At 50.6% G+C, this 143,248-nt stretch overlaps 1 protein-coding gene across 11 annotated transcripts; it reads right to left on the bottom strand.

Moving 5' to 3' along the window:
• Positions 1-82,649: 82,649 nt before the first annotated feature.
• On the bottom strand, positions 82,650-131,517 carry TLE3 (TLE family member 3, transcriptional corepressor). Of its 11 annotated transcripts, none has more exons than XM_061157961.1 (20): positions 130,467-131,517; positions 129,794-129,894; positions 129,180-129,243; positions 128,154-128,198; positions 108,297-108,359; positions 106,884-106,988; positions 99,353-99,557; positions 97,786-97,802; positions 93,813-93,932; positions 92,897-92,947; positions 92,126-92,278; positions 91,588-91,729; positions 90,827-91,026; positions 90,157-90,233; positions 89,144-89,393; positions 88,493-88,740; positions 87,790-87,937; positions 86,795-86,945; positions 85,654-85,730; positions 82,650-84,642 (listed from the first exon to the last, which is right to left on the bottom strand). In XM_061157961.1, the coding sequence occupies exons 1-20, from the start codon at positions 130,488-130,490 to the stop codon at positions 84,535-84,537; spliced, it is 2,349 nt and encodes a 782-aa protein (XP_061013944.1). In that variant the 5' UTR covers positions 130,491-131,517; the 3' UTR covers positions 82,650-84,534. The 11 variants fall into 11 exon arrangements, with proteins under 11 accessions (XP_061013944.1, XP_061013946.1, XP_061013948.1 ...); XM_061157963.1 differs by having other exon boundaries at positions 90,842-91,026; XM_061157965.1 differs by having other exon boundaries at positions 106,914-106,988; positions 130,467-131,516.
• Positions 131,518-143,248: the final 11,731 nt, after the last annotated feature.

The following is a 143,248-nucleotide window of genomic DNA, read 5'->3' as shown; positions in this document are numbered from 1 at the left end:
GGATGGGGCCTCTGCTCCACCTACTTGGGGGGGTCCGGGCCTCCCTGTCCCTGTCTGTGCAGTCAGCTGTACTGGATTACGTTTCCTAAGATGTGTTCAGCTGGACACCAGTCCCTAAACTGCTCTATCAGGGGGAGGAAAACAAGTCTGCCCTGTTTGTGTGTGTGTGTGTGTGTGTGTATCTGTATAGTTACACGTGGGCTTCCCAAGTGGCTCAGGGGTAAAGAATCTGCCTGCCAATGCAGAAGTCACAGGAGATCCCTGGGTCAGGAGGAAACGCAACGCACTCCAGTATTCTTGCCTGGGAAATCCCATGGACAGAAGAGCCTGGCAGGCTACAGTCCATGGGGGGTCACAAAAGAGTCAAACATGACTTAGCTACTAAACAATAGCAACAATGTATATGTGTATGTAGGAGAAGGCAATGGCACCCCACTCCAGTACTCTTGTCTGGAAAATCACATGGATGGAGGAGCCTGGTAGGCTGCAGTCCATGGGGTCGCTAAGAATCAGACACGACTGAGCGACTTCACTTTCACTTTTCACTTTTCACTTTCATGCATTGGAGAAGGAAATGGCAATCCACTCCAGTGTTCTTGCCTAGAGAATCCCAGGGACGGCGGAGCCTGGTGGGCTGCCGTCTATGGGGTCGCACAGAGTCGGACACAACTGAAGTGACTTAGCGTATGTGTATGTATTGGTTTGGCAAAAATGTTTGTAAGATTATGGAAAAACCCAAACCAACATTTTGGCCAACCCAATGTGTGTGTGTGTGTGTGTGTGTGTGTGTGTGTGTGTGTGTGCGCGCGCGCGCATGTTCAGTCACTAAGTCATGTCCTACCCTTTGCGACCCTGTGGACTTGAAATTGGGATTGAATCCGAGTCTCTTCACTGGCAGGTGGATTCTTTACCACTGAGCCTCCTGGGGAGCCCGCAAATGTGCATATATTGGGAAATGTGGCTGTTATGTCTCCTCCTTGATGATGAGCAAAGCTCATTAGTATATTAAAGGCCCTGAGAGGTTCTACATGATAAAAACAAAATTGTTTAGTGTCACTTTACTTCTTTACCCCAGGGTTTCCAAAAGCTTCTGCCAAGAGTTCTCCTTTCATGTGACTCCTCCCCCCTCATTGGCCTCCTATGGAACTAGACGGAGCTCTCTGATCCTTCCTGGCTCCAACAGTCTGTGTCTCCTCCCCCAGGAAACAATAGATAAACATGCAAGATGCAGCTGTCCCAAGAAATGTTTCAATGTCCTCTTTTCTTGGCCCAAGGGAGGAAAAAAGAAGAGAAAACCAAAACCACGTGACTATCCTTGCGCACTGTCATCGAAGGACCCCATGGCCCCCTGACCCAGGACATCGTGGAGACAGGCGAGAGGGAGTTCAAGCGAGAGTCAGGAAGCCCAGTGTGAGTCACCCATCATGAATAAATAAATCAGGGGGCCACCCTCGAAGCAGGTTGTGCTGCGTTGTTTGAGCAAGGCTGCTAGACATCTGGATGTTTCTGTCAGCCCCCACCCCTCCTGTTGCCATAAATTTAAGCTAATCCTGTGGGGCCGAGGATCATAAGAGTAATCCTCACATCTGTGTGGGTTTTTCAGCTTTTGAAAGCTCATTCACAGCATTATCTCATTAACTCTCCTCAGTGCCTATGGGGGGGCCTCAGAGATGATCATCCCCATTTGGCAGAGAAGATGCTGCAATTCAGAAAAGGAAAGTGACTTTCACAAGGTCACACAGCAAGACGGTACAGGGCTAAGACTAACTCACCTGTCTCCTAGTCCCCGGCCCAGGGCACTCCAACGAACACACTGCAATCATCACAGAGAACGCTCAGAGACACAGGCTCCATCCCCCTGCTACCGTATGAGAATGGAATGTAGGTAGAAAGCAACAGTGGTGGGACCATGGACTTTAGAGTCAGACAGCCCAGGTTCACATCTCTGCCCAGCTCCTAGGTCATCAAACCTCAGACAATGTGTCGAGCTCTCTGCATCAGCTCCTCAGCCCAAAGCAGGGAAGACACTGCCTTGAGTGCCACCGCCTCATCTGCTCTCCATCTGTCTCCTCTTCTTATAAGGACTCCCCATCTGTGGGAAACTGTTCTTCCCGCAACTCTAACCATGTAGTTCTGAAAGAAGGGTTCCATCACAGTGGTCCCACCTGTCTGGCTTACAGGAGTGGGCACACAATCCAGCCAGGTCAACTGGGGGCCTCTCCGAGAGTATTTTCAAAATGAAATAAAGGAAGGTAACCTTTCCCTGTCTGGGGGTAAAGCTGAGAAGATGTGACCCCAGCCTTATGGAGAAAACTGGCCTGAGAGACTGAAGCTGGTGTGCAGAGGGAAGCACTTACAGATGGGGAGAAAGACCTGGGATGCAATCAACGCCAAGGCCCTGAGGCCCCTGCCCTTCCCTAGGTGGGTCACATGAGCCTGTGAAACACCTATGCAGCCCCTCCATCCAGCTACTAAGATCTAGACTGTACTGAATGTGCAGCAAATGGAAATTATCACCCACATCACTCACTTGGAGGGGCCCTACTGACTCAAATGCCAGGAAAACAGGCAGCCATGTAGGAGGCCCCCAAATATCAGTCCATATAACCAACAGAAGATTTGAGTTCCTCAGCCTATGTAGACTCCTAGAGGCTCAAAGCTTAAAAGAATTTTAAGACTGGAGTCCTGACCTTTCTTTTTAACATAAAGGTGAGAAAATCCATCCTATGTGCCTGGATGTTGGACCCTAGGGCCCTCAGCTAGTTAGAAAGTCTCAGGACACAGGAATCCTGAATCCTTGGGTTCTTGCCCATCTGCTGATCACACACTTCAAGGAAAAGAGGCGAGAAAAGGACTGGATGATGTGAATATACCTGGATGCTCTGCTTTTCTCAGAAAGGGTTGTAAGGATCAAGCCAGATTATATCACAGGTGACTATGAAAGGATTTATCAAAGTCTAAGTACTGCTGAAAACAAGAGATTATTGTTATTATGAAATTACAGACTCAAGATTCCCTACACACAAAGTCTGACTTTCCCCAGGGAAATAATAGTACACCAGACTGTGCATGAAGGGCAGAGAAGGCAGTTAGAAAACTGAGCCAGGTCACCTCCCAGAGAGTCATCAGTTCAGTCCCCTGCCTCTTCTGCCCTCTAACCCCCCAGCCCTCCAGTTGCCTGAACTCAGGGAAAATGGGTGACAGACCAACAGTCCTGGTTTGTCTGGGACTGAGGGATTTTCTGAGAGCTGTCTGGCAAGACTCACTAACACCTGTTATCAGGTACTTTTATACTTCTGAGTCCCGTGCCCTGGGCCACTGTATTCACTCTAGAGTCTAGCAAGTACTTGAAAGTGAAAGAAAGTGAAAGTGAAGTCGCTCAGTCGTGTCTGACTCTTTGCGACCCCGTGGACTGTAGGCCACCAGGCTCCTCCGTCCATGGGATTTCCCAGGCAAGAATACTGGAGTGGGTTGCCATTTCACTTCAGTTCAGTCGCTCAGTTGTGTCCTATTCTTTGCGACCCCATGAATCGCAGCACGCCAGGCCTCCCTGTCCATCACCAACTCCCGGAGTTCACTCAAACTCATGCCCATTGAGTCAGTGATGCCATCCAGCCATCTCATCCTCTGTCGTCCCCTTCTCCTCCTGCCCCCAATCCCTCCCAGCATCAGGGTCTTTTTCAACGAGTCAACTCTTCCCATGAGGTGGCCAAAGTATTGGAGTTTCAGCTTCAGCATCATTCCTTCCAATGAACACCCAGGACTGATCTCCTTTAGGATGGACTGGTTGGATCTCCTTGCAGTCCAAGGGACTCTCAAGAGTCTTCTCCAACACCATAGTTCAAAAGTATCAATTTTTATGCACTCAGCTTTCTTCACAGTCCAACTCTCACATCCATACATGACCACTGGAAAAACCGTAGCCTTGACCAGACGGACCTTTGTTGGCAAAGTAATGTCTCTGCTTTTTAATATGCTGTCTAGGTTGGTCATAACTTTCCTTCCAAGGAGTAAGCGTCTTTTAATTTCATGGCTGTAGTCACCATCCGCAGTGATTTTGGAGCCCAAAAGAATAAAGTCTGACACTGTTTCCACTGTCTCCCCATCTATGTCCCATGAGGTGATGGGACCAGATGCCATGATCTCAGTTTTCTGAATGTTAAGCTTTAAGCCAGCTTTTCACTCTCCTCTTTCACTTTCATCAAGAGCCTTTTTAGTTCCTCTTCACTTTCTGCCATAAGGGTGGTGTCATCTGCATGTCTGAGGTTATTGATATTTCTCCTGGCAATCTTGATTCCAGCTTGTGCTTCTTCCAACCCAGCATTTCTCATGATGTACTTACTCTGCAAATAAGTTAAATAAGCAGCTTCATTTAGCTCAGCTCAAATACAGCCCTATCCTGTGCCTCTGTCCGTGGTTCTGAAACTTTTTTTTTTTTTTCAGTGCACTGAGATAAGGTTAGTTCTCCTAACACTGGGATTCTTGCTATTTCATCCAGGTTCAGTTCATTTCAGTCACTCAGTCATGTACAACTCTTTGTGACCCCATGGACTGCAGCACACCAGGCTTCCCTGTCCATCACCAACTCCCAGAGCTTACTCAAACTCATGCCCATCAAGTCGGTGATGCCATCCAACAATCTCATCCTCTGTCTTCTCCTCCCACCTTCAATCTTTCCCAGCATCAGAATCTTTTCCAATGAGTCAGTTCTTCGCATTAGATGGACAAAGTATTGGAGCTTCAGCTTCAGCATCAGTCCTTCCAATGAGTATTCAGGACTGATTTCCTTTAGGATTGACTGGTTTGATTTCCTTGCAGTCCAAGGGACTCTCAAAAGTCTTCTCCAACACCACAGTTCAAAACCATCAATTCTTTGGCACTCAGCATTCTTTATAGTCCAACTCTCACATCCACACATGACTACTGGAAAAACCATAGCTATGACTAGTTGGACCTTTGTAGGCAAAGTAATGTCTCTGCTTTTTCATATGCTGTCTAGGCTGGCCATAGTTTTTCTTCCAAGGAGCAAGCATCCTTTAATTTCATGACTGAAATCACCATTTGCAGTGATTTTGGAGGCTAAAAAAAATAAAGTCTCTCACTGTTTCCATTGTATCCCCATCTATTTGCTGTGAAGTGATGGGACCGGATGCTGTGATCTTAGTTTTCTGAATATTGAGTTTTAAGCCAACGTTTTCACTCTCCTCTTTCACTTTCATCAAGAGGCTCTTTAGTTCTTCTTTGTTTTCTGCCATAAGGGTGGTGTCATTGGCATATCTGAGGTTATTGATATTTCCCCCAGCAATCTTGATTCCAGCTTGTGCTTCATCCAGCCTGGCATTTGGCATGATGTACTCTGCATGTAAGTTAAATAAGCAGGGTGACAGTATACAGCCTTGACATACTCCTTTCCCGATTTGGAACCAGTCTGTTGTTCTATGTCCAGTTATAACTGTTGCTTCTTGACCTACATACAGATTTCTCAGGAGGCAGTAAGGCAATCTGGTATTCCCATCTCTTTAAGAATTTCCCACAGTCTGTTATGATCCACACAGTCAAAGGCTTTGGCGTATTCAATAAACCAGAAGCAGATGTTTTTCTGGAAATCTCTTGCTTTTTCTGTGATCCAACAGATGTTGGCAATTTGATCTCTGGTTCCTCTAGCTTTTCCAAATCCAGCTTGAACATCTGGAAGTTCACAGTTCATGTACTGTTGAAGCCTGGCTTGGAGGATTTTGAGCATTACTTTGTTAACGTGTGAGATGAGTGAAATTGTGCAGTAGTTTGACTATTCTTTGGCATTGCCTTTCCTGGGGATTGGAATGAAAACTGACCTTTTCCAGTCCTGTGCCCACTGCTGAGTTTTCCAAATTTGCTGGCATATTGAGTGCAGCACTTCCACAGCATCCTCTTTTAGGATTTGAAACAGCTCAACTGGAATTCCATCACCTCCACTAGTTTTATTTATAATGATGCTTCCTAAGGACCACTTGACTTTGCGTTGCAGGATGTCTGGCTGTAGGTGAGTGATCACAGCATCATGGTTAGGTCCACACCATTTCTGTCTTTTACTGTGCCCACCTTTGCATGAAATGTTCCCTTGGTATCTCTCATTTTCTTGAAGAGATCTCTAGTCTTTCCCATTCTATTGTTTTCCTCTATTTCTTTGCATTGATCACTGAGGAAGGCTTTCTTATCTCTCCTTGCTATTCTTTGGAACTCTGCATTCAGATGGATATATCTTTCCTTTTCTCCTTTGCCTTTCACTTCTCTTATATTTACAGCTATTTGTAAGGCCTCCTCAGACAACCATTTTGTCTTTTTACGTTTCTTTTACTTGGGAATGGTCTTGATCACTGCCTCTTGTACAATGTCACAAACCTCCAGCCATAGTTCTTCAGGCACTCTATCAGATCTAATCCCTTGAATCTATTTGTCACTTCCATTGTATAATAGTAAGGGATTTGATTTAGGTCATACATGAATGGTCTAGTATTTGATTTAGGTCATACCTGAATGGTCTAGTTCATCCAGGTATTCATTTCATAAATATCTTCAGTTAGCTTTGCTTATATAATAAACCATCCCCAAACTTAATAGATTTTTTAAAAATGGGTTTTTTTGCATAATTCTATGGGCTGCCTAGGCCATTTTTGTTTGGGTCATCCTGGCTGATCTGTGGTCAGCTTGGCTGACGCTGGATGAGCTAGGATTCCTTGCTCAAATGTCTGGTGATTGCCAAGCTGTTGGCTGGGGGCACTTCAGTATCTTCGGTGCAGTGTCTCCAGCATGTTAGCTCAGGCTTGTTTGTAGGGTGGACTCAGTGCCCCGAGACTACAAGAGAAGGCAAGCTCCGATATTCAAGTTCTTTTCAAGTCTCTGTCACACTTGCTCATGTTCCGTCATCCAAAGCAAGTCACATGGTCAGGCTCTGAGTCTGTGGGAGGGGAGACCCCAAAGGCTCAGACACAGGGAAAAGAATAATTGTTTTTTTTTTTTTTTCCAATTATTTTTATTAGTTGGAGGCTAATTACTTCGCAACATTGCAGTGGGTTTTGTCATACATTGACATGAATTAGCCATCGAGTTACATGTATTCCCTGTCCCGATCCCCCCTCCCACCTCCCCCCCCCACCCGATTCCCCTGGGTCCTCCCAGTGCACCTGGCCCTAGCACCTGTCTCATGCATCCCACCTGGGCTGGTGGTCTGTTTCACCATAGATAATATACATGCTGTTCTCTCGAAACATCCCACCCTCGCCTTCTCCCACAGAGTCCAAAAGTCTGTTCTGTACATCTGTGTCTCTTTTTCTGTTTTGCATATAGGGTTATCATTACCATCTTTCTAAATTCCATATATATGTGTTAGTATGCTGTAATGTTCTTTATCTTTCTGGCTTACTTCACTCTGTATAATGGGCTCCAGTTTCATCCATCTCATTAGAACTGATTCAAATGAATTCTTTTTAACGGCTGAGTAATATTCCATGGTGTGTATGTACCACAGCTTCCTTATTCATTCGTCTGCTGATGGGCATCTAAGTTGCTTCCATGTCCTGGCTATTATAAATAGTGCTGCGATGAACATTGGGGTGCACATGTCTCTTTCAGATCTGGTTTCCTCAGTGTGTATGCCCAAGAGTGGGATTGCTGGGTCATATGGCAGTTCTATTTCCAGTTTTTTAAGAAATCTCCACACTGTTTTCCATAGTGGCTGTACTAGTTTGCATTCCCACCAACAGTGTAAGAGGGTTCCCTTTTCTCCACACCCTCTCCAGCATTTATTGCTTGTAGACTTTTGGATAGCAGCCATCCTGACTGGCGTGTAATGGTACCTCATTGTGGTTTTGATTTGCATTTCTCTGATAATGAGTGATGTGGAGCATCTTTTCGTGTGTTTGTTAGCCATCTGTATGTCTTCTTTGGAGAAATGTCTATTTAGTTCTTTGGCCCATTTTTTGATTGGGTCATTTATTTTTCCAGAATTGAGCTGCAGGAGTTGCTTGCATATTTTTGAGATTAATCCTTTGTCTGTTGCTTCATTTGCTATTATTTTCTCCCAATCTGAGGGCTGTCTTTTCACCTTACTTATAGTTTCCTTTGTTGTGCAAAAGCTTTTAAGTTTCATTAGGTCCCATTTGTTTATTTTTGCTTTTATTTCCAATATTCTGGGAGGTGGGTCATAGAGGATCCTGCTGTGATTCATGTCAGAGAGTGTTTTGCCTATGTTCTCCTCTAGGAGTTTTATGGTTTCTGGTCTTACATTTAGATCTTTAATCCATTTTGAGTTTATTTTTATGTATGGTGTTAGAAAGTGTTCTAGTTTCATTCTTTTACAAGTGGTTGACCAGTTTTCCCAGCACCACTTGTTGAAGAGGTTGTCTTTTTTCCATTGTATATCCTTGCCTCCTTTGTCAAAGATAAGGTGTCCATAGGTTCGTGGATTTATCTCTGGGCTTTCTATTCTGTTCCATTGGTCTATATTTCTGTCTTTGTGCCAGTACCACACTGTCTTGATGACTGTGGCTTTGTAGTAGAGTCTGAAGTCAGGCAGGTTGATTCCTCCAGTTCCATTCTTCTTTCTCAAGATTACTTTGGCTATTCGAGGTTTTTTGTATTTCCATACAAATTGTGAAATTATTTGTTCCAGTTCTGTGAAAAATACCGTTGGTAGCTTGATAGGGATTGCATTGACTCTATAGATTGCTTTGGGTAGAATAGCCATTTTGACAATATTGATTCTTCCAGTCCATGAACACGGTATGTTTCTCCATCTGTTTGTGTCCTCTTTGATTTCTTTCATCAGTGTTTTATAGTTTTCTATGTATAGGTCTTTTGTTTCTTTAGGTAGATATACTCCTAAGTATTTTATTCTTTTTTGTTGCAATGGTGAATGGTATTGTTTCCTTAATTTCTCTTTCTGTTTTTTCATTGTTAGTATATAGGAATGCAAGGGATTTCTGTGTGTTAATTTTATATCCTGCAACTTTACTATATTCATTGATTAGCTCTAGTAATTTTCTGGTAGAGTCTTTAGGGTTTTCTATGTAGAGGATCATGTCATCTGCAAAGAGCAAGAGTTTCACTTCTTCTTTTCCTATCTGGATTCCTTTTACTTCTTTTTCTGCTCTGATTGCTGTGGCCAAAACTTCCAACACTATGTTGAATAGTAGTGGTGAGAGTGGGCACCCTTGTCTTGTTCCTGATTTCAGGGGAAATGCTTTCAATTTTTCACCATTGAGGGTAATGCTTGCTGTGGGTTTGTCATATATAGCTTTTATTATGTTGAGGTATGTTCCTTCTATTCCTGCTTTCTGGAGAGTTTTAATCATAAATGAGTGTTGAATTTTGTCAAAGGCTTTCTCTGCATCTATTGAGATAATCATATGGTTTTTATCTTTCAATTTGTTAATGTGGTGTATTACGTTGATTGATTTGCAGATATTAAAGAATCCTTGCATTCCTGGGTTAAAGCCCACTTGGTCATGGCGTATGATTTTTTTAATATGTTGTTGGATTCTGTTTGCTAGAATTTTGTTAAGGATTTTTGCATCTATGTTCATCAGTGATATTGGCCTGTAGTTTTCTTTTTTTGTGGCATCTTTGTCTGGTTTTGGAATTAGGGTGATGGTAGCCTCATAGAATGAGTTTGGAAGTTTATCTTCTTCTGCAATTTTCTGGAAGAGTTTGAGTAAGATAGGTGTTAGCTCTTCTTTAAATTTTTGGTAGAATTCAGCTGTGAAGCCATCAGGTCCTGGGCTTTTGTTTGCTGGCAGATTTCTGATTATGGTTTCGATTTCCTTGCTTGTGATGGCTCTGTTAAGATCTTCTATTTCTTCCTGGTTCAGTTTTGGAAAGTTATACTTTTCTAAGAATTTGTCCATTTCTTCCAAGTTGTCCATTTTATTGGCATAGAGCTGCTGGTAGTAGTCTCTTATGATCCTTTGTATTTCAGTGTTGTCTGTTGTGATCTCTCCATTTTCATTTCTAATTTTGTTAATTTGGTTCAAGAATAATTGTTTTTTAAATAATCTGCCACTTTTCCCATTATCCTGAACCTCCAAAGCACTCTAAATTTACAAATAATGGATGACCCTCTGGTGAACCCATGGAGAAATGAATTTGCCTCTACACCTGTGTTAAGCTGAGTGTCCACTTGGCCTCTGCTGCAATCACTTTCATAATTGTATCAGGAACAATTAAAAGTCTTTCTGAGCCCTCCTGCTAACATTCAGGGCCACAGTATCAGATCTTACTGTATCAAAAAAGAAGTCTTTTTTTCATTTCTAAATTTTTTTAAAAGTCCTTCTGAATTGCAGATCTTTTCAACAATATTCAGCAACAATTTTTTGAGTTATGTGTGACTAGGCAATAAATCCTTAGTTACCTTCTTGCTAAGTGGTTTCTGTCGTGTCCCACTCTTTGCAATCCTATGGACTGTAGCCCTCCAGGCTCCTCTGTCCATGAGATTCTCCAGGCAAGAATACTGGAGTGGGTTGCCATGCCCTCCTCCAGGAAATCTTCTTGACCCAGGGATCAAACCCACATCTCTTACGTCTCCTGCATTGGCAGGCAGGTTCTTTGACACTGGTGCCACCTAGGAAGCCCCTAGTTACCTTCTTGGATGAATATAAAAGTACTCTAGAGTACAGCAAAGTTCCCTGGCCCCCAACTCTCTGAAAGGGAGGTTATAGAGAGTGCAATCTCAGGACCAGATCCTTACAGAAATTCTCACCAAATCCCCATGACAGTCCCTCCTTCATAGTGTTGCCATCTCCACTTCAAAGAGAAAGAAATTGAGTTCAAGGAGATTAAGTTTCTTGGTCAAAGTCCAAGAGGTGACAAGTTGCATGGCCAGAATTCAGACCCAGGAGTTCTGACCTCAGAGTCTGTTCCATCAGCCATCACCTCAGGGCTGCAGAGCTCTTAGATTCAGGATCTGGGGCACAGAGGCTTCGCTTCCATCTCTGCCCCCAGCTCCTGTGTGACACCAAAACCCCCGCTATCCTCTTTGAGCTGCCGCCCCATCATCCCACGGACACCAGAATACCTGCACCTGCTAACCTTGTCTCAGACGGGACAAATGCAAACATCTCTGGGCTGCCCCCTACCTTCTGGAGAGAAAGGTCAATTGGCCTTTATGGAGAGTGATTTGGGCAGCATTTTTCAGTTTTAAATGTGTGTGTTTGTGATCTGGCAGTTCTACTTCTAAAAATCACATAAGCGATATACATCTGCAAGTGAGTTAGAATATACGTATAAAGGTGTTCATTTCAGCATTGCTTATTATAGCCAAGAAAAGCCTAAAAATAATGTAAATGCCCAAATGGATTATCCTAACCTGTGATACCAAAAAAAAAAAAAAAAACTATTTACCATTTTAAAAGGAAGGGGAAGACCTACTGATAAAAAATTAGCCCAAGATATATTGTATAAAAAGAATAAAGTAGATCTATACAGGATGACACAGGAAGATCACTGAAATATATTTTTCAGTACAAAAACAATTTTTTTAATTTTTATTAGGTTAATAAAACTTACATGTGCTTATTTATATTGAGAGAGAGAGAGAAAATCATTTGGAAGGAAACATACTGAACTATTAACAATTTCTGCATCTAACAATGGTAAGAAGATGAAGAGCTGGTTTTTTAATTTGTTTTACTTTTCACATTTCTATGTTGTTGAACATGTTCATAATAAGTGTGTATTATATTTGTAGTGTAAAGGGAGACCAGAATTCTAGAGCTAGAAGAAACTTTGAAGATGACCACAGCCCATGGAGAGAAGCTGGCTTACTGCTGTCACAGAGCCAGCCACTGGTAGAGTCAGGCTGAGACCTTGACCTCTAGATGCCCAGTGCAGGCTGGTTTCAATCATAAGAGCAAGTCCTTTGAGAGCATATAGCCATAAAAGCAAAGAATCACTGAGGTAGCATGAAGGGAAAATCCTGGGCAAAGTGCAGAGAATGGCGTTTGGTCTTAGCTCTGTCAATTACCTACAAGGCAACATCACTTCACTTCTCTGAGCTCTATTTCAGCATCATAAGTTGGGACTGGTGATGTCTATCTCCCACAGTTATTCAAAGCTTCAGATAAGAAAGGCAGGAGGTCCTGACAGCAAACACTTGAACTTGCACCCTATACAGGTCTGTGTTCAATTATTCAGTCTCCTTCTCTGAACACTGAACCTAGCAAAATGCACCTCACTTGGTTGTTGGAGAACTGAAGTGACGAAAGCATGTAGAACAACTCTCATAGTCTAGGGACTCAATATAAGAGCCATCGTCACGATATGAAAGCTCTGTGAAGACCGACTGGGGCTTTGCAGGATTTGCCATTAGACCGCATGTAACAGGGTCTTGTGATAATTGGGCTGGCTTCTCCTTCTAGCTTCTTCCCATTCTTTCTCACCTCCCTGAAGTAAAGTGAAATGAAGTCACTCAGTCATGTCCGACTCTTTGCAACTCCATGGACTGTAGCCTACCAGGCTCCTCCATCCATGGGATTGTCCAGGCAAGAGTACTGGAGTGGGGTGCCATTGCCTTCTCCAGGGGATCTTCCCGACCCAGGGATCAAACCTGGGTCTCCCACATTGTAGGCAGACGCTTTACCCTCTGAGCCACCAGGGAAGTCCCTGAAGTAGGATACAAATCCCCTGAGCCCCAGTCTCATGGGAGAACTACTCCCCGACACAGCTGTTCCATGGCCCAAGTTCAGAAGGCAGCTATACACTTACAGTCCTCACAGACTACAGAGCCTCACCTGTGGGCAGACAGACACTCTTGGGGTCAGGAACCAGAGACAGATTCAAATCTTGAATCAGCCCCTTACAGGGTGATTCTGCAAGCAATAGAGAACCACGGCCTGATGTGAGAGATTGGATTCATTTCTCTGTATATGAACTCATGTTTCTGTTCACAGCCTCAGAAATGGAAGAAAGGCAACCCTTCCCATGCCTCTTAGGATGGAAGAAATCTACACTGCATCTCTTCTTTATCCAGTCCAGAACAGACTAAATGAGAATGGGAGGTGGGAGACTGGTAGGAGGATATAAAACATCAGAGAGTCACCACTCCAGGGGCTCAGAGCAGGGCGGGGTGGTGGGGGTGCTTTTCCAACCCCCTCCCGATGCTCAGTGTAAACACTGCCCTGGATCTCTGGTCAGGCCTCTGCTCAGCACATAACCTTCATGCCCCTCCAGAAATCCTCCCTAAACACCCCCAGGTCCTGGCTTTGCCCTCCATTCTCAGCATCTCAGGCACACCAGAGGCACTGAAGTCTACAGGGAGGCCAGGAATTGCTGGGTGGCATGACCTGCCACCGCCAGAAAGGGAGGGATGCTCTCTGGGCTCAGAGGCTGACTCGGGTGGGGCACAGCTTGGCATGCAGCTGGAGCTCTGCTTTTTCAGCCTGAGCACGAGCAATCCGTCCCAGTCACCACAGAGCCGCAAAGATCAGCCTCCTCCACACTTGCCACCAAGTCAATTTCTCCTCCTTTCCTGGACGCAGATGTTTGTCAAGGGCCTGCCATGGCCTCAGCCCTGTATGGGTCCCTGAGGAGCAGCCTTGCTCCCCTCCCTGCTTTCCAAGCACCCCACACTCCCCCACACATACACCCAGTACTATTAGAGCTTGTGACTCCCCGTCCCTAGGAAAACACGAGACGAACCATGAAACTGCAGTGAGTCAGTGGTTGGTGTGTGGTTCTGATTGTGAGCGGGGCGGGAGGTCACAGAAGGGGAAAGCCTGAGCAGTCCGGCCTCCGGAGCCCCAGGGTTGTGTCTTTCTGCAAAAGCCAGGCCCCGGGCTGCAGGCAAGGCTGGCATGATTTACGATCAAGGTCCCCATTGATGGTGTTCTATGCTCAGGTCTGTAAGTAAAGGTGGGAGGTGTGAGGACAGTCACAGCTGTTTAATCACTGAAGCTATGAGCAGAGACAACCAGTTCTAAGTGCATAAAGATAAACATATATTTAGGAGAAAAGAAGAAATAACAACTCTCTGAGTTTTCTGCTCCTATTCAGCCTTCACTTCTAAGTTTGGATCCGGGGCTTTGCATTTCACTGCAAAAGTTTTCAAGAAGATCTGTTGCTTTGTTTCTATTAACGTTCTTGCCCCACCCTAGCACGTGAGGGCTGGAAAACCCCGTGAACACTCAGTACTTACAGTGGGGTATGGGGAACTGGGACCTGACGGCTTATTAGAAAGCAGAGTCTCTGGCCCCACCCCGGACTTCCCGATCAGAATCCCCATTTGTTTATTTATTTTTGGCTGTTCTGGGCCTTTGTTGCTGCACGGGTTTTGTCTAGGTGCGGGGAGCAGGGCCTGCTTCTAGTCATGGTGCACAGGCTTCTCATTGCGGTGGTTTCTCTCGTTGCGGAAGCTTCTCTCATTGTGGAACACAGGCTCCGGGCGCACGGGCTCCAGTAGTTGCCCCGTGACATGTGGAATCTTCCGAGACCAGGAATCAAACCCGTGTACCCTGCATTGGCAGGCAGATTCTTAACCACTGGACCACCAGGGAAGTCCCAGAACCTGGATTTTAGTAAGTTCCCCAGGTGTTTCTGGGCACACTCTGTATGAAGGGCTGCCTCAGCTCCAGGATGGGGGTTTCCCTCTGTGGGATGCACTCACGGCTCGAGCAGGCACATCCATTGATCTTTAGGAGGCGTAAAGGTGAACATTCACTATTTTAACAGCTAACTTAACTGTCCATTTATAGCAAATGATGCATTATTTACAGAAATGGCAGATGGACATGAATTGGTGTGTTTTAAAAAATGAGTCGACTTAAAGGAAATACTCACTGAGTAATAGCAAGGGGTGTTCAGACAGGATGATGCCTTCCGAGAGGGGATGAGTATGACTGTTTCCAGAAGTGCTGATCCCGGGCAGGCCCTCACATGGGTTGCAGCGAGGAGACGGTGGCAGAGAGAGAGAGCCGGGAACTTGCCAGTGAGACTGTGATGACAGAGGCAGGACTGGAGCCCAGGGCCGCATCCAGCTCTTGGGCCAGCCCTGCAGATGAGAAAGGACCAGGGGTGGCTAAGATGCTGAACAGGGGTGTCAGACTGGAGTTCAGCCTGAGAAGAAGAAGCAGGGTGGGGAAGCCTGAGCCAGACACCAAGGAACAAAGGAGAGAGGAATGGATTCGAACCAGCCTCTTTAGAGAGTCCCTGGATAGGAGGCAGAGGACAGGCCAGTTAACAGCTACAGGAATAAACAAGGAGGCAGGACCTCTCAAGAGTTCTCCAGAAGCACCTGAATGAGGGCGGCTCTCTTAGCATCCCCACTTCACCACTGGGGTCAAGGCAATACCCACTGGCTCCGTTTCAAACACCACTAAACCCTGCTTGGTCTAAAAGAAAGAAATCCTGCTGAGTGTTCAGTTGTTGGTGGGATGAGGGAGCAGGGCTGCACAAGCCCCGTCCAAAACACTCATGGTAAAGTCACCCCTCTGGGTGAAAAAACTGAGTAACCCCGTCAGAATTCAAGGAGAAGAGGGGAAGAACACGCCATCCTAGCTCCTCTCCAGGACGGGCATGATCACATATGACTCCTGCCCTTGCCTAGCAGAGTTCTGGGCTCTGGGTTAGGTCCAGATACAAACAGCAGGGTCTGGCTCAGGAGCACGGAAAAGTGTTAGTCACTCAGTCCTATCCAACTGTATGCAACCCCATGGACTGTAGTCCACCAGGCCCCTCTGTCCATGGGATTTCCCAGGCAAAAATACTGGAGTGGGTTGCCATTGCCTTCTCCAGGAGATCTTCCCAACCCAGGTATCAAATCCGGGTCTCTTGCATTGCAGATGGATTCTTTACTGTCTGAGCCACCGGGGAAGCCCCCAGGAGTGTGGAGACCTTAGAGTCTCCACACTCTAAAAATCCTTAGAGGCCCTTGGTTATGGGAAAGATCTGGGTGGTTTTTCTTTTAGCTCAATAAATTCCCTATTTGAGACCAGGATCAGCAGACAAGGTGAAGATCAGAGCTGTCAGCTCAGCCTGTCCCAGCAGGATTTTACCATGTATTTTACTATTTCAGTGGTGCCAGATCAGGCAAAAGTTCATGGAGAAGATAGGTTGTAAAGTCAAGCACCCTATTATGTTGTAATGGCAGACTTCATCTGGAGAATTCCTGATTTTAGTTGGTATAGGAGACTGATGGCTTTAATGGCCCCAACTGGACACACACATACACCTTGTATCCTTAGCCATTGTCACATGACTTTGCAGCTCCTGTCACCAAAGAGCTGGAGGTGATGTCTGTATCCGTAAGTCTGGGCTAGCCTGATGACTTGCGTTGGCCAGCAGAATGCAGTGGAAGTAACAGGTTGTCATTTTAGGGTAAAAGTCTCAAGAAGCCTCATACCTCTGTCACTGGCATGAGTGGACATCCAGGCTTGCCTGCTTAGAATAGAGACACCAGAAGCCAAACCCAAGTACCCCTAGTTTCCAAATTGCCACGGATGAGGTCATCCTAGATCAGCTGACAGCCAACCAACTCCAGACATAGGAGAGAACCCACCAAGAATACCAGAGCCTCCCGCCTCCCTGTATACCTGAGAGCAATAAGCAGTTATCTTGCACCTCTGAGGTTTTGTGGTTGTTTGTAATGCAGCATTATTGGGTAACAGACAATCAAAATGGTTAGTTCATTTGTTTTCATCTGATAATCTGTCATGAAGAGTTGTGGTCCCTAATGCTCCCTCATCTCAAGTATGGATTTCAAAGAAAACTTAGCCAAAAAGGAGTTGGAAGAAAAGCTATCTGTTGACTTCTGAATTTTAAATTAAGGCAAAGACACTTTCTCTTCATTCAGAGATACAATATGACCTAAAGAATCAATTTTACTTTCATGAAACTTTCTTAAATCAATTGGATTCCCAGCTCATCTTGCTTCCTCTCAAAAAACCTTATTAAAATTATAGTAGAGAGGTTTTAAAAGGATAAGAACCCCCCAAACAGGAAAGATGAAAGAGAAGACCGTAAACAAGAGGTTTCAAGAAAATTTTGGAAGATGAGAAACAGCTGAACATCTGATGAAATGACTTAGATTTCAGCTTTTTCTCTCTTCAAGTACCTATCAGGGCTAAGTGAGAAGCAGCAAGCTGATTTATATACTAGAACCCTAGGAAGTCTCGGAAATCAAACACTAGCATTCCTAAAGGCAAAGGTGCTGGAAGGGACTGAAAATTACAGATGTAATTAGAAACTATACTTAACCACAGTGAAGGAGAAAAGAGAATGGAAAGATAAAATAGGGGAGCCAGCATAGAAGAGAGGCCCCCGAATAAACAAATCAAAGCCACCAAGAGGACAGTGGAGGGCGGTCCAGGATGGGAGCTACACAGTGGACTTGGAGACCCCCTTCCAGATTGGAGCAGAGGGTCGAGTTCCAGAGAGGGTGTCTCCATTGGGGGAGGGGGGTGGATAGAACTGAACTACTATCTGATATGTCTGACCATATTTAGAGGAGTTTTACAAATTTTTTGGAAAATCTAGAGATAAATTAGGATTCCCTGGTAGCTCAGCTGGTAGAGAATCTACCTGCAATGCAGGAGATCCCAGTTCAAATCCTGAGTCAGGAAGATCAACTGGAGAAGGGACAGGCTGTCCAGTCCAGTATTCTTGGGCTTCCCTTGTGGCTCAGCTGGTAAAGAATCCACCTGCAATGATGGAGACCTGGGTAAGTTAGTCTGGGTAAATTAGAGATAAGTTACTGACAGAAATATAGAAAACCGAGCAAACGACAAAAAAGAAGCAATTATTAACCACAGAAAAAAATTAAAAAAGAAAACCTAATCATAGTACACTACCAGCTCAGCCACAAATAATATTCAAGTTTCAGGTTGTCATAATTGTATAAATGTCGAATACTGATGTATTATCAAAGTTTGTGATAGACAGAACTGTATTGGGAGAGTGTGAGAAGAAAATGTGTGCATGTGTATGTGTCAGAAGGCTAAATTCTATCATGCAAAGCCAGTAATACTTAAAATGGAAAAGTCAGAAAATATAGGTATAATCATATTATTTTAAAATATGGAGATAAAAATACAGAGAAAAGAGTTGAAGTGATTGCCTCAAGAAAGCAAGACTGAAGATGTAGAATGGGAACAGCTTTCTTCTGCTAGAAGCCCTGTCATAGCAGTTAGCTTTTTGAACAATGTATTGAGTTGGCCAAAAAGTTCATTCAAGTATTTCCACAGGATGTTATGAAAAATCCAAAAAAACTTTTTGGCCTACCCAATATTTAGGTATTACTGCAATAAAATTTTAAATTAAATTTTTTAAAAACCAATCGAAGACCACATGTATTAAAATTACAGATTATAATATACATTCATTAAGCAAACATTTGATAGTCACCTACAGAAACATCAGAGCAGGACATATCCCCCACTTCCTGAGCTAAGCGCCTAGTAGGGAAAACAGGCCTACTAAGTGTCTGTGACTCTATGGTACATGTAAGGACACGACGTCACAGTGGCAACGATTGGGAAAGCTTTGTAGATTTCATCAGTTGTTCATCTGTTTCCTATCTTCTAAAGTTTTCGTGAAATCTCTTGTTTGCTCTTTTCTCTTTCATCTTCCCCATTTGGGGGGCTCTTATCTTTTGAAAATCCCTCTATTGTAATTTTAATAAGGTTTTTGAGAGGGAGCAGAGATGAGCTAGAAATCCAAGCTAATTCTGGGTGTTCTTCTTCTACTGTTCTGCTTCTCAACCAAAAAAAAAAACCTTAAAATCTCTTTACTGCTGTATCACCTCCTTAACACGGTTTGCCCAGAAGAAGGGCTGATATCCATCATCATCATAGCATATCAGCACAATGAAGGGAAGGCCCTCCCCATCTCTAAGATGTGCAGAAGTAGAGCTGGAGCAAGCTTCTGGGCACAGAGAGGTATCCAGGCTGAGCCCCAAAGGTCAGTAGATATTTCTCAAAAGGTCTAGGAACAGGTGAGTCGGGGGACACTGCCTGGTGAGAGACTGGACCCACAGACCTCAGGGGCCTCCATGGATGGGAGGGTCAGCACAGGCCACACAGAGCAGCCTGCCCTCTGCCATCCCTGACAGTTTCTGAGAGACCGCCGGCAGAAGCAGCAGCTCCTGACCACCAGCCCTGACCGGGACAGCAGCAGGTCAGATTCAACATCCTAAAGCTGTCCTGTTGTTCACTTCAAAATCAGACATCCTCCAATTGATCCCTCCTGGGGAGCTGTCAGGCCAGCTGCTTCCTGACGGCACCAAGGGAGGGGAAGCAATTCATCTGCTGGGTCTGACTGTGGCTAAATGAGACTGAAGGCAGAGGGGGCACCTTCTGCCAGAGACCGTTCACTCGGGGCAGCTATGAAGAACCTCAGAGAGGATAACGGGAAGAGAATGCATCGAAGGAAGGGAAATCCTCAAAGCAATCCTTCCTCACTTCACCATGGAGAAACCCAGGCACAGAGATGGGAATCAACTTACTCAAGGTCACACTGTAGTTTAGGGGAAGACTCTGACTTAGGGTGATAAAACCCAGCTTTTCTAGAATGCTTGTGGTGTGCTAAACCTTTATCTACATATACTCCCCAGAACCTGTGAGATAAGAATCCTTGTATACTATATGAGGATTTCCATTTTACAAATTAAGAAACTGAGGCTCAGAGACTTTCCTGGTGGTCCAGTGGTTGAGAATCCGCCTCCCAATGCAGGGGACGTGGGTTCAATCCTTGGTGGGGGGAGCTAAGACCCCCCATGCTGCCGGGCAACTAAGCCCATGCCACGACTACGGAGCCCACACAGCGTAGCTGCTGAGCCCATGCTCCACAACAAGAGAGGCCCAAAGGCTGCAACGAAGACCCTGTGTGCCACAGCGAAGACCCGGGGCAGCCAAAATCAGAAAATAAAGTAAAAATATAAACAATAACCTAGGAAAATAAACTTTCCATTAAAAAGAGAAAGAAAGAAACTGAGGCTTAGATGTTGAATTAAGTAGTCCAAATCAACTCGTACATGAGAAAGCTGGGACTTGAACTCCATATGACCATTCCAATCTAATTCCTCACTGTGGATCTTAACCATTGGACATACTACCTCTTGGAGTTAGAATCAAGGTCCCTTATTGAAAACGAGGGCCCAGCCTGCTGCCCCCTAATGCACAATCATGCCCAAACTCTGCTTGTTTATGCCAGTGCCCTCCTGCTCTGACGAGTATGTTTTCCCCTCCACCTCTGTCTCTCTTCCCCTTGAGTGTCTGTCTCCATCTCTGTCTCTGTCTCTGCATCTCTGTTTCTCTGTGTAAATGTCAGTGCCTATCTTTGTTCTGTGTGTTCCTATCTCTGGGTATGTATGTGTATCTGTCTGTCTCTCTCTCCCACTGAATAGCTGAGAAACAGAATTCCACAGTGGATGGATGGATGGACGGATGGATGTATGGATGGATGAGGGACCGCATCCATCCACAAACAGAAGACATGGTAATGAGCAAGCACATCCCAACCTGAGCATCGCTGGCAGTTAAGTCTCTCAGAGCCATTGATCTGCCTCCCCATCTAATGCCCTCCCTCCCCAAGGCCTGTGCATTCCATTTCCGTCTTAACCCAAAGCTGCTTCCCTAGGGTTTGGTGGCTTGTATCTAGTTTTATTGTTGATACAGATCTTTATCTGCCTTGGGCTTATAACTGACATTTAAATTACTCTGCAAACAACGAATCAATATTTATGGATTCTCGGGCCAATGTATTTGCCAAACCTGATGTCCCATGTTTCTCCCAGGCCATGAGTCAAGGTCAAGACTTTGTCTAATTAGAAATGGGGGAACTGGGTCTGCCTCTAAGCAAAGGTCTCAAATTAGAATACACCAAAGCAGCTCCCCATTGGAAAGTCAATTCACTTCACAAACACTGGGCATTTCCTGTGTGTGCAAAGCACCATGTTAAACCTCAAGGAGAGACCAGAATGAATAAATCAGATCCCCAGCCTTGAGAGGTTCTCACACTAGGAGGAGACAGAGGCACACACAGGTTACTACAAGAAGACTGCACCCAGGGTTGCAGCAGAGATCCAAACACAGTCCGTGAAAGGAAAAAGTAATTCCAATAAGTGGAACTTCTTGGAGGACTCCCTGGAGGGGGAAGGGCATTCCAGGAGGGGAAAACAGCCAGCTAGGGTCAACAAGAACCAGAGGTACAGTACAGGTTTCAGAGCTGGAAGAAAAGGTTCACAGGAAAGAATCACAGAATGGTAACTGAAGGCCTGGTGCCTGGAAAACTCTGGAGACCTACCTGAGGCCTGTGGCTTTCCTTCTGCAGGTAACGGGGAGCAATCACAGGTCTCTGAGATAGGGAGGCACCCCAGTAGAGCTGAGCCTCTGGGAGCTCCCTAGGAGCATCAGGAAGCACGTGAATCAAAGCGAAGCAGGGCCTTAAACTGCAAGAATGGAGGTAGGATCTGTGAGATGCCCCATTGTGGAATCCAGCATCCCAGGGCCTCCTTCCCGAGGGCACGGCAGGATGGCTTGGCCATTTTTTTCTCACTCTTTTAAGCATGTCTCTCCTCCACCTTCAGAAAAACAAACACGAGACTGATGCTCCTGGGCCCTCTTTGGCGCCGTGAGTTATAGAGGTGGCCTTAATCGTAGAAGCTAAACCGTTTATCACCCCAGTGAATTTAAGCTCTGGTTCCAGGAAAACAGACAAGCAATAGCTTCTCCCTGCATCAGCACAGACACACGTTCCCAGGCAGTGATTTATCTGCCCAGCTGCCCCCACCGGCTCCACTGCAGAAACCCTGCCCCCAAGATAAAGCTTCCTGGTGGCATCACCCCCTGCATGGGGCATGGTCTGGGCACTTTGGCAGTGGGATGTGAGCTCCTGGAGTCTGGGGAGGTGGCCTTGGGATCGGAAGGAGCTACAGAGCACCAGTGAGGGGTCAGCAGGGCTGCTTCTCCACCAGGCTCTGTGGGGCACCGGAGTCCACGATGCACCCGGGGTCCACGAGCATGTTGTCAATCTTTTCAAAATCAGGAGAAATGAACATATTCATCTTTATAACACCACGGTCACAAAACATAATTTTCAGTAATTTTTTAATGGAGAGGTGGGGCCCATGAAGGCAAAAGGCCCAGAGCCCATGAAAGTCACACCATGGCCCTGCCACCCTGAGCTAGGCCCTGGGTTTCCATTCCCTGGCAGTGGAAATGGATAAAGTCAGGCAGAGCCCGGGGCAAATCCTACCTACATTACTCAGTGGCTCTAATTCCTGCTCTGTACCTCAGTTTCCTCATCTGTGAAATGGGCTGATGATCTGAACCTTGCAGACAGATTGAGAGGGCAGGAGATGCATGTGATGTCTAGCAGAGAGGCACTGGTACCTACAATTATTGCCCAAACTCAGTTTACATTCTCTTTTCCCTAGGAAGTCCTCTCAAGTCTTGCCTTCCCATGCCAGGCCTCCACATGGCCTCCCCCTAAACAACTGTGCTATGGGCCACAAAGAGGCCCCAGGAACCTCAGCATCTCTCTGAAGTTTTCAGCTGGACCACGCTCAGAAGCTGCTAACTGTGGAGAGGCTGTTCAGGTCAGGGCATTGGTCACTGGCTTGAGGGCAGGGACCATTCCTTACACTTCATTCTGTCTCCCACAGCAGTAGGCACGGGGCCATACCTAGGAGGGCTCTCTGAACACTAATTGGTTGAGGATCCTTGTAGTTTTCTCTTATTACTTCCACTCTAAACTCTAACAATTGATGTTCATCGGTTCACTCAACTTCATCCTCATGGCTGTACATGCAGGCCTGCCCAAATTGCTTAACCTGCCTCATACCACTCTCTCCTCCTCCTGGCCACACGAAAACCTCAGGATTCTTGCACATGCTGTCTGCTCCAGCCAGACACAAACCCCAGGACCCTTGCACATGCTGATGCTGTCTACTCCTCCAGGAATCCTCTTCTGCCCACAGTCTGCATGTCAGATTTCTCATTCATTCTTCAGGTATCATTTAGACATCACCTCCACAGGCAGGCCTTCCCTGACCACCTCCCTAAAACGGATTCTTCCATTGTTTCTTTTAGCTCTGAGCCTAACTTCTCCTCGTGCTTAACCCAAATATCTTGTCTCCTATCTCTCTCAATACATATAAATTGCTTGAGAGTAAAACACTTGGCCAATTCAACTCATTCCTGTGTTATACAATACCTAGCACAGTGCTGGACTCTGAAGAATGCTTGCAAATGAATGACTGAGTGGATGGATAGATTAATTATCTCATTAGGAAGTATTGGGTGCTCACTGTATACTGGGCAGGCACTGAGGGGCCAGCGGAAGTAGCTGTGACTCAGCAAGGTGACTCTCACAGCCTGGAGTGGCCAGGTGTGGCGGAAAGAGCAGAGCCTCCCTGTGGGAGACTCAAATGACACCCAGACAACTCACTTAACGGAGCTGATGATCCCCCAGTGGGGGACACAAGACATCTTTAGCACCTAACACAGGCCTTCCATGCATGGAATGAAACACTGGGATTCCCATTAAACTTTACTAGAGTCTTAGCCTGGTAGGATTATCACATTCTTTTTTGAAAGAATTTGGTTTCACTCATTCAGACAACAAATATGCATTAAGCTCCTCCAATGTGCCAGATACTGTGGTTAGGTGGAATGTCCAGTGATGAACAAAAGCAGTCACTGTGTGCGGAGTGAAGAATAGAGAAGGACACATGAGCTAAAAAATATATATTTTTAATAATTAAAGTGGCACAGTGGTAAAGAATCCTCCTGTCAAAGCACGACATGCAGGAGATGCAGGTTAGATCCTTGGGCCGGGAAGATCCCTTGGAGTAGGAAATGACAATGTTGCAGGAAGGGCGACCCCTTCCAGGGCCCAAGAGTGGGCTCTTATCTAACACTAGGAAATGAATTGTCCGAGAAGACGTATGCGCAGACAAAGCAAGAGATTATATTGCACAGGGGCCCCTGGGTGGAGAGCAGTAGGGTGAGAGAACCCAGGAGAACAGCTCAGCTATGTGGCTCCCCATCTCAGGTTTTCCGGCGGTGGGATTAGTTGCCGGGTTGTCTCTGTCCGACCATTCTGACTCAGGTGCACACATTGCTGAGACAAGGTGGATGCCAGTGAGGAGGATTCTGGGATGTGGTCTCACACAGGGTGTCTCCTTTTGACCTTTCCCAAACTCTTGCGCTGGGTGGTGGCTTATTAGCTCCGTATTCCTTACCAGGACCTCCTGTCGTAAAACGACTCATGCAAATGGTTGCTATGGTGCCTGGCCAGGGTGGGCGGTTTCAGTCAGTGTGCTTCCCCTAACATCAACCCACTCCAGTATTTTTGCCTGGAGAATCCCATGGACTCTCTCCCATGGAGGAGCCTGGCAGACGACAGCTCATGGGGTCGCAAATTGTTGGACACGACTGAGCAACTGAGCACATATGCACAAAGTAGGGCCAGACATCTAGAACATCAGTTCTAGAAGGATCTCAGACATTCAACTAGTACGCTTCAGAACCGCCTGGAGGGCCTGTGACCCTCTGGGTTACTGCTCGCCCAGTACTTCCCGCCTGAGATCACTAGACCACCAGGCGGTGTAAAAAGAGGGGGGTGTCTGACAGCAGGGGCAGAGGACACATCAGAGGCATCTACATGCCCCACTTCAGTGAGGACAGATTTTTGAGAAGGAGTTACTGCCTTGGGGGCCAGGGGTGCTCTCCATCCTCCCACCCAGCCCAGAGTTCTGCCAGCATGCAGGTGGGGTGCCAGGAGCTTCAGTACCTCTGCCCACAGCATCCGCTCCCTCGGGGCACACACAGACCAGGGAGAGGGTCTTGTCCTGCTTCTCAGAGACAAATGTTGCCGTAGTCCACTACCACCTGATGCTAAGAGCCGACTCATTGGAAAAACCCTGATGCTGGGAAAGACTGAGAGCAGGCAACAGGGGATGAGATTGATGGATGACATCATCGACTCAGTGGACATGAATCTGAACAAACTCCAGGAGATGGTGAAGGACAGGGAAGCCTGGCCTGCTGCAGTGCATGGGGTTGCAGGGCCAGACACAACTGAGCGGCTGAATGACAACAGTCCACTGCACCTCTACTGTGCATGTGCAGTCATATACATGTGAGTGCAAATGTGTGTCTGTGAATGTGTGCAAAGGCGTCTGAGTGTGACTGCACATGGAGGCGCACAGATACGATAGTGAGCATGCGAATGTGCGTGCGTGTGGCTGAGTGTGTGTGAGTAGATCTGGATGGATGCGTGTGACCATTTGTGCGCTCAAGGCAGCGCACGTGAGTGTGCGCCTGGCTCCGGCCCAGCTGGGCCCCGCCCTCGCTCGCTCCCTCCTCCCAGGAAGGAAGCTGCAGGGAAGGGGCCAGATGGTCTCCTCTGACCTGCTATTTATCATCCCGGCAAAAGCTTATTCAGTTTAATGCTCTTCGGCAATTCATTTAAGGGCTCTGTTTGTTTCTGCTGATGAGGACTGTTAATTTGCACAGCGGTCTCATTAGGCCTAAACCACCAATTAATTCCTTTTGTTCTCATTAAATGGCTGATTCCTAAACATTTCGTGGACAACAATGGGCCGCCCTGGCCCAGCCGCAGCTGAGAGGGCGGGGGAGCAGGTACGATGGGGACTCTCCTGAGCCCCCACGGCCCTGAGGCCCTGACACAGCCACCCGGGGCCACCCCGGCTGAGGTCTGTAAACCCCTGGGTCCTGCCACCCACGCACCGGGCCGCAAATCAGGGCCTCAAAGCCCAGCGCCTGGAAGGGTCGGGCAAGCCAGGCTGAGCAGGAGCCTTTGTCTGCTGGAGGTGCCAGCTGGCTCCTTCACCGTCTGGAGTCCAGTGGGGTGCAGAAGTAGGTGGGGTGGGAGGGTGGTGTCCCCGCTACACAGAGATGCACTTGAGACCCCGATGCACCAGCAAGATCACCCCCCACCACCCGCTTCAGGGGAATCTGTTTCCTCCCTGGAAAAGAAGGGCACTGGGCTACCAGCAGGGTGTTTGTTTCCAAAGACTCTGAGCCTTTTTGTATTCAAATACAGCCTCTCACAGGGGCCCAGGACAGAAGCGCTTCTCTAGCTGGAGTCCCACCCCACGGTAGGCCGCCCCTTCGCAAGGCTCCCCCATCTCTCCTCTCCATGTCACCCCCTCCTCTTCAGCTCACCCCTCCCCAACCCACCCCACGAAGCCTGCCGGGTGCCCAGGGTGGAGGCCTCTGGACTCGCTGTTCTCTGAGAGTTCAAGCGCCACATTTTTAAGGAGCTTAAATGGCCTGGGTCTCTGCTCCTGCTCTCCTCTGTTCTGGCAGCTGTGTGACCGCCAACCCTGCAGGGTCACAGGGGGCTGGTGAAGGAGAAGAGGCACAGCAAGGCCATGGAAAGTCCCAAGAAGGCACAGCCGGTTTACACCAGAGTTTGAGTCCCCACTCTACCACTGCCTAGCCATCATTTGGCCTCATCTGTGAAATGGGTATAACATAAGCACCCCCCCCCCTCCCGGCGATGGAGATAGGATGACAGGAGTCAGTATTGGAGTTCCTGGCACACAGCAATTGGCCCCAGAAAATGTCAGATAATAGCTAATCCTGATTCCTATTAACTGGACAATGACTTATCTGCCTTGCTTCCTCTTCCAGCCTCACTCCCCTCCTCCCTGCTCCCCACACTCCCTCACTCACCTCCTCGATCAGATCATTCCCGCTGCCAGGCTGCTCCCAGCTCCCCAACCCTAGGGCTTGTCTAAGTCAGCTCTTTGCACACACACTGTCTTCATCTCCACATAGGGTTACCAGATTTAGCAAATAAAAATGTAGAATGATATATTTGAATTTCAGAGAGACGACAAATAATCTTTTTGTTGTGATTCTTTGAGACCCCGACTCTTCGCAACCCCATGGACTCTACAGTCCATGGAATTCTCCAGGCCAGAATACTGGAGTGGGTAGCCTTTCCCTTCTCCAGGGGATCTTCCCAACCCAGGGATCGAAGCCAGGTCTCCCGCATTGCAGGCAGATTCTTTACCAGCTGAGCCACCAGGGAACCCCAAGAATGCTGGAGTGGGTAGCCTATCGCTTCTCCAGCGAATCTTCCCGACCCAGGAATCAAACTGGGGTCTCCTGCATTGCAGACGGATTCTTTACCCACTGAGCTATCAGAGAAGCCCCAATCTTTTAGTACACATAAGTTTCAAATATCATATGGGTTGTACTTACTCTAAAATGATTAGTTGTTTATCTAAAATGAAAATGTAACTGGGCATCTTGTATTTTAATCTGGCTTATTGCATGTCTAGTGAACTACCCCCAACCCATGTCTAGTGAACTTCTACTCATTCTTCCAGACTCAAATCAAGCACCACTTCCTCTAGAAAGCCCTCCCTGATCCCCAGTTAATGTAGCTGCCCCCTCTCCCCCGTCAGTGCTCTCATAGCTCCGTGGGGTGGATGACCTCAACCCAGCTCTGATCACACTTTTCACAATGTTTTGTGATCAGTAATGCACATATCCATCCCTCCTGCTATCTTATGAATCCCTTGCAGTGGTGGGGAGGGTATTTCATCTAGAATGCCCTTTTCCAAACCTGCTCCTCACTATCTCCTCCCTCCCCAATGAGCACTGTACTCAGATGAGGAACTCTTTCTTATCCCCACCAGCAGACAAGGGAGAGCAGGCAGGAGGTGGGACTGGGACAGACAGGCAGCTGCCACCCAACACGTCTGTTCTCCCGTTGCCTTAGTAACAAATCCCTGGGGCAACCTTGCATCCAGCTTTAAGACACTTCCCAGCCTCCTTTGCAGCTAGGTAAGGCCATTCATTGGGCTTCCCTGGTGGCTCAGATAGTAAAGAATCTGCCTGTAATGTAGGAGACCCGGGTTCAATCCCTGGGGTGGGAAGATCCCCTAGAGAAAAGAATGGCTACCCACTCCAGTATTTTTACCTGGAGAATTCCACGGACAGAGGAGTCTGGCTGGCTAGAGTCCATGGTCTCACAAAGAATTGGACGTGACTGAGCGTCTAACACTTTTACTTTTCACTTTTCAAGGCCGCGCACTAAGTGATGGCCAATAAGAGTTGTTTAGGACTTCCAGGAGAGCTGGGAGATGGTGACTTTGTCCTTTTCCTTTGCTCTTTTCTGCTGCATGGAATGCAGATGTGCTAACTGGAGCTTTACTATTCTGGACAGCAAAGACATCTCCCTTTGACACAGAGAATGGTACTGTATCTCTTCCAAACCTATGCACTATAAAACATCCATAAAAAACATGTTCTGAGAACAAAAGCTGCCTGTGGCTCTGCTTATAAGATGCCTGAATACACAGGAGGCCTACAGAACACTGTCTTACAGTGTGGCAACCTCTCCACGGTGTGGACAACCTGCTCATCTGTGAATATATGGTTCCTGATTGGGCTTTAAGGAAACTAGGAATAATTCAAGAAAGCCCCATTGCAACTCTATTGACACTCCCTGGCTCACCGTAGCATCACTACTGTTACCTGCCTGACATTCCCCTCTTTCTGGCAACAGTATCCTCACTTCTTTGGGGAGCTCCCTCCCTCTCACCTGCTCACCAGTGAGGCTGTGAAAGGGGCCACCCTCCAGAGCACCCACCCCAGCCACAGATGCCAACATGGGACTCAAGCTGGGCCAAGTGAGCCCTTCTCAAGGGTCTTTCAACTTGGGACAAAGCTAGAAAGCTCTGGATGGGAGTCACGGGCAGTCAGGATGCTCCGTGTTGCAGAGAAAACTGGCAGAGGAACTAACGCTGACATGAGACGTGATACAAGCGGAGTTCATATGGGTGGTAGTGGTCTGCTGCCTGGGAGCCCACTACCTTGTTCCTTCTGTAGGTCAGTCTCTCAAGTCAGTGAAACCCTTCTTCTGCCCAGCTAGTTTGAAATGGATTGTCAGGAACCATAGCTTGGAATCCAAACGACAACTTCCCCAGTTGGGAGACCTAAGACCAATGGGCCTCTTCTGTGTCCACTCTGTATCAGCCTTTGGGAGAAGGAAAAGCAACACCCAACAGCCCACCCACCTGGACCATCCACACACAACGCCATAGAGACCCCACCAGTGGAGGGTGTGCCTCAGAACACACGGTTAAAAGATCAGAAAGCCGCCAACCCTTCTCCATCCCACGGCTAGACTGAGCCAGCAGAGGGAAGCAGGAAGCAAAGCCTCAGCTGACCTTTGCTACCTGCTGGCGTGTGAACAATCTCCACCCGAGCCCCATCAAAGCTGCCCCGGAAGGCAGGTGCCGCCTGCCCTCGCCACATTATTAGAATTCATTTCCATATGTTCGTTTCGTCTCCTCTCCAGGATAATTGTTCTTCTGGGGCTCAGGGTGTGGGAGAGCAGGAGGTGCACTCCTGTTTATCAACTTACTAAATGCTTGCTTTAAATTAAAACCCACACCACATGCTGGTTCATCCGGGAATAATACGAAGACCGACTGTTTCCCTGCCTTCTGCTCTCAGTGCCGGTTTGATTTACACCTGCTCTTCTCACTTGGGGACATCCCTTCTGGAATCACCCAGCAACAACCTAGTTCCTACAGCTCCCAATCCATTCTTCCCCTCTTCAGCAGAAGAGGACGCACGGACGGGATGGAGCCTTCGAGCCCTCTACCCTGGCAGCCCGCTCTGTTCAAACGGTGGGTCTGTTTCTATCAGTCAACAAGCCATTATTGTACCTTCTCTGTGCCAGGCTTAGTGCTAAACCCTTCACATACATTATCTCATCTCATCTGATCTAATCTTCCTAACAAACCTCAGAGAGGTATGATCATCCCTTTCCCAGAGGAGAAAGCAGAGGTTCGGAGGGAGAAGCAGAATGACCCAGGCAAGGTCAGACAGCTGCCAGGCAGTGGAACCAGCACTCCTGCCCAGGACTGTCTCACTTTAAAGCCGCACCCACCACACAGCTTGCTGTTTAGTCACTCAGTAATGTCTAACTGTTTGCCACCCCATGGACTGCAGCACGCCAGGCTTCCCTGTCCTTCGCTATCTCCAGGAGCCTGCTCAAACTCATGTCTGTTGAGTCAATGATGCCACTTAACCTTCTCATCCTCTCCCGTCCCCTTCTCCTCCTGCCCTCAATCTTTCCCAGCATTAGAGTCTTTTCCAGCAAATCAGCTCTTTGCATCAGTTGGCCAAAGTATTGGAGCTTCAGTTTCAGCATCAGTCCTTCCAGTGAATATTCAGGGTTGATTTCCTTTAGGATGGACTGATTTGATCTCCTTGCTGTCTGCATAGCTATTTATCATCAATCTAGTTTCCATTATCCAACTGCTCCCCTCCTGACCTGTGGCCACTAGGACCAGATCACAGTTGTTTTGTATGCATATTGGATTCACCCTGCTGGCCACTCATCTAGCAGGGTTTGATCAACAGGAAGAAGGATTCAGCTTCTGCCCCAATCTGCCTTCCATTGACTGAAATGTGCCCATTAATCCCTTGGGTTAAGGTATGTGGTCCCTAGATATCCCCCTTTAAATGTGCATCTTCCCAATGTATTAGTTATCTATTGCTGCCAAACAAACAAGCCCAAAACTCGGTGGCTTTAAACGACCACCCTTCTGTTTGCTCACTAATCTGAGGGTCAGAGATTTGAGCTGGACCTTTCTGGGCAGGACTTCTGCTGGTTTCATCTGGCCTTGCTCACACAGCCACACTCATCTGGTGGCTGTCTGGGGCTGGACGATATAAGATGACCTTGAAGTGGTGGCTGGCACAGGTGGTTGCTTGGAGCTCTAAGCAGGTGACAGTGGAAGCTGTAAGATCTCTTGAGACCTATACTCAGAAATGCCATAATATCACTTCCATTGTATTTGGTTGGTCAAAGAAGCCACAGGGGTGAAGAAATAGATTCCCCTTCTTGATGGGGTAAAGGGACACACACACAGAGATGGGAGAAATTTGTGGACATTTGTTTGCAATCTGCCACACTTGGGAAGGTTAGTGAATTAAGGTGCCTCTAAGCCAGGTTTTCTCCATCTGGTACTACTGATGTATTGGGACAGGTAACTCAGATGATTCTTTTATGGAGGGCTGTGCTGTACATTCGGAGAAGGCAATGGCACCCCACTCCAGTACTCTTGCTTGGAAAATCCCACGGACGGAGGAGCCTGGTGGGCTACAGTCCATGGGGTTGCTAAGAGTCGGACACGACTGAGCGACTTCACTTTCACTTCTCATTTTCATGCATTGGAGAAGGAAATGGCAACCCACTCCAGTGTCCTTGCCTGGAGAATCCCAGGGACGGGGGAGCCTGGTGGGCTGCCGTCTATGGAGTCGCACAGAGTCGGACACGACTGAAGCGACTTAGCAGCAGCAGTGCTGTCCATTGCAGGATGTTTAGCAGCATCGCTGGCCTCTGCCTACCAGATACCAAGAGCACCATCCCCAGCCCCCACCCAGCTGTGACAACTAAAATGTCTGCAAACGCTGTCCAATGTCACCTTGAGGGCAAAGTCCACTGCTCAAAACCGAGGGCCCCCAAGAGGCTGATCCTAGAACTCCTCTTAGCAGGCCCCTCTGGCTCCTGTGATCCAGTTCTCAGTGCTGAGCAGCTGAGAGAAGTGGCGCTTGGAGAGTGGGAAGCAGGAGGTACAATTTGGGAGCCCAGCCCCACCTTCGCCAGCCCTGCTCAGCATGGGCGCTCCTAGTCGGGCCAGGGTCACCAGAGCGTGGTCAGTCCCGCCAGCCCACGGCAGGCAGCGCAGTCCTGCTGGTGGCTCTGACTCCAGCCTGTGTCCTTGGTCCCCATGTGCTCACTGGGCTGTGGCCTTTCCTCGGCCACCCTCCTGGCTCACTTGGCAAGACCAGAGCTCATCTAGCCGGAAGGACTGGACCTCACACTTGCCTGGCTCCTGCCAGCTCCCTCCCAAGGCGGGAGATGCTTTCTAAGTGGATAGACTACTGGAACCACAGACCTGTAGCCCATCCAGCCTGAGCAGCACCGTCACCTGAGATACCCCAGCAGATCTCCAGGCACACGCAGCCAGCTACACGTACTTTCACACTGTACCCAGGATCTGACCACCTCGCGCTCTGCCTGCTGCTACCACCCTAGACCCGCCACTGGCACGTCTCACCTTTGTGGTCCTTCCCCGGGTCTCCTATTCTACCCTGGCCCCAACAGTCCAGGCTCCGCCTAGCAGCTGTGTGATCCTATTAAAACACAGGTGCAATCCTGGTGTGGCTCTGCTTGAATCTCCTACGGCTCCCGTGTTCTCAGAGGCAAAGCCCAGGTCTTTGCTGGATGCAGCCTACGAGACCCTATGGGGTCTGGCCCCTGCTGCTCTCAGCCTCATCTCTCACCGCTCTCTGTCTTGCTCACTCTGCTCTAGCCATGCTGTTCACTGCTGCTCCCGAGACACACTCCTGCCTCGGGGCCTTTGCACTTGCCCCTTTGTCTAGCGAGCGCTTCCTCTGCACATTCACAGGCTTTCCCTTCATATCTTTCAGTTCTTTTCTCTAAGGGATCATTTCCAGGGCATCCTCTGGTCATCCATTCAAAAACATCAGCCCCATCACGCCTATTCCCTCTCTCTGCCTTATTCTCTCCAAGCACTAATCACATTCTAGCATGTGACCCATTTTACCTTATGTTGTTTATTGTCTATTTCCCGCACTCATTGACTCTGTGATGCTATGGACTGTAGCCATATCCTCTGTCCATGGGATTCTCCAGGCAAGTATACTAGAGTGGGTTGCCACGCCCTCCTCCAGGGGATCTTCCCATCCAGGGATGGAATCTGCATCTCTTATGTCTCCTGGCAGGCAGGTTCTTTACCACTAGTGCCACCTGGGAAACCCTTTACAATGTATACATATATCAAAACAATACACTGTATACCTTAAAAATTAATAAAATTAAATACATTCATTTTGTCAACCATACCTCAATAAGGCTGGGCAGAAAAAAATCTAATGTTGGTTGGGCCCTCAGCCAACCTTCAAGAAACATTGAGCTAAGATGTGTGGCTAATGCAGCTCTACAGTGGACTGAGTCATTCTCCCTGACCATGGAGGGTGGTCTCACACCAGAAAGGGTCCATATGGAGGCTTCCCAAGGAAGGCAAGGCTGGTGGCTGAGCTAAGATGAATGAGTCATTTGCTGTGCCCATCACACCTCCTCTCCAGGGAGCTTGGGACAAATAGATGGGCCCTGGGACACCTGGACCATTTAAACAAGAATGTTGGGCTTGTGGTCTGAAGAGGGATAGAGATCACCAGGATTTTATTCGGCTGTATCAGGAACTCAGTGATGACCACCATATGGGCCTGGGGCCTGGGGCCTGGGAAGGTGAAGAAACACAGCCAAGTTCCAGCACAAAGCAGGGCCGTATCTTCAGGACAGGTGGACACTATCATCAGAGGGTCCGTGTGTGGTCCCACGATCCAGCTCTACAGTCATGACTTCCTTTTAGATGCTTGCCAAAAATTCAGAAAAGCTCCTTTGGACAGTTCCCTCTGCTTTTTCTGCAAGGCACTAACCACGGAGTTATTTAATTAAAACCTTTTGTAATCAGTTGCTTAGTTGAAAGTGAAGGTCTGCTCACTCACAATCCATTCCCACCTCCTGCTCCAAGGGGTCCTTCCACAAGAACAAATGCCTACACGCACAGAATCTCTTGCAGCTAGGGTCCCATGCTGACCTGGGTTCTACCGATTGATGTATTCATCTGAAACTCAAATTCAGAACCAAGGCAAGAGAGGAGAGAGACAATCATGAGGCTCCTATTTTGTAGAAGAGGCATCAGTGTTCTAGAACATGCGACACTGACAGAAGCTGCCCAGATGTGGCCTGAATGGGACATTCTTGGGGGCCTAGGAGCTCAGCCTAGTTAATGCCTGTTTCCCCGACCTCACAGCAGTTCTAAAAGCCACTTTAATAATACATTTTTAATAAAACAAAATAAAAACAATAAAAATAAAACTAAAAACAAAAGTTTGTATATATAGATAGATAGATATAGGCTACTTAATACCCTGCATTAAGTCCCTTTCTACATAAATAGCTAGAGAAGATTCAATTCCTGGAAGGTGAACCCTGATTGATTCAGTCATCCAATGCCAGAGTCTCCATGAAGACAGTCCACAGCTGTCTTGTCCACCACTGAATCTCCAATCTCCATCTGGAACCTGGAATATAGTAGGTGCTCAGGAAATACTCATGATGGACTGACTAGATGAATGCATTTCCAGGCTACCTTACAGTTGCTCAGTGAAGTCCAGAGAAGGGGGATGTCGCTATGGGGGGTCCAACTTTCCATCCAGTGACAGCCTCCAGGGTCTAAATGGGACAGCTTGGCAACCAAGCCTTTCCACCTGCTGGCTTTGCCCCTTACTCACCCAGCATCATCTGCATGTATGAGATTGTTGATATTTCTCCAAGCAATCTTGATTCCAGCTTGTGATTCCCTTCACTTCATGGAAAATAGAAGTGGAAAGGGGGAAATAAAGTAAAACAGATTTTACTTTCTTGGGCTCCCAAATCACTGCAGACAGTGACTACAGCCATGAAATTAAAAGACACTCGCTCCTTGGAAGGAAAGCAATGATAAACCTAGACAGCGTATTAAAAAGCAGACACATTGCTTTGCTGACAAAGGTCCATACAGTCAAAGCTATGGTTTTTTCCAGTAATCATGTATGGATGTGAGAACCGGACCATAAAGAAGACTGAGTGCCAAATAATTGATTCCTTTGAATTATGGTGCTGGAGAAGACTCTTAAGAGTCCCTTGGACTGCAAGGAGATCAAACCAGTCAATTCTAAAGGAAATCAATCCAGAACATTCATTAGAAGGACTGATGCTGAAACTGAAGCTCCAATACTTTGGCCACCTGATGCGAAGAGCCAACTCATTGGAAAAGACCCTGATGCTGGGAAAGATTAAGGACAGGAGGAGAAGGGGACAACATAGGACAAGATGGTTAGGTGGTATCACCGACTCAATGGACATGACTTTGAGCAAACTCTGGGATATAGTGGAGGACAGAGGAGCCTGGTGTGCTGCAGTCCATGGGGTCACAAAGAGTCAGACATGACTGAGCAACTGAACAACAACCCTACCAAGCATCAGCCTCCTTATGAGAGCTAAAGGATAAGGAGTAAGGAAAGGAACCAATTCCTCTCCATCCCTGGTCCCTGCTCCTCCTGCCACCCATGAGTGATGGTTTGAAATGTTTGATTTCACCTCACCAAAAGTCTTCTTTCCACAGGGCCCCTAAACACTTTACAACAAAACAAACCCAGCTAGGATGGGTGCAAACTAGTTCTATTGATTTGCAATTAGAAGAATCAATTAGGAAAAATATTACAGCAGTTTCTAATCCCTGTCATTAAAAAAACCCCTCCACTTGGAAGGTTCTGAGTGGTCACATCCTTCCCTGGGCTTCAGAACTACTCTCTGTGCCGCTGTACTCAGAGACACAGCCTGGGAAACCTCAGCTTTCCCTCTGGAGCACTTCCTCTGGTCATCTAGAATGATAATAAAAGCCCGACTCTCTAGTCTGGCGCTCACCTGGTCCTCAGGCATGTCCCTTCATGCTTGCAAGATGCCTGCCACAGCTCCAAGTATGAGAGGTGTCCTGTACAATTCTTGTGTTCTCAGAATACTCTGGGCCAGAGTGTCCAGAGTGTCCAGAGGCAGGAAGCAAGAGGTCTCTTCTTGGCACAGGTTTTTACCAACAAGGTAGCCACTTTCAGAAGGCCCCACAGAGTCTCTGCCCTGAGGCCGGAACTATCATGGGGCCCCTTCTTACCCACCACTGGCAGCGGGCCTGAGAGCGACCCATACCACCCCTCGGGGCAGAGGCTCCCACTTTGCTCTGCCAGCAAGGATGGAGCAGAAGGGATGGGTACTGGGTAGGCCACTGGTGGGTGGTCCTCTGATTTCTGTGCCCCGGTGGGAAGAGCCTGTGACTGCTCATTTTCCCCAAGCCAAAAGTTGCTTAGGGAAGCCCACAGTCACACCCGGAGGCAGGCCAGAGTCCGCTCTTGGTCTCTGATCAGATCTCCTTCTCTTACATGAGGGAGCACAGTACTTCCAGGTGCAGGGGCAGGAAGTAAGCAACGCACCGCTCCCCCCCACCACTGCCCATCACACTTGACCCCCTGGATGGCATGAGTCACAAAGAAGAGAGGGTTACCCCAGATACAAACACACTTCTCCCAGACACCCCTAACAGGTGGAAAACACTTTTTGAGGAGCACTATAAATTCCTATTGTCCTAATGAAACGGCCTAACTTCCTTGCGTGGATGCCTCGCCCACCCTGCCTCCAGGCCCTGCCCACCATCCCTCTAGGCCCCGCCCACCCTGCCTCCAGCCCTCTCATGCCCTCTCAGGGAATGTGAACCTGCTTTGGCTCCAGCAAGTCGGACAGTGTAAACTGTCCCCTGGTACATTAACGTCCGCCCAAGCAGTCATTAACAGAGTCACAATCAATTTCTCCAGAATGATTGCTATTGCACAGGGAACTTAATGGAATCTCAGGGTCATTTGTCACTTAAAAAAAAAAAAGAAAAAGACGGGGAGTGGGGTGGGTAAATGGAAAGGAAGGAAAGCCCGCCCATAGCCAGCACAGGGCTGCTCCAACCACCCCTCTCATGGCGATCTCCAAGAACCTGTGATGGGAGCACGTGGTATTCTAGCTGGGTAATCACCCAGCAGAATGGAGACGGAGGCTTATTAGGCAAATAAAGCATGATGGATGTTTTATTTCAACAGTGGAATGGGGAGAAGAAGGGAGGCAGGGAGGGTCCTGCAGCAACAGCTGGATAAAGTGAGTCAGGAGGGGCCAGGTTCCCGGGTCTGGGCAAGGGGAGGGGGCACTGGGGACCCTAGGACCTAGCACCCTAGATGTAAGCAGCAGGAATTCTAGGTCCAGCTCACAGCAGTACCAGATCTTCTTTATTGAACAGGAAACCTTCCAATGATACTTTGGGCCCATATATATCTGTCCTAGGAGCTAAGACTTAAACCAGACCGGGGACAACACATGCTGAATACCTCTTGTTCCCCAAGAAAACCCCATGGGCTTATCCCCTCCCAGAAGGAGCCCTGCCCTGCCAGAGTACCCTTCTCTTCAGGAAGTGGGACAGCTCTGGGTTGCAGTGAGCTGCAGGGTGGGCATGGAGGCTGTGGCCATGGTCTTGGGCCAGCCAGGCTCCCCGCCAACTGCCTGGACAGCGGTAACTGAAGGCTGTGAGAGGCGAGCCCTCAGTAACATCTTGGGGTGGCCTCTACTGGGTGCTGGGGGTTGCTCACTGATGGCTGGAGGAGCCTGTTTCCCAAGGGCTCGGAGAGGCTGGCAGGAAGTCCTCTGCAGAGGGAAGCAGGTCAGTTCCAGCTGCCCTTGAGCACCAATCAGTCCCCGTGTCACCTCACTGAGTATGCCCCAACCCCCTGCCAAGTACCATGGCCATCTGAAAGGTGTCATTATCGTCATTGCACAGATGAGGAAACCGGGGCTCAGAGTTCCTTGGCAAGCGAGTCTGGGCAGAGGCAGACATGGGCCCTTGACTCTGTCTTGGGCACAGATGGCAGGGCCACCTTAGCAGGCTCCTGGCAGCAGTTCATGTTGAGTCCATCTTTTCCTTCCATGTCTCCTTTGGGAGATGTTGGCCCATCCAAGAGAAGGCTCCTGGGGCTTCTGCTCTCACGTGTGTTTGTTCATTCAGTAAACTTGAACCGGCCAAGTCCAAGTGCCTGGCATGTGCACTTAAAGTTGAGCCAGACACAGGCTCTCAGGGGTCTGACAGCCTGGGAGGGCTTCAGAGGGGACTGGTGTGGGAACTGCGATGGGAGGCAGGGACTTAGGGCTTGGCTCTGCCACTGAGGGTCTGTGGCATCCAGGACAAATTCTCTAACTCCTTGGAACCTCAATCCCTCTGTCTGTACAATGTTCACCTACTTCCCAGGATTATTGGAAGAATTGAAAAAGATCTCAGGGCCACAATCCCTTATCTTAATTCCTTGGGGCCAGATGTATTTCTGGATCCAGAATATTCTTTTTGGAATTTAGAAAGGGAAGATCGTGGAAATATCACATACTTCATATCACTCCAGCATGATCTGGGACAAGGCCCCGTAATCAAATGCATTAACATTTCTTCAGGAAAGCTAATGAATATTCACAGTCCATGGGTAAATAAAGACTAAAAATAGTTGCCAAATGAATCTTTAAAAAGCTCTTGGTGTTCAGAGTGTTTGGGAGCTTAGGCCTGTGGATGAAGGGTCTGGATAGTAATGATAGTTATAGTTATTATTTACTGAGCATTTGCTGATTAACATGGATTAACTCATGGAATCCTCATGGGAACTCCATGAGAGCAGGGACCATGATCATCCCTGTTTTACGGTCAAGTCTGACAGACCAGAGAGGTTGAGTCACTTGCTGTTAAATACACAGATGCAAAAGGGTAGGGCCAAGTTGGACCCAGGGAGTCAGGCTTCTGCATGTGTGTGTGTGTTTGCTCAGGCTAGAAATGAGCAACTAATTACAACAGATTACTAAGGGTAATCTGCCAGGAATACCCTGGCAGTCTAGTGGTTAAGACTCTGAGCTTTCACTGCAGAGGGTGTGGGTTCAATCCCTGGTCAGGGAACTAAGATGGCACAAACCATGTAGCATGGCCAAAAAATATAAGTAAATAAGTAATTTTTTTTTTAAATTGAGAAAGGTGGAGGAGCTGCTGGAGGACTTCAGACCACACTAACTGATCTTCCTGATGTGACAGGCTCTCCTATCCTCCTTCTATCTGGGCTGGGAATAAAGCCGTGTTTCCAGACCACCTATCCATTCTGCTTCACACACATTCACACACGCTCCCTCTCTCGCTCCCTCTTTCTCTGTCTCTGTTTCTCTTTGTCTCTCTGATCCCACCCTTTCCGCCTCCACCTTTCCAACCACCCCTTCCCCTGCTCCCTCCCTACCCCCCCCCAGAAAATATGCTCACCCAGACTAAGGTGTTAGGAAGGAAAGCAAGCCCATGACATGCACAGCACCTGGCCTCCTTTCTGCCTCTTCTCTCCCTCTGTGTGACACGTCCCCCTCCCCTGAGGCACCCGCCTGCATTCCCCAGGGATCAAAAGTGGGCGTGGCTATAAGGTGACCCCAGACAGCAAAGGCCCTCCTGGCTCCTGACCCATGCAGCCTCATGTCTGCCAGACCACATATACACAGATTGAGGTGCCGGAGACCCAGAGATCAGACCTTGACTCACACAGACCTGAGTTTAAATGATAGCTCCTCTCACTAGGCTGCTGACTGCTGACAGCCCCCTGAGGCCTTGAAAGAGTGGCAGATACCTCTCGGGAGTTGGGGCACATTCATGAGGTGGTGCTGGTGGTGAAGAATCTTCCTGCCAATGCAAGAGACCTGAGAGATACGAGTTCAATCCCTGGGTTGGGAAGATCCCCTGGAGGAGGGCATGACAACCCACTCTAGTATTCTTGCCTGGACAATCCCATGGACAGAGGAGCCTGGTGGACTACAGTCCCCGGGGTCACAAAGAGTTGAACATGACTGACCATACACACACACACACACAAGCTAACACGGTCAGCTGGAGCCTGAGTGTCCAGCTTTCCTCCCCAGGAGACTTCCTGCCAGCTCCTGTGAGCGCCAAGGAAACACGTTCCTCCAGCCTGAGCAACCCCGGGACCTCAGCCCAGGTCTTCACAGGATGATGCTCAGTCACTGTTGTGCCCAGCCAGCCACAGTCCCCATTCCCCTCCAGCTCACTGCAACCCAGAGCTGTCCCTGCTCCTGAAGTGAAGGGCACCCCAGGAAGACAGGACTCTCTCCCTAGGAGGAAATACCCCCGGGGGGATTTCTCTGGGCAATGAGGGGTGTCATTCAGCACGTGATGTCCCAATTTGGTCCGTACCGTCAAAGTGATGGTTTTCTCCAGTAATTATGTACAGATGTGACAGATGGACCATAAAGAAGGCTGAGCAACTAAGAATGATGCTTTTAAACTCTGGTGCTGGAGAAGACTCTTGAGAGTCCCTTGGACTGCAAGGAGATCCAACCAGTCCATCCTAAAGGAAATCAACCCAGAATATTCATTAGAAGGACCGATGCTGAAGCTGAAGCTCCAGTACTTTGGCCACCTGATGTGAAGAGCCGACTCATTGGAAAAGACCTGGCACTGGGAAAGATTGAAGGCAGGAGGAGAAAGGGGCAACAGAGGATGAGACGGTTGGATGGCATCACCAATTCAATGGACATGAATCTGAGCAAACTCTGGAGATAGTGAAGAACAGGGAAGCCTGGTGTGATGCAGTCCATGAGGTCACAAAGAGTCGGACACAACTTAGTGACTGAACAACCACCCCCTGAGACATGTGCAAGGCAGGCTCAGTAGTTCCCCGAGTCCTGACCTGTTAGCCCAGGGCCTCTTGGGCAGTGGCTCAGTGGTGCTCTTCAGAAAGCTGTGAGGCTGGCCTTGGGGACCAGCCATCACCCTCTCAAGTGACGGAGTGAGCTCAGGGCTGTGCGCCTGCAAGCTGTGGTCCCAGCCTTCTGTCTGCCAAGAGAAAATAGCTCTCTGGCAGGATGGTTGATGGTTCACAGTCCAGGTTGATGGTTCACAGTCCACAGTCAGGAGCCTGAGTGTGAATCACTTGAACAGCCTGAGTTCCACCACTTCCTTGCTGCATGACCTCGTTCATCACTCTGAACCTCTGTTTCTTATCAGTAAAATGGGGAGGATGAGTTCTCTTACTTCAGAGAGCTATTGGGAGGATTAAACAAGATCAACGATTGAACAGCAAAGATATATTGAGCCCCTACCATGTATCAGCGCTGAATGTTTTGAGTGGAGGGTTCGGCAAACAGACACAGCTCTGGCCTCCCTTGAAGCTTTTAGCCTTGTCGGTGAGTGGACAGTCAGGGTGCAGTATAACAAAATATGATGAAAAGAACTTGGCTTCATAAGTAAGAGCTTGTATTATCTACCTTTGGGGGTGTGGCTGTGCTTATTTCACATTCATTTATTAAAAGCATTGCTATATATCAGTATTCATTATTTATTTGTGGGCTGTTATGAAAGTTAAGTGCATCCAAGGTGGCCCTAGTGGTAAAGAACCCCTGCCTGCCAATGCAGAAGATGTAAGAGATGCAGGTTCAATCCCTGGGTCAGGAAGATGCCCTAGCAGAGGGCATGGCAATCCACTCCAATATTCTTGCCTGGAGAATCCCATGGACAGAGGACCCTGGCAGGCTATAGTCCATGGGGTCACACAGAGTTGGACACGACTGAAGTGACTTAGCATGCATGAGAGTTAAATGAGATTTTATATATAAATACATAATATAACCATATATTTTGTGTATGCAGAATCTCAATGAACCTTCATAAAAACCTCATGCATTAATATTTTCTCCATATCTCAGATGAGGACACTAAAGCTTAGAGAGGTAGAGAGACTTGCTGAAGGTCACACAGCATGTGGACCAGAGTGGAACAGAGACTCCAGTCCAAGTCAGCGTGCCCCAGAGCTGGTGTTCTTGGTCTGTAGGGACACTGTCTCCTCTTAGCTCCAAGGCCATGATGATGTGAAAGGGTTCTCTGCAAATTACAGAGTCTTGGACAAGTGTAAGGGGTTGTTATGGCTCCATTCCCTGAGTCACATCTGATCCCTTGAACACTAGGCAGATGAACCCAGTGTGGGAGCCAGGGAGATGAGCCACGTGGGAATTCTGGTGGAGGGATTAGTTTCTCTTGCCAGTGGGGGTCACCTAGCATATAGAGGTGGCATCCTCCCAGTTGGAGCTTCTTTAGGGTTTTTTAAAGCCACTTAGCCTCAGAAGAGCCATCCCCAGAGAAATTCATGTTGTCCACAGAATCGCCTTTAGCTGGTCACTCTCTCCATCATTGCAAGGCCAATTCCAATCCCAAAGAAGCCCCTAAACCCTAAATCTGCCATCTGGGAGGATGTATGAGCTTTAGCGAGAGACACACCTGGTTCTCAATCCCTGCTCAGCATTTCCCAGCTGTGTGACCTCAGGCAAGTCACCTAACCTCTCTGAGCTTTGGCTTCCTGGCCTGACAGGTGGTATAAATGTGTCTGCAGGGCTCTTCTCAGGATTGAAGGTAATGTCCCCCAAGCACCCAGGATGGTACCTTATACCATCAAGACTCAATAGATGGTAGGAGATAAAGTGGCTTGGGGCGAGGTGCCACCATATAGAAGCAGTGTCCCTCCTGGCTTATCTACTATGCATACTTGGAAGAAATGGGGATGACATTGAATCCAGCCAATTAGGAGGATTTCTCATAAAATTTTAATTCTTCAATTAAAAAAAAGTGCAAAATGACATAGGTGAAGTATTTTTAAACTGTAAATTAATGATCTATGGTTATAGCCATAATAATAATAATAGCTACCAATTATGGAATACAGAATCTGGACCAGGAGCTAAATACACAGTGCCCAGACCCACCCCTCTTCCAACACAGGGACTCAGGCATTTTGTAGGCCAGGAGAGCAGAGCTTAGTGAGGTCAGTGGTTTGCCCATCACCCCACTGACACCCTATGGCAAAGCTTCTCACTCCTGCGTTCTCTCTCCAATGACCAGGCATCTTCAAATACACTTACAACAAAAATCCAAAGAGCAAACAGAACAAGAACCGTCTCTCATTCAGTCTAACTCTCTCCAGTCCCAGTTTAAATAGAATTGAATCTTTCCTCTCCAGTCCTCTCTTTCCTCAAATTAGTTCTGCTTCTGTAGCCTCAGGCTCCTCCCTACAGCCCCTGAAGAAGGTCAGTAAAAGCTGCCGAGGTTTTTCTCCAGCATCTTTGTGAAGTCAGAAATCAATAGCCCAACTTCGCATGTATTCCCCTCAAGATCCCCCCTGACCCCAGATAGATATGCTCTCAGGGCACCCTTTAGAGTCTTCTCCAGTCTCCTCTTGTGCTCATGACTCCTCTTCAGGGACTAAAATAGACAAGACACTGCAGCTGGGGAGCACCTGAATTTGTGGATGCTGGAGCCAGGCTAGAGGTCCAGCCCTTGACTTGGTCCTTACGGTGTGACTGCAGGAGGGGTACTCAGTCTCTCTGTGCTTCAGCATCTCGTCTCATCTATAATATGAGGCTGATGATAGTAGCACTACCTTCCAGGATTTTTGTGAGACTAAACAAATGCAAAGCACTTAGAACAGTGCCTGGCACTTAGGAAGTACTTAGTTATTTCCCACGCCTTAAGTGTTTATTGTCACCCATGGCTACAATGATTTCCTCCCAATACCAAAGATGAGAGGCAGGGGAGCTCCCCTTGACAAGGCCAAGGACTTCCCTGGTGGCCTAGTGGATAGGGATCCACGTGCCAGTGCAGGGGCCACGGGTTCAATCCCTGGTCCAGGAGGACTCCACACACCACAGAGCAGCTAAGCCCAGGCACCGCAACTACTGAAGCCCACACACCTAGAGCCCATGCTCTGCAGTGAGAGGCCACTGCAATGAGAAGCCTGCGTGCCACAGCTAGAGAGTATCCCCCACTCCCCACGACTAGAGAAAGCCTGCATGCAGCTACGAAGACCCAGTGCAGCCAAACATGTTTTTTAAAAGCTCAAGTCTAAAAACTAACTAAATAAAAGCTAGACACATTACACTCTTTAAATGCATCAGCTCCTAAACGTGCCAAGCACAGTGAACGGGCTGTTGTAGGTTCTCAGTAAATGTCAGGCTCTCTGAGACCCAAGTTACTTTCTCACTCAATTAACTTAGAGCCCTTTTCCTTCTTGAAAAAACCATAATTCAATTAGAAACAGATTACTTCCTAGAAGAGAACATAAACAAAACATCCTCTGACATAAATCGTACCAATGGTTTCTTGGGTCAGTCTCCCATGGCAATAGAAATAAAAGCAAAAGTAAACAAACTTACAAGCTTTTGCACAACAAAGGAAACCAAAAACAAAATGAAAAGATAACCTATGGACTAGGAGAAATATTTGTAAATGATGTAATGACAAGGGATTAATTTACAAAATATATAAAGTTCATACAACTTAATAACAAAAAAGCAAATAATCCAATCAAAAAAGAAAAAATGAGCAGAAGACCTGAATAGACATTTCTTCAAAGAAGACCTACAGATGGTCAAGAGGCACATGAAAAGATACTCAATGTCTCTAGTTATTAGAGAAATACAAATCAAAACTACAATGAGATACCACCTCACACCAGTCAGAAGGGCCATCATTGAAAAAAATCTACAGATAACAAATGCCAGAGAGGGTATGGAGAAAAAATAACCCTCCTGCACCGTTGATGGGGATGTAAATTGGTACAGCCCCTATGGAAAACAGTATGGAGGTTCTTCAAAAAACTAAAGATAGAATTGCCATATGATCCAGAAATCCCACTTCTGGCCATAAGTCCAGATAAAACTATAGTTCAAAAAGTACTTCTATGTTCATAGTAGTACTATGGAAACAACTTAAATGACCTAAATGACAAACCACAGATGAATGGATAAGAAGATGTGGTGCATATATACAATGGAGTATTACTCAGTCATAAAAAAGAATGAAGCAATGCTATATGCAGCAACATGGATGTACTTAGAGATTATGACACTAAGTGAAGTCAAAGAGAGAAAGACAAATACCATATGATATTACTTATATGTGGAATCTGAAATGCACCACAAATAAACTTATCCATGAAACAGAAACACACACACACACACATAGGGAACAGACGTGTGGTTGCCAAGTGGACTTGAGGTTGTCGGGGAGAGGTGGAGTCTGGGATTAGCAGATGCAAACTATTATATATATGTATAACTGAATCACCCTGCTATGTACCAGAAATTAACACAACATTGTAAATCAACTGTACTTCAATAAAATATTTTTTTAAAAAAAGAAGCAAATTACTTAATGTTTGAATCACAGTCTTCTTTTATCACCGAATCCTTCTCCTGGAACTTCAACAAGGTCTTTCTGCTCTGCACATCTTTGAGACTATTTAGCTGGTAAGATTTAGATCACACTTGCTATGTGCATCCAGCTATTTTTCTTTACAGCTTGTTTCTTGAATCTACCCTTCGGATGCATCTTTATCTATAGTGACTTCTGTTTAGAAATTGAGTATTATGAATTTCAAGGATATGATTAAAGAAATTCTTCTTTAAAAATAGGTCAATTTTTAAAAAGCAAGTTACACTTTGATTGCCTTCAACAATGTGTTTCTTAAAGAAAACAAAACTTTACACTTTGGGGGACATATTTTTAAATGGATAGAATCATTTTACAAGTCACCCAGCAATTGACTCACCCAATGATCTCCCAGGGTAGCCTTTCTTTGGGGGACTTCCTTTCTCCTAAATGTTGCTGCCCACAGATACAGTATCCAGCCAACTTCCAAGGCCTATTGATTTCTCTTTAAATGTCTCCCGTTCCCAGGTCTTGTCCAGGCTTCCCCTCATCTTGAACTGTGACAAGTCCCTCCAGGGCTTCCCCTTCCCAACTGACCCCACATAATCAGTCTCCCATTTCTGGGCATCGGTTCCCCCCACAGAAACCATGGGTGGCTCTTCAGCCCGCTCCACCCCATCCTCAGCCCTCTAAGGTCTGTTTTCTGCGCAATCTCATTCTGGGTAGTTCTTCTTGCTTTCCCAAGCCTGCTGAAAACGCTTGGAGGTGGGACTGTGTTTTAGGTGCCACATGGATCTTCCAGCTCTGACAGCTAACACAGGGTGAGCACACTTCCTGGTGATCCACGGAGCGATGGAGTCCAGGCTTCCAGATTCAGTTCAGCTGGCTCTGATTGTAGTTTGAGAAGTATTCCGGGACCTGAGTTGCCAGTCTGAGTAACTAGGTGTGGTACCAAATGTCAGCAGCTAATTACTTTTAACCATTATTAATGGGTCTGCACTAATTATCCTCTGCATCTAGGCAAGATTTTACAGATAAGGCTGAGCACGAAGGAGGCGCAAAGGACTGTGCTTGAGGCCACAAGGTGAGTGTGTTGTCAGAATGGGGCTGAAACCCCTGGGGCCCTCCGCAGGGACCTTGCCCCCAGAAGAGGGAATGGGGCAGAGAGAGGTGGCTTTTGGACTGCAGGGCTGAGAAAATGGGACACGGTTCCGCCTGGGGAGATGGAACCACTGTCTCGCCTGTCTCCTCCCCCACTCCCAGAATGCAATCTACCGAAACCTCTTATTAAAAGTATTCTGGAGGTGATAAAAGTGTCACCAAAGATTTGCTCATTTTCTAAACTGTCATTAAAGCAAAATTTATTGTCAGGGGAAATATAGGCAGTGGAGGAGGAAGGGTGGGCAGGGAGAGAGGGAGGATGATTTAAAATCAGTCCCTTAATAAATTAAAGACATTCACTCATAAGATGGGGGCTTAGAGAGGGAAATCGCTAAAAGGTCATCACTTTCTCCACGCCAGCTGGCCGGGTCCTCACAGACTGTCATATCCTGCAGTCTCTTCATCCCTACCTACGCTCCATCCCTCTCCTAACCCGACTACAGGGCCAAATCCTCCCTCCCTTCAGGCCCACCCCATCCCTCTCTCTCCTCCAGGGGTCTTCTCCAACACCCCACCGCAGCGCTTCCATTGCTCGACTATCTGGCCACTACCTGGAACCCAAATCTGCCTAGAAGTTTATGTGGCTGCTTCTTACCTGCACTGGACTGTAAGGTCTTTGAAGGCAGGAGATCAGCCTCTAAGTGTCACTCGATTCTGATTCTTCCTGATGTCCTCAGGGGGAGGGGAGAGAAGGGTGTGACCTAATTCCCTTAGAATGAGGACAGTCAGCCATGAACAGGAACACAGAACCCAAAGAGTTCAAACCTTCATTATAGAGACCAGGAGCCCACACCTCAGGGGGAGATGGGACTCACCCAAGGTCACATTGAGAGGTCACCGCCGCTTCTCTGGCTTCCTACTCAGGGACCCAGGAGCCTGCTCAGGAGCTCAGAGTCTGGTTATAGCCCACCTGAGTCCAACGGAAGCCCCCCTCCACTCGCTAGCGGGGTAACATTGAACAGGTCACTGAACTCCAGTGCCCCAGGCACCTGTCTGGGTTGTTGTCGGGACCAGCTGGGAGAATGTAAGTGCTTTGCTCAGTGATGTTGGTATTTATCATGGTCATTGTCATCATCGCCCTCCTGATGAGGGGAGGGCCGTACCCTTCCAAGCTGTCAGGGTTTCTGCCTCTTGTCTGGGCCCATGCCACCGCTCAACAAGTACCCCCTGCATCCACTGTGCCAGCATTTCGGGGAGACAAGTGTGGCCCCAGCCCTGAAGATCCTTCAGCCTGGCAGGGGGAGACTGAGGCTCTGAACGTGGCAGTCACTGGGGCTGCTCAGAGATGTCCAGCCCTTGCTGCTTCAGGCTGGTGGCCGGCTTGCATTGCCCCACCCCCTGAAGTCAAATGGCCATGTGTCTTGCTTCGGCCAAGCAGGACCAGCCCAGAAGGAGGTCTCTGGGGAAAGGAAGAAGGTGTGGCTGGCGAGGGTGGGAGCGAGGGTGTGGGGTGCGCCGCAGGTGATGACCCACTGAGAAAGGGAAGTGAGAGCAGGTCAGGCCAAGTTGCAAGCTGGGCCCTTTGGGATGCACTTTTGGGTCTGGGCCATGCCAGGAGGGGCCATGCCCCGGTACCCCTTCCCATCCCCCGCCCCCTGCAATGAGGCCCCTCAGCGCTTGTCTGGAGCGAGGCTCAGGAAAAGGGGCTGGGGACAGGGGAGAGCCTGTGGTGAGCACCATGTTCTAGGACTGGATGCGTTGCACGCCAGCTCCGGGAGCTTGGCACACTCTCAGCCTGAGCCTCCGCTCCCCTCTGCCCACGGTCACGCTGTCCTCTGATTCCAGCATTCCACACTAAGGAGCAAGTGCCAGCATCCACAGGAGCAAATTTGGAAAATAGCCAGCGCGGTAGGAATCCAGGTATAATAGCTCATTTCAGAACCTCTGGGGCATCTCTCTGTGCACACGCCTGGGCGGGGAGAGGGGAGGAGATGATGGAGAAGAGGATTTTACATCCAGAAGGAGGGATGGGAATAGAGAATTTACATGCAGGTCAGGCCAAAGAAGTCCAGAGAATTCCCTGGGGATGTTAACTCCTGTGGGCTTCTTGGAGGAAGAGGAGCCTGGCTTGGGCTTTGACGCCACAGTGAGCATAGGAGGAGGGGAGAAGGAAAGTGGGGGTGGGGTGCAGGAGGAGCCTGGGCGCATGGGGACCGTGGCCACTGCAGGCTGAACTTACCCTCTCTGAAGCCTGAGGAACCAGGACCCTGCGGGCATCCCAGCCTGGGGAGCCCCCTCCAGCCTCAGTGGGGGCTTTGTTCTCAGCCTCTGCAGGAGGCCTTTCCCTCCAAAGACCACAGCTGAGGAAGAGAGCAGAAGGTCCAGCAGGCTGGGTGCTTCATCTAGAAAGCGGGTCAGTGTCCACATGGAGGGAAGGAGGCCAGGTCAAGGGGCTGTGCCGGCTCCACAGGGTGTCCTGCCCCGGCGCCAGACCCTTAGTGGAGGTCCTGCTACTCCAGGCTCTCCCTGGGCCCCCCTCATTCTCTGTTTCAGGGTCTGTTCCCAGCTGACACTCTCTTTGCACGCCTCAGTGCCTCGCTACCTACTAGGGCGCTGTCTTTGTTTTGCTTTCTGTTGTTGTTTTTATCTCCGTTTCTCTCTCTTTCTGTCTCTCTCTCTCCTCTCTATGTGTCTCTGCCCTGCCTGCCTCTCTGGATCTTGCTCCCTCTGTCCCTCTCTTCACTCTCAGCCCTCCTCCTTACCTCTCTTTCAGGCTCCCCTGCCCTGCTCTGCATGTCTCTGTCCATCTGTCTGCCTCTGACCCACTCTCTGTCCCACAGCTCTACCTGATGGACACTGGGATTCCCAGCTACAGAGCTCTGCTGAGGTTGGGCAGGCCTCCTGCAGACTCCCGCCTGCGGGGAGCTGGCTCCTCTTGCTTTAATCCAGGGCTGATCTGACTTGGGCTTCTTTTACCTCCTTTGCCTTTGATCTTTATCTTTCTTTGAAACCCTATGTTGTTAGACACCTATTGACTTCAGATGTCCTCATCCTTCCCGGGTAGCAGCCGAGGCCACACTGAGTCAGGGGATCTGAGTGGGTTATTCCCCAGAAATCATGCAGGAGAGATCCTTTCAGAGCTTGTGTTGCAGCTGGACACCTCCGCCAGATTAAATGAGAGGTGACTCAGGAAACCTGCAACCCTGGGGTCCGGGGAGACTGCATGGTTGGCAGAGGGGGACGGGGTGCCACACTGGGGACAGGATGAGAGAGGGGGACAGCATGGGACAGCGGGGTCTGCATGATCTGGGGAGCCAGGGGGGTACAGGTGGCACAGACTGGGGCAGAGCACTGTGGCGTCAGAAGACAGACCTCCCTGAGCTCTGCCATCCCTTCCTGCGTGCCTTTGGACCGATCGTAACTCCAGGTTCTCCCTTCTGGAGTTTTCATTGCTCTCCTCTCTCGGGGATAACACTGAGTATGAGACTTCTGCATAGCAATATGTGTGAGATACATGTGCCGGTGGATCACCTGGAGCATCGCAAGTGCTGCGCTTGGCTTCTACCTTGCCCTCCTTGAGTGCGCCTTCATGCAGGGCCAGGCTCATGGCTGCCACACGACATCCCCGCCACAGAGACAAGGCCCCACTCACTGCCCCACTGAAGCGGGGAGCCGAGTAGGCACAGGGATGTTCACGTTCGCAGGCTCAGCCCACGGCCCCGCCCTGTGCGTTGGGACCTCGGGACTGTTCTCCCAGCGGCTCCAGGGCTCTCACATCTGCAGGTTTATTCCCCAGGGGCCCCAGGGTGCGGCAGGCCCAGCAGAAGTAAGGACAAGTATAAAAGCAACAACCCCTGTCATAAAGCAGCCACCTCGTGGAGAGCCTTGGAGCCTCTCCCCAGACATCCCTGTGCTCACTTCCCATGAGACCCTCAAGGTGAGAAGGTCCCAGATGAGTGGCCAGACTGACTCAGGTGACCTAGCCGGTAAGGACCAGAGCTGGGTCTGAACCCTGGTCTGTTGAAGCACGGACCAGCCCCCGGTGGGTATCTCAGGAGACCCCAGAGACTGGGACTCAGCTTGGGGGCTGGCGCCTGGGACTCTGAATATCAGTCAGCCCTGGGGAGCTGTGACACAGGTGGGTTCCCCCAGTCTGAGAACACCCTTCCCCAACATCTGCATGGAAGGAAGTGACCCTCGCTCAGCTGTCTCCCCAAAGAGGCAGAAGCTTGGTTCACAGTTACTCACCCTGCCACTTACTGGGGGCAATTTGGGGTCAGGGGCTTATTAGACAAGCTGGAGGGAGACCAGCTGGGCCTGGAAACATGGGCGCTGTATCTGATGCTGGGGTGCCCCCTGTAATTCACTCTCTGGGGCTTCCTTGCCTGGTGATGAAATGATTGAGAGCCACTAGTTATCAACCCTGAGTGGACACTAAAGTAATCTGGGGGCTGTTAATAATATGATGCCTGGAAGGACTTCTGACAGTCCAGTGGTTAAGACTCTGCGATTCCTTTGCAAAGGATGTGGGTTTGATCTCTGGTCAGGGAGCTAAGATCTCACGTGTGGCACAGCACAGCCAAAAAATTGGAGGAAAAAAAAAAAATTACGCCTGGAGCCAGCCTGCAGAGAACGCCATATGATTCTTCTAGGGTGTGGCCTTGGCTCTTGGCATTTGTTAAAAGCTCCCCAGAGGATTCTAATGTGCAGCTAAGTTTGAGAAGCGCTGAAGCAGGCCATGAGGGTCAGCTCTATGATGTCAGAGCTTGGAACTGAGAGGAGAGCAGGTGTGACACGAGAGGTATTGTCTGCATGTGGGTGTGAGTCTGTGTTTGTGAATGTGAGTCTGTGCGTGGGCTGGGGTGTGTCCATGTTTGGGTGCGTGCATGCACGCTAAGTTGTTCAGTCGTGTCCGACTCTTTGCGACCCTATGGACTGGAGTCCGCCAGGCTCCTCTGTCCATGGGATCCTCCAGGCAAGATTACTGGGGTGGGCCGCCATGCCCTCCTCCAGGGGATCTTCCCGGCCCACTGATCTGAACCTGTGTCTCTTAGGTCTCTGGCCTTGGCAGGCAAGTTCTTTACCATGAGGGCCGCCTGGGAAGCCTGCGTCCATGTTTATGTGTATGTAAACCCACGTGTGTGTGTCTGTGTATGTGCATCTGTGTGCATGTCTGTGTCGACGTGTGTCTTGTGTGCATGTCTACGTCTCTGTGCATCAAGGGAAAGAGACCAAGTGGGCAGCTCATGGGGGAACAGGGAGGGGCTGCAGAAGGGAGGAAGGATCCCTGGGATATGTTTCTTCACTCTACAGACAGGACCCGGTGAGAATAAATGGTTATTCCATGTCACAGGCCCAGGCCTCCACAGCACCATATCCGCACCCCCAGACTGAAAAGACGAGGAAAATTCAAGCTGGTCTGTGGCTCCAGGTCTTGTTGGCTCAAGCGAACCTCTGTGTTGCTTCTTCACCTGCTGCAAATCGCTAGGCCCAACCTAACTGAGCCTGTTTGGCTGACCTGGGAGGGCTGGGCCAGCCTTCCTCAGAACTCTGAAGCCGCTTCACCACCAGCAACTTCTTCCCACCACCCACGCCGGGCAAGACTCCCAGGCCAGCCAGGGCCTCCTCCTCTCCTCTGGGTATTTCACCATGTGCAGGATTCAAGCATGAGGAGCAAGCATAGACCCCCACATTCCAGGTGACCTCCCCAACATCTTGGTGCTGAGGGTTGAGATCCAGAGCTCACCCCATGGTTACCTGGAGAGACCCTGGGAGCTGAGAGTGCTCTGGGTCAGGGCCTGGAGGCACTGCCTCTTACCAGCTGTGCCAATGGGGCACAGGTGAACCCTGCTTTCCTCACCTGGCAAATGGGCTGGAAGGACCTGCCAAGCCTCGGGGAGCAGGTTGGCTGGAGCACAGACAGAAATGCAGGTGAAAGTACTCAGCAGACGACAGCATTGGCACCTGGACCAGATGATTCTGGACATCATGGGAGGCGGGTTCAACCCCTCCTGCCCCCCAGATGTCTTTCACACTCGCCGCCGATACCTGTTGTTGCCACCATTGGGTCCTACCTCCTGTGTGAGGGGTGTTCAGAAGGTTTCCACTTGGAGAGGGCAGGGGCAGGGACACACCCATGTGCCTGGCTGTTGGCCCTGCAGCTGGAAGTGACGCAGGAGGCAGCAGCTCCCGCGGGCACCGGGGCCTGGAGGCCTCGGGAGCAAAGGCCAAGGGAGGGGGCGGCTGGTCTCCCTGAAGCTTTCTGGACAGCAGGGGTGGGGTGCTGGCATGAGTGCCCTGGGCACCTGGGAGTGACTGGTGGGGAAAGGAATCTTGAGGGGTCAGATTCCTTTCTGTGGAGACCACGTGAGTCCAGGGCTTGCTTGACCTATGGCAACTGTCTCAGTGGAAATAACCCAGGATCTGGAGCCTGACAGATCAGCACACATTTCTTAACCTCTCTGAACATCATGTTGTCATTAGTAAAAGTGAGGTAAAGAACAATTCAATTTTGGAGTCATTTAAGGATTAAAATGCTTCCCACGTTGCTCAGTGGTAAATGAATCTGCCTGCCAATGCAGGAGGCACGAGTTCTATCCCTGGGTCAGGAAGATCCCCTGTAGAAGGGGATGGCAACCCACTCCTGTATTCTTGCCTGGAGAATCCCACGAACAGAGGAGCCTGGTTGGCTACAGTCCATAGGGTTGCAAAGAGTTGGACACAACTGAAGCAACTTAGCACGCATGCACAATTTTGTTGGGGCCTTCGCACAGGCAGACTATATATTCTCCCCCATATTGAGGTATTTACTCCATCCTTGCTGTGTTATCTCCTCCAGACTGGAATGCAGTGCAGCAGACAGGATATGGGGTTGGTGGTCAGAAGACCTGGATTCAAATTCTGCCCTTGCACTTGCTGGCTGAAGGACCTTGAACAAGTCCTCTGGCCACTCAGAGCCTCACTTGTAAAATGAGAGTAAGGAATGGAACAACAGTCACTAATTCATTAAGTTGCCGTTGAGGATGACATAAAGTTATATATTGACAACAGTACCCACCTGTCCAGCACTTACAGATGTGCCAGCATTAGTTCAATGGACCCTCGCTACAATCTTATAACTATCCCTACCTCTATAGGTGAAAAAAAACTGAGGCTCAGTGTGAGTAAGCAACATGGCCAAGGTCACCCAACTTTCAAATGAAGGCGCTCGAACTGGAACCCAGGCAGCTGCTACTTCCCTACTTTATTGGGTACAGAGTCTAAGCACATTCAAGCTGGAAGAAGCCTTAAAGCACACACGGCCCGACCACATGTTTATTGATAAGAAACTACCCCTTCACCTTGACGTGCATCAGAATATCGCTGATGAGTCCCTGTGTCTGACAGGTCTTTATCAGCCTTACGGCATCTACAAAGCAAGTTATGGTTCCCTTCAGAGGGCACTGAGACCCAGAGAAACCAAGTGACCCGCCCAGGGCACATAGCATGTGTGAGGCCAAGCTAGGGGTCTAGCACCTTCCGCAGGCTCTGGCTGCAATGCCCTATGCCATATGTTCTTGGTGGGCTTTGGGGCTTTTGATGCTGGGTGAGGGGTGGTTAGTGTTTCTGAGACTTCTTTGCCTTTCTAAAAGCATGCAGGTTTGACCTTTGACACTTTGTGGTCTAAGTTCTGATGAGACGTGGGCAGGACTTCGTCCTCTTCTTTCAAGAGCTGGCCTGATGTGGGGCTCTACATAGTAATGGCAGCATTCCTGCTGTGTCCATCCCAGTGCCACACACAGCCAAGATAGCACAGGGGCGTAGCACACACTGTTGATTGCCCGCTCAATACTCCTTCAGATTTGTGCTCAGATATAGGCATCCCCAGCCCCAAGTGACAAATCAGTTATGGTAATCCTTTTCTACTGCCAGTGATTGGCTGGGCAGTGGCCAAATGACCCACTTCCAACCAACACAAGGGAAGGGAAAATCTGCCGGGAACCTCTAAGGGGACATTTCCCTCCCTGAATAAAGAGGCACGTAAGAAAAGAGCCCTTCTGCTCTCCCTGTCTCAGCTTCACCTTCCTTTCTGCTGACAATGCTCTTGGGTGAATATATGATGCCTGGAATCATGGTAACTCTTTTGTGACTATGAGGCAACATCTGCTGAAGGTGGTAGAGCAGGCAGATAAGGAGAACCTGGATGTACTGATGATGCCGTTACCTGATACCTTGCTACTTGCAGCCAGGATCATCCTAACTGATAAAAGGAATGATGATGATGATAACAGTAACAATAGGATCTAGTTTGTGAAGTGGACACTCTGAGAGCTGTTTTATGTGTAAGGAAGCTGAAGTTTAGAGAAAATACTGAGTTTTCCCACTTTATATAACCACCACTAGCAAGCAGAAGAAACAGGATTCAGACCCAGGTCATCTGGCTGCTACCTCTGTGCACCAAAACATGTCACAATCCTACCGCAGAAAGAACTGGGCTCCACAGAAAGGACATCAGAGAAAACGGTGATATCTACTCTTCTCCTAGAGCTCTAAATAGCCCCATTTCCAAGGATTCAGTGAGCACTCATGTTGAAATGTGGCCTGTCAGACCAACGATGTGTTTCAGAGCTGGTAAGAATAGAGACAATGGAATTGGATGTCTGTAGAATGAAACCAAGCAGGCCCTTCAAAGACTTGCCTTGTCTTTAAAGATCTGGGATGCTCATCCCATCCCATGAAAAAGAACACATCTTCTGCTTCTTCCAGTTGGGGTCCTTCAAGGCCAGTTCAAGTGCCCCTTCATCCAGGAAGCCTACTCTGACTGCCCTGAGCAGACCTGTGAGATAATGAGGGACAGGGAAGGCTTCTTGTTGTTGTTCAGTAACTATGTTGTGTCTGACTCTTTGCGACCCTACATGGACTGTAGCACGCTCGGCTTCCCTGTCCCTCACTATCTCCCAGAGTTTGCCCAAATTCACGTGCATTGAGTTGGTGATGCTATCTAACCATCTCATCCTCTGCTAACGTCTTCTCCTTTTGCCTTGTTTGCCCAGTTCTTGTCACGAGCAAAGCTTCCAAAGCTGATTATGTATACATGTACCCTTCCTGCCGGCTGAGCATGAGCACTTGGGGGGCAAGACTGCGTCTCCCCCACAGGTGACCACCCTGTGCCTAACACAGTCCGGAGTGCTCAGGAGTAGTTGAGGAAATGCTTGCCGGATTGACATGACTTCATCAGTGCCAACTACATGCTCTGTAAGGACAGCCCCCCAGGTCCGTGTCCCACATGGCTGCAAACCCACCCCACGCTCAGCTGTCTTTGTCCACCAAAGGGAGCTTCTTCCACCAAAATCTGGGGTATTCATTGTGGGGCGTGCCAAGGAGTGCAATGGTCATGTGACCCTCAGCGGGAACCCACAACATCAAACAGCCCAAGAAAGACTGCCTGGAGGGACAGGGACTTGACCTTGCCTAGAAGGGTGGGCAAGGGCATTCCTTAAAGGGAGCCCTGCGTGAACAAAGGTGGAGAAGTGACCCCATACAGGCGAGCATAAGGGACCATCGGGTTGGGTCCAGAGAGCTTCCAGGCACCAAGAAATGGCAGTTTTCTTCTCTACTCCTGCCAGGCGACACCACCTTGTTGATCCAGGCCTGAGGAATGTTCTAGAAGCTGACAATGTCTGTTCCCTCTGGCCTCTCTCTTCTCTGGAACATAATGGCTTGTGCTTGAAGAGCTTTGCAGGGGTGGGGCAGGTTGGTGGGCAAGGGGGTTGGGGGGGAGGTTTGGATTCCTTAAATCAGCTGAGAATCAAGAGCTTCTGGGGGCTGCCCTTAAGCGGCCCCTCTCCATGGGTATTTTTAGTCACATTTAATTTGGCAGCACTGAGCACTTTTGATTTCACAATGATTAGTTAGAGCTTGTGTGTGCGCTGTTTTTCTTCTTCCCGCCCGCCTGTCTCCCCCAAGGGGACTGGGTGTTGTTTTGACTTTTATGTGCTACAATAAAAACTTTCATTGTAGCAAAATGTTTGCTCGTCAAAATTAGCTTGGTTAATTCCAAGGAATTGTTTCATCTTGGCTCCATAGGCACCGGGGATCTTTTTTACAAGACGAATTGGCCACCAGCCAGCTATCTCCGGGACAATTCCTCTGTAGTGTTCTTCCCCCTGGAATTTACCTTTAAAGAGGAAAAGACCTGCCTTTGCTTTCCAACAGCTCCTGCAAACACGTTACCAAGTTCATGTGCTGGCCGCCAGGGCAGGGAAAGGAGGCCAGGCGTGTGGGTTGGGTGGTGTTGATTTTAAAGTCACGGAAAAGAAAGAAAACCCGTCCCCCACACCACCATCCCACCCCGACCCGGGCACAGAGACAGACACTCATGGGTGCAATCCAGGCATGAATGCGTGTACAGACACACACACACACACACACACACACACACACACATTCAGATATGCCAGGTCCAAACCTCCACCCAGAGATGTTACATGGCCGGGCACACTCACAAATATACAGACACACCAGGCATAGACACTGCAGACAAGCGAGCCGGCCGGGGGCACACAGGAAGACAGAGATGCAAAGAGACGCACAGAACCCACTCGGTGGTCCAGGTGGGGGACTCCGGAGCCATCCTCGCTACACGCTGGCAGGGGTCAGCAAGCAGGCAGGGCCCAGAGATGACCCGCATCAGTGAGGGAGCTCTGGGTGCCACCTCCACACCTCGATGGTTATCCTGGGGCCGGGGGCCAAGGCCCTCCTTGTTCCGGAGGGCATGAACTCAGGAACCACAGAAAGCCAGCTCTTTTGAACTGAGAACACAGGTCAAGGCAACTCGCTGGGGCAGCTCTCCCACCCACCTCTCCCCTACTCCCATTGAAGTCTGTGAGCAGAGGAGGTGGAGGCCTGTGAGTTCAGCTGCCCACCATTAGGCGGGAGTCTGCTCAAACTGTCAGGAAAACAAACTCCTGAGAGGTAATAGGAAAGGTGAATGTGCAGTCTGAGCAGGGCAGAGGGAAGGGGAAAAGACAGGTGGGCGGGGAGGTGAGCTTGGCTGACCTTAGGATGGATCCTGAGCTGACCTTGAACCACCTGGGTTATTAAACGACACAGCCCCTTCCTCCCCTCTCCTCTCTGCACTGAGTGGGTTTACAGACAAACAGATCTGGGAGACAGACAAAGTTACTATTATCTGAACACACCCATGTGCCAGGCCCCGTGCCTGGCATTTCAAACAGTTGAGGTTCATTTACTCCTCCAACAATCCTACAAGGTTGGCATCTTTATCCCCATTTTGCAGAGTCAGGGTAATGAGGATGGGGCTCAGTGTGGGCTTGGAGATAACTGCTGTCTCACTCCTGCATTGGATGGATGAACCATGAAGCTCAGAGAGGTTCAGAGACTTGCCCAAGGCCACCCAGCTGGTACTGAGCAAGCAGGATTTGAGCTCAGGACTGACTCCAAAGCCAGTTTGGGGGATAGGCCTTTAGGACCTGCTGCCCTGGAAACAAGATGGCATGGTCAGGGCCCCAGATGGCAAGCGCTGGCCGCAGTGTGGGTGGCAGATGGGAGGGGAAGATTCACTGGGCTTCGGGGTGACCTGGTCTAAGAGGCTGACCTAGCGACACAGCGGCAGCAAGGGGGGTAGGAGGGGCAGGGAGGGTGGCGTTCAGTTAGTAAGTTGGCTGAGCTGCGTCCGCACGGCTAGACACAAAGGGCCGCCGGACAGGAGCCGCTGCCCTGGCTAATAGAGCCCCTGGTCATGCGGCGCTGTCATTCTCCCCTGCCCGCCCGTGCCGCCTGTCCACCCTCCCGTGCAAATCCTGTCCATGGAGAAATGACACAGCTGACATCTTAAGCGGAAACTGGCCTTCAGGCCATGCATTCATTCCATAAATTTTTATCAGCTGCCCATCCTGTTCCAGGCACCAGGGCTATAGCAGAGAAACAGAACAGCTTCTGCCATCCAGCGCTTGCAGGGGAGACAGACAACCATGGACAAAACAGTAACGTCCAGCAAGGACGAAGGTAACAAAGAAGCAGCAAGAACCAGGAGGGGTGATGAGTGGTGAGGGGAGGGTGGGACCAAGGGGAGAGACTGAGGAGCTGAGCCCAGAAGCTCTCTGGGAAGAGCAATTCTAAGCCCTGGGATCAGACCGGATAGCACCACCAAGGCAGGAGCAAACTTGGTGGCTTTATGGAGGCCAGTGAGGCAGAGCTGAGTGAGCAGAGAAGAGTGGGGGAAATGAGCCTGGAGAAGCGGCCAGAGGCAGGGCATGGTGGGGCATGGTCAGGGCTCCTGAGATCGGCCTTCATCTGTAAGGCCCAGGGGCCGCTGGGAGGGTGGCTGACAGCATCCCGAGGGGAATCTGGCCTCCTCTGCAGCTGCTGATGCTCTTCAACCTAGAGTCTCTGTAGCCAGAACTTTGGGTTCCGTTTGGCTTAGAGATTAAGTTCTCCTTCTCGGTCCCCATTAGAGAAGGGGTTTGCAGAAGCTGCTGGGAAATTCCTGGTACACTGGGGCTTCCCTAGTAGCTCAGCGGTAAAGAATCTGCCCGGGAGCTGTGACTACTGAACCCACGTGTACACCTACTAAAGCTGGCACCCTAGGGCCGTGCTCCTTAACAGAAGAAGCCACCACAATGAGAAGCTCTGGCACCAAATCTAAAGAGTAGCCCCCACTCGCTGCAACTAGAGAAAATCTCACGCGACAACAAAAGCTCAGCGCAGCCAAAACAAATTAATAAAAAATTTAAAAATTCTTGCTACACCGCTGGATGCCAGCCAGGCCTGAGGACCTCGACAGGCATCTGGCCCCAGGACCTCGCTGGGTAGGGAGACAAGAAGAGCAAGACCTAGAGTGAAGTGTGCTGGCTTCCCCTGGCCAGCTGTGTGGCCTTGAGGAAATCACTTGCCCTCTCTGAGTCCCAGGTTCCTCCATTGTCAAACAGAGAGATGTTCCACTCCAGAGCTGTGCAGATCAAATAAGCAACAGAAGTCAAAGAACACTGTAAAATATAAGAATTTCGCACACATGAAAGTTTTTACTTAAAATTATTTATTGCCTGTGTGGGGCCAGAGTGGTGATGGCCATGGAAAGGAAGAGGAAGTCTTTGCTGGGAGGGGCTTGGGACCCCCTCCCTGCCGACCTCCCCATTCTCCCCACCCTCTGGCCGGGCCACTTCCAGAGTCTCTCCTTCTGAACAATGGAGAGGCTTCACCTAGACCTTGAGGCCCAGCCCACAGGCAGATTTCTCACCCAGGATTTCTGATCAGGCAGGTGCTTCTTGCTCTCTCCAGAAAGGAAGCTGCAGTCGGAAGAATAAGCCCACCCCAGGAGCCCAGGCCCTTCCGGTGACCAGGATTCAGAGATGGGAGGATCAGCTGAAGGGACCCACCAGGGTTCTCCCCAAACACCCGAAAGTCTGCCTTCATCCCACCACCTGTTTCAGCTTTGGGCCATCTCCTCTCTGCATTCATCAATTATTTTTAATAAGTCTGGGAGGAGGCCCCTTGTTCTCCAAGTCTCTCCACCTGCCTCACTCACCTGGGCTTGGCCGACCCTGGCGTTTACCTGCCCTCCAAGGCTTCTTGGTCAGATGTCAGCCCTTATTAGACCCCTGAGTAGTCATATCTCTGGCCAAGGAGCCATCTGCTTTTCATTGTGAGGACACCCTGGACCCTTTGCATGGGTGCTTATGGTGGAACTGGGGTTCCTTCTTGGGCTGCTTTTGCACTCTTGCCTTCCTGAGAAAAGAGTTCTTGTCTTCCGGGCCCAATTCTCCTTTGCTTCTGGACCACCTTTCTCCAGACCCATGCCCACTTTCCTTCACCCACCAGTATCTCCTAGAGGGTCACCACCGTGGAGGCCTGGCCTCACTCTGGCCTCCCACCGAGTGAAGCTGCTTGTGACACCCAGCCAGCCTGAACAAGCTGTGTGAGATGATGGCCGTCACAGCTGCACCGCTGGGCCCTGGCCAGGCAGACCCAGAACAGCACAGCGGCTGAGCTGAGCCCTGCCGGCCACGGGCACCTGTCGGGGCCAGGAGAGACGAGCTTCCCAGAACCCTTCAGAAGCGGCACAAAGGAGGGATCAGGCAAGGCACGCACTTGGAGTCTTGGTCAGACCCTGCTCTATGACCTGGATACCTAGTGAATCTGCCAGCTTCAAATGGGGGCACAGGAGACGCCTCCAGGGTCGCCACGAGGATGAAACCCTGACACTTAGCCGGGGTGAAGGGAATCTCAGAGGCTCCTTTTTAGCTCCAGCTGCAGATGATTCTGTGACAACCAGGCGGGGAGCCAGGCTGCATCACATCTCCTGAAAAATCCACAGACTTCTAGTGGTCACTCCGCATGTGTCACGAGGCTCTCTTAAAGGGGACTCTCTGACTCCATCCCCAAGCCCCTTCCCCTGTGCAGGAGCCAGGGTGCTGGAAATGCCGTCATCACAGAGCACCCCTGGGACTTAAATGCTGCTCCCTTTAAGCAGCTCTTTTTATTTTTTATTTTAAAGTTTTTAAATTTTATTTGTAATTGGAGGGTAATGGAGGCTTTTAACTTTTAATAGGAGGCTTTACAATGCTGTGTTGGTTTCTGCCTTAAGTATACATATATCCCCTCCTTCTTGAACCTCCCTTCCACCCCTCACCCCATCAGTGGTTGTCACGAAGCACAGGGTTGAACTCCATGTGTTATATAGCAACTTCCCATTAGCTATCTATTTTACACATGATAATATACATGTTTCAATGCTACTCTCTCAGTTTGTCCCACCCTCTCCTTCCCCAACTGTGTCTGCAAGTCTTTTCTCTGTCTGCATCTCTATTCTTGCCCTGCGAATAGGTTCATCAGTACCATTTTTCTAGATTCCATAGATTTGCGTTACTATATATTCCCTTTTCTCTTTCTGACTTACTTCACCTTGTATAACAGGCTCCAGGTTCATCCACCTCACTAGAACTGAACCAAATTCATTTCTTTTTACGGCTGTGTAATATTTCACTGTGTATATGTACCACACATTCTTTATCTATTCATCTGTCGATGGACATTTGGGTTGCTTCCGTGTCCTGGCTGTTGTAAATTGTGCTGCAGTGAACATTGGGTTACATCTGTCTTTTTCAATTACGGTTTTCTCAGGGTATATAAGCATCTCTTTTTAAAAGAAAAAGTTTCCAGTTGAGCATTTTCTCTCACAAAAGGAAGCCCCACCACATCCTGGTCCCTGGATGGCAGGAAGGCACAGACCTGAAAGCTAAGATGAGTCACAAAAAGGAGCCAAGCTCAGAGTCAGAAGACAAACCTCACCAACTACCATAGGCATCGGCAGGTCAGCTTGGGGTGGCTACACACCTTGGAATCTAGGAAGGATTTATCATCCTTACAGAGGCAATTCTTGGCTGTTCACAAAGCACATTTTTAGGTACTCTTCTCAAACCTCTCAACCTAGAGAGGTAGGTCTAGTTAGACCCATGGCTCAGACGAAGAAACCGAGGACCAGAGATATGGACTTTTCCAACATCACCAGCGTATCAGTGGCAGATCTAGGGTCGACCCAGCTCTGGCTCCAAGCCTAGTGCTCTGCCCATTCTACTACCACCTGCAGCACCAGGAACAACCATGGTGAGCAGCCCAACCCCAATGCCACTGCATTCCCCTATGGGGAAAACTTCAGGGGGCTCAAAGCCTAGGCCAGCAACTATCTGGCTAAGTCACAGTAGTTAGGATTCTAACAGGTCCAGGTAAAAGCCCCGATCCCTGGGAGAAGTCTTTGGTACCCAAAGTGAAGGAGCGAAGTGCCCTGTGGGTCGGGACAAAAGGAAGGCAGGCTAGGTCCCCGGAGAACAGAACCCGCCCCTCGCCCTGGAGCAAGCAGCAGAGCCGCTGGTGGGCAAGCCCCAGACTGGGCTGGCAGGTTGCCCATCAAGCACTTTGACTGCAGCGGGAGGTCTGTGCCGGCCCCAGTAAGGAGCAGCATCAGAGCAGCTGCTGGCTGAGCATTGGTGGCTCCTATAAGTCACCCGTGTTGTGGGGATGTCTTAGTCCCCCGGAGCCCCACAGCTCAGGGATCCACACGGTCTTCCTAATGAGACAGGAGAACCGCTCCACTTCAGCTCAGAGGCCCAGCACAGACAGTGGGCGTGGAGAGGGGGCTGCTACGCTGCCGGGTGGTGGGTGTGTTCACTCATGTGTGCAAATGCAAGGGGGGTGTGTCTGCGGGAGTGATGAGTGGAGAGAGTGCAGCTGTCCATGGGAGCCCTGCGGTATGTCAAGGGTCGGGGCCTGCGGCTGTTTATGAAAGACAGACGCTGTGTGTGTCTCTCGCTCGCCCGCCCCCGGGTCTGTCACAGTGCGCCATCTCCCCGCTGTGCAGCCCCAGGCAAGGCGCTCAACCTCTCTGTGCCTCAGATTCCTCTGCTGGAAAATGGAGCTGGTACCAGGCTCGTGGGAGGGACTTAGCATGACAGTGAAAGGGCCTGACGTTCCCTGTGCTGGCATCCTCTGTGCCCCCCCAGCCCAGAGCATCTGAGCTCCTCCTGCTTCACCAGCTGTTGGGAGAAGGAACTTTTGATCCTAGAAACCGGAACCACCCTCCAAAGAGAAGGTGAAAGGCGCTGGAAAAGGTGACGCCTGGGGAATGTTGTTTACAGAGCACACTTCACGCAAGTCATCATTGTTTTCTCTGAGAAGCTGTTCTCTAAAGGGCCCTTGAAATACCTTACCAAGAAATACTCCAAGAACAATCCCTGGGACTCACTAGAGGGCTGCTTCAGACAAGGAGACTCACAAACCTCATTCATCCAGATCCAGAGGTGAAGGTGGGGCCAAGGCCAAGGACGAGGCCGGCTCCTTTCCCAGAGCTTGGCTTTAAAGCACAGGGTTTGAGACACCAAAGCACCTATTTGTGAATGAATTGTATGTTGTTGGTGTAGAAATGTGCCATACTCAGTCACACACACACAACAAACTAAACCCGGAAACACAGTGCTTAGCGCACACCAAGTCTCCGTAACTGGCAGCTGTAGGCATTTGATTATGATTTACGTATTATGAATATTATGTGTGTGCCAATGCTGCTGCTGCTGCTGCTGCTTAATTACTTCACTTGTGTTTGACTCTGTGCGACCCTATGAACTGCAGCTAGACAGGCTCCTCCGTCCATGGAATTCTCTAGGCAAGAGTATTAGAGTGGGTTGCCATGCCCTCCTCCAGGGAATCTTTCCTACCCAGGGACTGAACCCAGGTCTCCAGCATGGGCAGGCAGATTCTTTACCGCTGAGCCACCAGGGAAGCCTATATGTGTGTAAATGCATAGATGTAAATAATATATTTATTTTAATGATAATATCATTATTTAATAATAATATCATGCAGTAAAAAACTGAATGATGCTACCTGGAAGAGTGGGAGAGGCAATCAGGCGACACCCAAATTCATCACTTGGGAGGCACTTGGAGGGGAACTTCGGCACGGCCAGACCTGCCAAAGCTACGCAGGAAGTCAAGGACAGGTCTAGAATAAACTCCTACCTCCTGACTTCCGGGGGCTTGTCTGTCACACTCTAGCCCTGCCCACCCCCGCTGTGGGGACAGAGCCCTTTGCGGGGGGCTCAGAGGGACCAGTACCCCCATACCCTGACCTACGCTGTCTCTGAGCTGGCGACCACTGGCAGTCTCACCAGTGCCTACCCTGGCTCAGGGTAGGAGACCTGAGAGCGCTGGGAGCCAGGAGACCCCAGGATCACATCAGCTGCCCGCCCACCCATCCTGCAGAGAGGGACCCTGAGACCACCTGCCAGAACCAGCAGAACACCCCGGGAATTCTCCTTTCCCCGCTCACTTACACGTTGGGGCCACGACTTACCTATGGCCTTGGCCTCCAACTCGGAAGGGAGAGCAGCCCAACAGGGCCCTGTGAATCTGGGAGGTCACGGGTCACAAGTGACCCCCACCCACCCCTCGAGGGGCGTGGTGGCTGTTTCCCCAGAAGAGGCCTGGTTCCAGCACTCACTCTCCCCTGCTGAACGCTGTCATGTGGGGATAAAAAAGAGCTTTTAAGTTTCAGAGCCAGTTTTGCTTTTCTCTTGGGCCCCAGGGGTTAGGCAAAGTGTAGAGAGAAGGGTGTTTAAAAATCCATTCATTTTATTTGCCAGGGATTCCCCGGTAGCTCAGCTGGTAAAGAATCTGCCTGCAATGCAGGAGACCTTGGTTCGATCCCCGGGTCGGGAAGATTTGCTGGAGAAGGGATAGGCTACCCACTCCAGTATCCTGGCCAGGAGAATGCCATGGACTGTACATGGCGTCACATGGGGTCCATGAGTCCCATGGGGTCACAAAGAGTGGGACATGACTGAGTGACTTCATTTTATTTGCATATTTAGCAGAGTGCCAACAGAATCAGAAGCACCAGGGTTTGAAACAAGGCAGCTCACTTACTAGCTGCTTGCGCTTGGGAGGTTCTTTGAGTTGTCTGAGCCTCAGTTGCCGCCTCTGTGAAATGGGGTAATAAGGCACTGCCTCCGAGCTGCTGGTAGAGGTGAGTGAGGCTAGACTCATAAGGAATCACTCAGCACAGATGTCAGCAGCACTGAGATGGGGAAGCGGGCCACAGCTGTAACTACTTACCTGTAAAAGCCTGAAAGAATCTTCACCAAAATTTAAGCGGAGGTGGGGGGGGAATGGACGGGGTGCGGCAGAGGAGGTTATTACTGAGGGGCAGGATTTCAGCGACTCCTTTTCTTTCTTTCCTTTTCTTCTGGCTTATCCGAGTTTTCCAAATATTCCACAATATTTCCTGAATTCACTGTCATTCGAAAATAATAGAGTGAAAAATCAACCTGCTCCCCGCTGTGATGCATGGCCGCCTCCATGCTAGGGATGGGGGTGGGAGAGCGGTGTGGGGAGGGAGCCCCCGCCTCCCCTGGCAGGGAGGAACCCCCCACCCCAGCGGGCCGGCACCAAGCTCCTGTTCGCTTGGGTTGCGCCTGGCTCAGACAATGCGAACACACAATCATTCATTATAACTCAATTACAGTGATTAAAGCTGGTGGCATGCAGAGGCAGGAGGGAGTGTTGCCAACAGAATTTACACTCCGTGTCATCAGCGAGAGATAACAGCAGCTGACGCGGCCGCGCGCCTCCCCTGCCATCTGCTCGGCGCGGGGGCCGCCCGAGGGGCGAGGTGCTGCCGGCGGACCACGCGGCGGCGGCGGAGAACTGCTGACTCGGGCTGCCCCCGCGCTGGGGCCCCGACGGCACTGCGATCTCTGGGGAAGCTGCCCCTCCCGGCAGACAGCGCGGCCCAGAAAGCCAACATCTGGAATGGGGGGTGTGGGGAGGCAATGGTACCGGCTCTTCTGGTTTTGTGCCTGCCCCTGGCGGAGGGAAAGATGAGGGCAGGAGGAGAAGGGGAAGACAGAGGATGAGATGGTTGGATGGCATCACCGACTCAATGGACATGGGTTTGGGTGGACTCCGGGAGTTGGTGATGGACAGGGAAGCCTGGCGTGCTGCGGTTCTTGGGGTCGCAAAGAGTCGGACACGACTGATTGAATTGACTGGCCAAGGGTGAGACTGGAACATCTAGGTTTGGCCCCCATGCTCCAGATGAGGAAACTGAGGCCCAGACCCATGAGAGATGACACACAGGAAGCCAAAACTCACCTGTTTCGCTCTCCTAGGAACTGTGCAGAGAGGGAAGTGGGAAAGTTGGGCCCCTAACCCTCTGGACTCTGGGGAGGGGGAGGGGCCAGACTTAGGCTTGAGACTTGAAATGGTCAAAGGTGGTGGCAGGAGGGTCCCCAGGGGCAATGCAGGGGACTCTAGCCACAGGGCAGGGACGCTGGGGGTGTGCGGTGGGGTAGTGAAATGGCCATCAGTCAGCAGGCAGCGGATCAGACAGTGGTGGGCTCTGGCCAGGGTGACTCAGCGGGACTAGGAGAATGAGACAGGCCATGGCCTGGGCATGCATCACCATGAGGCAGAGCAGGGGACAGGACAGGGCTGCCTTTTTAGGGGCAGCAGTATCACCCCAGAACACCAGGCCTCCAGGTCTGTCAGCACCAGGAAGCAGGAACCTGTCCATTGGACCCACAGATGAGCGAGTCCCCTGTCTGGAAAAGTCTCCACTCTGAGCCCCTGTGGAGTGGGGGTAGGGTAGGGGAAAGAGAGCGCAGGGCTCTCATGCCCCGGTTATTCTGGTACTTGTTCAGCACGTTTTTCCAGCAATGCCAAGCTCTAAGGCCATGGTCACCATGGGAGCACAATGCCACAGCTAGAGCTCATGCCCAAATCCCACCACAAGTCTCGTTTGCTAAACTGTCAGCAGCTCCTTGGAGGCTTCCCAGCTGGCTCAGTGGTAAGGAACCTGCCTGCCATGCAGGAGACACAGGAGACAGCGGGTTTGATCCCTGGGTCAGGAAGATCCCCTGGAAGAAGGCATGGCGACCGACGCCGGTATTCTTGCCTGGAAAATTCCATGGACAAAGGAGGCTGGTGGGCTACAGTCCAGGGGGTTGCAAAGAGTCGGACATGACTGAGCACGCACATACACATACACAGCGGTTCCTTGGTTCCTCCAGGATACATCTGACCCCCCAGATGCTCTCCCTTGAGCCTCATCTTTCCCCATTGCCCCAGGGCCTTTGTATATGCTGTTCCACAGCTCTGCCCCCTTCCTTTGGCCTTCCTCATCCCACTAGTCCTTCAGAGCCCAACATAGGCCTCCCAACCTCCAGGAAGCCATCCTGACCTTGAGCCAGGTAGGTGGCCTCCTCTGGATTCTCATTGCACCCCCACCCCCACCCCCATGCTAGTCCCCTTGGAGCACTGACCACGGAATGTTGGGGTCCCCTGGGGACAGGTCTGTTTCCCACCTGCAATCCCAGTAGCAACTGGTGAGAAATGGCTGGGTCTTGTGCATTTCTGGAGTCTCAGGGCTGACTGGATAGAAGCCTGAATGTGGATGGGAGGCCCAAACAGGAGCTGACAAAATGGCTGCCTCACAAAGACTGGCTCTGGAGAGCACAGAACCAGGCCCACAGGCCAGGACAGAAATCACGGTGAGAGTGAAGGGGGAGGGGGGGCTGAAGGGACAGGAGCCCCGCTTCTGCCAGTCCAGACCTCTCCCGCAGCCGTGAGGGCCGCTCAGCCCGTGTCTGACAAGCCCGCTCTGTGCTGCCTCCCAGGCAGGTCAGGCAGGGCCGGCTGATGGCCCAGGGTGAGGCTCGGAGCGGCTGGCTGCTGAGGCCAGAGACAGAGAGGATGGGGCTGCCGCCTTCCCTCTCCTGCACGTCCCATGTCAAGGCACCTCGACCCTTGGCGGTCAGCCACTGGGAACCTCTGCAACATGGTACAAGAGAGAGGTCCAGGCGGGACCACATCACCCTGCCCAAGAAGCACAGTCCCTGGAATTCCCCACGTAGAACCAAAAGAGGAAGCTGAGGAGAGGTGTTGGAGGTTGGGGGGACGAGGTCGGGGAGCCTGCAATGCAAAAGACACTCAGAGTCAAGAAACCTCGGTTTTAGTTTCAGTCTTGACTCCGGCTGCGTGAGGTTAATCATTCGTTCATTTTGCAAACCAAGCTCCGGACACAGAGAGTCCAGTGTTCTGTGGAACTTCCATTCCAAGTCACTTGTGCTCTTGGGGCCTCAGTTTCTCCAGCTGCCGTGGGAGTCATGGACTTGATCTGGTTGGGGGAGGATTTTTTTTAAGTAAGCTGAAGACGCGTTGAAAATCATTGCCAACGATACGCAATCTCCTGGAATAAACCATAATTGAAAAAGAATATAAAGAAGGAATGTATATATGTGTATAATTGAGTCACTTTGCTGTATAAAAGAAATTAGCACAACATTGTAAGTCAGCTATACTTCAATTAAAAGAAAAACAAAAAGGAAATCATCGCCCACAGAGCAAGAAAGTTTTTCCCTTTCTAATTCTCGAGGATTCTGATTAGGTCAAGGAGCAAGCTCCATTTGGATGTTGATGAGTCCTCTCAAAAGCTGCCCCATTTCCCTTTCCGTAACAAAGAGGGAGTCAGGAGGGCTAGAAGAGAGGTGTGTTAGATTTGTTGAAATTTAGGAGTACGGAGAACTTTTTTAAAAGATGAGTGATGCCCATTTAGGAGAATGACATAAAGCTTCCTTCTTAAATGCTTATATTTAAGCTTTAAAAGTGAATTTATTTAAAGAATAACTACAAAGTAACTCCCTGGCTGGTGGGTTTGAGTAAACCAGGTCACCGATCATCAGATGATAATTTACAAATGACTGCAATTCCTTGATCCTTGGGTTCAGAGGGTGCTGCATCAGCAGGGTAGCTCTGCCCATGTTGGGGGCAGGGCTCAGAGGCCTGACAGCTGTAGGTCCTGAAACTGGGCCAGCAGGGTCAGAGGCAGGTACTACCCTGATAAAAGTGAGCCAACTGGTAACATCGGTCCTTGGGGCTTCCCAGGGACTAGGGAGTATGTCCCCAAACAAGCTTAAATGCAAATAACTTTCGTTGACACGCTGATCTACATCATGCACAGCACTTGGGGTTGGTTTCCAAACAGTGCTCTGCAGAGAGGGCCGCCTCTCCAAAGTGACTCAGGCCTGTGGGCTCCCTCTCTTCCTCCCTCCTCCCTCATACTTTGCGCCTGCCCACCTATAGCCCCCTCATGGGAGAGACTCAAGGTCCTCCAGGCAGGGGTCCCCAACCTCTGGGACCTAATGCCAGATCATCTGAGATGGAGCTGATGTAATAATAATAGAAATGAAGTGCACAATAAATGCAATGTGCTTGGATCATCCCGAAACCACCGCCACCCCAGGTTGGGGAAAACTTGTCCCTGGTGCCAAAAAGGTTGGGGACCATTGTTCCAAGGAGCAGCCTCCAGCCCCAGCATAAGGGATCTGTAAAACCTTTAGCCATCCAGGAGCAAACTAGCTCATCACTACAGAGGGGCGGGCCACTCAAGGACCAGTGTGTCTAAAATGCCTTTCCTTCTCTCAACCCACAGCCCCTGTTCATCCTTAAATACTCAGGACAAATGTGATCTCCTTTATGGATATCCCCTTCTGACCCTCTTAGAGCTGCCTGATCCTCCTCACCCCCATAACGTGCTGTCCATACTACTTATTAATAACACGATTTTATAACTGCTCCAATTGTTCAAGTTTGGTTTCCCCACTGATGAGCACACTGCTTGAAGCATGAACAATTCATCTGTATACTCCATGTCTGTCCCTAGCCTCTGACACTGGCTATGCTCTGTATCTATTGAATCAGTGGGTGGGTGGATTAGCTTGGCTTAAAGTTCTGAGCTAGTTTTCAGTTTCCATTCACTCTACTTCTCTATTGAAGGAGAGGGAACTTTGGGTGAAAGCACGGTTCCTTCAGGCATTCAGTAACTATTTACTAAGCACCTATCACGGGACAGGTACTCTGTTAGGACCCAAGGAGTATAGAGCAAACCAAATTTGATCTGTTGCCTCAGAAAGTTCACAGTCAGGTTGGAGAATGAGGCAAGCAACGCATGGAGAACAAGAGAAGGATTTCAACATCATAATCACTTAGATGTAAACCACTCAATTTAATCTACTTTGGAAGGAAATTCAGATAGAAGATCAATGAGGTTAAGTAAAAACCTGCAACCCTGAATTTGAAGTATCAGTAGATAGGGAACCATATCAATATCTTGTAATAACCTGTATTGGAAAGAATCTGAGAAAAAATATATAATACATATATATATATATATATATATATACATATGTATATATCAGTTCAGTTCAGTTCAGTCACTCAGTCGTGTCTGACTCTTTGCAACTGCATGGACTGCAGCACGCCAGGCTTCCTTGTCCATCGCCAACTCCTGGAATTTACTCAAACTCATGTCCATTGAGTCAGTGATGCCATCCAACCATTTCATCCTCTGTCATCCCCTTCTTCTCCCGCCTTCAATCTTTCCCAGCATCAGGGTCTTTTCAAATGAATCAGTTCTTTGCATCAGGTGGCCAAAGTATTGGAGTTTCAGTATCAGCATCAGTACTTCCAATGAATATTTAGGACTTATTTCCTTTAGGATGGACTGGTTGGATCTCCTTGCAATCCAAGGGACTCTCAAGAGTCTTCTCCAACACCACAGTTCAAAGGCATCAATTCTTTGGCACTCAGTTTTCTTTATAGTTCAACTCTCACATCCATACATGACCAATGGAAAAACCATAGCCTTGACTAGACAGACCTTTGTTGGCTAAGTAATGTCTCTGCTTTTTAATACGCTGCCTAGGTTGGTCATAACTTTTCTTCCAAGGAGTAAGTGTCTTTTAATTTCATGGCTGCAATCACCATCTGCAGTGATTTTTGGGCCCCCCAAAAATAGTCAGCCACTGTTTCCCGATCTATTTGCCATGAAGTGATGAGACCCGATGCCATGATCTTAGTTTTCTGAATGTTGAGCTTTAAGCCAACTTTTTCACTCTCCTCTTTCACTTTCATCAAGAGGTTCTTTAGTTCTTCTTCACTTTCTGCAATAAGGATGGCGTCATCTGCATATCTGAGGTTATTGATATTTCTCCCAGCAATCTTGATTCCAGCTTGTGCTTCATCCAACCCAGTGTTTCTCAAGATGTACTCTGCATATGAGTTAAATAAATAGGGTGACAATATACAGCCTTGATGTACTCCTTTTCCTATTTGGAACCAATCTGTTGTTCCATGTCCAGTTCTAACTGTTGCTTCCTGACCTGCATATAGATGTCTCAAGGGGCAGGTCAGGTGTTCGTTTCCAAGCCAAACCATTCAGTATCACGGTAATCCCAGTCTATGTCCCAACCAGTAATGCTGAAGAAACTGAAGTTGAGTGATTCTATGAAGACCTACAAGACCTTCTAGAACTAACATCCAAAAAAGATGTCCTTTTCATTATAGGGGACTGGAATGCAAAAGTAGGAAGTCAAGAAACACCTGGAGTAACAGGCAAATTTGGCCTTGGAGTACAGAATGAAGCAGGGCAAAGGGAATAGAGTTTTGCCAAGAGAACGCACAGGTCATAGCAAACACCCTCTTCTAACACACAAGAAGACTCTATACATGGACATCACCACATGGTCAACACCGAAGTCAGATTGATTATATCCTTTGCAGCCAAAAGTGGAGAAGCTCTATACAGTTAGCAAAAACAAGACCAGGAGCTGACTGTGGCTCAGATCATGAACTCCTTATTGCCAAATTCAGACTTAAATTGAAGAAAGTAGGGAAAACCACTAGACCATTCAGGTATGACCTAAATCAAATCCCTTATGATTATACAGTGGAAGTGAGTAATAGATTTAAGGGACTAGATCTGATAGACAGTGCCTGATGAACTATGGACGGAGGTTCGTGACATTGTACAGGAGACAGGGATCAAGACCATCTCCAAGAAAAAGAAATGCAAAAAAGCAAACTGCCTGTCTGAGGAGGCCTTACAAATAGCTCTGAAAAGAGATGTGAAAAGCAAAGGAGAAAAGGAAAGATATACCCATTTGAATGCAGAGTTCCAAAGAATAGCAAGGAGAGATAAGAAAGCCTTCCTCAGCGATCAGTGCAATTAAATAGAGGAAAACAATAGGATGGGAAAGACTAGAGATCTCTTCAAGAAAATTAGAGATACCATGGGACCATTTCATGAAAAGATGGGCTCAATAAAGGGCAGAAATGGTATGGACCTAACAGAAGCAGAAGATATTAAGAAGAGGTGGCAAGAATACACAGAAGAACTATACAAAAAAGATCTTCACAACCCAGATAATCATGATGGTGTGATCACTCACCTAGAGCCAGACATCCTGGAATGTGAAGTCAAGTGGGCCTTAGGAAGCATCACTATGAACAAAGCTATTGGAGGTGATGAAATATATATATATATATATGTATATGTATATAGCTGAGTCATTTTGCTATACACTTGAATGGTACACCATTGTAAATTAACTATACTTAAAAAGCTATCAGCAGATTTCAAGATGTATTTTATCTTTAACAAATATATAAACACACACATATCCTATCTCTGCTACTGGAAGGAGCTAAATACAGTGACCAATCCATTAGCATCAAGCTAATTCCCAGATTATGGCTTCTAAATACTACTTCCCACTAAAAGGAACTAGGGCTTCTTGGAGAAATGACTGACTCCAGATTTCAGAGAGAAAATGTACAAGATGAGAATGTTGTACCAGTAAGCAACGAAGCTATCAAAGACCACCACAGGCATATCAAAAACACTCAGAAGATATCTTCAAGAAGTTTTCTAAAATAAGATGATTTGAGAAGCAATAAGGATAGCTCAGTTGATAATGAATCTGCCTGCAATACAGGAGACCCTGGTTTGATTCCTGGGTCAGGGAGATCCACTGGAGAAGGGATAGGCTACCCACTCCAATATTCTTGGACTTCCCTTGTGGCTCAGCTGATAAAGAATCTGCCTACAATGTGGGAGACCTGCATTTGATCCCTGGGTCGGGAAGATTCCCTGGAGAAGGGAAAGGCTACCCACTCCAGTATTCTGGCCTGAAGAATTCCATGGACTATATAGTCTATGGGGTCGCAGAGTCAGACAAGACTGAGCAACTTTCATTTTCAAGGATAACTCCACTTGACTGAAATGTATCAAATATATACAAATCCACAAGTTAAAAGTGATATTTTAAAAGAAGAAAATCTTTGAGAATACTAAGAAACTAGCTTATTACTTTGAAAACTGAAAAATAAAGTAAAATAAGTAGGCATTTATCTTGCATTTAAACTCTACCTCAAGATAACCAAATGGTTCATGAGGAGTGGTTTCTTTTTAATAGCAGTATCCAAGCAAATAGATGAAGGAGTAATAAAATACCACATTTTGTACTCCCTAATGAATTCATGCATCTAGACAATGATCATGCGTGACTGCTATCAGAGAGAAAGAGAAACATCTCGATAGTATGTGCCTGCTAATGGGTCAATGAGATATTCTTGTCGTTCCCTCAACCCCCCCACCTCCCAGTGAAATCTGGATCTAATCAGGCTCCAAGATCTAACTACAATTTAGTGATCAGCACAATTCAGACTATGAGAAGCTCTGGGGACAAATAATTTTGTTTTTTCAATACATTAATGTGTGTATGTATGTGCGGGTATGTCAGAGAGAGAGAGAGAGAGACACTGAAATATGAAGAAGGAACCTATAAGACGTGTCAATTATAATCACTCTGTATGGACTTTATTTGGGATCCTAATTCATATATACAATGTTTAAAAACAATCAGACAATTGAGGAAATTCAAATGCAGAGTGGGCATTTGATGACGTTGAATATTACTGTTAATTTTGGGGGTGGCTTAGTGGTATGAATATAACAGCTATATTTTTTAAATAAATTTTACTTTTTGGAGATATTGAAATGTTTACTACTTACATGATGAAATGTCTGGGATTTGCTGCAAAATATTCCAGTGGTCATGTATAAATAGAAGGGATGTAGGGATAAAACAAGGTTAAACCTGAGCTGATAACTGCTGATGCTGGATGATAAGTATATGGAGATTCACGATACTGTTTTCTCTACTTTTGTATGTTTGGCATGTTTCCTAATAAAAAGCCAATTGGATTCAATCCATGACGTCTCTGCATGAGATAGTTGCCCGTGCAAGCTACAGAATCATTAGAATCACAAAATATCTAGGCTGGAGAAGACCCAGGGATTGCTCACCCAGCCTTCAAGCATGGCTCCATAGATACGACCAAGATCTGGAGAGGTCTGGTGACGTAGCCAAGGTGACATGGTGAGCTTGGGGCTGTGCTCCTCGGCCTCTGGGCATGTGCACCTATCCCCCCACCCCACACCCAGAGTTCCCCTCTTAGTCACCAGAAACTATGGTGATTCCTTATCAAGTCCTGATTTTTCTGGCTTGTTTTCTTTAGTCTTCAATTATGAAATATTTCAAACATATAGAAGATATTACGATACTACTAAAACTACCACATAGATTTTTAAAAATTTGTTTATTTTGTGTTGCACCGGGTCTCTGTTGCTATGTACCAGTTGTGGTGAGCAGGGGACACTTTTCGCTGTGGTGCACGGCCTTCTCACTACAGTGGCTTCTCTTGTTGTGGAACACAGGCTCTAGGACACGTGGCTTCAGTAGCTACAGATCCCAGTCCCTATAGCACAGGCTCAATAGTTGTGTTGCGTGGGCTTAGTTGCTTGTAGAATCTTCCTGGACCAGGGATCAAATCCATGTCTGCTGCATTGGTAGGTGGATTCTTATCTACTGCACCACCAGAGAAGTCCAACCACATAGATTTTTAAGATGTGAATATTTTGAGATTTTCTTCAGAGTTTTTTTTAAAGGTAACAGAATGTGATGATGGATAGAGCCAAACTCCCACCTTCCTCTCCCTTCCTTCCCTCCTCACAGATACCAACATCCTGGTGGCAGGCTGTGTTCTTTCCACTTGCGTTTTTATAGTTTGATGTGTATACTCAAATTTAGAATTGTTTTGTGTGGATTTATATTTGACATAAATAGTATCATATCATATATTTCCTTTTGCAACTTGCTCTTTTCACACAACATTGTGTTTTTGAAGTTTATCCAAGTTGATGCATGCAGATCTAGCTCATACATTTTAAAGCCTCCATACAATTTCTTTATACAAAAATGTATAGATTTTTCTTTATTCATTCCTCCAATAATGCGTTATTGCATTACTGGTTATTCACAGTTATTTTTGCTGCTTCAAACAACGGGGCAATGAAAAATCTCTGCATGTATCTCTTTGTGTAAGAGCTTCTCCAGCCTGTGTACTTGGAAGTAGAATTATCAGGTTATAGGGCTGTGTTGCTTCTACTTTGCTGTTGCCAAATGCTCTATGAAGTGGGTGACCCAGTTATGCTCCCACAAACAGTGTCTGACAATACTAGTCATTCCACATCCTCATGGAAGCTGCATGTTATTAAACACAAAACTTGCCAATCCAATGGGAATGAGTTGTTCTCTTTTGCTCTGGTTTTTGGATTTGCATTTCCCTGATGAGTAGTGAGGACGGGGCACTTTCACCTGTTTCCTGGCCATTTGTGTTTCTCCAGTGAATCACCTGTGTTCTTCCCATTTTTCTGGGTTGTTTACCTCTATGTGCCAATTTAGAAGAATTCTTTACGTATTCCAGATACTACTTCTGTGGCAGTTATAGGTGTTGCATTTGTATTTTTTCACACTTTGTAACTTTATGGCATCTTTTGTGGTATAGGTGTTTTAAATGTTAATACAGTCAAATTGACCTCTAATATTTTCATTATAGCTCTCAATTTCTGCATTTTGTTCAATGATCCTCTCTCTACGCAGATTTCTAAAAGTTTAAGGATTTTAATCCTGCTGGAATTTCTTTTTGTACGCTGAGTAAGGCAGGGATCCATTTCCGCTCCATAAAGATGGTCTATTGTGGTATATTGTCCCAGAACTGTTTGCCAGAAGAGCTTTTCTTCGGTAATACATAATGGCTCCTAGGTCATAGTCACATTTCATCTCTATGGAGACTTATTTATAGACTCCATTTTGTTTCATTGGTCCATTTATCTATACGTGCACCAAGAGCTTATTTGCCTGCCGACTGTAGCCTTAAGTCCCTAATAAGTCTTGCTATCTGGAGGACAAGCTCTCCTTTCTTTTTCCTCTTCAAAATTATATTTGCTATTTTGAGTCCTTTATTCTTCAGATAAATATTAGTCTTAGCTTTTCAAAGTACATAGAAATCATTTTCTTGGGTTTTGTTTGATATTGCGTTATAAATTGATTGCTAGGAAAGAGCTTTAAAAATGATGCTGAATTTTCTAATCAATGAATATGGTATAGCTTATGATCTGCACAGGTCTTTTAAAAAATTATTTCCTTCTGTAACATTTAATGTTTTTCTTCAAAAAGGTCTTGTGTAGTTTTACTTAGTTTTACTCATAGGTCATATTTGTTGCTATTTGTAAAAGCATTTTTATTTCTTTACATTATGCTTTGAAATTGGTTATTGCTTATGAATTGGAATGCTATTGATTAATGAATATTGATTTCAGATCTAGCAATGTGGTTAAAATCTCTTATCTGTTTTAGTTGTATACTTTCTACATATATAGTCATACTATCCATAAATAGTCATAGCTGTTTCTTTCATTTCAGTCATTGCATTCATTTTTTTTTTATTGTTCTATTTTGTCCAATTGCATTGGGTAGAGCCTCCAGCCCAATGTTGAATAGAAACGGTAATAAGAGCATTCTTGTTATGTTGCTGACTTTGAAATCATGCTTCTAAAACTTAATTTTTATCTATTATTGGGTTGCTGCTCATCTGGTTTAGCTGTCCATCATGGAATTAAAGACATTTTCTTTTATTCCTTGTTTGGTACGTTAAGGAAAATCATGAATATTGAATTTTGTGAAATGTCTTTATCTATTTCTTTTGACTGATGAAACTAGATCTTCTAGCTGTGTTCTTCAATATTTGGTTGTAGGGTTCTGTGATTCAATTATGTTGTTCAAATCTTTCATATCCATATTAATTTCTCTCTCAGCAACCTAAGAAATCTACCAATTTCTCTTTGTTAAAACCTCCCATTTCTCTTTATAAAATTCTGTCCATTTTTTAAAACTTATGTAGTGTTCTGAACTTGGGAGCTCCCCCTCTATCTTTAAAGTCTTTTATCTATGACATTAAACGAGTCCCATTTTTTTCATGCTAGGCTATCAAAATTGTTTTGTTTGCTTTTTATTTTTGGCTGCACCATACAGCTTGCAGGATCTTAGTTCCCTGGACACAGAGTATTGAATCCAGGCCCTGGCTGTGAAAGTGCTGATTCCTAACCACTGGACCTGCAGGGAATTCCCTGTTTTACTTTGATTTTATCCAACATGTCTGTCTGTCCACATGGTTAAAGGGAATCCTAATTAGCTTGCTGTTTCATTTGCCAGTATTGGACATTCCATACCTACTTTTTCGGAATCTTGTCAACTATGACCAGCAAACACTTGCACAGGTAGCTTCCCTCTGTGATATCCAGGAGAGACAAGACCACAGCCCCGTCTCACTCTTGCTTCTGTCCTCAGTAGTGCAGGAGACCTCAAGGGTCCACTTCTGAGCCATCAGCCCTGCACTGGCTGATCTGCTTGGGAGGGGAGTTCAGAGTCAGGGTCTGAGTGAGCATACTGTGGAGCTTTCTGGGCATTGATAGACATGCCCTGATGGATGTGAGGAAGGCCTAAGCTGGGCAGGGGATATTTCTGTCTTCTGTCTCTCCTTTCTATGTTCTTCATCTTGAGATCACTCATCTCCTGCTGTACTTGTGGGGTCAATTCTTTCCAAGTTTCTGAACCAATCCTAATGATCCACCACCCACCCACTCATCCATCTACTCATTCATTTTCCCAGCCAGCCAGCCAGCAGCAGTATTGTACAAATACTATAAGCTGTGTGATCTTGGAACTTCAGTGACATCATCTATAAAATGAATATAGTAATAGCATTGACCTCTTAGGACAGTTATGAGTTTGGGATTACACAATGCTTAAAAAGAACTGGCAGACACATACTAAGTCCTCTATTAAGAATAGCTATTATCTTCATCCCACACTCACTGATTCATTCAACTAGCATTTCCTGAGCGTGTACTATATACTAAGGACCAGAGATACGAGACACAATCCCTGTTCACTCCCAAGCGGACATCAGGAGAGGATGATACCATTAAAGTAACAGCCATGATGCAGCATGCATAATACATTCCACGAGAGCTGGCAGAAGACACTCCAACAGCACAGAGGAGACACAGCCAGTTCAGACTAAAGGAGTTGGGGGCTAGGGAAGGGCTCACTGAAAGTGAAACTAAAGCTGAGTGCTAAAGAATGAACGGGGGCGCGGGGGGCGGTTCAAAGAAAGATGCAGGGCATTCCTGGCTGGAAGAGAAACACATAAATAACCTAAAATCAGAGTGTGGCCTCTCAGGGCATTGGAGGCATGTGTGACTGGTGTGAAAAGGTGACTCTAGAGACACAGAGCTGCACCTGGGAACCAATTAAGGAGCTCAGACACAGTGCTGAGCAGAGGGCCATCGAGGCGCTCCAAGCAGAGCCCCTCCAAGAGCCTGTCCACGGTGGGGACAGATGTGCAGCTTAATGTCCTACACAATTGTATCCACCAAACTAGGGACCCAGATCATGTCCAATGCTCCAGTGCACAGAGCCACAGGTCTCTGCATGTCAGTTGAGGTGGGACCTAGAACCTGGGCTCAACACAGGCAGTCTCAACCCTCTGAACTGCAGCTCACCCCCTAGTATTTCCTCCTCGTCCCCCTGCCCTTCCTGGCTCAGGTCAGAACCCGGCCTCTGAATGTCCCTCCTCCTGAGTTTCACTAGCCTGCTTGGCCTGAATCCGAGCCTGACTTCAGCACAGGAGGGGACGGACGAAAGAGAGGCTGCAGGAACTGGGACTTCAACAAGCTGGAGTGTAGCTCAGTTCAGTTCAGTTCAGTTGCTCAGTCATGTCCGACTCTTTGCGACCCCATGAATCACAGCACGCCAGGCCTCCTGTCCATCACCAACTCCCGGAGTTCACTCAAACTCATACCCATCGAGTCAGTTATGCCATCCAGCCATCTCATCCTCTGTCGTCCCCTTCTCCTCCTGCCCCCAATACCTCCCAGCATCAGGGTCTTTTCCAATGAGTCAACTCTTCGCATGAGGTGGCCAAAGTATTGGAGTTTCAGCTTCAGCTTCATTCCTTCCAATGAACACCCAGGTCTGACCTCCTTTAGGATGGACTGGTTGGATCTCCTTGCAGTCCAAGGGACTTTCAAGAGGAGTGTAGCTAGGTCAGGGCAAAAGGGAGACCTAGGTGGGCTGAGGGAGGGAGATGGAGGAGGATGTGCCTCTTACTCCGGGCCTTAGCACATGCTGTTCCTTCCACCTCGAACACTCTCCTCCCCACCTCCCTTGGGCACGGCACCTCTTTGTTCTTTGGGCCTTGGTTCGGCTCACTCCTTCCAAGAAGCCCTTGCTCTGATTCCACTCCCTGAGTAACATCTCTACTGTGTGGTGTGGCATCTTCTGGTCTGTGCCTTCACACATCTCATCCAAGTTATAGGCATTAGCATTAACCTGCTGGTATCTGCCTTCCTTTTGGACTTTTACCAGACGGTAAAAGAATCTGCCTGCAATGTGGGAGAGCGGGGTTTGATCCTGGGTTGGGAAGATCCCCTCTAGAAGGAACTGGCAACCCTTTCCAGTATTTTTGCCTGAAGAATCCCATGGACAGAGGAGCCTGATGGACTACAGTCCATGGGGTTACAGAGTCGGACACAACTGAGCAACTCACACACACACACACGCACACCTCATGAAGTGGCAGTTGTCAGTTTATGTGACTGTTTCTCCCGGCTGGCTGAGCACACTGCAGAGAGGGCAGGCATTGTGTCTTACTGATCTTTGCATCCTAGCACCTAGAACTATGCCTGGCATATGTTCGGTTCTCTCCATAGAAATGTTGGTGGGATGGATGGGTAGATGAAAGGATGACTGGAGAGATGATTAGATGAGTGGGTGGGTGGATGGATGGATGGATGAGTGGGTGACTGGTGAATGGATGGAAACATGGGTAAGATGGGTGGGTGTGTTCTAGAATGTTCTCAAGGCAGGATACTGGTTTCTATGACTCTTGTCGGCCATGGCCCTTCCATGAGGAATTTCCTCACCAGTCCTCTAAAAGAAGAGGCAGGAATCCTCATCCCTAGATGCTAATCCTTGAAACAGTACCGTTCAGTCCTGCCCACGAAGCGGCTCCTTCACTGAGGATGTGGTATGGGTTTAGGGGAAGGGGAGGTGTGAGTCACAATGTTGGCTCAGGCTGTGTGACTCACGGTGAGTTATGTACCCTTAATGGGCCTTCACTGTCCCATCTATCAAACTAGGGGCCAAGGATAGATGTCTCTTCAAATACAAAAGTTCCAATTTTGGTGTAATATTTAAAAACACTTCACGAGTTCGGTACATTTTATAGAGTACATTTCCTACTGTTGTCACAAAAACATCAAATGATGCCTAACCGTGCAAATGAAAAAAGGCTCATCACGTTTGTTTGTTATACTTTATATTAAAAATAGTTCATTCTCAAACACTGTGTTCTTGAAAAATAAAAATGCACACCCCATCTCCACGGGAGAGTCCATGGCCAGTTTACAACATTGAAGTCTTGCCAGTCATGCTTCCAGCTCCAGCTCTCTGTATCTGTTCCTTCCTGCAGACCCTGTGATTTAGGACAGTCACTGCCTCTGCTGGGGTGGGGGGCAGTGACTCAAAGAGGCCTGAGAGTGAATTGCTCTGCCGTTGTTACAAATGGCCTGGACATTTGCACATCATCTGATGTGACCTGAAACCACGAACACTGGCTTCTGACGACCATGTCTTGTTTGTTTCAAAGATCTTGCTTTGAGCAAAGGCAGCGTGACCAAGCTGGAAGAACTTCAAAAGTCAGCCCCTTCTCTGGGCTTGTGACAAGCCTCAGGACACCCCACTTGCCCTGAGAAACAGGATAAGCTCAAGCCAGGGAATGCTCAGCCTTTATTCACTGGTGCTGCCCTGGCTCTATGATGTCCTGGGCACTGTCTTCGGTCAGTGAAACCAGTCTAACTGTGTGGACAAGCAAACAGGAGCACTGAAGAGTTGCAAATGCTATGATCAGTATGAGCCTGGATTTTTGCAGGAATGGTTAAGGGGTGACTTTGAAAAATGCTTGGCAAATGGGACTTCCCTGGTAGCTCAGTTGGAAAAGAATTGGCCTGTGGTTCAGGTGTCCACCTGCAATGCAGGAGTCTTGGGTTTGATTCTTGAGTTGCTAAGATCTCCTGGAGAAGGAAATGGCAACCCCACTCCAGTATTCTTGCCTGTGAAATCTCATGGATAGAGGAACCTGGCAGGCTAGTCCATGGGGTCGCAACTGTCAGACATGACTTAGCAACTAAACCACCACAGGAAAATGCTATCAAGGTTTTCTATTACTTTGTTGACGAGGAGGCAAGGGCAATCTTGGGGGATTAGAGATGGAAATCAGGTTGTGCACAGTATTTGGGTCCCTCCCTAAAGATTTGAAGAGGCCTCCCAAACCTTCAAGTGCAGAGGAATCACCTGCAGGGTCGCGAGAGGTGGATATGGCTTTAGTAGGATTGAATTGGGTCTGAGAGTCTGTAAAGTGGAAAGTGAGGGAGGGGAGCGGTGGTGGGTTGGGAGGCGGTAGCGAGGCAAAGACAAGCATGCGCAGTGAGAGGCTCACGGTGGAGAGGCTTGTGAGATTGCGTCAGGACAGTCCCAGCAAGTACAGGCAGCCAGCCGAAGGATGTGTTCCCAACCACACTCTCACAGGTCAGGTGTCTTTCCTTGGTCTCCACTGGCCTGAACTGAATCTTGGTCATCTCCCCATGCTTAATCGTGCCCAGAACCTCTTGGTACAAGAGCCTTTCTGAGATGGTCTCCCCCTCTCAGCAATGGGCCTGACATTGGCCTTTACTCCCAGGAGCCAAAAGTGGAGGGGAGCGTTCCGAGACATTCTTCCCTTCTACACATGGGGACCTGCAACCCTCAGGCACGCAGAGAATGTTCTGGCCGAAGTCTCCCCCATTTGGTCCCTCTAGCCCTCTGCGGTGAGGATCAGACTTTGAGAAGCAAGGAAAGTGTGGTTCAAAGGGGTTTTCCTTTACTCAAGTTTGTGCCACGAGTACAAGACAGAGATGTCAGCCGAACACAGCCCCAGATGGGCCTTCTTCCTACATGCTGGAAGCTTCTCTTCTGTAAGCCTGACAGGAAGCCCAGCTCCAGCTAAGTGACCCTGGTATGTGCAGTCCAGCTGTCCTTTCGAGGCTTAGAATAAAGACTGCTTTATCTGGATGGTCACTCCTTTTTTCAAATGTTCAATCCCCTTTCTTGAATGAAATAACGGCAGACAATCGTTTTTGTGCGCTGATTTACAGTGACTTTGGCAGGAATTGGAAACCACATTAGTCCCACATTCTGGAGATTTAGCTCATGGCTGCATGATGCCCAGGAACCTGGGGACACCCCCCAACCCCGCCCCCAGGCCAGTCCTGCCTCCCTGAGGGCACTGCCCCCATTTCCTATCCTTTCTGTAAACCCCTCCAAAGTGGGGTTGCCTCGCAGCATCTGAAGTTAAGCTTAAAAAAGACGGTAGTGGTTTTCAGGGTCCTGATGGTCATAGACACTTTGCAATTTCTCCGCAAGTTCATCACATTTCATTTTTTTCCCCCAAAAAGTTGGGCAGTGGCAGTTATATAGGACACCAGTGTTAACTGTGGACTTCACCTCTGGGAACTGTCCTGAGGAGACCCCCCCCCCACCCCACCCCGCCTTAAACTGGGGAGACAGCGCATGGTTGGGGTCACGAAAACACTGCCTTTTTAACTGTCCCGCATGATCACTCTCTAGGAGCGGGGGCAGCATGGGAATGCTTTAAAAAAGCAGTGCTCACATTTACGGATGACAAGTGAAGTCACCCAGGACGTGGGCTGACAGCATCCCACCCCTCTTCTTGGGGGTGTGGGGGAGGGAGAATGGAGAAAAACTACTGGGTGAGGGGGGCAGGGGGAGGAGGAAGAATTAAAACGCAACAATCAAACCAACCTTTAAATAGTAACTTTTAAAAATATAAAAACAGGTCATTACAATGACTTTTCATTTTCTTTTTTTCTTCAGGAATCAACTTGTCTTCTACCCTCGCCTTCCCTTGTGGCAAGAGCCTTAACAACAGGTGGTGGCTAAGCATCTGAGACCCAGAGAGAGAGACTGAGAGACAGGAAGAGAGACAGACTCTGGACACCCCTCCCCAACCTCAGAAAGGTAAGGGCACCCACCTTGCCCTTCTCTTCAGCCTCCGGAGCCAGGTAGGGGGAGGGGCTCACCTGGGAGCAAGAGCATTGGAGAGAGGTTCACTGGGAACCCCCCTCCCTTCTCACCAGACAGAATCACACATTATAAAATAAGCCATAAAAATGCAGTATAAAAATTATCTTCCATATGCTACATCCATGGAGAGCCCACCACCAGGACTCGTAACAGCCTTTAGCTTTTCCTTAGAAGAAAAAAAAAAAAAAAGACCAAAGGAAAAACAAAACAAAAAAACAAAATCCTAATACCTCAGAACATTTTGGTACCAAAAAGTGGCACCTGCAGGAGCTGATATTCTACCTGTAAGCTGTTTGGGCTCCTAAGAGAGATAGGAAGCCAGGAGAAGTCAGCATGGTGTACCCCCAGAGGAACCCCTTAGACTCCGTCCTGCAGGTTAAATGCACATTTTCCCTCTAAGGAGACAGTAAGGGGTCAGAGGCAGGCAAGTGGGGAGAAGGCATTTTATGAAAGGACATCACTTCTAATTCTTTTTATTCAAATTAAAAAAAAAAAAAAAAAAGCACCCACATCAGTTGCTATTTTTTTCTCTGGTAGCTCCCTGAGCTGAGTTGCTATGCGTTCCTCTAACTTTGTGTCCTTTTCAGGCAGGTTGTGTCCGAAGATTAAGTAGGGCTGGAGACAGAGTGCCTTTGAACTTCCATTTCTCATCACGACAACCAAGTGTGCACCAAAGAGAGATGGAGGTGGGGAGGGGGAGACAGACAGACGGACAGGTTCAGACGCCTGAGAGGGGGACCAAGAGGCTAAGTAAGAGGCAGGTGGGACTCGGGAGGCCACAGAAAAATTCACCGTTGTTTCTGCTGCCGTCAGCCTGGACGGGCACCCATCTCAAGCTCTGCCTGTCCGTCAGTCTGTCTGGAGCTGGGTCCTGACATGCCTTGAGACGATCCCCAGGTCCACATGGAGACACGCTCACCCAGGGGGTACCTGATGGCTGACCTGGCTGCCTCCTCTGCCCAGGCGTCTTCTCCCTCTACCACTCCCTCTTCATTCTGCCCGCTCCCTGCCTCCCCTCCCCAGATGGGAACTTCTGTTTAAAAAAACCAAAAAAAACAAAAAACAAAGCCACCACCACGAGTGGATTACAAATACAGCAGGCGAAATACACGGCTGGCGTTGCCGGTGGGAAGGGGCCTCCTCCCCCGCGGACCAGTCCGAGATAGGAGTCTGTTATTTACACTTTTCACAAACCTTGTGCGCTGCACAGTCGGGGACGTGAAACCCTCCCCCGCTCCCTGGTACAAACGTGTGGTCCACGCTCGTGTCCCCGAGGCGGGGCAGGGTGACACATCAAAAGAAAGGGGAAGGAGAGAGATTCACGAGGGTGTATGTGAAGAGCCGGAGCCACGAGCCTCCAAATAAATCTATGTGCAGCCTCTGCCAGCATCGTGACGGGAGGAGGAGGGGAGAAATCCATCGGAGTCTGTGAGACACAGGAGTCCATGCCCAGGAGCCCCGGCCGTGACGGGCACGCCCTCTCAGCCCGCTGGAGCGCGGTGCTGGGCTGCTGGCTGCCCGTTCTCCGTGTCTGCAGGGTCTCCCTGGCACAGCCGAGTCTGTGTCTCCCAGAGCGTGACAGCCCCGTCACAGTCCTTGCTTAGTAGATGACCTCATAAACCGTGGCCTTCTTGTCACCAGAGCCTGTTACAATATATTTGTCATCTGCCGAAATGTCACAGCTCAAGACTGACGAGGATTCCTTAGACTGCAAGAGGAGAGAGAAAGGACAGAAACTCACTTTTTGGGTACTCAGCACTCTCTCGGTGCTCTCTGAATTCACCCGCCCTCTGCCCAGCCTGGAGCGCACGCTGCGAGGCCTTCAAACACAGCCCTTCCCATTAGAGGGGCCCCTTCTACCTGCTTCCCCATAAGGAAAAGCTCATTAACTGGGCCAGATGTGATCTTTACAGTCAGCTCCGAGCAGCAAAACAGAGCACTTGAGTGTGAGCTTTGCATCCCGAGTTTACAAACAGGAAGAAGCGTTTCTGAGCTGGGAGCCGATGTCAGTGGGCCAGGCCCTCAGTCTGGTGAGCTAAAAAAAAAAGGACTTGCACCTAAACTTTGAACATCCAGTGTAACCAGAGATTGTTCAAGTTACATGTGTGATGCACCAGATGCCAGACCTCCAGACTGCATCAAGAGTGTCTTACTGACTCTGAGAGCAAGTGCGTGTGACTATGTGTATGTACGCATGACTTTGTGTGTGTCTCTGTGTGTGAGTGTATACGAGTGAGCGAGGGAGAGTGCAGCATCAGGTCCCAGGTTTTGAAAACCTCACAAAAAGCCTCTTCCCTCTCTCTCACCTCCTTCTGGATCCTTCTCCGGCCCCATACCTCAACTTACTTGAAACCAGATGACACAGCTCAGAAAAAAAAAAAGCTTCCCAGTTTGCTCAAATGCCTGGTGCACCTCCTGTGAGGGCTCAGCGTGCAGGCCAGAGCCAAGAGCATGTTTTTATTCCTCCTTGCTCTAGAAATCCTACAAGAGCCCCTGCTAAAAGCCCTCGCCCCAATTGGTCAGACGCCACTAGCAGCAGAGTATGGGTCCCGCTGATGTGCCCAAGTCCAAAACCGCGCTGCTGAGAAGCCATCTTGGACCCCCAGCAGGTGGGGGTCAGGGCAAGTCCTGCTCTGCATCCCCTATCCCTGCCCCATCACCGTGGCCAGGCCCGGACTCTTAGCAGAATCAAGAGGGGCACTTGGAGGGCGGGTAGTACCTGGAATATGCTGGCTCCATACGGAGTCCTCCAGGCGTTGAGAAGGTTATCTTTCCCAGTGCTCACAAACCACTTGCCTGCAGGCAAAAGAAACATCAGGTTGTGGGCGGCTGCCCTCTAAAGCAAGACCCGCCCCACACATGGCCAGCTATCATGGAAACGTGGTGTGACCCACTAACCAGCGCTGGGCTGACTCTTCCCTTGTGAGAAGCGTTTTGTAATCAAGACACCCACCCCACTACCCTGCCACACACACACAGACACACGGACACTCAGATACTGCCTTTCTCTGCAATCAAGGGGAGGGGTGGACAGGCTGGGACAGAGAAAGGCAGGATCTGCAGTTAATCATAGGGATTACACTTCCCCAGAAGATTCTTTTCAAAGCCACTAAGCTCAACTGACCCATCTCGATTCTACTACTGAAAGATGGCAGGAGGTACTGGGGATGGCGAAGCTCCAAGCGGCTGGAGATCCAGCCAAAGGCGGTGGGTCTCTGCAGGCATGTCACCAGAGCTTCGCCTGCGTTAAAGCTCCAGGGCTCCCGAAGCCCTGGGGGGTGCCTGCTATTCCTTGGTCCGTAAAGACCTATTGGGGCTCAGAGAGGCTGGGACCGTCCTAAGCTACACAGCTAGTCAGTGGGCCGGCACAAACTCCAGTCCAGAGCTGTGGCCACCGAAGCCCACGGTTCAAACCGCCTGGAGGCACTGCCCGCGGGGCTGGGCATACTACCCCTCTGCCCCGGCCAGCAAGGTCTGGCTCTGGCCTGGCGTCACAGGTGCCCGGTACCCTGTGGCAGTATCTGCATCCTCAGATGCGGGGCGGGATGGGGGTACTGGTCTGGGTCAGGAGCCTGGTGCTGAGACCGTGCTCACTTAGGGGGGCTCCGGCCCTCGTCTGAGCTCTGAGCTGCGTCCCTGCACGGAGGGCTGGCCAGGCTCCCGCTCCCAGGCCCCCACTCCCCAGGCCCCCCCCGCACCCCAGCCCCTGCTGCCCAGGCTCCCACGCCCCGGCTCACCGCTCCCCAGGCCCCCACTGCCCCAGCCCCCGCGCCCCGGCTCCCGCTCCCCAGGCCCCAGCGCCCTGGCCCCCCGCGGCCCAGGCCCCCGCACCCCGGCCCCCAGCCCCCGCCCCGGCTCACCGCAGTAGGCGAACTTGAGGGACAGCACGCAGCTCTCGTGCAGGTGCAGCTGGTACTTGTCCGGCTTGGTGTGGTGCAGCACCTCCACGTTGCTGCTCTCCATGCCCACGGCCAGCCACTCCCCGGTGGGGCAGTAACCCAGCGAGAAGATCTGCGCGGGAGGGGAGGACAAAGATCGGCATGCTCCAAAACCACAGTGGGGGCGGCTGAAGGGCGGCCAGGAGGGAGAGGGGCGCTCCTCCAAGGCCCTGCTCAGGAACCCTGTGGGCTCAGTCTTACTGACTCCCTCCCCAAGCACCTCCCCACCTGTCATGTGTAATGCGAAGGCCCCCCTCTCTCCCCTTCAAGGGAATAGTGTTTTATCCCCAGTCAACTTCCCAGGTGAGGAAGCTGAGGCTCAGAGAGGTTGCTGACTCTAGAAAGTAAAGTGGCAGAGTCAGCATTCAAACTCAGAGATGACACAGATATTTCACTTTCAAAGTTATTCTTTAAGTCTCAGTGACTTTTACCTTTCCTTAAGAAAAATATGAGTAAATAAAACACTAATGTATTAAACATGCAAGATTAAAACATTAACACAGATAATACAACAACAAAAAATAATACTTAGCATTTATAGAATGCTTTCTATAGCCAGGCTTATAGCCAAGGCTTTCAGAGGGACCATTTCAGGTGCTCACACCAGACCCATGAGGTAGCTATGACTATTCCCATCCCGTGAATGAGAAAACTGAGGCCAAATGCTCGATGGGAGAGGGGCTGGGAGTCAAGTCTGAGCAGCAGGGGCAAGTGCGACCAACTCCAAAGCCTTGTGGATTCTAGTTCATGGCCACTTCCTCCAGGAAGCCTTCCCAGATGACTCAGGTTGGTCTCAGGTCCATTTGTAATGATTACGTGTGAGGACCCCTTGGTCCCCTGAACCAGCCACTGAGATCCAGGGAGGGAAGGCCCCACGCTGCTCCAGTGGATGGCGAGGGGGGGTCTCAGGCGCACACCTGGGAGGTGAAGTCGTGCTGCTGCAGCTGCCGGCCCTCCCGCAGGTCCCACGAGCGCACGGTGTTGTCCAGGCCTCCCGTCCACAGCTTGGTGCCGTCATGGGAGATGTCTATGCAGCTGGCCCCGTCCGTGTGGCCCTGGAACTGCCTAGGAAGGCCAGGCAGGGGTGAGGGTAAGCCCCAGGGAAGCACTGACTGCTATGTTGACAGCTGTCCCAGGGAGATGCCAACTCTGTCCCAGCAGAACAGGAAACTGTGGTCCACGGTCCCCCAGGGCTTCTCTCCCACTCCACTCGAGCATCTCGGCCAGGGCCGGTACTTGCATGAGCTCACAGGGAGGCAGGACTCAGACCCAGCAGCTTTGCTCCCGAGGCCCCACACTTAAGCTCCTCCATTCCGGTCTGGACGCCTCTTCTTCTCCCCACGTTTCTCCGAGTCTCAACTTATCTGAGAGTTCTGCCCTCCCAGGTCTGCTCCAGGCCCCCTCTCCCCAGAGCTTTGTGCAAGCTCCTCATCCACAGAGCCCTCCCTCGTCTGCCTGTGCTAGGCACCTGGCACAAGCCATCATTTCACCTGGGTGCCCTTGCCTGTGCCATCCTGTCCACACCCCAGCACCTCAGACAGGCCAGTCACAGCCACGATGCCAGACACGGCCAGCGCGGCCTCCCCAGGATGAGGACCCCCGCTCCCTCCTGTGCCTCACCTGACCAGGGTCTGGTTGTGCAGGTCCCACACGGCGATGTTGCCGTCACTACAGCAGGAGAAGCAGACCTTGGCGTCAGGGCTGATGGCCAGGGCGTAGCAGGCCGGAGCCGAGGACGTCAACTCAGCCTTGATGCGTGGCGTGGGGGAGGCCAGGTCCCAGATGGTGAGCGTGCTGGCCTCGCCGCCCACGATAAGCGTGCGCCCATCGGGGAGCAGCTTACAGGAGCGGATGTAGTTGTCCCTGTTCTGAAGGGGGAGGGGGCAGCGTTCAGCACCACCCACCTCTCCCCCCGGGGAACTGCGAGAGTCCCGTCCAGCAACACCGAGCACCCTCGCCACGTCTGCTCACTTTTTGCCCTTATTCGCGGCCACCAGGCCGACCCCACTGCTCACTCGTGACTTTTTAAACTTTCATTTCTTCACAAATCCCTGGAGACCAGCATCATCTCCCCTTACAGACAATGAAAGCAGGGCTCAGAGAGGTTTGCCAGGTTGCCCAAAGTCTCCCAGTCGATACAGGGCTGCCCCTGGCCAGGTCAATGGGGTACCGCCCCAGGCCCCAGCTGCCCCGCTCTTCTATAACAGCTAGAAGGGATGCCCGCTCTCCTATAACAGCTAGAAGGGATGCCCGCAGCTCCGGGATCCTCACCAGGCAGTCCAGCTGGGAGATGGGGCTCTTGCTCCCTGGCTGGCTGATGTCCCAGATCTTCACGCAGCCCTTGCCTCCTGTGTAGACGTGGCGCGTGGGGTTGCTGATGGTCACCGCACACACCACCTCCCCGTGGCTGAGTGTGTTGATCTGCCGGGCGTGCCTGGGGATGCCAGGGCCTGCCAGGGCGTCGTGGGGGAAGGGCACAGGCTGCATCTGCCCATCGGCGCTCACATGGAAAGAGTAGGCTCTGAAAGGGGGAGAACCACGCTTCTGCCATCTCCAGTCCTCTATCAGTTTCCTGACTGGCCCGAACCCCTGCCTGGCCTGCCTGCCTCCAGGTGTCCCCTGCCCTGATCTTAGGAAACATGGTAACCCCAACCTCCTTGACCTGGCTCCACCAGGGCACAGACAGCTTCATAGTCCTGCCTTGACTTCTGCCCCTGCTTATAGATCCTCACTCCAAACCAGGCCACTGACCCCTCATTGCCTTGGAACACCCTTTCCCACCATCTATACAATCCCTAGCACTCTGACCCCGGAAAGGCCCCAGCTTGAATGCCACCCCTCCTCTAGGAGCCAGTAGTACTAGGGAAGAAAATCTGTTTGCCCCCCCAACCCTAAATGAATCACAGGGTACACACAGAGCTGGGGTGAGCCAGTGTGGCCCGCCTGCTGTCCCAGGTCACACGAGTGCCACCTGCGGCTAGAACCCACAGGAACCCCAGGGCAGGGAGGATCCATGGAATCCGGATGTGAAACGTTCCTCCCTTCTCAGAGCCCAGGGATCACAACCTCAACCCCAAGCCCTCTCCTTCCTCTTTCAGAAGGAGCCTGGGGGCAATCAGGAGTGCATCCAGGCAGCCATCAATGGGATTGCAACCTGGCTCAGGGGTACCCCTAGAAGGGCAGACACGTTTCCCAAGGGAGGTCCATCAGGGCAGGGGATGGGTGGGTGGGTGGTGTGCTCTCTGCCCTCCCCAACAAGCAGAAAATAAGTAGTCAAGGCTTACGGTTTTCCACCAGGAATGGAGGCAAGGCTTGAGGGCAGGCCTGTGGCCCGCATGGGGGGGTGAGGGTCAAAGCCAACCTGTAAGGCAAGACAAGGCCAGCCCTTAGCGAGGGGTGCCGCCCTCCGTCCCCCCCAATACAACGCCCCAGCCCCAGCTTCCTCCCCCACCATGTCCTGTCCCACCAGCACCACACGGCCTCTTCAGGGCCCGAGATGGCTGAGCAGAGCAGAGCCCCTTGTTCCAGCGACAACAAGGCCTGGGCCCTCTCAGTAACAGCAGACACACCTTGGTATAACACACGGGCAGCCCCATGGCCCAAGCCCCTGCCTCGTGAAATCACCGTGGGATTTCCCACCCCAGAGAGCCCGGAAAGACGGGTGAAAGCCCACTTCCCAGATGGAGAGGGGCAGCCCAGGGAGGCTCTGTTGGTTGGGGTCCCATGGTGACAAAAGGGCGGGGGGTGGGAACCAGGTCTGTGACCCCCAAGAGTGTTCTCTTCTGGTTCCTCATGAACACTCTCCCCCAAGGCAGCTGCCTGGTCACTGGACCCAGAGGACACCCTCTGCACTTAGGAAGGGTCTCTCTAACCCACTCCAACTCCCCCCACCAACTCCTTTCCCAGCCCCCCGCCGCCCCCACCCGCCAAAAAGGAGCCAAAAGGTCTACGTACAGCTCCAAAGCTCACCATTGGCGATCGGCCATAGGCAGCAGCAGCGGCGGCCGCAGCCGCGCTCATCTGGGGCGGGATGTTGTGGAGGCCCGCGTAGGCGCTGGGGCTGGTGAGGGAGCCGTTCATCTCGTGGTGGCTCATCATGGCAAAGGGCGCGGCGTAGGAGCTGGTGATGGAGATGGGCGTGCGCAGGGCCGAGGCTGCAAGGAGGCGGACGTAAGCTGGGATGCACCACCAAGGGGAGAGGGTCCCACCCCTTTTATCCAGCAAAAGTCCAGGCCACCAGGCTGCTTCTGGCCCAGAAGCAATCTTTCCTGTGTTCTCAAGCTATCCACCACAGGCAACCCTGCTGGGCTGAGCTCACCTACCAGAGATCCCCATGTTCACATCCAAGAAAGTCTGAGGTGAGAGATGTGCCCACCTATTTTTATAGAGCAGGACTCAGAGCCCCAGAGAAGAGCGTTTTTCAGAATCTCACAGAACTAACAATAAAGGCAGACAGACACTGATGGTGTCCTGAGCTGTCTGAAGCTCCTTCCACACGCTGATTTCAACAGTGGCCCCAATAAGCCCCGACGTGAGTGTTGAAGCAGCAGGCCTTCACCTCGGTGTCAAACCTGACCGAGTCCCGCAGAGACAGGCCCTGGGACAGCCCTGACTCTGACTCCCTGCCTGGTGCCCTGGCCCATCTGTGCGGCTCCAGCCCTGGCCCGCACAAGCCCTCCCCTCAAGCACGGTCAGCTCAGCCCCATTGTGCCTACCCATTATACCTATCGGGTCCATGCCTGGAGGTTTGCCTGGCATCGACCGGAGCCCTGGGGTCGTGCTGGTGCCAGGAGTTGGGGCATCATTCCGCGGGGTTGGCGTGTTGGACTTGAGTCCAGGGGTGGAGGATTTGTCATTCTGCAAGGGGGAAACGCAGAGACCAAGGGAAGCTATGAAGATTCCTTTCTCCAAGAGCTGGGCACCACATGAGGCCTAGTTCTCAAATCTTCTGCCACACAGCCCCTCCATTCTTGCCCAATCTTGTTTGGCAGGGACTGTGCTCATTGTTCCCATTTTACAGATGCAGCAACTGAGGCTCAGAAACAGTAACTAAGCACAGGGTTCAGCCTGTGAGTGATATAGGCAGGACGTGAACCCAGGCCAAGCCCAATCCATGTGCTTTCTGCTCCACCCCTTCACCTTCTAATCAGCAGTACTCCAGGTCCAGCCCCTTTTCCAGAACTTTTTCCCTCTGCCCCAACCCTCCCCAGCCCTCTCCTAGTGTCTGCGGTGCCAGGGGCAGACCCCACATACATGACCAAGGTCTTTGGTCTTGGAGGAGGGCGTGCTGCTGGAGGAGGCCACCGAGGCGGGGCTGGTGGGGGCGTCCTTCTTCAGGCCACGGGCCTTGTCCAGCCCATTTTCAGGAGGGGAGTGTGCCGGGCTGACACGGGGTGTCGCAGGGTCCTAAGGACACAAGTAAGGCAGAGATGTGCTAAGAGCTATGATGAGCCTGAGTCTTCTCTGGTCCCACGTGGAGGCGACTGGCTCTTAACGACCTAATCTGACCCCCTTCTCATCCCAGAGATGGGGGGGACAGAGGACAGAGCAGGTGGGTACGTAGGACCTACTCAAGATTGAACATGAGTTCAGGACTGCATGCTGGGCAGCTGGCCCTCTTGACTTCGTGTAGATCCTTTCCAGCTCCTCATTCCCAGCTGAGGCTGACCCACAGGGCTCACCACCCCCAGACCCCAGGGATGGTGGGGAGAATAGAGCTGACCTAGAGGACCAGGGGAGCCGGCCCTCCACTGGGATCTTCAGAGGTCTCTCTCTCTCTCTCTCTCTCTCTCTCTGGAGACCCATCCTAGGAACCCAGCGATGTGAACAACTCCCCAGCCACCAAGCAGCCAAGCCCTGTCTTCCTCCTCCTGACCAGCCTGATGCCCCCCATCCAAAGGCCTCAAACCCGGCTGGGGCTGCCGATAATGCTGCAATAGCCGAGACACAACAGCTCCCACCCGGGACAGGAACCACTTCCAACTCCCCACACAGAGCCACCCTGCGACCGGGAACTGCCCTCACCTCATTGGAAACGTCCACCACCAGATCATCACTCTTGTCCCCATCACTGTCCTGCATGGAGAGAGAAGCCAATGAGAGACCACACCCACCCCAGACTGAGCCCAAACCATCCCATTTCCACCAGCCAGGAGCTGAACCTCAGCCAAACCCCAAAGTCCACACTGTTCCCACTCAGCCCCACCAGTGGCGGCCTCCTCTTTGCTGTTTGCTGGTGCAGTCTCCTGGCCCCGGGGTCATTCGGCTCCCACAGCCACTGGCAGCCTCACCCACACCTGCCCCATTGTATTTCTAAGCTCCCTTTAACTTGTCCCTCTGGAGCCAGACACCTCTCTCCAGCTGGCCTGACATCCGCCATCATTTCTAAGTGCGCTGGTCTCATTCCCTCATGTCTATCACAGTGTGGGAAGGGTGATTAGCCTCGTCTCCCAGAAACGCAGCTGAGGCTTTGGCTGAGTGGTATGCCCAAAGCCCCAGAGCAGCCAAGTGGCTGGACAAGGAGGGCTGGGCCCAAAGGCACTGGCTCCCACACCGCATTGCCCCCTGCCCTCTGCCCAGCCTGGCACAGAGCAGAAACCATGACCACCTGCAGGGTTAAAGTATGAGGGAGGGCCCCTAGAGCAGACCACAGATTCTGGGGGGCCGTGATGGTGGAACGGGGTTGCTGGCCCATCTAAGGAGGGGCCCCTAACTCTCCCCAGACCCCACAGAGCCCAGGAAGACCTCTCTGCTCACTCTCTGGCTGTGGCCCACATGCTCAGAGCACATGGATCTGTGCAGGCTTCCCATGCCCAGGCCACCTGCCCTCCCCCGTGGGCCACCTCTCCACCCCCACATGGACCAGGCCCTGGGGCGGGGGAGGGCTCTTCCTTCAGTCCGGCCGACCCCACACAAACCCCGGCAGAGCCCCCAGACATACGTATCGGCTCAAACTGTCCTTCTCCTCTGCTTTCCGCTTCTTGGCTTCCATGCTGTAGTCTGCAGACCCCCGGTGCTTCTCACTAGCTCGCAGGCTTTCCGAGGGCGACACTGAGTTATTCTGGAAGCAAGGGGGAGACTTAGCGTGAACATCTCATTCACGCATCAATATAGCTAAGTGGGGTGACCCAGAAGGTGAGCTGAGGTGTCGTGTGTCCTGCGGGTCTTGGCTCCATCAGAGCCTCACCAGGGAGGGACGCCTTCCCAACTCCCCAGATTTGGTTCCTCTAGGAGAGGCCCTGAGAGCATGACAATTCTCTTTTGTAGCAACGCCGCTGCTGTTAGATAATTAACCTGGCACGAGCCGTTGGCCTCTGGCCTATGAGCCTGTATGCTTCATGAAGGTGGGGGTTGCACCTATCTCCTCTTCCACCCATCTGGCCTCAAGGAATGGATAGCTGAATTTGTACGGAGTCTTGAAGACGGATCTGAGCTGACAAACTGGGGCTATGCAGAATACTTCATCTGCTAAACCTGACAGGCAGGGGAACTGCCAGGCGCCAACAGGCCTCCCCAGTGTAGGTACCCAATGGGGCACTTTGTGTGAATGCCCTTCTGTGATGGCGTGGCCTCCCGCAACCTATAGAGAAACACCAGGGTTGCAATGAAGCAGAAAACACAACGTCATGAAGCCTCTCCCTCCGAAGATGGCAAAAGGCATAGAAGGCAGGTAGAATTCCCCTCCCCTCTGTGACAGTGGCCAAATCCAGGCCCCGAGACGATGGGAAACATGCCCAGGGTCCCCCAGCGGGAGGCAACTTGAAAAAAACCCAAGGTTTTTATGCCTGGAAAGGACTCAGGAGCTCTCCCTTCAACTACAAAGCAAGTGAGGATGAGAAGAGTTTGAAATGTAAGGCCTGGGAAGAGGGAAGGTGGGCTAACAAGGTAAGGCAGGAGAAACACCCGCCAATGGGTCTGAGGATGGAGTGGCCTTGGAAGTTGAGAGCTTCTCTCAGAGAAGGACTCCAGCTGGTGGTGCGATGGGTGACTAGGGACGACAGGCATCACGTGGCCTCCAACACCGGGCAGGGAGCAGGCAGGGAGGTGCGATGGGCAGGGGTACCTGCCAGCAAACCTCTATGCCAAGGGAAAGAGACCACAACCCCCTCTAGGGGACCACTGAGGTTTGTTCCTTCCTAAGAGACTACACTGGTGGCTCAGTGGTAAAGAATCCACCTGCTAATGCAGGAGACACAGGTTCAACCCCTGGGTCAGAAAGATCCCTGGAGAAGGGAATGGCAAACCATTCCAGTATTCTTGCCTGGAGAATCCCATGAAAGGGAGGAGCCAGGCAGCTGTAGTCCATGGGGTCGCAAAAGAGTGGGACATGACTGAGCGACTAAACAAGAATAACACAACAAGAGACTGCACCACACCTTCCCCCGCATCACTCAGCACCCTCTTCTGGGTACCTGCCCTGGATCAGGCCTGGGGATGCATGCAGGTGTGGATGAATGAACAAGATGCAGTCCCTGCCTCTCCAGCAGCTGACCACTCAGCTGGGGCGGGGCGGGGAGCAAAGTCCAGTTCATCCTCATCCCCATGCCCGGGGTGTGTGACAAGCCTACATGGGGACCTGCAGGGATGAGGAGGAGGCCCTCCAGAGGCAGAGGGAAAGTCTCCGCACTTCCCCCAGAGGCAGGGGCTGGTGTTCTGGGGGAAGCGGTGCGGGAAGGAGCCGCAGAACTTCATTTCCTCCCCTAAGCCGGTTTCTGGGCAGCCCTTCCCTGCCAAGCTTCTGCCTGAAGCAAATTAAAATGGCAGAGTTATCAAGCCTTGAAGAAAATATGGAGGTTATAATGGAAGTGCAGCTTCAACCTTCCCCGCAGCTGGGCAGGCGCGGCAGCGGTGTGCGCACAGCCGCAATTCAATTAGCCGCGGCGAGCGCCGGCAGAAAAATCACCGTCATTTCATTTCATTTCCTCCGACGGCGGCCACCCCGTGCTAAGCAGAAAACGCTCCCAGCCCCTCTGCTCTCGCGTGGGGAGCGAGGAGAGGGGGCGTGAGGCCGCTCCTATTTCTCCCCGCGACCCAGGCCGCGGCTTGGAGAACAGCGGGTTCTTTCTTCTGCAGTCAGCTGCAAACCCTCGCTGCTACCGGAGGAGAGTCATGTCAGGCGTTTAGCGGCATCGATCCAGCCCGCCTCTGGCTGGCAGGCGGCCAAAAAACTAAGTATTTTTTATTGCTTCGGCTAGGCAAGGAAATATGAATGAAGCTACCTCTAATTGGACTCCAGACTAACCCCTCCGGGACAGCTTCCAGCCTGGCCAGTCGGCCCCCCTCCCACTCTGACACGGCCCTGTCTTTCCTGCCGGGGCCTCATCTGTTGACAACCTGGTTTCCAAAGGGCTTACGTTCGTTTCCACTCCCCCCACCCTGCTCCGCCCGACACCACGGCTGCGCGTACATGTGTAAGCCCCTACCGCCTGCGCCCCCCCGGGTGACCAGCCCACAGCCCTCCCGGCCAAGGACGGCGACCCCATTCATTTCCATCGAACTCTCCAGGGGCCCCTCTGCCCTGAGTTTCAACGTCGGTGAGCACTGTGAAGAGCCCAGATCTTGTGGGCTCCTCGTGGGATTCTTTAGCAGAAAGCATTCACAGAGAGGGCGCAAAGCCGAGAGAGATGATGAGGACGTGTGAAGGCAGTGCAAGGACTGGGCAGCCACTGCTCTCTGTGGCAAGTCCATGGTAAGCAGGTAAGCTGGGTGCTGGATCCTGTGCTAAGATCCTGGGTCCTGTGCTAAGTGGGGTCTTCCTAACTAAGCAGAGAGGCTGGCTCAGTAGGAATATTCCCATATTACAGATGGAGAAACTGAGGCCGGGAGAGGCCGAGACGTCTACCCAATGTCCCATGAAGCCGGGACCAGGCTGGGCTGTGAGGTGTCCAGCCCAGCCCTCTTCCTGTCTAGGCAAACTACCTCTCCAAAAAGGCCACCTCCTGGGATCAACACGAAAGCAATCAAAATGGATTTGCAGCCTCAGCTGTCCCTTTCTTATGCACCTAGCCATTCCTGGGCCCAAATGGCCTGGATTTCTGAGCACACGGGCAAGCGGAGAGGGGACGGACGTGAGCACTGCGGCTGATGGGAGGTTTAGAGTCAGCCCAGTGGAGGGCTGGGGAGGGGACGTGGGTCGAGATGGAGAAGCCACCCGAGGAAGCTGCTGTTTAGATGGTTAGTTAACTGCCTGACCTTCCAAGTCCTACTTAACACGAGGTAATAACCAAAGCCATCCTAACAGATTAGATGGCCCCAGATACAAGGACGGCGATGAGGAATAAAATAGCTTTGCTAATCGCTGGAGGATTTTTTTATCCAGACTCCACTGCGCTTATTCAGAAGGCTTATTCACTTGAAACAGAACCTCTGAGCCTCAGTGTGATCAGAAAGATTTACGGCAAATCTCAGAGCTGGCAGACACGCAGGCAGCCTGGCCTTAATGCTCGCTTGCTAGCACTTCTTAAACCAAGTTAAAGCCTGCAACAGGGAGAAACCTCAGGTGTTGGGAGGAAAGGAAGAGGATACAGGATCATATAGGAGACAGCCAACCTGGGGGACAGGGAGGCACTCTGGCCCCAAATGAGAGAGGGACACCAGGGTCCCGAGCTCTGGGGTCAGCCCCGTGACTCCACAACCCGCCTTGGAGGACCCAGGGCTGGCCAGCTGACCTCTCCAGTAATCACCTCTTATATAAAAAGGGGTTAGTTACAACTCACTTAGCCCAAATCTTCATTTGACAAATGATGGCCCTAAAGCCTGGAGAGATAAAAGCTTGCCCAAGTGAAGGTCAATCAACAGGTGACGACAGCTCTTATTTCATGACAATACCTGCCCCTCCCAGGAGCCCACACAGGGTACCCCCTCTTCCCAGCACCCCAAACGCACCCAACAGGCCCCAGAGTGCCAGCACTTACCGCACTGGATTCTCTCTCTTCGGGGACAGAAGTCCAGGAAAGGAGGAGGGTCGGGTCCCACAACACAGAGAAACAAAAAGAAAGCAAGGTCAGTCTCGTCCAGCTGGCTTTACGCTTTGCTAGCTCATGGGTTTTAAAATGGGCAGTGGCCTGGCTCTCTGAGTCACCCCAGGTCAGCCAAGGCAGGGCCATTAGGTGACGTCTCTCAGTTTGGAAATTAACCGCCCCAATTCCATCGCTTTGCCGGGCCACCAGGCCTGGGTGGGGCTGCAGGGGGCTCTCTGGCCTAGCACTCCCTGCCATGCTGAGAAGGGTGCCAAGATTACTGGTTAGCAGTTTTTAAAGCCACAAGCTTAGGAAGTATCGTGCTATGTAAAATATCTATAGGATCTGAGAGTTGAGAACATTATTGTTTTTTTTTTTAATTAATTATGGGAATGGTTTTTTGGTATGGTGTTTTTATTAATTATCACCCTTCTCTTTCTTTGCCAAGAAAGAAGCCCCTGGAAGCAGAGGCCTCTGATTATCTGCCCAGTCAAGCACTAGCTCCCTGATCTTCCTGTCTGCTGCGGAGAGGCCCTCTTCCTCTGCCGGGAGGATCATCCTAAGGCAGAGACAAAAATCTTAGTCTCAGTTCCCAGGACCTGCTACCACTCTCCCCAGTCCCGGCCTGGGCAGGATGGTGACACTCCAAGGCCCCGGTGCCCATAAGGCATTGGCATGTGCCCCAGTAAATATCTAAGCGTAAATCAAACCATCACACGGTACACCTTAAACATGATGTTACGCGTCAATTGCATATCAATAAAGCTAGAAAAAAACATCTGAGGGCAGACCACACAAAGTGGTCCTATTTGCAAAGGGTCTGCTAGGAAGCCAGGCCCTTTCCCATCCCGATAAAACTAAGCCGTCCTGATGCCCTAAGCTTCCTTGTGGGAAGGGCTGAGTGAAGGGTAGGGGGCTGTTCTTATTCCCCATCTTCTCCCTGCAGCAGCACCAGCACCGTCTCTATGTAGTGTATAGCCCCCTAACAAGTCTTTACTTGAGAGTCAACTGGGTACCTTTTCCAAGGACCCTCTATGGGTTAAACACCTGGGAACTTGGCCTTAGTCCTCAGAGGGCTAATGATCTCTGTGAGGATAAGACGTTTTCCAGGGAAGGATAAATGATGATGGCAACAGAGGTCTTGGGACTCCGACTCTTAAACTCCTCTGGGAATTTGAAAAAACCCTCAGCTTGGCCAGGAGGGCCGCCTGAAAGAATGGGACTGGGGCTGACCCTTGGAGAGTGGGCAGGATGTAGCTAGGAAGATAAGAAGGTACTCCAGGATAAAGGACCAGATGTCTTCCAGGGCAGAGAAGAGTGGGTACACTTCAGGGATTGGGGGGGTGGGCCTGGGGGATGGGGCTCTGGTTTCCATACACCAGGAACTTCACTGATGGATGGCTCCAAGGCGTGCTAACTCCTGGTCCTAGGGTGATAGCATTCGCTGTGTCTGCCCACAGCAGGGCCTCTAGAGCCTCTGCCCACACCCCAGCCCCGCCCCGGCCCCGGCCCCGGGTCGCACCTCTGTGGTCCAGCTCATGGTGGTTCTTCTCGTCCTTCACTGACAGGTGGGCCTGGCTGCCCAGCGCGCCAAGCGCCAGCAGCCCTGAGCTGCTCCCCGTCACTGGGGGGATCCCTGGAGGCTGGAGGCCTGACGGGTGGGGTGGCAGCTGGACCGGGGGGCCGTGTGTGGCATGGGAGAGGTGCTGCGCCTGGAGCTGCTGTTGCTGCAATGAAGTGGGTGGTGAGCACGGCCGAGCCAGGAGGGCGGCCAAGGCCCGGGCCCTCTCACTCCTCCAGGAGGCAGCAGGGGAACGCGCACCGCCCCCCCCCCAACCCCACCCCAAAGCTTCATCCCCAGCTCAGGCCACATGCTGTCATGCTGGAGGAAGTCTGTTAATGGACTGCAATTTAGACACAAGATTTATGATGGCAAACACCACCTCCTCCCCAACCAGGACAGAATTTCTCAATGTATGATTCCCAGCCCAAGATAAATAAAGCATGCATTTAAAAACCACAGTCATCAGGGCTCCCTCTCTGTGGAGGGCGATCCACTTTTAAGCTCCCAGCGGTCACAGTTTTGCTCATGCTCACATGCCTGCAAACGTCAGCAGCCAGCGTCTCCCACCCTTAACCCCGACCCTGGGGAAGACTCCCTAATTCTGAGGAATTCCACGCCTGCCTTACAGAGCAAGAACAGCACAAAGCAGAAGAGCCCTGGGATCAAGAAGAGTTTGGGGCCAGAGGAATGAGAACCCACGTCACTGAACAGGACAGCAGACACAGGGTAACAAAAGGGGGGGCTTTGGAATTAAGACAGATCTGGATTCAAACCCCAGCCCTGGCACTTACTAGCTGGGTGACCTCAGGTCACTAAGTGATCTCTCAACAATAGCGAACGTTTACCAGAGGGCTTTCCATGGGCCCCCTTCTCCCCTACTTTCCCCAAATCTAGACATGTATTAACTCAGTTATCATCAATAGATGGAGAAGGAAAAGGCAGCCCACACCAGTATTCTTGCCCGGAAAATCCCATGGACAGAGGAGCCTGGAGGGCTGTAGTCCATGGGGCCCCAGAGTCAGGCATGACTGAGCACGTACCACGACGACTACCATCAATAGCAAGGACAATAATCCCTAAGCAAGGATTCTGCTCCGGGGACGTCCCAAACACCTCACTCAAGCACTGGTCTCAGAGTCTTCTTTTCCCCTCGTCCCCTTGTTCTCCCCCAGCAGCCAAAACAAAACACCCTTTATCAATCTTAAGACTATGTCAAGAACCATGGGCACCATGCTGCTGACTATACCATGACCAAATATTTCATAGAGATTGAAACATTTCTCAGGAATGACTGGGGCCTAGGGTTAAACACACGTCTTTCTCTCAACAAGCACGAGGGGAGGGAATGGAAATTTACTGAATGCCTGAACGAATGCCTGGGCCCTTTCCAAATATTATCTCTGACCCTTTCAACTACATGGCAGAAGGATTGTGCCCACTTTAAAGACGGCGAACTGGTACTTAGGGGCTGGAATAGGGTCAACTACCAACATCATCCAAAGAATGTTCCTAAGGAGACGCCCCCGCCCCAGAGCACGAAGAGTTTTTGGGGGTGACAGACAGCCAAACGCTGACAAGCTCACCTGTCAATGGGAACCGTGGCTCTCTGGCCACTGCTGACAGACAACAAAATAGAGTGAAGGCCCACCGTTCTGGATGGACACGCGGCTCCAAGAGGCAACACATGTATTTGAGATCAGGGATTAAGAGCTTCCCAAATGGCTTATCAAGTAAACAATCTGCCTGCAATGCAGGAGACACAGGAGACTTGGGTTCAGTTCTTGGGTTAGGAAGATCCCCTGGAGGAGGAAATGGCACCCCACTCCAGTATTCTCACCAGGAGAACCCCCTGGACAGAGAAGCCTGGTGGGCTACAGCTCATGGGATCGCAAAGAGTTGGACAAGACTGATGTCTGAGCACAGAGCACACGTTAAGAGACCTGCTCTTCCTCAACTAAACTGCGAACTGCCAACCTCGCGCACCCCCAAATTCATGATCCCCACTTTGCAAATGAGGAAACTGAGGTACTACACTCCTAGCCCTGCAGGGCTCATTTTTCAGTTTAGTGGGAAAAGGCTGCAACCACAGCCATCGCTCAAGACCTGGGATATCTCTTGGTGGGAAGTTTATGGAAGCTGCTGGTGGGCACTGGTCCGGGTTGCAGCCTGACCCTCAGATCTGCCCTGAGACGCCAGGCAGAAACAAAGTGGAGGTGTCTATCCTAAAGCCATCCACCTCCCAGAGGCAAGGCCCATGGAGATGCAGCTGGAACAGTTAGTTGGGACGAGGAATATCAGTGGGGCATCCTGCTTCCTGAAAGGTGAACCAGGGAACCAGCACCAGAAACTTGGTACACAGTCTATAACTGCAATTGCAGTGGCTGTACGGAAGACACTGGCTTTCAAAGTTGTTTAGCCTCCAAGAGGGAGAGGGTGGTTTTCTGCAGTGGTCCATGAAGCAGGTGTGTCTTCTTTGCAACAGAGGAAAGACAGCTTCCATGTACTTCTCATCTTCAAGCACAAGAGCAGGACCCCCTGCATAGCCAGAAATTTCCCCGAGGTCTGCTTTGGATGGATGGAAGGCACGGTCAGGAGCAGTCCAGCAGGCTCCAGGAGGCAAGGACAGACAGCCGACCTCCCAGGCTTCTCTCTCAGGGTGAGGACAGATGCCAGGGCTTGTCGGGTCAAGGGTCTGCTGACAAGCATCCTGGTTTTGACAGAGTGAGAAAAAAACCTTCTCGGCAGCGGGGCAGCTGGCAGTGTTCCACCTGTCTCTCCATCCCCGTGTCGCAGGCAGGGCACAGCCATCCTCAGGCTGCATTCCTGTCCCCATGACACTTATCTGACCTCAGAGGACGAGGGGAGGAAACACAGCGACATCCGAGTGGGAAGGTGACAGGGTTTTCAACTGGGGAGAAATGGGATCGAGTCCCCCACCCGAGGAGGTGCTGGGCTCAACTCTGCAGCAGCCCGTCTCCAGCTTCCACTGTCCCCTCCAAGACCAGGATCTCTCTGTCCACGAAGTGAAAGGAAGTCAACAATCCCCCTCAAACCCCCAAATAGGGGGCAAGGCCCCTGGTGAGCGCCCCGCCTCTCGCCTTTCACAGTTCACGCCAGAACAGCAGCCTGTCAAGAGAACACGTTCTGGGGGCAGACGTGTGTCCCTGTCCTCCTCATGGGTGCCAAGTGCCCAGGTCCTGGGCTCACGAACATATGACCACTCACTCACAGGGGAAGCGAACGGGGAGGCCCTTGCTGGCCAAGTCTGTGTAACTGGACTGTGCACATCATGCTTCATGCCTCTGCTACCTGATTTAACGCTTCGCTTCTCAGGCTCATGATTTGGGTTAAACCCAGTGAAGTGGTCTAAGCCTTTCCAGGGCCGAGACCCACTGAGGATGTCCTAGCTGTATAAGACGGAGACGTCTCGCCTCCAGGGGAGAGGAGGGCAGCCCCGACCTCTGCCTGGTCCTTCTACTTCCTGCCCACACATGTGGCCCCCCAGCTCCAGGCAGAATCGTGCCTCCATGCTCTGCTACAGCTCGGGGGGCTTACAACAATGCTGTTACTCCATGTCAGAGACAGGGACAGGCTCAGGGGGATGAAATGACTCTGCTAAGCCAAAGAGACCAGACCCAGGACTGAAACCCAGCCTGACTTTTCTCTATCATGGCCCCCAGCTGAGAGAAATGGATGCGTTCATTCTAAGGCACCCTTTCTGCACCATCCGTCCCCCTGTCAACCGAACCCAGCTCATCAGCACTGCGGAGGGGCTGCGAGAACCTCGGGACTGGCTTCAGCACACCGCACTTTGTGACAAGCTACAACCTACCTCTTCCTCACCCCTACCTAACCTGGAAAAAGAAAAAAGTAACCACCAACAAGGACCCACTGTATAGCACAGGGATCGCCACTCAATATACTATAACCTAAATGGGAAAAGAATTAGAAGAATAGATAGATGTATATGTATAACCGAATCACTGCTATACACCTGAAACAAACGCAAAGTTGTAAATCAACTATACTTCAGTACAAAAAAAAAGCTATCAACACTTTATAACATCTCTTCCACTAATAATTTTCTAGGGAATACAGCGCAAACTGTCAGTGGGCAAGTGGGGTGAGTTGGCCACTTGACGCAAAGAGCAAACTCATTGGAAAAGACCCTGATGCTGAGAAAGATTGAGGGCAAGATAAGGGGGTGGCAGAGGATGACATGTTTAGATAACATCACTAACTCAATGGACATGAGTCTGAGCAAACTCCGGGAGATAGTGAAGCACAGGGAAGGCTGGTGTGCTGCAGTCCATGGGTTTGCAAAGAGTCGGACATGACTGAGCAACTGGATAACAACAGCAAGTGGGGTGAGCGCCCCTCCACCTGCCAGGTTCAGTGACCTTAAGCCAGCGTGGAGCAAACTGAAACGCGAGCTCTGGAAGTGGTGGGCACCATCAGCTCACTGTCTAATCTGCCTAGGGAGACCTTTTGCAAGTTGCTGACCAAGGGACAAAACTCTGCCCCCGGCCACCATGCTCAGGAATCTTTTGACTGTGTAAGGATCCCCTAATAACCTGGATCCAAGAAGAGAGGGTGTGGATCATGTCTGCAGTAACCGGGTTTTGTAGGCCCTTCACGAGCACACACACCCCTTCAGGCCTGCCTTCCCCAGATGGACATGAATTCCCAGTGGCCCCGCAGACCAGCAAGCCTGGGCCTCCATCAGTCCCTCCCTCCCCTCTCACCTCACACCAAGTTGATGCTAGACCCTGGCCTCTCTCACCTGGAGAGGAGACCCTAGAAATCCTCTAACCCGTGTGATAAACACGCCCCTCACTGCAGGCACGCCAGTGATCAGGCACGCCGCATACCCGATCTCTCACCTCTCTCTGACATAAGCCAAGATGCGAAGGCAGAATCCTTCCACGCCCTGCCCAAGATAAGCCAAGATGCGAAGGCAGAATCCTTCCACGCCCTGCCCAAGAGAGCCCCAGATGACTGACTGAAGCGGGCACATCATCCGACACTTGCCCAGCCTTTCACCTTTCCACAGGTGGAGAAACAGGCCTGGAGGAACTAGGTGACTTGCCCGAGGTCCCCCAGCTCCCAGACCAGGAGGCCAGGCCACTCCTCCCCGCCGAGGGGCAAACCCAGCTGCCATGGGGCAGGCCCAGCTGCTGTCCGGGCCTCCTGGGCCCTCCCTCCACTGCCCTTTACCGCGGGGGCAGGACTCCGGGCCCCTCACCCCCTTCCTCCCCATCACTTTCCTGAGTCAGCTGGCCACAAGCCCGCTCTCCCGCTCCCTCCTTCACGGGATGCCCCGGCTGGAGAGAGCCTGTCCATAATTCTGGCCTTGTGAGGTTCTGTCAGGCGCAGCGATTAGACGACTGCCCGCTTAATGACAGGGCGACGGCAGCGTTCACTCAGAGCTGGAGAAGCAATTACCTCGAAAATGGGGGTCACAGGCCCCACTCGTTGGCTTTAATTGAATTCCAATATCTGCCTCGAGCTGCCTTGACCTAACGCGTAGCTTCCTAAATACTCCTTGAAGGAAGCAGAGATAATCTAAGCAGTGCTTCTTCTCTCCAATTCCACTCTTTTCTTAGAACTTTTTTAAAAAGAAAAAACTACTTTCATAAGAGGATTTTAATTCCAAAGGGGGAGGCGGTGGGGGGGCAGAGGGGACCCCACTGTGGCCACGGCAGGGGTAGGAGAGCTGGGCCTACAATATGGATGGGGGTGAGGGGCTGGGAGAGGAGAAACTTCAGAGAAGGCACCTGCCACCCTGTGCCCTCATCCACCACTCTCAGCACAGCCATGCAGCTGTGAACCAGCCACTGAGGAGGACGACGCTGGCCCCACACCAGGGCTGGACTGGACAGGAGGTGGCAGGGAGGAGCCTGAGCCCAAAGCCAGCCTGGGGCGTCTGGCCTGACTTTGCTCTTGAACCCTGTGTCCTTGGCTGTCCATGAGGCATTCCCACACCTCCACAAAGCAAGGGCATCAGTTGATTCAGTGGTTCTCCACCTCGGGCCCTTTCATGCACTGCCGCAGGTCCCCCACTGGGACATTTTGCAATGTCTGGCAAACATTGTGGGGTGTCACAACTGTGTGTGGAAGTCACCGGCATCCAGTGGGTGGAGACCAGGGCTGCTGCTGAACACCCTCCCGTGCATCCTCACAAACCATCCGGCCTCAAAGTTCATGAGCGTAGAGGCTGCAGGACCCTGGGCTAGGTGGTCTCCGAGGAGACCTAAAACTGTACAATATTATGGTTTCCCTGCTGGGGGCTCTGCCTCCCAGATCACCGGCTAGAAAGAGTTACCACCCACTCATGTCTTCCTTCCCGGCCTCCTCTCCGTTCCTCCTGCACAAAGGTGAGGGTCTGCCCCTCCCCCAGCACTGCCAGGATTCAGACCAGGCTAACGCTCCCCTGCCCAGCCCCCTGCACGCAACTCAGACCAGAAGGACGGAACCCCATAACCATTACGGGTCCCACTGACATGATGAAGGGTGAAGATCTACCAGCATCACCCTGTCACTGCGACCCTGCCCTCCCAGCAGTCCTGGCCCAAAGAGATGAGCTGGTCCACCCCTCTTCTGTAACAGACACAGAAACTAGGGTGTGAAGAAAAGACAGGATCTGCCTGAGGTCCCACGGGGAAGAAATGGAAGTAGCACAGAGGGCCCCAGGTTTCCCCCCAGAATCAAGAGCCCAGAGACAGCATTCATCCCACCAAGCCAGAACTTTCTGCACCTTTAGTTCTACCTTGAAATAACGACCGTACTTAAGGACAAGAAGAGGAGTAAAGACCAATCAAAGGGCTAGAGAGACCCTAGCCAATCAGTCCACCGCTTCCCAAGCCGGACTACAGTGCAGAATGATCTGGAAAAACACAGATTCCCAGTCCCACCCCAGACTGATGGAAAAGACTTCTGAGGGGGGTGCCCTGGAATGTATATTGTTCTGAAGTCCCTTTGGGGACCCACACTCAGTCAGGGAGACCTGGCCAGGGGTCTGTGATGGATGCTCAGCCAGGCAGCTCAGCGCACGGGACAGCAAGGCCCAGACCCGAACGCCACAGCACACTTCACAGCACAGAACAGCAGAGACAGTTCTGACCTCAGGAAGCCCAAGAAGGGCAGATCTTTGCCAGGGAAGGGACAGGCCCCCCTCAGGGAGGTGGGAGAAATCAGGCTGGCCTCCAAGGTGATCCCAGAGCCCTCCACCCCTCCTTTGTTGGAGACACCAAACCCAGGGTAGGATGGGGCTGATGAATTTAGGGGTGGGTTGGGGTGTGTCAGATACCCCTTTAACTTGGGGCCTGAGAGGCAACTGGGGAGCCACTGGAGAAGATATCCAGGTGGGGCCAATCCCATGAGATGCGGGGGGCACTGGAGCCCTGGGGCCGCCATTCTTTGAGGCCAGCTGAGGTCAGGGTCTGTCTCTGGTTATGGTAAATGAGAGGAATAAAAGGGCTATACACACGGTGAGAGGCAGATTGGGGAGTCCACGTACCCCGATGATGGCATTCAGCTCTGTCATGGTGACCTGCTTGGCGCGCTCCACGGCCTGCGCCACCTGCTGCTGGTGCTGGGGGAGCAAGGTCTGGTCAGAGGTGGGGCCTCCCTGCCCAGGAGGCTCGGGGGTGGGGGGGCCACACGGGGCAGGAGGGCCACAGTCCTAGAGGAGGGCCACAGTCCTAACAGGAGGGTCACAGTCCTAATAGGAGCGTCACAGTCCTATAGGTCACAGTCCTAACAGGAGGGCCACAGTCCTATAGGAGGGCCACAGTCCTAAAAGGAGGGTCACAGTCCTAGAGGAGGGTCACAGTCCTAACAGGAGGGCCACAGTCCTAACAGGAGGGTCACAGTCCTAACAGGAGGGTCACAGTCCTATAGGAGGGTCACAGTCCTAACAGGAGGGTCACAGTCCTAACAGGAGGACCACAGTCCTAACAGGAGGACCACAGTCCTAACAGGAGGGTCACAGTCCTAACAGGAGGGTCACAGTCCTATAGGAGGGTCACAGTCCTAACAGGAGGGTCACAGTCCTATAGGAGGGTCACAGTCCTAACAGGAGGGTCACAGTCCTAACAGGAGGGCCACAGTCCTAACAGGAGGGTCACAGTCCTAACAGGAGGGTCACAGTCCTATAGGAGGGTTACAGTCCTATAGGAGGGTCACAGTCCTATAGGAGGGTCACAGTCCTAACAGAAGGGTCACAGTCCTATAGGAGGGTCACAGTCCTAACAGGAGGGTCACAGTCCTATAGGAGGGCCACAGTCCTAGAGGAGGGTCACAGTCTTCTAGGAGGGTCACAGTCCTATAGGAGGGTCAGTCCTATAGGAGGGTCACAGTCCTATAGGAGGGTCACAGTCCTATAGGAGGGTCACAGTCCTAACAGGAGGGCCACAGTCCTAGAGGAGGGTTTCAGTCCTAACAGGAGGGTCACAGTCCTAACAGGAGGGCCACAGTCCTAACAGGAGGGTCACAGTCCTATAGGAGGGTCACAGTCCTAACAGGAGGGTCACAGTCCTATAGGAGGGCCACAGTCCTAGAGGAGGGTCACAGTCCTATAGGAGGGCCACAGTCCTATAGGAGGGTCACAGTCCTAACAGGAGGGTCACAGTCCTATAGGAGGGTCACAGTCCTCTAGGAAGGGCACAGTCCTATAGGAGGGTCAGTCCTATAGGAGGGTCACAGTCCTAACAGGAGGCAGACCAGGGCCACTAACCAAAACAGGACACGGGGGATGGGGAACCCTTTAAACCCTTTTCAATGAGCATGTACGCCAGAGGAGGTTGTGTAAAGCCCCAGGTTGTCGACTTCTGTCCACATGAACGGACGGACAGGGGCCGCTCTGGCAAGGCACAGAAGACAACGCAAAAGAAGGTCTTACCTCTTGTGACAGGAAAGGCATGATCTGTGCTAAGATCGTGTTCAGCCTCTTCGCAATCTCTGTCTGCAAAGGGAAAGAGGCTGCGTGAGGCTCAGGCAAATAAATCAAGTTGCCGAAATGTCAGACTGTGGAAGGGCAACCCCCCGCCAAACCACAGGCCCTTGACAGGCTCCATCCTTCCACCCTCTATGGACCTCCTGCCAGGAGGCCTCGTGGAATCCACAGCGTGCAGCAATTCCTTCCAACTCCCTCCAACCAACCCAATTTCCAGGAGCTCCAATTTCCTATCAGAGGTGGTCTCCATGTTTGGTTCAGAGTATACAGTTTGCCTCCTCTGGAATGGAAACCCTAACCAAAACAATGCAAAGCTAAACAAGAACAACCCCCACACCACCCACTGCGGCGAAACCTTTTGTAAGAGCAGACACAGCGCGATGAGAAGGAATTGCTATGCCCAGTGGCCCGACAGGCAACTACAATTCCGACTCTCAGACTCCCAGACACATCAGGAGGTGGGGGAAGACCCCCAGATGCATGTGCCAAGTGCTCCCTGGGGCCAGTCTGATGCCCAGTGATGTAGAGCTGAGAGGGTTTCCCTCACCCCCCCTTTCCACCGCTGCCTCTCCCCGGCAGACCAATCCCTCAGCCTTCTAGTGCTGTCCAGCCGGAAATCCCACCATCCTTCTGGGGAGATCAAGACTTGCCTTCTCGAAGATGCTGCTCAGGACATAACTATCGGAACCCTAGCCTTTCATCTAAGTTGATCACAGAAAGACAGATCAATTCTCTGCACCACCCCTAACACTACAGAAAAGATCACATTCAGAAAAACATCAACTGGGGACTTCCCTGGTGGTCCAGTGGCTAAGACTCTGCGCTCAAAATACAAGGGTCCAAGTTCAGTCTCTGGTCAGACTAAATCCCACATGAGACAATGAAGACTGAAGACCCTGCATGATGCAACTCACATCCGGCACGGCCAAAAGAAAAAAAAATTTTTTTTTAATTAAAAAGAAGAAAAACATCAACTATTTTTGCCATCTATGTTCTATGTGAGCCATCTCAAATGAAGACTGGTTTAAAAAAAAAGAAAAAAAGAGTGGGGCTAAATGGTTAACAGTCCAGACTGGAAGGCTGAGGACCACTGACAGACAAGTCTCAGAATTGGTTCCCTTATCTCATTCTGAATCCCAAGGCTGCTGGGACTGAGGTCCCAGAGCTGGCTTCAGAGCTCTCATCAGCACAGAGCAATCTTTCAGAGACAAAACCATGACAACAGCCTTTAAAAATCTGTGATCATCTGCATGTCAAATGACTCCGGATGAGAAATCCTTGTGCATTTAAAGTAAAAGCAATGCTGTCTGAAGGCTTACAAGCAGACCCTGGCCCTAAGGAGAATTCGTGGGGCCAGGCCAGCATCCCTACCTACCCCAACCCGTCCCCAGCCACTGATGAAGATGCCTCTGGTTGGTGAAGAGATGGGTCTCGGACTAGGAATCTGTGGGCTTTTGTGGGCCCATGTCCCGGGGCTGCTGGCTACAGTGCAGGTTCCAACAGAGACCTCTTGTCCAGAGCATCAGGGGCTCCTGGGTGGGGATCACAGATCACAGCTCTCTCCTGGAAAACTCTAGATGGGGCACTGGGGGTAAAGCAAGTCTTTGGTGCGAAAGACTGTCCCTCATATCCTGGACCAACCAGTGCCAGTAATGGTCCCCACGTTTCCAAACTCATCCTTGGCTGAGTTCCAAGGGACTAACAGCCGTACCTGTACCTTTGGGTACAGATCTTTACTTCAGCAAAGACACTGTACAGTAGCGTTTGTCACAGCATCAGTGCTATCCACATAAGTGCTCAGTCGTGTCTGACTCTTTGCGGCCCCATGGACTATAGCCTGCCAGGCTCCTCTTGTTCACAGGATTTCCCAGGCAAGAATACTGGAATGGGTTGCCATTTCCTCCTCCAGGGGATCTTCCCAACCCAGGGATCGAACCTGAGTCTCCTGCATTGCAGGTGGATTCTTCACCACTGAGCCACCTGAGAAGCCCTGCTATACACACTTGGGGCTAGATAAAACACTGCTGGGTGGGGCTGTTCGGGCATTGTAGAGTTTTTAGCAGCATCCCTGGCCTCCTCCCACTAGATGCCCATCATTCATACTCATAAGGCTCCTGGGACGATTACCAACTATTGTATAAATTATTAATCTCGCTAAGTGGAAAGAGTTCTCGTCCAAAACAGGGTACCTTCTCATTTCTTTTCACTTTTTCTTCTCCCACATTGATTGATAGTGGGAAAGGGAGATGAAATGTAAGAGTCAGAACTGTGTATGTCAGGAATTCTAGAAACAATCAGCTCAGTCCAAACCTGTATAGAACAACATAAACACTCACCTATCACATGTTTATGTGCCAAATAAGACTAGAAAGTTTTATTTAAAACACAAAGCAAAGAGAAATAAACAAAATAAATCATCCTTACCAATGAGCTTAGGGAGCTCACTGGTCCAATGTCCGTTACTCAAATGACTGGCATGGCAGGGACTGGTACAGGATAGATGCCCAGTAAAATCTAGAGACAATAAGAATCTCACTGGTTTCCCTGCATGTGTGTTTCAAGACTTCATATTACAGAGTCCCCTGGCTGGGGATGTGGGCCTGCTTCAGTGTGGGCAGAACTGGGGGGAGGGGCAGTGGTGGGCAAAGTGCTGACCTACAACCGGGAGGTGGGGTGGGCAGCAGCTCAAGCAGTGGTCAAGAGGCACCCAGTGGGTCCCTAGCTGTTGCCCGCTCCTCAGCCAGGAAGGCAGCCGGCAGGCTCTGAACCTTCCCTGTCACTCTGGCCCACTCAATAACTACAGGTCTTACCATCTTTGGGGTGGGTGGTTATCAAGGAGTCCTATGTGTGCATGCTCAGGCGCTTCAGTCATGCCTGGCTCTTTGCGACACTTTGGATTGTAGCCCACCAGGCTCCTCTCTCTGTCCATTGGATTCTCCAGGCAAGAATACTGGAGTGGGTTGCCATGCCCTCCCCCAGGGAATCTTCCCCGACCCAGGGATCAAACCTAGGTCTCCTCCATCCCCTGCATCGGCAGGCAGGTGCTTTATACTGTCGCCACCTGGGAAGCCCATAAAGGAGTCCTAGCTGTTGCTTACTTCCTCTAGCAAACAGGTCAAGTGTCAAGATTTTGGTAGCTAAAGGGACAAAGTGAGAAGTAGCCAACCTTCCCCTTCCCCTTGCCCACATCTTTTAGCAAACATGTGGCCACAGGCTGCCTCCAGGTGGAAATCTTCCCCTGCAGGGCCTGGTCCAGAGCCCAGCATCCTCTGGTTATGAGGAACAACCTGCTGGGATTCGTGTAGCTCTATCTGGTTCCAGGCTTGGCCTCCCGGCTACAAGGTGACCATGGCTGGGTCGCTCAGAGCAAGTCCCCTCTCATCTCTCCTTTCCACCACGGGGAACAGTTCTTGCCTCCCAACCCCACCCACAAGTCAACCAAGAGTCAGCAGAACAAGATATGGAATGTTCCAGAGGCTTGGGATATCAGCCTTCAGGCTCTCTCCTGGGGTCCAGAGTCAATGAAGAGCAGCCTCTCTGAGAGGCAGAAAGGATTCTGGCCCATCATGGGTCAGGACTATATAGGGTTGGGGGGTAGGGGAGGGAGGTGGTGTCACCCTTGGTCCCTATTCTTGGATCTGGGGATTTTTTTTTTCTGGGGGGAAGTGGGGGTGGAGAAAGCATGTAAATCCCATCCCTCCCAGCTGAGACTGTCCCCTGCCATGGGCGACACCGCCCTCCTGGTCTCTCCACCACATGGAAGCAGGAACTGAGCCTTGGTTATCTCTAAATCGGTGGCTCAGTGGTAAAGAATCCTCCTGCAAAGCAGGAGACAAGGGAGAAGTGGGTTCCACTGCTGGGTTGGGAAGATCCCCAGGAGAAGGCAATGGCACCCCACTCCAGTACTGTTGCCTGGAAAATCCCATGGATGGAGGAGCCTGGTGGGCTGCAGTCCACGCGGTCGCTAAGAGTCAGACATGACTGAGCAACTTCGCTTTCACTTTTCACTTTCATGCATTGGAGAAGGAAATGGCAACCCACTCCAGTGTTCTTGCCTGGAGAATCCCAGGGACGGGGAGCCTGGTGGGCTGACATCTATGGGGTCGCACAGAGTCGGACACGACTGAAGTGACTTAGCAGCAGCAGCAGCAGCCAGTATTCTTGCCTGGGAAATCCCATGGACGGAGGAGCCTGGCAGCTACAATCCACGGGGTTGCAAAGGGTCAGACACGACGGGGCAACTAAGCACACAGACCAATCCAAACCTGAGTTCAGCATACACCAGAGGGTCAAAGAATGAACAGGCAAACTGTTCCCTAAACGACTTTAATTTTTTAATGTTTATTTTTTTGAGGGTGGTGACTGAGGATGGGAAGCTCTGCAATAGAAAGTTGGCCTGACAGAACCACTCTTAACAGCAATAATAATAATAGCTAACATCCACAGATCCAGCTGTTCTGAGCATTTTACATGTGTGAGCTCACAAGAACCCTATAGGGAAGGCACTTTCTATAAATCTCCAGTTTTCAGATGGAGAAACTGACGCCTGGCAATTAAGCAACTTCACTAAACGACTTCCTACCAAGAAGCCAAATTTCGACATTTTGAGAGAGCTCCGAGAAGCATTTTTGAAAGAAAAACTACTGTCAGGGTTAATAATTGACAGCATTTCCGATCAGAACAGCTGTTAAAACAGCATTTGATCCAATTCAAACAAGCTCTAAACATCACTTCCAAGAAAGGAAAGAAAAAAAGAATCAAGACGTGTGACTTCAACAATCAGGACAGGTCACAAATCACAAATTGGAACTAGAGCCTATGTTGGAAAACTCCTTCTGGCAATGCCAGGCATCCCATTATCAATATGGCAGCTGGGGCTCGCAGGGTAGACCTCCACCCATCTTCCCTCCATCTCGGCCTCAGCAAAGCCACAGCCTTTGAGTCAGAGCCTTGGAGGAGAACCTGGGGGGAGGCGAGTGCCAGGCAGCCGGAGGATGGCTTCCTTTGGAAAAAGGTGTTTGGGGAGCCTGGTGCTGCCTTTCAAAGTTTCTTTTCAAGTGTGGTTCAAAGAAGGCAGCTTTGCTGGTGGAAAAACATCATTCCTCAGAAGGAACTAATCTACTCAACACAGAGAAGCGTGCACAGAGATCCTGCGAAATCCGGAGTCTGCGCTCCCAACTGGCTCTGGCTGCAGAAGGAACATCTGCCCCGCGTCTCCATCGAGACTGTTAAGCAAATAAATGTCGGAACACAGGCTAGTAGGGGGCGAGTGTAATTTCCCCAAGAGCTGTCTTCTCACTGTGCCTTAGGAACTCCCATTCACAGGATCATCTCATTGTAGCAGGACCTCTGAGCATCCTGCTATCAACAGAGGGCTTTCTCAAAGTACACTGCTCCAGTCACGCCCGGCCACTCCTGTTTGCTGCAGTTCCCATCCTTCTGACCTTTGACCCAGAACACTTAAGGGAACTGGAACCTGTCCTTGGCCCACACCCTCAGCAGCCTCTTGCTCCTGGCCTGCAGCCTTCAGCCCGTCTTCGGCTTTTCTTTTCTTTAATTTAAATGCCTGCTCAAGAAACAGCTGACAGCCACTTCCCCCAGACCATCTCTCTGGTATTTAAACTGCTGGTACCGATCAGGTCTAGAAAATGCAGACCTCATTCTAACCTCAGCCAAATACAAACAAGGAGCAGGAGGAGCCTGACTGCTTTAGAGTTCTGAACCCTGAGCCACACAGAAATGACCTGCGTGGCTTTGGGCAAATCCTTTCCCTCATCTGGGCTTCAATTTTATTGTCTCCAAAACAGGGGGATGATAATAAGACCTAAGAGCCATCGTTTATAGAGTCTGAGAATACTAAACGCTCCCAAGTGGCTCTGTGACACAGGGATTCCTCCAGAAAGCTCAAAAAATAGAGCCGAGCATGAGTTTAAAGGACGAGCAAAGAAGAGGCAAGCCACCTCGAAATGTGGATGGACCTCAAAATGTGGATGGATGCTGAATGGTGTGGACTAGACTGGGGCTGGCTGGGGCTTGGTCCCCGGGACCAGTCTTCACGGCATGCGAACCATTCGAGTGTGTCCATCAGCCAAACTGCCCAGAACAGTCACAGAACAGGCAAAAGCAGGGACATCCTATCCTATCCTATCTGTAAGCGTCCTGCTGCTCCTGTCTGGGTTCTTTCCATGATTCAAAAGGAGCTGCAACCAGCCAGTAATGGGCTCCTCGAGGTGTTTCATTCAGCAGGAAAAAACTATTGCCTCTCTGTGAGGCAGCCAAGGGGCCGCTCCTGGGTTCCTGCTTTTGCTTCTAAAACAAGGACTTCTTCACCGGACAACCATGCAGGCTCTTGGAAAGAGCTGTGTGATTCTGGAGATGCGTTTGTGGATGTGTGTAAGAAAGATGAGCTGAGGAAAAGATACCTCCGTGAGACATGAGTTATATTCCAAGCCACATGGAATGCTGGCTTTCTCGCCAGCTCCGTGTCTGACAAGCCATGTGACCTCTGAAGAGTCATACCCTGGTGGCTGGGCCTTCTTGCAGCATGTATGTCTGGGGTGGCCACTTCAGCCTGCTCTGAGGTTTTTGAATTTGAATCGGGTTTTACCTAGCTCTCCGACTTAAGTCCTGGGGTGTTCAAAGCGAGTCTATCTCACCTTGAAGTAACATCACAGGGGCACAGGGAGAGGTCGGAGGCCGTGCAGAAGGTGGAAGCGCCAGCGGCCAGGTGCCACAGTCATCCAGCAATCAAATGTTAGAAGATTCCAGAACAATGCATCCGAGCAATTTTACTTTAAAATATCCCATTGCATTTCCTAGGCAATTCTAAATTGATAGGCCCTCGATTATTGGACTCCAAGATGAAATTCCTTGCCAGGCAGTTTCTCCTCGGACCAAACTCAGAGAGCACTGAAATAAAATAAGTGGGTGTTTTATCAGCAGAGAGAAGGAAGTCCAGGGAGGGATGAGGCCTCCAGCAAAAGCCGGGGCGGGGCTCCCAGGCCGCACTCCATCCCTACCATGTACAGGCTCAACGAGAGAACAGTTCCACGGTATCTTTAAGAAGAGGGTGAATAAATGACCCACTTAGCAGCCAGGGAGATAATGACCCCTGCTCCTGGAGGGGCCGGGGAGGTTTACATCACAGATCACTCAATGATAGGTGAGCCTCCTTAAAGGCCCTTTTAGCACTGACATATTGATCAAATTATATATAACTACAACGCCATTAAATATTTATGCTTCCGAGGAAGTCTGCTGAATTCTTTATGCCGGGAGGGCTTGGAACAAGAAAAGGCCAGTCCTGGTATGACCCTGAGGCTCTGTCTCCTGGGGGAGGGAAGGGACGCTGCCGGGGGCTGGCATCTGACTGGCCCCCATGCCCTTCACAGAGAATAAGGATGGCAGCCCTTATTCAGCAAGGGCAGATGAAAGGCGAGGGAGTCTTGAGGACTAGGTGTGACGTGACCCTGCCGTGTGCTCCGCTAAAAGGAATCTCACCTTCCTTTTCTGTGCTCACCAGAAACCTTAGACATTTTCTGCCAAGAGTCCAGGGAAGAAGGGAATTGGGAATAGGGATGCTAAGTGAGGAAGTAAGGGAGTGGTGTGAGGTGGGGGTGGGGGGTGGGAGGGACAGAGTTAATGTCTAGGCCACTAACCCTAGAAGGAGTTGGCAATGCGATGTCCAGAGACCTGCATGCCTGTCCCAGGGTGACCTGCGCTAGGACCTCAGCTTCTGTTGCATAAATGAGGCTGATTGGGGTTTAGGATAATAATCAGTGCTCTCAAAACCAAATTCGGTGCTATGTGCAAGCGAGTACCCTGTCCTGGAGAGCATTCAACTCCAACCCTACAGACACACAGGGGTGGACACCACTCCATGGGAGGGACCTGGAAATCTGACAGCCAAGTCCCTCTCTGCCTCTAAGACTTTCATTTCTCAGACTCTCGGTTTCCATCCACCAGGCTTCCTGTTAACAAGATCCAATAATCTTTAAATATTTGTTCACTTTAATTTCTTGGTTTCTAAAACACATTAAACTCTGCCCGCCTCCCACCCCTACTCCAGGGAATGGTCCTCAAAGAGCCTGCTTGTGTAGATGGAACAGGGAAAGTCTTTTCAAATTACAGCTTCTCCCAACACTGTCCATTCATCCCAGGCAGGACCAACCCACCAACCTTTTCCCCATCTCTCCCTCCCCTCTCCATCTCTCCCTCCCCTCCCTCCCCTCAGATAACCCCCGGCCCCCTCCCCCACCTTCCCAGACTCCATTGGCCAACTCCTGCCAGGAGGAAAAATTCTCAATTCATCCCTGTGGGGTTGCCATGGCAACCCCCAGCCACCTAATCCCCCTTGGAACATTATGCAAATCTCCCTTTGCCCCTCTACAGGCTGTAAAAGTCACATTACCCTTGCAGAGGCAGCTCGTTAAATTTTGGGGGTCTCCCTGTAAGGTCAGTGCTACAAATGAAGCACTGGCTATGAATTTTAAGGATGGGGCTCTCTGGGAAACCTGGGGGGGCAGGAAGGGAAAAGCAGGATGTCAAGAGTATTCCTTAACAGACTGACTGCGGGCAGAAACACCCCATTTTACCCTCACCACCAAGTTCACAACCTAAGAGCAAGTCCTTTTCCTAGTTTAAAAATGTCAGAGGGGCCTTGCTTCCCCAGACAAAGATGGCAGGAGTGGTGGCATTTCATAGGCCATAAAAATCAAGATCAGGTATTTAGGAACTTGTTTATATGATCGGCTCCCTCTCAGGCTGGCCTCCCCTCCCAAACCGCCAGCACATTCAACATCTCATTTTACAGATGGAAGAAAACAAGGCCCAGAGAGGGCCTGGCTGCCCAAGGCCACACAGCAAGGCAGTGGCTCCAGAGCCAGACCTCCCTCTCCTCCATCACGGGTTCTCAAGCAGGGCAGCTTTGGCTCCCCCGGGGACATCTGGCAATGTCTAGAGACATTTTGGAGTGTCACAACTGAAGTACTGCTACTGGAATTAGGAGGTAGAGCAATGCTGCTGAACATCCCAGGACAACCCCATCACAAAGAATTATCCAGCCCCCAACTGCCAACAGTGCCCAGGGTGAGAAACCCTGGTCTACGCATCACTGACACATTTCACTGAATTCGTAAAAGCACTGTCTGAGGACTTCCCAGCACTGGAACTGAAGCCCTGACGTACAGGTGGGTCTGGAGGTGGGCCAGTGGGCAGACCACAAAAGACCACACCTTGATGTGGCCTCTGGATAAAGATCATTGGTCCAAATGAAACAAGCCTAGTTCCCAGTTCTGAACCCGCCCCTTGTCAACCATGAGACTGCAATCCAGTCACTTAAACTCTTGAAACACCCGTGTTCCTACTGTGAGGTGGGGCTTAAGGTGTCTACATATGCTAGCATGGTGGAATCAACCAGTCCCAAAAGAGAAAGGGCTCTGGGAAGTCCTACGACAGCAGCAACACCAAGGAGCTGGTCCTCGCTCTCTGAGGCCTTGGGAGCTTTGGGCACTGTCCCGCTGTGAGAAGCCCTGTTGAGGTCTCCCCACACACAAAGGAGGTGCTATGCTGAGCAGTCAACACACATCATCTCACTTCACCCTCAAAACACTCTATAAATGCACAGGCCCATATATGATACCACCGGCCACAAGTGGCTGGTGAATGTTCACTCAAGTTCAACTTGAAACTCAGCTCCTCAGTCACAGCAGACACATTTCAAGGCTCAAGAGCCCCATGGGGCTGGTGGCCACCATACTGGACAATAAGACAGACACTTCCACGACTGCAGAAAGTTCTATCAGGCAACACTGCTCTAAAGATAGGCAGGCATCCTCATCACCTCCGTTACAAATTCAAGTTCACAGAGGACAAAGGGGCTGCCCCAAGTCCCACAGCCAGTAGACCCAGATTGAGGGCTCAAACCTAAGTTTGTCTGACTCCAAAGCCTGTCTCTCAGCCACCAGGACAGGCCAGCTCCCAGATCCTGGTACTCCGCCCCTAACTTCCCAGGATCCCCCCTTTGAGAACCCACTGATTTCTGACGAAGAAACTCTGATTCCACTGGCACCTTTGTGATAAAGGGTTTACCAACGACCCATCACCTGGAGGCCTAGGAAATGCCCAATGTTCCTGCAGAACCAGAGGACTGAGAAAGGGGCATGGTCAGAGGGACACAGAGGGAGAGCCAGGGAAAGGTGGTCCTTTGAGAAGTGGGGGTTGGAATCAGGTAAGAGATGAGAGGGAAAACCAAAAAATGGCTAACAAAAGGACTTCCCTGGTGGTCCAGTGGCTAAGACTCCAAGCTCCAATGCAGGGAACCTGGGTTTCATCTCTGGTGAAGGACCTAGATCCCACATGCCACCAGCTAAGTCCCAGCACAGACAAATAAATAATAAAAAATTTTTTTAAAAAAGGCTAAGAGAGATGATCATATCCACACATACAAACACTACCACCTTAAGGAATTCTTGCAGGCTGAGCTCCATGGTGCCACACACACTTCCCAAGTGACACGGCCAGAGCCAAGCCAACAGGGGGAGGACCCTGGCAAGGGCAGGGTGCCTCTCTGGGGCTCTAATGCTCCTCATTTCTGGCTGGCTTTGTAGAGAGCTGTTCCCCTGGGATGAAGTGTGAGGTCCTGGGAAACAGCGTCCCTGACCTCAGTCCCTCCAGAGTCGCGCCCTAGGACTCCTGCTCTTAGGCCAAGCAAGATGACGCCAGACTGCAGCCCTCTCCACGGGTGATGGAGCTCTGAGGAAGCATCCCCGTCTCTTCTCAGAGGAAGGCTTTAAGGAGATGCTAAAGCACCCAATGCCCGATCAGGCCCTGGCCAGCTCACCACCTCCATCTGGCCCATCTCATCAGTATTGTCTTCCCACCAGACTATTCAGCCCCTCAACTGTAGACCATTTGGTATCACCTGCAGCTTCTCCCCGGCTTCCCCACTGGCTCAGCAGTCAAGAATCTGCCTGCGATAGAGTAGACGCAGATTCACTCCCTGGATCGGGAAGATCCCCCAGAGGAGGGCATGGCAACCCACTTCAGTATTCTTGACTGGAGAATGCCGTGGACAGAGGAGCCTGGCGGGCCAGTCCAGAGGGCCACACAGAGTTGGACGTGACTTTAGCGGACGCACACAGCTTCTCCCAGGCCCGTGCGTCTGCCTGATGTCTTCCTGGGCAACAGTGCCTGTACCGGGCCCCACCTCAGCTGGAGGACGGACTCCTGTCCTGGTTCCCCAGTCTACACTAAACTGCCTTGCTCCTCCCCAGCAGATATCACCACTGATTCCCAAAGCACCTGCCAGGATGTTCAGTTTTAAACCAGGAGAAGAACAGATCTGTTAAGGGCTCTCCCTTAAGAAGTCCTGGGAGACTGCGTAGGGGCCCCTCCTCCAACCCTTCCTCACATAGTCCTCACCTACTGGCTGGGTGGTGAAGGCGTCCAAAACCAAAGGAAGCCTCCTCAGCTGACCAGGCAGGAAGAATCCCCTCCCCTGCCCCTTGTTGCAAAGAGCTGGAAAGAACTCTTTTTGCGTTTGAGGGAAGATGTAGCCTTCCAGTGCAAACTAAAAAGTTCTCATTCAGAATTAAACGAAAAAAAAGTCGAAGAGCTGTGAACAATGGTTATCTAGGATTTAAAAGGGCAATGAGATAAGGCCCCAGCACTTGGAACTCCAGGCCCATATAGACAGATAGCTAAGGCATGACAAGCATCATTGACTAAGTTACCTCCAAGCCATTAACCCTTGCTTCCTGCTGCTCAGGTCCTCCTATAATCTAAATCCAGCATGCTTTCCCGGCTCTTCCCCATTCCTTATCCCCTCATACCTCTCTTTTATCATCTTTCCCCAACTATCTGGTTCTTCACCCCTCTCCTTTCTTCCCCTCTCACACTATCCTGTCATGTGAAAGAGGAAAAAAAAAAAAAAGGCACTTAAGCCTATTAAAGACACGTTGAACTACAGGTTTATGACACATAGTTCTTCCTACAATCACGACTTTCGCAGCCACAGGCCTCTCTCAGAAACCTGAGAAAGCCTGGCAACCTTCCCAGAAGGTCTGTGATGTTATACAGGGTCAGGGAGAGGCCCCCCCCCCCCAAAACTGGAATGTAACAATCCTGGTCTGTGCATGCTTACGCGTGCTCAGTTGCTAAGTCATGTCTGACTCTTTGCAACCCCATGGACTACACAGTCGATAGAAAATTCCCCAGACCAGAATACGAGAGTGGGTAGCCATTCCCTTCTCCAGGGGATCCTCCGTACCCAGGAATCAAACCAGGGTCTCCTGCATTGCAGGCGGATTCTTTACCAACTCAGCTACCAGGGAAGCCCCATAGCCCGCCAGGGCCCTCTCTATCCACAGGATTTCCCAGGCAAGAATAATGGAGTGGGTTGCCATTTCCTCCTCCAGGGGACCTTTCTAACCCAGGGATCGAACCTGTGTCTCCTGCATTGGCAGGTGGATTCTTTACCGCTGAACCACCATGGAAGCCCAACAGTCTGAGTCCTCCCCCAAAATACACACTGTGCACTCACGACCGGCTCAGAAGCCTCTGTGAATACAAAATGGTCCTGTCCCTCGCGGCGCCCACAGCCTCACTGCTGCTCCACACGCTCCCCTCCCACCCTAGCCCCAGTTTAAGAACACAGCCCGGTGGAACCATCAAGTATACAGGTCATCTTCACACCCCAGGCCTTTCCTGCCATGCTCTGACACTGTCCTCCTGGTGTGTGTTTGTCCTGGACCCACATGCCTGTGACTTTAGGTTTCTAAGACAAAAATGTCTTATCTGCTTTGCAAACAAGTGCTCCACAAATGCGAAAGCCTATGTTATTATAGTCTCTAACTACAGATCAGAATTTTCACTCTGTCTTCAACAAAGGCTTTCTCTTGGCAGCGCCTAGAGGTGGTGGCACCTGCCCCAGGACCCCACCTGTGTCCCTTGCATGGTGGGTGAACAAAACGGGGCCCCTCTAAGAAGACAAGGCCACGGCCACAGCCAGACTCAACCCCAACGGGGCTCCCCGCTCACCTCAGCCCCACTGCTGGGAACTTTGTTCTTCCTTCACCCTCTAATGGGTCAGGGAAGGTTTTGGTTATAGCAGTGAAGGGAACCCCTTCTCAAAAGGCTATTGCACCATCAAAGTCATGACGTTGGTGGAGTCAAGTGGAGGGAGGTATCTGTTCTCAGGCAGAATCTTCAGGGCTGAGTCAATGAGTCCCTGTTAGTCCCCGAAGCTGGGATGAACGTCCCCTGCAGAAGGCAGGTCCCTGCCCTACTCATCCGCATGATTTCCAGAGGGACCTCTGTACAGAAGGGCCTCCTAGAATCTGGTTTCAAGGGCTTAGAGGGTTCTAATCTGACTCCCCATAGGCTGACCCCTTTCTCCCCTAGGTGGCCTCTGCCTGCTCATCCACGGTGACGAGGTGACATCTTGGAAGCCTGCCCCGCTCCACCCTCACGCTCACTGGGCAACATCCTTAGCCACCGAAGCACTCTACATCACTGCTGGGGAGAACTGCAACTACCCCCGTTACCTCCTCCAGAAGACCCTCAGGGGAGGCACCCCACCCCCCCACCGCATAGCCCACAGGCTGCCTGCAGTGGATCACACCCCAGACCTTACTTCTGTGGTGGCAGGAAATTCCCCCTTCCCTAAGTTTCTCCTTAGCCTCAACTTGAGAGGGAACATTTCTTTTGAAAGACAAGAGGGAAAAAAAAACAAAAGCCAAGGGAGAAAAGCAAGGAGAGAAGGGGAGAGAACGCATCTTGGCTGTGAGTCTCCGAGAGCATTTGTTGAAAACAAGATATTGTCCCTTTAAGCATATAAAAACAAGGCCCTTGAGCGCGCAGTTCTCACTCTGGTACACAATTATGGGTGCTTCCAGCTGTCTAGCACTACTTCAAGTGCTCTCTTAAACCAGACTGTCAATGGCATGTTGAAAGCTATTTTGCTGGCTTGCTATCATTAATAGCAAAGTGGAGAGCTGGGCTGATGAGAATTAAATATGGGGGAGGGGGCGGGTCATAACCAGTCATTACAGAATTACCAATATGAGCGAGGAGACAATGCCACTTTGGGGGATAAAGTTCAAACCAGCAGATGATGGTGGGGTCGCCGGCAGGGGAGGGAGACAGACTGCAGGGAGCTGCCCCCACCCCACCCCCAGCCCGACAGATGGACGCGGGCCAGCCTTGGAGAGCCATCTGGGGACGGAGGAGCCACAGAGCAGCGAGTGTGAGCGCCGAGAGGCCTTGGAGATCACTTGGCTGCAACATGTCACCACCTCGCCTCCCGCCCCAAGTGGAGTCCCTCCTCCCTCCCCCCCGGCCAATTCCCAAGACTCGCGGACTTGTGGCTTCCGGGACACACAGCGCTGTGTTCCCAACGGCTGCTGCCACCCCCAGAGGAGCCTCCGGGGGCGCCCGCCTAATGAACACGGCCCTCCGGCTCAAGTAACAGCCCTTCAGCACAGTCTTCTCCGGTGTACTCTTCTCTGACCCGACTCCCCTTTCCCAGGAAGAATGAGCCGCTCTGTCCCCGGGCGCTCCTCCCGTGACACTGGCCCTGTTAGCGCTTACCTCACTGCATTGCAATGACTTATTTAGATGCCCGACTCCCCCGAGGAGGGAAGGGTGTCTGTGAAACCAGCCCCAGCCCACACCCAGCACATCCCAGGCCCCTAATGCTCCGTTTTGGGAATCAGTCCAATCCCCTCATTTGACTGATGAAGAAACTGGATGCTGAGCCAGAGGAGGAAATAGGAGGAAGCCCTGAAAGAGCAACCCCCCCCCCCCAACTCACAAGGCTCGGGGAATGGGAATTCCACCCTCTGACACCACAGTAATCCTGAGCAAAGAAAAAGCAATGATTTTACTGAGCACCTATTATGTGCAAAGCACCCATAGGAGACCTCAACAGAGGGATTCCCCACAGATACTGAGACTTTCTGCATGCGGATCAGTGGGACACCCCACTGAGGTCTGGCCTGGACCACCTTTCCCCGGTATCCCAGGATTTTGTACAAACGAGACGAAAAACACCTTCCCCACACAGAAAGAAAAAGGGAATCCATCCCTTGACTGACTGACTCCAACAACAAAAAGGAAACAGAGGATCTCTGACAGACTAGCCGCTTCCTGTACGAGGGGAAGGAGGAAGCCACAGACAGAAGGCAGCTAGCTCCGTGCCCCTCCGGAGCCCCTGGTCCGGCAAGATTCATGAAGAGTCTTCAGTAAGGAGCCAGGTCCCCACCCGGGACCAGTTCCCATGATCGGTGGGGGCCACGTGCCCATCTCCCAGATCACCTCAATAACAGTGTGGATAAGAAGGAAACGAGCCAGAAAGCACACAGACCCTCACTCTGACAGCTCCATAAACAAGAAGCAATAGGTCCAGAGAAGGCTGGAATGGATGGCAGCCTTGAGGGTCCAGGGGGCAAGTTCTTCCCAGGTGGACAGGACAGGGTGAAGGGAGCTTTCAACTTGGTGGACCCCAAAGAGGAGCAAGGAGATACCCTACTCCACGGCTGAAGAGGATGAGAGGAGAGACAGCCCTGGAGAAGAGCAACAAGGCAAAAACGTCAGAAGGAAACTGAGGTGTGAGAGGGGGTCCCAGATGCCAGTATTCTGACCAAAATAAATGATACTCAAAGGTATTTTTTCTTAGCTCAACTCAGATGCCACACAAATAGGGACTGCCCTAGTATGAAGAAATACGTCCCCTTCAATTTGAGTGTCCTACCTTCTCCCCACCAAGACTGACTCGGACTCCCGGGCAGAGTTTTGGTAACTTCATCACTTGCTGATCCCCTCTCGCTCCTCACACCTTCACAGTGGCCACAGAACTTCAAGATGTTATGTCTGAAGGTCTTTCAGCCCAAGTCCCTTTTTATGTGGGTGGGAGGGCCCAGAGAGGGGAAGTAATAAATAAAAACGTTCCATCTTCCTTTTGAGCCATGTCCATGGCCAACCCCATGGCCATACCCATCCTCAGGTGAAAGATTCACAGGTTTTATCACCTTACCTTACCTGTGAACCTTATCTCCGGGATTGCTAGTTATTCATTGTGTTTATTACCATGCGCAATGAATCATTAGTTGTGCAAATAGCTGGTGGTTCAGAAGAGGACCCTGGGCAGGCAGAGACGATTCAGCTGATATGGTTATACAACCCGAAATGCGGGACTTTGGACTTTGTTGTCACCAGGTTTATAGCCTTAACCTCCTGAGATAATAACGCAGAAAGAAGCAATGGTAATTAAAGACACAGAGTGCTATTAGTTAGTAAACGAGCACTCTTCATTTCTTGAGTTTTGCTAAGAGAGCTGGGCCGGGAGGGAAAGTGGCAAGAGCAGCTCCTCTGGTAACACTGGACTGGATGGATCTGGAAACCTCAGCTCCCCTGCCTGGGCCTTAGTTCCTTCATCTGGACCTTGAAAGGTTTGCAGGAGAAGCCAAAGGGCTCTCCCAGTTAGAACAGAAGGTCAGAGGAAGGGCTGCTTGGTGATGGGAAAGTGGGGGCGTGACACATTCCTCAAATCAATAGGCCTCCAGTGCTCTTCTAAAACCTCAGTGATCACCAGCAAGGGCTGAAAAGATAGCCTGAGCCAGCTTCTCAGAGCACCAGTGCCTCAAACCCTATGCACTACAATTGCTCTGGAGCGCCTGTTTCTACGCTGGCTTTGTGATTTGTGGCTGACACTGGAGAGTGTCAGCCTCTGTGGGAACAAGATGGGAACTGATGAGCTGGCCAGCCATCATCAACTCCCTGGCCTTGCTGAATCACCCTTGACATCCTGCCTAGAAGCAGAGGCTTGGAGGAGGTGGGTGACCTCTTGAAATCTCAGGCCAGGCCCATGATTCTGTAATCTCTGCTTTGCCACAATTAGGGAGGGAAACCAAGAAGGGGAGAAGAAACCATCGACTGTGTTCTCTGGGATTCATTCGACAGCTTGGAAAAAGAACACAGAGGGAGACACAGAAACGGCCAGGAAAGGAGCCAGCCACAGTGAGTTTAACCTCTCAGTAAAATAAAGACTAGTTGGTCATACCTCATCAGCTGCCCTCTGTCAATACTCAGGTCCATCTGGCAGAGCCTGAGGTTCCCAACTAACAGGCATTTCCCATTGAGCCAGCAAAGAAGGGCTCTTGAAAAAAAATATGTGGTGGTGTTGTAAGAGGGGTGTGTGTGCGTGCGAGTGTGTGTATGTATGCATGTGTGTGTGAGCTGGCTGAGGGCTGCCACACTTCCCAAGGTGCTAGCTCTGGAGATCTTCTATTATATAAAAGTACAGACATTCTCCACCCCCACCCCTGAGCTCCAAGATGAAGAATCCAGCCTGTTTGTTCCAGGCAGATGTAATCACACGAACAGTCAAGTCTAGAGGGCAGGACACTGCATGAATAATTCAAGCACTCCAGTCACTTGATTGTGTGTGCAGATAAAACACCAGTCAACCGCTAAACAGGTCAGCTGATAAACTTGTTTGCTCAGGCCTAACCACCATCCGCCAAATGCACCCAAGACCCACACTACAATTAGTGGCCGGTTTTCTTCTGCAGAACCCTAGCAAGCCTAGGGAGTGGCCAGCCCCAGGAGGTCAGGACTGCATTTCTCAGAGCAGGGTTTCTTCACCTCCTTGCCTCTTTGTTCCTACACAGCCACAGGGCGATTTCACCCAACTCAGAGGTTGCCATAAACCCAGCAAAGGCACTGTGCTCAGAGCACAGACAGTCCTGCTGGGAAGCAAGTGGGAGCTGAGGCTCCAAGGCAAAGGTGAGTGGCAAACAGGGTAAAGTGCTCGGTCTGGAAGCCAGAGGCCCTCATTCAAGTCCCACCTCTGCCCTCCTGGCTTCCCTAAAGCCTCCGTTTCCTCACCTATAAAAAGGGGGCAAAGAACACATCTATCTCCCTCTGGCAGCTGAGAGGATTAAATGAGATCATGTCACCAAACCTCAGGCATTCTCCCCCTAAGAACCCTGGGTCTGGGGACGGGCCAGAAGCCCCAGATGCACACAGCTGCTCCTTATGTAAACCTCACCACTGAATGTGCTGGGAAGGTGAATAACTCTTCCTGGGTTCAGAGGGGCCCAGGACTCCAGGAGCAGCTCCGCTCCAACAGCCAAGATGGATTCTTTGTGCGAAAGAACCATCCACTTACAGACACAGGGCACACCACCCATGCAGACCTCAACATGCAATGACATATTACACCTTAATTACGAAGCTCTTAGAAGAACGGCTGCTGTAAATTTTAAACCTGGGTGCAATCACCCTCTTTAAACACACCCAAGATAGCAAGCACTGAGGACAAAAAAAGAGGGGTGGAGAATGGGAGGAGGTGGCATCTTGCATAACAACCCAAGGTCCTTGAACACCTGGGACCCCCATTCCACTTCACACATTCTTAATGAACCAGTCGGATCCAGCCAGTTCCACTTAAAGTAAGGCAGTCTCTAGCCCATACTCCAGAAGACAAACATCTTTACTTACAAACTTGTGTCTGTTTATGATTCTTGTGGGTCAAGAAGTTAAAGCCTGGTAGCCTTTTCCCGTGTCTCCCTAAAAAGCTAATCCCTGACTGCCTCCCCAGATTCCTCAACAAACTGAGGCCCCTCTCTGGCTGCCCTTCACCCAACACTGGGGTTCCCTCCAGGAGGGGGAAGGAAACTAGATTCCAAAGGCTCTCTGTGAAGCCACTGGAGCGAGCAGGCAGGAATCTACAAGCATTCCAGAGGTCACCTGCCCTTCTCACCTGCCCTGGGTCCTGCCCCCTTAAAAGAGCAAAATTTAAACCTTGTAAACCACTGTTCATTTAGAGCAGAAAATCCATTCAAGTCACGGTCACCAAAGGCTAGAATGAGTCAACAGCCTTCTGAGATTTCAAGAACACCAATTGTTAAAAAGAACAACCGGCCCGCGCCATTTCTCCCTGCCAAGTCAACGCTAATCGCTGGCCAAGCCAAACTATAGGCGGCCTCTCCTCGGAACACAAATATACAAACAGGCCTCTCCCACAGCCCAGCCCAGCGCCCAGAACGAGTTACTGATATGCACTGAGATAAAGGTGTTTGTATTTGCCCGGTTTGAGGTATACTGTTATTAGAAGAGTGACAATACGGGGTAGTTTACATATCCATCACACACCAGCTAAACTGGTTTGACTTCAGGATTTCAAAGCTGAGCTCAACCCCCAGCCATCTCAGAAGTCCTGGCTAGGCTGCTCCTGGCTTGTTACTTCACCTCTTAGCTTCACCCTAGAAAATGGGAATGATCAAGGCAGCCTTTACATTAAGATGGAGATGAGAAAGTTGCCTCATATACGCAAGGTACCGGGCTGTAATTCATCCTTCATTTATATTTTTAAGTGGTAGGTAGCCTGTTTCCTTAAATTTTGACAGCTCAGCCTGGCTTTTAAGACTCTTGAAGTTTAATCTTATCAAGGGAGAACATCACATTTTTGCGCATGCGCACATACACACACACACATACACGTACACACACACACACACACACACACACACACACACACCCCCTCCTGCCTTTCCTTTTGTAAATTCTACATTAAAACAGATTAAAGCAGCCAGCTACATCTGGGTTACAGGAGTTTGTAAAGCGGATCCTGAAGGGGCAACTTTCCTTTTGCTCCTTACCCCTCCACCAAGATCCAAGACCAGGACAAACTTCACAAGCTCAGATGCTAAAAGCTCAACATGTCTGAGAACTCAACCAAGCCTCAGACCCTGCCTGTCAAGAGCTGGATCTGTAATTAGATATATATCCTAAAGCACTTACCTGCTTGTGCATCTCAATGTTCAAACCGTAGGACATCTCGTAGTACTAAAAGTAAAAAGAACTGCCATTAACGCACACCACCAAAATCTGTGTTCCAGAATCGTCTTTGGAGAAGGTTTTGGCCAAAGGGTACTTTTAGGATACATTTGCTAAAGAAGTTTAAGTCAAACCCCAAAGCCAGCTACAAAGGGGCTGAAGAGTCATATGAAGGACTCAGGAGTGTTGTTCTCATCTCAACAGAATACCCTAATGTGCAATAGTGTAAGAAGAGTTGGGCCCTCCCTCCCACCAGCCCTGCCTGTGCCATATATCCTGTTTATACAACGTGCGGGTTCAACAGGGAATCATGTGTACACTGGGACCGCTTGCCCTATCAGAGTTACTTAGCAATGTGTCCAAGGTCTCTTATATGTGGAGAGCAATGCATGGAGTCCCACAGAAGGGCCTCCAGTGCCGTCCTCACCATCAGAAGATTAAAACTTGCTGGAAGAGACACTGGGAAAAGGGAGGACACGTCTACACACTGCCCCAGGGTCCATGAGATTCTCAGTGGGGTGATCCCTAAGTGAGCATGGAGGCAAAAGGCTCCTCCACTCTCAGGAACCCCTGGGGAGAAAAGAGGAAGGGGGAGAGGTCTTATGTCCCACTCTGGCTAAATCCCAGGGCTGCAGAGCAGAGAAGTTTCTACACACTCCCAGGAGGTCTCTAAGAACGATTTTTATCCAACCCCGATGTGGGCTGATCCAACCCTATCTTGCTAGTGAAGACAGGACAACCAGCCCTCAGGGAAACCTTCAGAACACAAATCAAAGGCGCACAAAGGTAGTGTACGAGGAGGGGGGTTGGGTTTCTCTTTCTGCCCCTCCTCTCACCCACCCTCCTCCAAGTGGCCCGGGCTGACGGAGGCTGGTGAAAAAGGGTCGGAGGGCACACTCGGACTACACCCGCTGCGGGGGCTGCCCCGCGGAGGCTGAGCAGGGCTCCCCAGGCCCACGCCACCCTGGCCGGGTCCCAGCCGCCTCTCACCATCACATAATGGCGCTGCATCTCCGTCTTCTCGTTCGCCAGCTTGTCGTACTCCACTTTGAGGCTACGAGGGCAGGAGGAGCCGGCTCAGGCCTGGTGCCTGCACAGCCTCCTCTGGGACCCCAACCCCAGGGCGTCTCAGAGCCACTTGGCCACTTTCCTGACACCCACCCCCGGGGGTACTCCCCTCATCCCGCAGCCTCCGGCGGAGGGGGACGTGGGTCCCCGACACAGGCAGGGGGAGTGTAACAACTTCAAACTTCCCGCGGCCGCGCGAGTGAACTTATCCGGGGCGCGGGGTGGGGTGGGGGCCGGGACCCTGACGCTGGCTCGCGGGCCCTTGAACCCGGAGAACCCCCAGAACCCGGAGCGAGCCGGCTCGCGCCCGGATCCCTCAACTTCCCTCACCCCGGGAGCCGCACGGGGAGCCGGGAGGCTGCCGGCAGCAAAGGGTTAAGGCGCCGCGCTCAGAAAGGGGAAACAAAAGGAGGAGGCCCGGGCTGCCCCGCCGCCCCGGGGTCGAGAGCCCGCTCAGTCCCCGAGGGGTGGTGGCAGGAGCCGCGGCGGGGACGCCCCCGCCCTGCCAGCCCCGGGGCGGCCCCCAGAGGCCTTACCTGTGATATTGAGCTTGAAGGAACTGGAATTCGTCTTTGATCCTGTCACAAGACTCAGCCACCGTGAATTTAAATCCTGGCTGCCCTGGTTGATGGGGAGCCTGAAGCCGGCCAGGACAAGACAGTGGAGGGGCGGGGGCGTCAGACCCGGCTCCAAGCTGCCCAGGCCCCTCAGCGGCTTTCCCCGGTTTCCCCCCGCCCCCACCCCAGCCAAAGGGGCCTCCCACAAAGCCCAGAACCTTCCCAACAAGTTTCTCCGGTCCCCGACGGGGAGGGGGGCGCCCTAATCTCTCCCTCTCGGCCGCGGGGCTCCTATCCCTTTTACTAAGGGGCTCCTATTGCCAAGTAAGACGGGGACAGAGGAGACAACGAGTGAGTTGGGAGACTTAGGCGAGGGGGCGGGGGACAGCATGAAAACAAACAGTTCCCCAGGAACACTGGGAGCCCCTCACGCCATTAGGGCGGAATTAACCTCCCCTCTCTACGGCGCCCCCCCATCCCCATCCTTTGTGTGAGCGCGCGCGCGCGCGCGCGCACACACACACACACACACACACACACGCACGCACACATACCATAAAGGTAGCAACAAGCAAAATGGAGGTGCCAGATAAACTGCCTCCTTTACCCTGCCATGATAGATGCTTAAATAAACCGAGTTGCAATTACTCACCGGATGTCTGCCTTGCGGATACATGGCAGGGAGGGGTCGTGATTCCGAGAGCGTGGAAGCGCAGAGAGCCCGGGCCGGGGAGGTGCGGGGGAGGGGGGAGCCGAACCCGAGCGGGGGGCGGCCGGGAAACCGAGAGCTCGCCCCCGGCCCCCCCAGCCCGATCTCGCACCGAAAGCCCAGAGTCCGGCGCCCGCACCAAGCGGAGACAAAGAGCCGAAGAGCAGGCGGCAAAGTCGTCGGCGGGCGCGGGCTTTGTGCACCTAGGGCTCCGCGAGCTGCGGCCGGCCGCCTTCCCCCCGCTGCGTGGAGCGCGTCAGAGCCGGGGGCTGCGCGGACATCGTCGTCTCCCCAGCGGGTCCGGCGCGGGGTCCCGAGGTCTGGGGGCCCCTCTTGGGGCAAGCGCGGGCGCCCTCCGGTTCACTTAGCGCGTCGCGCCGGGAGGGGGGCGCGCCAGGGCAGCCCCAGCATCCAGGGCGCACGGGTCCGATCCCAAGGGCGGCTCTCGGCGAGAAGAGGAAGGAGGCAGGCACCGAGGTGGCGGCTTGGGGCCGCAGGAGCGCCGGAGGGTGAGGGCGGGAGCCCGGCGCGGGCGCTTCGACGCCCCCCCTCGGAGAGGAAAGCCTGCTGTTCCGTCTGCTACTGCCGCCGCCGCCGCCGCTGCAAGCCCTTCCCAGGGCCGAGGAGGAAACTCCGGGTTCAGTAGGTGGGAATCAACCGCCCTGGCATCCTAACTCCAGTAGGCACTAGAAGCCGACGCAAGGGTGTCCTCGCTGCTCCTAGTCCGAGCGCCGAGTCCCCAGCGAGGAGCGCTCGGTGCCGCCACCGCCGCCTCGGAGCGCGCAGGCAGAAGAGCGCTGGAGGGGAGACGCAGCTCGAGACCCGGGAGCTCTGCGGCTTCCTTCCTTCGCCTCGGCCCGGCTCTCCTCTCCGCTCCCCGACACTCCCCACCCCCCACCCCAACACACACCCAGCGCGCGCGCACACACACACACACACACCAAAAAAGTGCCCCGGACCTGCGGATACCACACACAGACAGGCGAGGGGGACGAGCACGAGGTCTGAACTGCCGCGAGAGCAGTTCCAAATAGGGACTGAAAAGTAACAAAATAATGTGGCAGCTTCGCCCGGCGCTGGCCAATGGGAGCGCGGGGCCCCCACGTGGGGCAGCTGGACTCGGCTTGCGACTGGGCGCCGCCGGGCGCGACGTCACAATGCCCTCTTGTGTCTAAAACTATGCATGAAAAGTAGCAATCAGGCCCTACCCGCTGGTGACTTTCGCATGGGAGTGAAAAACAGCGCTCCTCAGATCAGGAATTAACCGAAAGACATATAATAAATAGATATATATTATAGTCCAGGGCTGCTGGGTTTTTCCCCCCCTCCTCTCTTTTTTTATTCCCACGATATACTAGCAAATAATCATTTGGCGGGAGGGGGAAAGAGAGAAGACAGAGGAATAACAACAAAAGAAAGAGACAAGCTGTACAGTCCTCAAAACCTGTGGCTGGTAGCAATGTATCAGTTTATTCTGCAGTGGCGGTGAACGATTCCTCCCTCTAATCTCATTAGGTCTGCAAAGCAGCCCAATTAGATACTATAAAACAAACAGAATCACTTTGTCACTTAAATGTTTTCACTTCACAAGATTTAGGACCGATAAAATGGTGGCTCCCAAAGTTGCCTCCCACCTTAATTTTGCTCGGAACTGAGAGTGTCCCTTTCTTTGCCCCTTCTCCTGCCCACGCCCCCGCCCCCCGCGGTCCCCAGCTTTTCTTCTTTGTTCATTTGTCCTTTACGGAAAGCCAAATAAACAGCGTCTTTGATGTGCGGCGCCTGCCCGCGAGGACAAGTCGGAGGAACTTGCTTGGCGGGCCCGTCTGCTCGCGGACACCCCGCACAGTCCGCGCTGTCCCCACTCGGGGGCTCCTTCCCGGTGGAGACCGCTACGCCTTCGCCGCAGCTGCCCAATGAGCGCCGGGGCCAGGGAAGCGGAGTCGGGAATGCGGTGGCGGCCTTACCCCACCAGCCCGGGAGCTTCGAGTTCCGACCCGGTTTTCTCAGCCTGCCCCCGGCAGTGTCACGGCGTCGGCGGAAGCCTGCAGAGGGGCGCGTGTGCAAGCCTGTGGGCGTCTCGGCCGCCAGCTTCGACGCCCCGGGAGGCGCAGACGCTCACCCGCCCCCGTTCGCTCCTCTCCCACCCCCACCTCCGCGCCTCCGGGACTCCCCGCGCGCTCGCACAGGCCACTCGACTCCGGGGGCCACTTTGCCCGCAAACCCATAGCCTCATCTACTGCGCTAGGGGTTACGTCAGGGCAGACGGGCCGGGGGGACGCTGCCCTCGAGCGTCGGGAGGCTGGGGGGGCCGCGCCCTGGGCCGCAGGGGCACCGCCGGGTGGGGGGCCCAGGTGGACCCTCCTCTCCAACATCTCCGCGAACCCGCACGCACCCGGGGGCCGGCGGCGGGCCCGGGATCTATATTTTCCCCTCATTAGGAGCTGGAGTTCGCTTTTGCATTTTAATGAGGAGCTGAGAGCGAGCGGGCGCTCGGAGGCCGGTGCGCTGGGAGTTACACGTGAGCGCCCGCCTCGGAGTTGAGCCTCCCCGCGTCCCCTCCGGCCGCCAGTCCCGAACCGCGCTCCTCTCTTCATTTATTTATTTTCCTAAATAAAAACATAAATCGTGTGCGCCACGCACTGAAGAGGGGGGTGGGGAGAAGCCCAGCTCGACAGATGCGAGCATCTGGCCGCAGCATTCATTAGACACAAAATGGCTCCTCTTTGGAGCTTCCTTCCCCCCTCCTCCTTCTCTGCCCTCCCCCTTACGTCACGGGTGGGCGCACCCGCTTCCCACCCGCCCCTCCCCTTTCTCGCCCCTGCCCCCACGTGGGGGCCGAAGACCCCGCCCCCTAGCGAGGCTCAGAAGACCAATCAGAGACGGTTAATGGGAGTCTCAGTTACTGATTGGTTAAATTGCCGAGCCCTGTCAGTCGGCGACCAAGGCTGTCAGTCAAAACCACGCGGGGTGGGGGAGCGCTGACAAATGCCGAGGCTTCTGAGCCTCCCGCTTGCAAATAGTGCTTGGAATGGCTGCTTAATTAGCTTTGAATGGCTTTTCCTTCCAGCTCAAACAATCTGTCACTACCATGTGGTATAAAGGAGCCATGCATAAAAAAGTAAGCAGAGGCTAAATATCAATTTGATTTTGTGTATCAAAGGAATATTTTATTTTTCTCCCTAGTAATGAAACGTATCAATTTAAATAATAAAAGGTAAAAACACACACAAACCAAAAAAACAAAAAAAGAAGAGGGGGAAAAAAAGAAAGAAAAATGGGAAAAAACCAAACTCCACGGTTCTCCGACTTCTGTGCAAGCCTTAAACAGGCAATTTCTACGGCCCACGTTCAGGAGGAAGCCTAAAGAGTACCCCCCCTCCCCACCTCTTTCAAACTTGCATTAAGTGTTCTTTTGCCGTCCAGAAGTCTAGGAGGAGTGATGGGGGAGGGGTGGCCCGTAAAAGGGGAGGTGGGGGCGAGGAAGGGGGCAAACTTTAAAGGGAGCTCTTTGAAGCTGCTAATCAAAGTGGAGGGGGTTTTTAAAACCCCATAAACTTGGGGTCCCGCAGCAGGTCTCGATTTGGGAGCTGAGAGGGAGTGGGGGCTGGGGGGAGAGAGTGGGTGTGCGTCTCGCCCGGATTTATTAAACACAATGCCTTCAAGATGCCCGGGATGCGGCGCCTGGTCCGGCCTTCCCTCTCTCCGTTCTCACTTAAGACTGGCCTCGATGGCGTCCTCCCGCAGCTGGCCGACAAACCTGGCCCCCAAGTCGGGTCCACGCGGATCGGGGCCAGAAGAGAGGTCTGGAGTTTGCTGTCGCTTCTGCCTGGGCGACCACTCTCCTAGTCGTTGAGCCAGTGCCCTCCTGCCGGGTAGACTCAGGTCGAGTTCACCTGTGAGCCTCAGTGCCAGCCCTGGAACCTTGGAGCCCTTGTGTGATCGACCTGGTTTTGAAGAGAGCCGCCTTCTCGGCAAGATTCCACTGTAGGACCCCACCACCTAGTTTGAAATGATAGTGGCGCCAAAACCCTTTCTATGTACAAGGCAGTACACTGCTACCCAGGCAATCCCGAAGGAGGCGGCCTGACTGGTAGCCCTGTTTTATAGAGTAAAAGAGAAGACCTAGAAAGTCCAGTAAATTTGCCCCAAGCTGGGCATAGGTGTCAGGATTCGAGTCCAGGGCAACTGGTTCAACAGCCAACTTCAGAGTCCTCTTTGATAGCAGGAGCTATCCCGGGGGCTATGTGCTAAAGGAAAGGTATTCACTCATTCATATTCATTCATTCATTCACACTGAGGGTCTGGCAGTGAGGTCACAGGCCCAGCTCCCCAGCTCAGGGCTTCCACTGGCTCCTCACAGAGCATCATTCCCAAGTCTGCTGGGTTTCTGGCCTCCAGCATGTAGAGGAGCTGCGAGGTAAAAGCAACTAGCCCAGCTCCCCTTTCAGCTCGCCACCTCTTTACCCCCCACCTTGCCACCCCACAAATTAGGAAAAACACGGAGAAAAATAATTTTTTATGCTGGAGGTAGAAAAGAAAAAACATGTATACAACAACCCGCCCAAAGCGCTTGACAATTATTTTTCAAGAAGGAGGGGAGTGGAGAGAGAGAGTTCAAACGTCTCTGTCTCCAGTTCTAATTGGAAACGTTTCAACTGTTTATGTTACAAGAAGTGTCAGGGTCATTTGCTACCAGAGAGCTGACTTTTCATTGGCTGCTTAATTGAGTACCTCGGAGTCCACCCCACGTGGGAGAGGAATTCCTGGCACACACATACACACACACACACACACACACACACACACACACACACACACACAAAGTCACCCGGTGAGACAGAAAGCCCGGCCTGGATTTGCAGAGCGGAGGTTCCCCAGCCCTTTGCTGGGGGGTGAGAGGTGGTTGGTGGGCAGTTGTTCACCAGCTCCAAGAGCTGCTTTTCTGGCTTTTAAAAATTAACTGCCAAGCATTTTAGATAGAGTGTTAATAAATGGTTTCTCCTTTTCCCAGGAATCAAAGGACTTGACTCAGGTCAGTCACAGGGCTGTGGCCTCCAATTTGAGGAAGAGCTTAGTACCTTACAGCTTAGATGGTAAAGAATCTGCCTGCAATGCAGGAGACTAGGGATCCATCCCTGAGTCAGGAAGATCCCCTGGAGAAGGAAATGGTAACCCACTCCAGTATTCTTGCTGGGAAATCATATAGATAGAGGAGCCTAGAGGGCTACAGTCGGTGGGGTTGCAAAGAGTCAGACACCACTGACCCTACACTTTTACTTTCAGTACCTTGGGTGGGTTTCAGATCACTCCGTGTCATCCCTTCCCCCACAGCCTCCACTGGCTTTGATTTTCTCATGGTCTGTCATTGGGACTGCACAAAGGGAAGAGAAATCTTTCTCTGTCCTCTCCCATTTGGCCTCCTCTGATGGTTGGCCCTTGACTCCATTGCTAGGGCAGTTCTGTCCCCTCACCTTCACCACCCCTATCCACCAGTCATCCCCAGCCTTCCTCCATAAGTGAGCACCTCCCCACAAAGGAAAAGGAAAAGGAATTTTTATTTATCTAACAAACTCTTACATAGTGCTTAACTCTGTCCCAGACAGTGTTCTAAGCACTTGACAAATATTAACACACTTAATCCTCTCACAGTGAATGAAGTGGGTACTATCAGTATCACCCCTGTTATACAGAGGGGTGGGGGTGGGGGGCAATTGACATGCCATGTACAATGACTTGCCCAAAGTCACTTCAGTGGCTGATGGACTTGAACCCAGGCAGTCTGGCTCCAGAGTCTTCACCCCCACACTCCACTGTCTCCGCAAGCTTGACTTTCCTGGGAATGCAGATCAGGGCCACAGGTCAGACCACAGGAAACAGGAAGACCCCGAGGAAGTCCTGGACAGAGCCCCTATAGAGCTCATTCTGCAACCACCTTATTTCAGGGAAGGGAACTAGCTCTAAGAGGTCGGGGGACTTCCCAGGGTCTCCTTATCCCCTCTTCCAACTCTCTGGCTGGTCCCAGCTGTGTGACCTGGAGGGATGTATTTAACCTTGCTAAGCCTCCATTTCCTCATCTGTAAAGTGGAGATAACAGTCCTGTCCACCTCAGAGAGCTCTTCCGAGGATGGATGGAGATAATGCATGCGATGTACTTAGTGCAGAGCCTGGCTCATTAAGTGATCAATAATAGCCATGTTGGCCATGATGATGATGATGCAGAACCATCGAGTTATTCAACTCCTCACACATTTCCTGAGTGCCTACAGAGGTGAGGGAGGTCTAGTGTCCCAACCCTTGCGGGGAATGATTCAGGCAGTAGTCAAGCCCAGGTGGAAACACTGAACTCACTGAAGCTCACCCGCCCCCCACCTTGCCCCGGCCCCATGCCTTACCCCCCACCGAGGTCATCAGGCCTTCCCCTCTCTCTCTGGAATTCCCATTACTTATCATGGTCCTATGATGGCCTTGGATATCCCTACTGCCCAAGGACCCTTGCGATATGTGTGGGAGGGGGAGGGCCAAAGGGAAGGGGCAATTCAAAGCTAAGCTTTGGAGGGTTAGTGGGTGGGGAATTCTGGAGACAGAGAAATTCGATAAACAGCAGTGGAGTCCACAGCATTTCTGAGAAGACAAGCCACAACGATGAAGTATATGAGGATAAAGTAGTCTGGCTCTGCGGGAAAACAGGAGTTGTGAAAGGGGCTCCTGGGAGGGCTGCCTGGGAGGGTGGAGCTTGAGCTTAGCCCAGAAGGATGGACAGAAGTTCCAGTGGGTAAAGGGGACCAGGATAAGCAAATGCTGCTAACAGGGACCCGTCCCCCGTAGCCTGTGCCTGTGTGCTTTCTGCTTCCTTGAATCCTTTCCATGTTTTGCCACCTGACAAAGTCCTTTGGCTCCCTTCCCTAAGACCCCTGCCATCGTCCCCACTTGTATTTCAGGCTCCAGTGAAATGTCTCTAAAGTCTCCTAAGGGCAGAAGAGAGGAATCCACTCAGTACTGCATGGCAGCCCCAGCCTAAATCAAGAGGCCTGAGGAGCTGCCAGATCCTGGGGAAGACCCAGAAACTCTTACGGTCTCAGTTTCCAGATCTATAGAATGGGAATAGGGACCCTTAATTGCCTACCTGGCAGGAGTTTACAGAAAGTCTACTCTAAGACCTTTTTGGAGGTACCAAAATCTAAGGGAAACCTTTGAAACATACACAAGCACAGACAGCCTCTAATTCCAGGCTGTACGTAGGCCCTAAGAACTAAATAGGGTCTATGCAAGGGAGCAGTATTGGGTAGAAGGGATGGACAGAGGTGAAATCGGGGAAGCTGCCTGTAGAGGGTGGTGCTTAGTGTGGCTAAGTGCAGAGGAAGGGGAAGAGTTCCAGACAGGGACAAAGGTGGTCAGCCAAGACATCCTAGAGAATGCTGGGGATGGTTTGCTTTGCTTGATGGTGCAACTGGCAGAGGAGGCCACCATGTCTCTCCAGAAATCTAAGGAAGCCAGGCAATAATTTAATGAGCCCCTGGTGTCCACCTGGGACTCTGTACAGAGGAGGCATGGAATGTGTTTGTTCATCTGTCTTTAGGAGAAGTGTAAGACTGGAAACATTCTCCCAGCATTCCATCCAAAGCCGAGTTCCACTGTATCCCGCTGTTCCCAAGGCTCACTTCGCTGACCTCCATTGACTAAGGGGGCAGGGTTTCTGTGCCTCATGCCGGAACTGGGTAAATATTTATTGAAGTGATTGGGCGTCCTAATTAAGAGATTTGTGCCATTTCTTTCTTTCCTTTTTAAGGATTCAAAGTGGAGGCTTAGGAGATTAAGAAATATTTTGCTGGTATTAATGCATCCAACTTCACAAGGGTGAGGCTCATGCCGCGAGAATTATACAGGCCAGCAGAGCCAGCAGTGGGGAGTGCTCTGGGTCAGGCTGAATGATTGAGGGAGGGGGACTGTCGCCACCTGGTCTTTGATGGTGGGTGCAGATGTGAGGAGGAGAGAAGAGACGGTCTGTATTTGCTTCAGAGCTTTGATGTTCACTTCCAAATCTGGTCTCAACTTTCTATCCTTTTAGTAAATGAATTGATAAAAGTGTGCTTGTCACATACAGGCCATAACAGTGAAGAGTTTGTTTATTCAGTGTATTCATGTATACCAGTGGTCCTCAACCAGGAGGGATTTTGCTCCTAAAAGGATGTTGGCAATATCTGGGGACACTTTTGGTCATCAAAATTGAGGGTAGTCATGCTACTGACATCTACTGAGTACAGGCCAAGGATGACTCTAAACATCCTGCGGTGCACAGAACAGCCCCCAACAGCCAAGAATGACCGGGTCCCAGAAGCCTATCACACACAGGTCGAGGAGCCCTGCAAACCTGTCTCGCCTAACTTTAACAAGCAAGGGAGCACTCTCTGCTCCTCTTTGGCAGGTGAGCAAACTGAGATACACAAAGGTATCACGTGTGTAGGACATGAAGAAGCAGTTGCTGAACTCAGACCCTCTATCTTCAAACACTGAATCAAGGTCTTTAGACCCCTTTCCTACTCTTTTCTCTATTCCTAGTGCTCTCTTTACCAGAAAGTAATTAGAACCAACTGGCTCTGGCATCCTCCCTTGTGTAGAGTTTAAGCCATTTTAAAGGTTGCCCTACAAATTAGTAATCATGTAGTAGTTCTAATAAAGTCTCTCTATGAAGGGCTGGCTCTCAACAAGGTCCTGGGATTTCCTGGTAGCTCCTCCAAGTGGGGACATTAAGCCTGGCCCCTCTGGCCAACTGTGTTACACTGGGAAGTAGTCAGGAAAGTAGATGTTGGCTCAGCTCTGAAAGAAATCCAAGTGGAAGGCTAAATAAGACGAGATTGTGTGGAGTTCAGCGAGGGAGGGGTGGGCCAGTAAGGATGTATGTACGTATTCTTTGGCTTCTTTGGAGGTTCCCTTCCCGGAATGAAGGTCCTGCAGGAGGGAGCCTGGAGCAACTTAAGAAGGGTGAACCAGGGCAAAACTAAGGGTATAGAGGAAAAAGTGCTGGAGACTCTGAAGGTCCAGACTGCTGGTAGACCCAGAATTCTGGAAACATGGAGAGATGGGGGCAGGAGAAAAGAGAGGGGGGCTCCTGAGGTAAGAAAGACCATTTCAGATTTTGAGGTTGGAGTAGAATTGTAAAAAAAAACTCATTTTGAAAGTCTGGGGGACCAATATTGTTTGACTCCTGACTCCCTGCAAAACATCTGTAGGAAGAGGCAAGGTACAAACAAAACCAAAGCTGTGTTTTCAGCTTACAATACTGTCATATATATGGTCTTGCAGGCAAGGCACAACTTGTAGAGCAGAGAAATAGCCCCATTTGACAGATGAGAAAACTGAGGATCATAGAGAGAAAGTGGCTTGCCTGCTACCATACAAGTTGATAAATGTGAGTTTGCTCAGAATTAGGCCTTCTGGCATTGGAATAAACCAGTCAGGGTTTTTAACTGTGCTCTAGGGTGGTCCTGGGATATGTGCAAGTCAGAGGGGTGGGAAGAAGATGGGGAAGTGGAGAGGGTGGCGACAGGGATCCCCTTCCCCACTTTCATTGGAAGAGCTCCAATTTTTATCTGTTTAATACATTAAGTTCTACAAAATACTTTGAGGAAATAAAGAAGAGATTCTGGGGCTAAAAAAGAAGTCTTAGAATCACTAAACTACATGATATCTGTCCAGACATTCTCAGCTGTGACTACAGAATTTTTTCCAGCTTAGTGGGAAGGGCTCTGGAAGCCTGGAGGGGCATTGCCAATGCCTCATAGCAGAAGGCACCTCGGGAGCCCTTAGTGCTAATTTGGCTTCCTGTTCGCGCTTATAAAATGGCCTAAGAGGACATGGAGACTCTGGGAGGCTAAGGGCCACACTCACACCCTCAGAGCAGTTTGGATGGTTCAAATTCTGAGGCTGAAGTTCTGGGCCACCTCCTTCCCCCCCACCCACGTCTGCCCTTTTACAAAGGATGGAAGGGAAACCCAGGGAGACCCAGTGATCTGCTCAAGTCACTCAGCTCAGGCATGGAGACCTGGGGTTCCACACCAGCCCTGTCCAGCTGCAGAGTTAGTGTCCATGAACACTGAACTCCTCCACCCAGGACCACCCTGTCTCATCAACCCACCATTCCTTTGTACTTAGAAAGTCACAGTGAACTAATGCTCCACTGTTGGCTAAGCTGGGGCCTGGAACTTTCTAATATATCATCTACTGTATTACCTTGGTGCCCCCCACCCAGTGCTCATCATTCATTCCAACTTCCTTACTGGCCACCTTTCTATACTGCAGAGACTGACAGCTAAACATCACACTTCTAGACTCCTTCACTGCAAGGGCTGGGAACAAAAATACATTTCCACAATTAGTTGCTCTTGAGCAAGACTGGAAAGCAGCAGTAAGGCAGAGACCATCGCTGGCTACCCCAATCATCTCTGACTGGGGATGCATTTGTGGAGATGGTGGTTTTTTCTGCACCCATGTTCCAGTGCTAATCACTAGCTTCATAAATGTCAAGAGTAAGTTGGTGGGGTAGGGGTGGGGGTACAGATTTCTGAGCTCTGACTCTTGGTAACAGCAGGTATTTACCAAGCCAAAGATACTAGAGGTCTCTGTCTATTTCCCCATCCTCCTGACTGTGCCAAGCAGCCCTCCCCACAAGACTCCTAGAGGAAAACATGGGGGGAAACCTTCATAACATTGGATTTAGCAATGATTTATTGGATATGACACCAAAAGAACAGGCAATAAACACAAAAATAGACAAATGGGACTATATCAAACTTAAAACTTCTGTGTGTCAAAGGAAACAGCCAACATAGTGAAAAGGCTGCTTATGGAGTGGCAGAAAATATCTGCAAACCATATATCTTATGAGGGGATAATATCAAGATTATCCAGGAACTTGCACAACTAAACAACAACAAAATAAATAACTGGATTTAAAAATGGGCAAAGAACTTAATAGGCATTTCTCCAAAGATATACAAAAGGCCAACAAGCACAGGAAAAGATATTCAACATCATTAGTCATTAGAGAAATGCAAACCAAAACCACAACGATATATCACCTCAACCTCATTAGGATGACCATTGTATTAAAAAAAAAAAAAAACAAAAAACAAGTGTTGTGATGATGTGGTAAAAGTTGAACACTTGTACACTGTTGGGAGTGTTAAGTGGTATAGCCACTATTGGAAATAGTGTGGAGGCTCTTCAAAAAATTAAAAATAGGGAGGGGAGTTCAGGATGGGGAACACATGTAAATCCATGGCTGATTCATGTCGATGTATGGCAAAAACCACTACAATATTGTAAAGTAATTAGCCTCCAACTAATAAAAATAAATGGAGAAAGAACTAAATATTAAAAAACATTTTTTTTTAATTAAAAATAGAATTGCCATAGGATCCAGCAATTCCACTTCTGGTTATATATCTAAAAACCATTGAAAGCAGGATCTTGAAAAGATATTTGCACACCTATGTTTATTGCAGCATTATTCACAATAGCCAAGAGGTGGAAGCAACCCAAGTGTCTACAGATGACTGGATAAACACAATGCGATATATATGCACAATGGAATATTACTCACTTAGAAGAAAGAAGGAATCCTGTCATGTGCGACAATGTGGATAAAACTTGACATTAACGCTAAGCAGAGTAAGCCAGTCACGTAAAGACAAGTATTGCATGTTCCCACTAAACGGATGTATGTAAACTAGTCAATTTCATAGAAACAGAAAGTAGAATGGTGGTTGCCAGGAGGTGGGGGGAGGGGAAGTGGGTACTGAGTTTCAGTTTTGCAAGAAGAAAAAAATTCTACAGATCTGTTGCACAACCATGTGCATTTAGTTAACACTATCAAGCTGCACACTTAAAATGGTTAAGATGGTAAGTCTTAGGTGGTTTTTACGATAGCTGAAAGAGACAGCCACCTGGCAGACAAGTTCTGTGGGGCTGGAGGTGTGCTGCCCAGAGGTCCAGTCCCAGTCCTCTGCTCGAGCCCTTCAGCGGTGTCTCAGACGCTAGTTCCTTCCACTGGATGCTGTCTGTCACACATCTCGAGTGGCTTCTGTTCCCTGCACCTGACTTCCGCCGCGCACCCCACTGCTTCTTTCAGCCAGCCTCCTGACTGTGCCAACCACAGCCTGACTTCGGCTTTGGCGCTGTTTCATCTTTTCTTGCTGCTTACCTGTTCACAAGAAGAATGACACTGAAAATAATGATGAGTCAGGGCCACCAAGCCTGAACATAAACAGATGAATCTGTGCACCCTAGAAGAGGGTACATTCTCCTATTCAGAGCCCAAGTGCTGTTGGTAGACAGGTGTGGGTTGCAATTCTGACTGTTTTGCTGCTTCTTTTCATTTTTTGCTGTGGAACCTTGGGCAAGACACTTGTTTTGCTAAGCCTCAGTTTCCTCATCTGTAGAATGGGGATAGTAATGGTCCCTTCCTGACAGGAGGCTGTGAGAATTTAGTGGGATAATGTTGGCTGGCAGCAAGCTTTCGATGACTGTTAGTGATTCTGAATGAATGAGGGCATGTCAACTGCTTTGTCTCAATATTTTCAGACCCCTTAGCCTCTTTATCTAAATCCAAACTTAGATGCTTTTCTACTAGAGCTAGATTCTCTGCTCCCAGAACTTAAATATATCTCACATTAGTGGGAGACCTGGAAAGAGGGGAAGCTGAGGGCTCAGAAGCCCAGATGCTAGAG

Source organism: Dama dama, chromosome 12 (assembly GCF_033118175.1).
Source record: "Dama dama isolate Ldn47 chromosome 12, ASM3311817v1, whole genome shotgun sequence".
Classification (NCBI taxonomy): domain Eukaryota; kingdom Metazoa; phylum Chordata; class Mammalia; order Artiodactyla; family Cervidae; genus Dama; species Dama dama.
The sequence above is the reverse complement of the archived record's forward strand: the minus strand, read 5'-3'. Positions and strand labels throughout refer to the sequence as shown.

What these genes read in the sequence shown, in the direction of transcription:
- TLE3 (XM_061157961.1), bottom strand. Translation starts at nt 130,490, where the DNA reads ATGTATCCGCAAGGCAGACATCCG. An exon ending in CTTCAAGCTCAATATCACAG is followed by an intron (nt 129,244 to 129,793) that starts GTAAGGCCTCTG and finishes CTGCCCTCGTAG; the next exon opens with CCTCAAAGTGGAGTACGACA. An exon ending in TGGTGGACGTTTCCAATGAG is followed by an intron (nt 92,279 to 92,896) that starts GTGAGGGCAGTT and finishes TTGTGTCCTTAG; the next exon opens with GACCCTGCGACACCCCGTGT.